General features: G+C 33.8%; 1 protein-coding gene across 6 annotated transcripts; it reads left to right on the top strand.

The window, feature by feature from the left end:
* The first annotated feature begins 49,231 nt into the window (after positions 1 to 49,231).
* Positions 49,232 to 137,472, top strand: LOC146996626 (uncharacterized). 6 transcript variants are annotated; one of them, XM_085821322.1, is made up of 6 exons: positions 49,279 to 49,423; positions 50,653 to 50,955; positions 59,832 to 59,931; positions 101,830 to 102,195; positions 124,173 to 124,487; positions 135,660 to 137,472. In XM_085821322.1, exons 4-6 carry the CDS (start codon positions 102,009 to 102,011, stop codon positions 135,764 to 135,766), a joined length of 609 nt encoding a protein of 202 aa, XP_085677448.1. In that variant the 5' UTR covers positions 49,279 to 49,423; positions 50,653 to 50,955; positions 59,832 to 59,931; positions 101,830 to 102,008; the 3' UTR covers positions 135,767 to 137,472. The 6 variants fall into 6 exon arrangements, with proteins under 6 accessions (XP_085677451.1, XP_085677448.1, XP_085677447.1 ...); XM_085821321.1 differs by having other exon boundaries at positions 49,280 to 49,438; XM_085821325.1 differs by lacking the exons at positions 101,830 to 102,195; positions 124,173 to 124,487; positions 135,660 to 137,472 and adding an exon at positions 68,253 to 79,557 and having other exon boundaries at positions 49,232 to 49,438.
* The last annotated feature ends 1,905 nt before the right edge of the window (positions 137,473 to 139,377 follow it).

Below are 139,377 nucleotides of genomic sequence, written 5' to 3'. Positions count from 1 at the left end.
ACACTGCTGTACATCATGATCAAGAACTATTACACATCCTATTCCAGTGATACCAAAATAGATCGCATAATCCCAGAAAGCTTCTGAAATTGCCGCTATTCTAAGACAATTCTTGCGAGGTAAGAAGGAAAAAGAGATTATCGACACTTGTATTCCCGTCTGGGGAGTTATAAAGGGGAAAAAAACACTTAGGGTCAAGTCTCGTTCTATAACCTTTAAGCGCCTTTTCAAAATAATACCTCACTTTCGTAGTAGTACCATTTCAGAGACCATTGGGGGCGGAGGAAGTAAATGAATCACATACTGAACTATTCTAAATGCAGTAGAATAAAACAGAACCTCTATTTCTTGGATTAACCGGCAAATTTTCAATAAAGTAATCCGAATATGGGTATCTGGAAGCCAGAATTATTGATGTTTTTATTATCTATATCATATTTTGTGAACCTAACAAATTTTTGACTAACAAACTCAGCGATTTGAAAGCGAGCAATGACAATACTGTACGAAGGGGGGGGGGAACATTTTTATCTCCAACGCGCGAGACTGTGTAACGGAAATTCTAAAGATAGGCTCATTTTAAAATTATTTTGAGTTTTATGATTTAAGTGCAAAGTACATGATATTTAATAAATAAAAGCAACACACGAAACCTTAAAAAAGGGCGTTTCTAAAACTTAAGCGAATTTTTTATTAACAAACTCAACGAAGTGAAACCGAGTACTGGAAACACTGTACGAGTAAAAAAAAAAGGGTAAAACACTTTTATCTCCAACGCGCGAGACTGTGCACCAAAAATTCTAAAGATATGCTCTTCTTAAATTAATTTGTGATATTTCTGTCGAATTGAATTTTATGATTTAAGTGTAAAGAACACGTTATTTAATAAATAAAAATAACACACAAAACATTTGGGCATAATATAAAATCCGAAAGGTTTCAGGTTTTTTGGGGGGTTTTTACATTGTATAATATTTTGCTTTAGTAATTATTTTTTATTTGCTAAAAAATAAAATAATATTCACAGAGATTTATAGTCGAAGAAACGCCGCTGATATTAAATAAAACTTGAACCACTCCCCCTTGAATGGTAGTTAGCGATTCTAGCTTTCATAGTGTAGGGGCCGAGTTCGATTCCGAAGAAGACATCAATGTTTCTAAATGTATAGTTTGTGTGCGGCAGGGGTCACTCTAAATATGTCGCGACCCGAAAGTCCTCTCAAGGAGTAATTGGTAGGGAAAAAGGCATGGGAGACCCGTGGACCCGTCTTGCCAAGATGCTGTCCTTCTAAATTCGGGGGCGGGGCATAAAGTCCTACTGTCACCTACATGGTGGCCAAGCCGACAGGCTCAATCTTACCTCCTTGCCAGGACGAATTTCGTAAGGTTCCTCTGATATCAGATAAGCGGCATTAGTCAAAACAACAATAAATTAAGCAAGAATCAACCTCAAATTAACATCCGTTTCATAAAAATGTCTACCGATTTCGAGACAGTCCATTTTCGTCAAGATGCAAAAATGGTCGACTTTATTTTAACAAGGAATACTCTTCCTCCTTCAAGAAAGAGATCTTTGCCTCTTTTTCCATCAAAAAATGGTTGGTGTTTTCTACAAGGTCTACTTCAATGTAAGGCATGTTTTTGTCCAGTTTCACAAATGACACTGAACCACTGAAAGTCACTGTAGTAACCACACTGAAACATGGAATCGGGGTCCATGTTTCAGTGTGGTCACTACAGACTTTCAAATTACCTTTCCTTTAAACCACCGTAGGAAAGAATTAGCAGGGTGTCTCTCGTCGAGTGAGGACGTGCGACAATGAGCTCCCCACAAGCCACCTGCAGCGATGCGAAGCCGGAAATCATGGCCGGCAACCCCTCCGAAGCAAGCGCCGAGATGGATACTTCGACGTCCACGGACACCGATGTCCCTGTCTCTGACACCAATCTTGACCATCATATGAATCCGGATGACCTCCTGATCCAGATCAAACAACTGTACTTACTCAAGGCTCGTTTTACTGACCTGGAACAGAATCTATCCAGAGCGAGGAAATCAACACCACTGGCAAGCTTCGACCTCAAGTGCGTGCAACAAGAATCTAAGGTAACGCTTTTTAATCTTACCACTCTTGCTAAACGCCTGAATCTGCCTCTCTTTGCCATTCCCCCAACTGAGGAAGAATGTATTAAAAAATTACTTAAATCTGCTAAGGAACTTAGTAACGATGAAATCTCACTAAAACCCGATTCCTTGGATAAAAATCAAAATTTGGCTAAAAACCAAAATTCTAAGCAAATTCTAAAACCGGCTAAATTACAAGCAGAAAAAATACTATCTAGCACCAAAAAAATCCAGAAACTAACTTTAAACTCCCGCGAAAATTCAGAATTTCCAAAAACTAAAAAGATTAGAAAAATAGATGAAGAAGGTTTTCAGCGGCCTCCTCGCCATCTTGTTTCACGAGGAGCGCCGATTTCCCCAGAAAAACAGGTCCTGAACAATAGCCTGCCTCCATTTTGGAGAGAACAGCCAGAGGAGGAATTGCCTCCCACCCAACCTGCGGTTAGGGTGGAAGAAAACAGCGATCTTGTGGAGCAACCCGGAGACGGTACTCCCCCCCCAACTGAAAGCTCTAACAAAGCTAAAAGGAAAATACCTTTCTTCTTTGTTGAACCCAAAGATTTTGAGTTTCTCACATCTCTAGTCCAAGCAACTGTGCCTACGGCTATTTGCAGAATGAAAGGCAAATTTTTACGCATTGAAATGCAGACTGAAGAGGACTATCGTTCGGTGGCCCAAATTTTAAATAATCAGGGCGCCGAATATAAGTCATTTAACTTGAAACAGGATCGGCCCGTAAAGGCTATGCTTCGCGGCCTACCTAATTCTGCTAAAGCTGAGAAAATTAAGGCTGAATTACAACTGTTAGGATACTCTGTTATCAGCGTGACTCAGCTCCGTAGGCACAGGTCCCGCTATCCTATGCCATTATTCTTAGTCCAGCTAAATCCGTCTCTGAATGTTTATGATATTTTTGAAGAGACCTCAATGTTTGGCATTGAAATCAAATTCGAGAAACACATCGGGAAGAAGGGGCCGAGCCAGTGTTGGCGCTGCCAAGGCTTCTTCCACAGTTCCGCAGTGTGCACACTGCCAATCCGGTGTCTGAGGTGCGCCGGCCCGCATTACGCGTACCAATGCACCAAAGACCCGGAGGAAGCCAACACCTGCGCGAACTGCCTTGGGCGGCACGCCGCAAACTGGTTTCACTGTCCCCGAAACCCAGCCAATAAAAATAAAACTCCCCCTATTAGATCGGATAGCGGGATTTCAAAATTTGTACCGGCTCCGGTTAAAGCTCCGATTAGCAGCACGGATCCCTCATTTAGTGATGTCGTTTCCGGACGGAAAAATCCCGGACTATCATCATCTACTAAGGACCAGAACAAAGCACCTGTGACGAAGCAAGCTCCCATGCAAGCGCCGAAGCAGCGTCCTCTCCAGCCAACTCCACCGGCCCAGGCTCCAGCCCCGACCGTAGATGATGGAAGTTGCACAGATACCCTCCGGAGCGTTTTCCAAATCGCCTCGGAATTCGGTATCGAACACAAGATCCTCCTCGAGGCTTTTAGAAATGCTCTCCCCAGGCTCCGAAATGTCTCCACGGGGCCTGAGAGAGCATTTTATATTTATGAGGCATACTGTGGCCTCTTAAACTAACGGCCTCAAGTTCAACTGTGCAACCAGTGAAGATTCTCTCCTGATCTCCTACTGGAATGCTAACGGAATCAAGAAGAAGATTCACGAAGTCCGGGATTTCATTAATGAGCACCACATGGACCTCTTCCTCGTTCAGGAGACACATCTGGTTGAGGGACTTAGCGCGAACATCGCGAATTATTTCTGCTACCGAAATGACAGAGAGGTATGCATCAGTGACACTGTTCGTGCTAGTGGCGGTACTAGCATTTATGTAAAACGCTCCCTAAAACATTCTAGGATTCCCACGCCACCACTGGAGGCCTTAGAAGCGACTATAGTACAAATTCATATTCCAAATTGTCCCCCAATAGCAGTAGCGTCCTGCTATATGCCTCCGAGACAGGGACCCGCATTTATCTCTGATCTCAGAAAATTAAGTGGTGTTGCAAATAACCTGATTATCGCAGGAGATTTAAATGCCCGTCATAGAAGTTGGGATTGTGTCACTGCCAACAACTATGGCGATAAACTCAAAATTTGGGCTCAGGACGCCCGTATCCAAATTATTGCGCCAAACACACCCACCCATTACCAGTTTCCTGGGGGGTTGGGTGCTCCTTCCATTATTGATCTGGCCTTATTTAAAAATATCCCAGTAGATTATTCGATCGAAGTGATTCCGGAATTGTCCTCTGACCATTATCCGGTTCACCTCACCCTTAAAACATCCAAAATTAACCAAAATTTACCGGCGCAAGTCTCCACAAATTGGGACAACTTTCGGTATGTCTTGGAAAATGGTATTCTCCCCCCTATCAAAATTCACGATAATCAGGAGGTTGATTTTGCCATTGACAGGCTCAACCAAACCCTAGGAAGCGCATTTACGGCTGCTTCCAAACCCAAATTCAGGCAAAATTATTATAAATTACCTGATCACATTAAAGATAAAATCAAAATTAAAAACCGCCTTCGCAGAGACTGGCAAAATACACGTTCGGAAAATTTTCGAGTGCAACTGCGAAGGATCCAGAATGAGATCAAGTCTGACATTAAGAAATACACAGACGAAAAATACGCAAACTATCTTAAGTCCTTAAAGACTTCCGATAATAGCCTCTGGGTTGCTAGCGCACGGCTTCGCAAACCAAAACACGACATTCCCCCCCTAATGGGCACGGTCAATGACCGGATGGCATTAACAGACACCGAAAAGGCTGAACGCATAGCAGACAGCCTTCAAACACAATTTTCACCTAACACTGGACTCATGTTCGATTCCTGTGCAGAGCACACGCATGAAGTCCAACAACAAGTTGAAGAATTTCTCTCCTCAGATACAAACTCTGAGGATCCCATCACCACAACAATGACTGAGATTTCTGCTTTGATCAAAAATCTCACCCCTGCAAAAGCACCCGGCCTGGATAGGATTTCTAATCGCATGATTAAAAATCTACCAGTTAAATTCATATTTTACCTAGCAGTTTTGATAAATTCAATGCTAAGGCTAAAATATTATCCCCATAGCTGGAAGAATGCATTAGTCATTCCTATTCTAAAACCTGGTATGGACCCAAAGGTCCCTCAAAATTATAGGCCGATCAGCCTTCTGTCTTCACTTAGTAAAATTTACGAAGCTATACTGCTTAGATACCTGAATGATTTCTGCCGAAACCGAAACATTATTATTCCTCAGCAATTCGGCTTTCGTGCTAAACACTCAACTCAGGCCCAGCTACTGAGGGTAGTTGAAATCATTCATACAGGATCTCGCAGTGGAAAGCCTACAGCTATTGTTTATTTAGACGTAGCAAAGGCTTTCGACAGATGTTGGCATATCGGAATCTTATTCAAGCTCATGCGACTTGAAATTTCGGCTAATTTTGTGCACATAATGCACTCTTACCTCACTAATCGTACCTTTTCTGTCAAAGTAAAATATTCTGTCTCTTCTCCTCGCCCTATCCTGGCGGGGGTGCCTCAGGGAGGAATTCTTAGCGCCACGCTCTTCAACTTGTATGTAAATGACATACCACAAGCACCAAGTGTCGATCTAGCACTCTATGCAGACGACACAGCCATCATTTCACAGCACTCAACATTACATGCCACTCTCAATCACCTACAGATGTATTTAACAGACTTGGAGTCCTGGCTCATTACCTGGAAAATCAAAATTAATGTCGCAAAAAGTGCCGCCACAGTTTTCTTTTCCAGAAAGAGGAATGTCCATAATCAACTCCCTCCACTCAGATTATTTGAAGAAAATATACCCTGGGTGGAATCCTATAAATATCTGGGAGTTTATCTAGATGCGAAGCTGCTCTGGAATACCCACATCAATTACGCCATCTCAAAAGCAAGGAATACAAGAACCCAGCTGATGTCTCTCCTCAAAAGAACCAGCAACCTCTCCCTCAACAATAAGATCCTTTTATACAAGAGTACCATCCTACCGATCCTGACGTACGCAGCTGTCGTCTGGTCTACTGCTGCCAATAGCCATCTAAAGAAAATACAAGTATTCCAGAGCGTCACGCTTCGTATCCTGACAAATGCTCATTATTTCGTCCGTAATGAAGTGCTTCATAACGATCTCAAAATTCTACCCCTTGATGCCTTTTTCCGGCAAAATTCGGCTAAATTCTTTAATAGATTAACGCAGATCGAAAACCCAGTCTTGCATTCGCTTCCTGCTTATGATCCAGCTGAGCCCAGCTCAGCTAAGCGACCTAGGAGCGTTCTTGAGAGAACTTATAACATCTTTCCTAGGAAGCCGAAGCGGAGGTGTCTGCTTGACTAGGAATTCTTTCTAAAAATTTTTTAAATTAACAAGCACTTCACGGGCCTAACCCGACGACCCTTAATTAATTCCATACTTCCACATGCCCGCCGGACCTAATCCGGCCTCGTTTCTCGGTTTTATATCCGTGCTGCTATAGGTAACATGCCCCTCCACTTGCCAAGACCTCATCTTTTCATAAAACACGGCCCAGACAATCTTAAATCAGACTTGCAATAGTTTTAACGTTTCTCTATTATTCTATCACCTAACTTAATTATTCAACTTAAACTGCCTAATTTTTCTTTTGAAGTTTAAATTAATATTCTAATCTTCTAAATCTAACTCCCTCACATGCTACTCAAAACACTTTATTAATGTATTTCTGTTCCAGCAATCTGCACAAGTACAAGCTTGCATATCTTCAAACATCAACAGCAATCAGGTATTTTTGGTCAATTCTGTCCCCTTTTTTTATTTCTTTCCACTTTTTAATCCACCTCTCCTCTCCAACTTTTAACGTTTTTCTTTAATTCCCTTCCCTTTAACTATCCTAAAACTTCTCCGTCTTTTCCACAGTTAACTTTCTCTCACGGTTCTTTCCGCTCCAAAAGTTGCTCCTATTGTACTCTCGCCACGGGCGGTAGGAGAACTTTTTCTACTCTTGAATCCTTTCCCCCCCTTCTTTTCGTTCCACCTTCCCTGCTCTGCTTCAGTCGTAAGACTCCCTCCCCCCCAGCCCATCCCCAAGGCATTAGCGATTACTGCGGTTTTCCGTATTACCTAATATACCTTTCCCGAGCCCTGGAAAATTATGATTCCCGGCTAATTGTCTTTCAATCTTTGCGATTCCATTAATGCAATGCATTCAGGAATCTGCCCTTATCCGTCACCTCTCTCTCTTTCAACCTAGTAAAACAGGTTGAAAGCAGAAAGAATTTATCGTCCATAGAATGGACTCCTTATTCACTTCCTTCCCCGTCAGCCCATAATGGTCTCCTTCATTACCCTTCAGCCAGTGCTTTGTCTTAATCACCTCAGTTTTCTCCTTAACGAAGTTGTGGAGGTAATTGCATTAAGTTGCAAAGGTACTCCGGAAAATATCGCCTTGGGCCTTGGGCCGTAGGAAAGAACTGGCAGTTTGCATGGGCATCACTTTGTTCTCGACTGTCAACGTGTGTGGAATCCACAGAGTATACTTTTCTTTAATGTGAATGTTTTCCGAAAACGTTACGTCTATAAGATTAATACTAACTGAAAGCATGGAGTGTGGCCTATTCTGATAAATAACAGCATACACATGATCAGTGTTTGCCTGAGTAATGGATGTTTCCCATGCTCTCTTGACCCTCAGTGAAGTACTTAACCACTCAAACCCACTAGTCCTACAGAGACACTGTTCCTCATGCGGTGCTTGGTATCACTCTGGAACCTACCTCCATGGTTTCTTCGTTAAGGTTAAAAATAGAGGGTTGTTTAAAGAGAGAAGCTTTCGCGATGGAAGCCAGGGGGGAAGGCAGGTTGTCCAGCGTCGGTCATTGTCAGGTCTTTAGTAATTACTCTCCTCGCACCGCATGTAGCTGCGCTTAAGCTGCGGTTTAGTGAAACATTTATTGACGCACAACAGAAAACTAATTCATCCTGAGCTTTGATATAAGAAACAGTTGTAGATGCAATTTCAAGTTACGGTTTGCAATAAGAATAGGACTAAATTTTTTACCTAATTAATTTTTGCATAATTTTTTTTTCTCATTTGATTTTAATTAAAAGTAACGCATCTGCACAGGAAACAATTGTTTAATTTTGCACTTAAGTTTGAAAACAAGAATACCACAGTTATTAAAATTAAGAGGTTTATTTCAAAATTATTAGTCCAAAATTATTAGTCCCTGAGGGACTAATGTTTTCATTTTGCGATTTTGCGTCGAATCACTCTGAATGTCCGTTTCACTTTTCAAACAGTTGCCACCAAATATTGTGATAAAACAACGGTACCTAGAGCCATCGAGTTTCGAATGACGTAATCCTGCTGCGAATATGGGCAACTGGAAGCCCAAATTTGAAATTTGGAATTTGTTTTATTATCGATTTTATATTTTGTAACAAATTTTTGATTAACAAACTCAGGAATTTCAAAGCAAGCCATGGCAATGTTGTACAGAAAAAAAAATTTATCTCCAGCGCGTGAGACTGTGAATCGGAAATTCTAAAAATGTGCTCAATTTAAAATTATTTTGCGATACTGCTCTTGAACTGAATTTTATGGTTTAAGTGCGAAAAATATGATATTTAATAAATAAAGGTAACACACAAAATGTTAAAAAAAGGCCCCTTTGGACGTAATTTAAAATCTGAAACCTTTCAGATTTTTTATTTTACTAAAATTTTAAAATCTAATTAAAATGGATCCTATAACTACGCGATCTGGATTTAAACATTTAATATGCAATGAACCCTCTTATGGCGACCTCTTCCAAAAAAATTTCTCAGAGTAGAAATTAACACTTGTACCGAGCATTATCTCTTTAAGACGACCACTTCCACCAAAGACCAAAATAATTAGAAACGTGGATGATCGTATTAGAGAGGATTTAATGCATTTTACAATGCACCAATGCGTAACCTACTCAGAGCCGGACCATCTAGTAGCCCATAAACGATTGGCGACCATCTCCTTAAGACGATCACTTCCAAAAGTGACAGGCATTTCTATGGGTATAAACAAACGCTTGCACTGAATATCATCTTTCTAGGGTGGTGATCTTCACAGAATACCAAAAATCAACTATGGCAATTTCAATTATGGCAAAGTGCACGAAGGCTATCTACCTAAAGGGAGGGATGCTTTCGTGGAGAACTTTCTAAGGGAAACTGGCTCATATACATATTACACATGGGGAAAACTACGAAAGTGCCCATGCAGCCAGCCCATTCGCGGTATTGAAATCTCGGACCAAACTACCAGTGTTCAGCGTCTTTACCACTCGGCCGCTGATAGGCTGAAATCTGATGGATGGCTGATGGATATCTTAGAAAGGATTTTTACTTATAGTAGTTATATTAATTACAACTACGTGTAAAGCTTATGGAAACTTAAAAGCGGCCAAGCGGTTAAGTTGTTGAATACCCTGGTTGTTAGATCTGGGTTCGATTCCTAGCAAAGCAGCTTTTCGTGGTTTTTCCTATATATAACGTGGTTACGAGCTAGTTTTCCTTAGGAAGCCCTCCACGAAGGCAACCATTCTCTTAGGCAGATACTTTTCGTGCGCTTTGTTATAGTCAAGTAAATGAAATACCCTCATATACGGTCAGGTCGTAAATTTAGAACCCCTTTTCTCACGGGGGGCTGAAAAGTAGGGGATAATCCTGCTCCTGCTCTTGAGAAAATGTGGGGGTCGTTTAAACATCTAACTTCTCTACATTCACTTTTATACAGAGGAAAATACAAATTGAATTCTTCGAATGAATGCAATTTTGTACAATGAAAATGTATTACTTAACGATAAACTGTAAGATAAATAACATCTTTTTTTAAAGCTATAGGTGTAGAAAGATAGATATTTGTTACACGAATGAATTTGTAGTAAATATAGAGTTTTTCATTTGGAATGCTATGTTCCATGTATGCGAAGTAGCTGAGTATGTGAGATAATAGTCATAACCGAATGGCTTTCAATCTTTTCATGGCTAAGGACTGTTTCTCAATTACATTGTGGTCGCTGCTTTTTGGTTAATTTTCTAATGACATATAACCAATAATTGTTTTTATTTGAGACTTATGAATAAAATAACGCAAACTAGACTGCAGAAAATTCCTAAGAATGAAGTTAAATAATACTGAAAAATACATTATTGATGCACTTTTGTGTTTTATATGTAGTAGTATTAACTACCACTATAATCCTTAAATGGAATCCTTAAATTATATATATCTATGTATAGGTATATATAAATGGAACCAAATATAGAACAAGGTATAAAATATCTTTATTATACAATGTTCATTACCGTACGTATATTTACGTAATATCAATATAAATAGTTAGTTAGGTTTCGTACATATATAATTTATTTTTATATTTTGTATTTTTTGTATTAGATTCAGTATTGTATACGTATCTGAAGTTTAATTTTACTTATTCTCTTTTTGGGTTACGACTTTGAGTGAGAACAATCAGTTAGGATCCGACTTTTCCTTTCTTTTAATCATTATATATATTCAAATACTACTTGATAAGTATACATAAAATATAGCAGTTTTTTTTAAGCTACTTATTTATATATCTATTGTTTGGTCTGATTTGTTTGATTATAACAAAGCATTCGACGGTTATTTGCCTAAGGGTAAGGGTGCCTCGTGGAGAAGTTTCGAAGCAAAACTGACTCTTATGCACGTTACACGTGGGGAAAACCTCGAAAACGCCAATACAGCCATCCCCGTCGATCCGGATTCGAACCCCGGATCGATCCAGGGGGTGCCCAAGAGCGATGCGCAGTGCAGGGAGAAAGTTATGCCACATACGCATGACGTCATATGGGTGACAGCGTTAGTTCTTGGCGTTTGTTTACTTTCGTTGCATCAACAGTTTGATTTCATTTGTGTTGTTAATTTGCTATTATACCTAAGCGGAAGTGGCAAATTGTGCTATAGCGTTGTGTCAGAATTATACACGTTAATACGTTTTTTGGCGGAAAACACTCTTTACAACCAGATAAAATAACTATTTTTTTAATGAATTTATGTAGTTTTCATACATAACTGTGATGTAATTTTACATTTATTTTTCATTTTACTGCTATTTTACATTTAAATTGAAAAATTTCTCATTTTAAATCATTTTTTATCATAATCTTCATTTTGTGTACGAGACTTACATCGTAGTGAGATATTTAAACTCACTCTCATGTTTACCAATACTGAGTACCTAAATGATTAGTTAATAAATTTGCGTATCCAACTTCATTAACATGTTTTGGTTACTTTTTTTACATCCCAAACGTAACTCTATGTATTAAAGCAGCGTCTGGGTTAAGCTTTGCGAACTAAGTAAACTGATACATGCCTCACCGTGAGGAAAGGACAATTTCTCGACCACACTATGGTGCAAACATCGAATGAGTGAGTGACATATTTCCTTCAGTGTTATTTAACTGATGCATACAGGTATGTGTGATGTAATTTAATTGATATAACTTACACATGCTTGAACCTGAAGGAAAACAAATCTGTGTATAATGCTAGAATACAAATAGCGAAACAGAAAGTAAGATATTCTGTTTAGTGTTATTTAACTGCTGCATATGTTTTAATTTTGATTCCATATAACTTGTTTTTAATTATAAGAGAAAGAAAAATAATTCAATATTGAACACATATTTCGAGTATAACAAAAGTATTTTAAGAAACAAGCTAATAAAAATACATTAGTGATTAAAAATATTTAATTTGTGTACAGACTGAATTGAAATTAAGATGTGGTGGTGTATTTAATTATGGCAAAGCACACTAGGGCTATCTGCGTAATAGGCGTGATGCGTTCGTGGAGGACTTTCTCAGGAAAACTGGCTCGTATACACGTTACGCATGAGGAAAACCACGAAAACACCCATGCAGCCAGCCCGTTTGCGGGATTCGAACCGAACTACCCAGTGTTCAGCGACTACCGCTCGGCCGCTGGTGGGCCGAAACTAAGATGTAAGGCAAGTTTATTATTATTATTATTGTGCGTATATGTGTAAGAAAATGTATTTCAATTGTTCCATTTTTAATGTATGGAAGGAAGAATAGGATGCCAATATCGAAGATTATTTACTATAGCAAATAATCACGTCAGGATAAATGTTATATAGAAATCTTGGGAGTGTAAGGGATTATAAGAGTACTTTTAGATTATACTGAAAATATACGCACTTCTGCTAAAATCTGAAGTGAATCAGTATGAAGTGACTTTTCACTTTAAAAAGAATGTGATAAGTATACTATTTAAAAGTATAATGACGGATATTAAGAAATTTGTAGAATTTTATGGTATTTAAATATGAATTTGTTAAGTCAAATCTTTTTATATATATTTTTGCTTGAGATATGTAATTTAAACTGAAAATCACGATCATATATTTCTCATGGAATGTCAAAGTTCATTTGTATTAAAAAAAGTGCATGAGCAATGAAAATAAATAGAATAATACTTTTTGATTATGTTTTTACCATGGTCTTAGCAGTTATGCCATGATGTGTTCTGTTCAACAAGATTTATTTAGTGCAAACAATACTACGAAAAAATATTGAAAAATACCTTGTTTTACAATATTTATTTCCCTTAATTAACTTAAATATCGTTTTTCATTTTCTAATGCTTTGCTTTACGAAAAGAATTTAATGTTTACAATTATTTTCAGCATTCGTACGAATTCTGTGCATAAAATAAACATTTTCTTTAACTAAATACTTAATCGGAAAGTATATATCCGGTATTTCCGGTGTATCTACCACATGTAAAATGATCATTTTGCTTTAGTTTACATTTTTTCCATTACCAAAATCATGTAGCAGACGCGTCGGCCGATGCGTCTTGTCTCCCGGGTGACGTCACTGCCAGCAACCAATGGCACGCTTTTTCCGTTCCTGGCCTAACCTTAGTATATTAAAGAACCTTGTTTCCGAGTGACATTTTTTCCGCACACCAGCAAAGAGAGATTTCCTGTTTCTTATTAGGGATCTTTGAATGAATTCAAGGTCAAAGAAAAAGGGGGCATGTTTTATGAGACAAGCTAACACAAAGAACACAAAGTTTCATTCTGGTTGCTTAAACATTAAGCGGCAAACATTCCAGTTAATTTTTTTCCCTTAAATTTATCGAAATTCATAACTTCTTCACTTATGGCGAGGGGAAGTGGAATGGATGAATATTTTTACTTGAAATAATGAGTAAATCAATATTTATCCTATTTTTTATATCAAAATTTACAAAATATTCTCACATTGCAGATAAACATTAAATCTGAAGGCATAGAACTCGTAAATTGATTTGCTTTAGGAAAGAGAATAGCTGTGGTGTTTCTTAGCCTATAAATTACTCATCTACCAAAAATTCACACGAATCTGTAAAAGATAATTATGAAGATATTAAATTTGTTTTGAAAGAAATATTTTAATTTCCGTTCGTTTGAAAAAATATAATAAATTACAATTCATTTTAACAACGTGAAACATTTAAGCCTAGAATTCCGTAATGCACAATAATTTTTACGTTATTTAAACGGAACTGAATTGAATTATTATATAATAATAAAACCCTCGAATATTTGCCCAAGGGGAAGAACGTCTTCGTGGAGTACTTTCTAATCGTTATTTGAAATGAAAAAGCGTGTGTGTGTGTGATTGTAGCAAAGCCTCGAGGGCTATCTGCCTAAGGGAAGGAATGCCTTCGTGGAGGACTTTCTAAGGAAAACTGGCTCGTATATACATTACACATGGGGAAAACCACGAAAACGCCCTTGTTCCACGAAAACACTGGTAGTTCGGTCCGAGGTTCGCGGGATTCGAACCTCGGACCGAACTACCAGTGTTCGGCGACTTTACCGCTCGGCCGCTAGTGGGCCGTTATTTGAAATGAAACTTTAAAATTTACACTTTTGCTTTTAATTTATTTTAATTTTTATTCTACTTTTACTTTGCACAGCATTCAGTACGTGAAATCATCAATAATAATATAATAATGATAATAAAAATGACATCATACAACTAAAAGTATATACTACTTCGTAAATTTCAATAAATTAATTACTGAAAATATTAAGCATATCAATGGCAGCGTTGAACCTAATAGTTTTAAGTTGCATTTCAACATCTGAAAGAACACGAATTACAATACAATTTTCACTACACGGACGAATGGAAAAGAATTCTCCCACTTTCATTGCAATATTTCAATTATTTTCGCAATTAAAAAAATTTAGTTAAAACGTTTTAGTAGAAAATGATGCGATTTTCACTCATAAAATCCTCTTTAGCATTATTCTCTTTCATTTTGGCACCACTGCGTAGCTTTTCTAAGACATAAATAGGTTTCGTTAATATATGTTCCCCTATATTATATGTATTTTTCATATTTTTGTCATTAATAAATTAATGTTTAAGATAAAAATGATACGGGTTAATTTATAAGCAATGTAAAAACTGGAAATCTGAGGTAATTAATTTCTGAGACAGAAATAGTTGTTTTAAGACGTAAATAAAAAAGATAACAATAATCAAAATTATTAATGCTCCTAAAATATATCGTGATTTTTGCTTTTTGATCCACCTGGGGTAAAAAAAAATCTATTTTCATTAAATGATGTTTTTCGCATTTCTCTAAGAAGTGCGCAAAACTTGTTTCATACAACTTTAGTTTTAGTAATTATGAAGAAACTTTATACTTGTTTCCCAAACATATTTATGATATTATTTATGATATATTTATATATATTTATGATTATATATATTTATGATTATATATATTTATATATATTTATGATATTATTTATAACATTATTTATGATAATTTTAGAATTTATGTGACAGAGTACTCATCTTCAAGTATACGTCAGTGTCAATAAGTTTAACTACAAATTATTAAACATTTCTGAAAACTTGAAACTTGGAAGGTTTAATTTTAAAATTTCCATTTCACATATTACACAGTCATCTTCAAAGCTCTTTGGATACAGGTCAATAATATTCGTTTATTATTTCATCCTAAACATGTGGAAGAATTTCCTAAAATTATTCGAATATTCATAATTTTTACTGTTAAATATTTAATAATTATACATTAACTGAAATACATTTATAGTACAGAGGAAATGCTAAAAGATATTGCAGGTCATGTATTATGTGTCATTGGAATATGGCAATAATAATAGTAGAATTTGACTGAAAAAAAAAAAAAAAAAAAAAAAAAAAACTGATGTTTCAGCCTTTTAGAATGGAAAGTGGACATCTTTACAGTAAAATCTTAGAGGAAAGTTTTACTGTGACTCAACTTAAGACACTGGAAATTTATGGTGGAGGCGGGGTCCCTTTCTTTGCTAAACAGCTGCGTTGAAGTGTGAAATGCTATCTTCAGTATACTTGTAATTGGCTGATGACTCAGAACAGTAAACTGAACTTGCTCGTATTCTAATGACATTTCTCTAGTCTACATCACTACATCGAGAGCACAAAGAAGTTTTTCTTTAAAATTAAATTTGAAAGGGATCTCAAATATAATTCTTCATTATAAAGGTAAGTTAAAGATTTGTAATATTACATAAACTAAATTCTTATAATTTCAAACTTACTAAAAATTCAATTTAACTAAACTTTTAATCCATTTATCCAAAAATCCAAACTTATCACCATTAACAATGCAAATGTCTTTTAATATTAATAACGTATTGTTATATTAACATGAAATATTTTTATGATAAATATAAAATATAAATATATGTTTCCATACATTAAGAAACATAATGACAGGCCAAAAATAAAAAACAAATTTTTTTTTAACTTGTCCTGCGCTATAGCTGCAGGATTGAAGTAAAATAAACTTAAAGCATCTAAAGTTAAAATTAAATTGGAATCAAAGGAAGGCAATTCCTTGACGCTATAAATAACTGCAACCGTGTATAAGAGGTTTAACACAATATCTAAACAAATTTAAAATAAGAATTCATAGTAGCACAAACTCGAAAAATAAAAATGCGAAAGGGAAAACATACAAAATTATAAAAATTATTCGTCTTTTACTGGAATTCTAATTTAAAACTCATCAGAAGAAAATGAATTAAAGCTACATAATAGTCGATTAATACGTTTCGAAAACATATTTTGTTGTCCTGGTTCATTTGAGATCTAAAACCGTAAAAAGAATCAATTAAATTTTCATTTAAGACATTAAAATTCATATAAACCGAAAAATGGAATCTGAAATGTACGAGAATTTTCTCTACACGCTTTCGAAACACTTGGAAAAAAGAATAAAACATAACATTGTGCCAAATTAACTACTCAAAAAAATCTTAAAACTTTTCATTATGCAAATTGACCTTTCAAAAAAACAAATTGGTTTAAAGCCAATATATGCAAATCCGAAATTCAAAAGCAATTACAAATAAAGAGCAAAGCAAATGTACCTTAAACCAAATTGTCATTTAAACAACACTCAAAAATTGGGTGATCCCCGATTATGCTAAACTAAACTTCTAATACCAAGAAAACGAAAAACTTTTCATAGAGATTTCTATTTTATTTTTCAGATTTTTGTCATTAATAAATTAATTATGAAGATAAAAAGAAAATTATAGGGCTTAGTTTATAATCAAGGTTAAAACAGGAAATCTGAGGTCTTTCATGATAATTCATAGAAACTAAATAGTGTTAAAGTAGGTCCATTATGTCGATTGATATGCATTAATATCATTTATTGTCCTGTGGCTTAATTTTAGAAAACATCTGTTAAACGAGTTACTCTTGGCTTGAATAAAGGTATTCTGATAAGGATATGTATGAATTCGAAACAGAAGTTGTTTTTCAGGAGAAAAGATTGCAGATGAAATAGTTCATATATTCTGTGTATATTGTCTAAAAGATAATGCAAACATGGATTTTTTTTTTTTTTTTTTTTTTTTTTTAAGTTCTTGGTATGTATTTCTAATGTCTTCGAACTGCAAATTCATCGGCAAATCTGAACTCCAATAATTCAAAACATAAACAATTAGTTTAACAAACGAAATAAGAGTGTATAAAATTATTGAAAACTTTATTTATATTAATGCTTTTCGTGTTTTATTGCATACATTTAAAATATTTTTGAAACATTCTTATTTGAGAATTTAATTATACGGCTTAGAAACAACGAAAACTATACTGCAGCTAAAATTGTAATTGACAGGAAAGTAATGCAATACATTAATATTAAGATTATTATATAAAAGTTTTAATTGTCAATTTTTGTGCTTATGTATGTTTAAATGTCTGTAATTCCATTATCTTCGGTTTTTATAGCTATAATTCTGCCTAAAATACAAATTTTTCTTATGTCCGAGCGGTAAAGACGCTGAACACTGGTAGTTCGGTCCGAGGTTCGAATCCCGCAAACGGGCTGGCTGCATGGGAGTTTTCGTGGTTTTTCCCATGTGTAACGTGTATACGAGCCAGTTTCCCTTAAAAAGTCCTCCACGAAGGCTTCCCTCCCTTAAGGCAGATAGCCCTCGTGTGCTTCGCCATAATTAAATAATCCAATCCAATCCATTCTTTAATCATTAAATTAAAGTGCTTATGTCTGTATGCGCTAAATTTGCATTAACCTTGATTTTTAAAATGATGCGAAAAACTAAACTTTAAATATTAAGCAATATTAAATTCGATAACAGGCGTAAAAGTCAACAAAATATTAATTCCAAATTGCCCGAGATATGTTTCTGCTTGTATATGTGTGTATATTATGTAAATGTGTGTGTTTGCATGTATATGTGTGTATTCAATATCTTCCTTTCTTTTGTCTTTCGTATCCTATCTTACTAATTTTCTTACTTTTCATTTGTTTCAATATTCATATAAGTTTTACGATTTGCTTATTATTTCTTTATGTATCATTAGTTTTAAAATTAAAACATACCTTTTAATTTTACATTTTATTTGATTTTAATCATTCGTTGTTTTATTTGTTTAATTTATAATCATTTTTCATTCACTGTTCTTGATGGCTTACAGTAGGAGTCTGACACCCTTAGTTCCTAAATTAAACCCAGGTTTAGTAAATATCAATGTGCATAATTTTAACCTCTAAAGAATTGTATGCTTTTTTGAATTATCCCGGCAAAGATTAATCACACAGAAACTACATACATTACAGAAGCTAGTTAATCAGAAACTTATTGTAATGAATTTTTACATTAATCCTTCCAGATTTCAGTTCAGGAAATTAATATAATAAAAACATTAAAAAAAAAATAATATAGCATTAATTCAGAAAAAAATCTGAAAGGTTTCAGATTTTAAATTACGTTTAAAGGGGCGTTTTTTTAACGTTTTGTGTGTTACCTTTATTTATTAAATATCACGTTTTTTACACTTAAACCATAAAATTCAGTTTAACAGCAATGTCGCAAAATAATTTTAAAATGAGCATATCTTTAGAATTTCCGATACACAGTTCCGCGCGATTTTTTTTCCTCATAGAGTGTTGTTACTGTTCACTTTTAAATCGGTGAGTTTGTTAATAAAAAATTCATTAAAGTTTTACACAGTATGAAATAGATAATAAAACAAATTCCAAATTTGGGCTTCCAGATGCCCATATTCGGGTGGAAACGTACGTTATTCAAAATTGAATGGCTTTAGGTACCGTTGTTTTATACCAATGCAAGAAATATAGATACGTTTAGGCAGATTCTTCCTTATTTAATATCATTAAATATAGCACAGGGCGATAATATTGGGTGGCAACAACTTGAAAAGTGAATCGGACATTTATAGTGAACCAACGCAAAATGCCGAAACGAAAATAATAGTCCGACGGAGCAAATTGCACCTTTTTGTGGACTAAAAAATTAATTTATTTTGCTTAATTTTTATTCGTTAAATATTTATACTGGTTGCAATAATCCTTTTCACAAGCATATTACTCTCTCCTGATAGTATAAACAATAAATTGTAAAAATTTAAATTTGATCAATCGTAGCTACATTTGCGCTAGATTTTTCACACTAAAAGTTCTAAATTTTTAGCCCAAAAAAGTTATTAATTTCGTTTTGGCATTTTGCGTTGGTTCACCATAAATATCGTTTCACTTTTCAAATTGTTGACGCTAAATATTACAGCCCTGTGTTATATTTAAAGAAATTAAATAATGAAAAATCTGCATAAACGTATATATATTTTTCGCATTGGGGTAAAACAATGGTATCTAGAGCCATCCAATTTTGAATCATGTAATCTTGCACCAAATATGGGCATCTGGAAGCCCGAATTTGTAATTTGAAATTTGTTTTATTAACGATTTCATATTTTATAACTCTGTAAGGTGTTTTTGATTAAAAATCTCAACGATTTCAAAGCGAGCAATGGAAATTTTGTACGGGAAAAAAAAAAAAAAAAAAAAAAAATTATCGCTAGTGCGCGAGACTGTGTATCGGAAATTCTAAAGATACGCTCATGCGATATTGCTGTTGAATTCAATTTAATGGTTTAAGCGGGAAGAACATGATATTTAATAAATAAAAGTAGCACACGAAACTTTAAAAAAATGCCCCATTGGGCGTAACGTAAAACCTGAAAGCTTTCAGATTTTTTTTTTTAAAATTTCGTATGAACTAATTTTGCCCCTCTAGCCGTTTACTTGCAGTAAGTTTTTCACTGGCTTTACCCTTGTCTCGTTTCTGGCTTGATTATTCATTTTCTTTTCAATATTTATTTTTTTCATGGATAACTTATATGTCGCTCCCTCCCCCGAATCAATGCACAGAAGCAGAATATTTTGTCTGTTTGGTTAATTAAGTGGAAATTTTTTAAGTTAATTGCTCTTATTTTTTTATTTTCATCTTATTCAGTGTTTTATTGCCAATAAAATAACGTTACAGAAAGAGCTATTTTTTTACAAATTCTGCAAAATTTTTTAAAGGTTTAAACAAAAAGTAAATAAAAATTAACACAAATCATTGTTTACATTTTAATTTTTTTTTTATTTGTGGAGGAAATTTATTCTGTACTATTACAGCTTGCTAAAAATATTTATTCTAGTTTCTTATGGCATTCGGCGTCATCCTTGGCAGACAAAATTTAAAATTTCTCGTCTCAGTTGCTATTTGGCATGATATACTCATTCATGTAAACCACGAGAGTAAATTCTACAAAGTATAAAGACGAATCTGCAGTCAGCTGTCGGAGCTCTGCAGAATGAGAAAACAGAAAAGTTAGCCAACAGATTAGAAAGCTGTAGAAGTGATAATAATAATTTAATAATTTAAATAATAATTTAATAGGTTTCATCTCCGAAGAAAATTAAATGGCAGAAACGTTAGAAATCTACCCTTCCTTTAGCCAGTCCATCATACCCTAAGGCGACGTAGATTGTTTGAGTACGAGGCTTCATGTGAAAACATACTAAGTGTTGGAAGAGGAATTTAAAGCAGAACTGTATTTCTACACGTTAGACATTGCTATTCGTTCTGTAGAAGAGAGATTTGAACTTACTCGGGAATACGGAGCATACTACGGTACAGTTTCCTGTACGACGTAGGAACCCTCAAACATCTTTCAGAGAACTTTTGAATAGACGCAAAGACTAGAAATTGAAACTCACAAATAAACATTCGAGTAATCTGAACGCTTCGGAACTTTGTGATGAACTGGAAGATCTGTCAAAATACATCGTTCCTGGAGCGGAGCCTTTTGTTATTTTAGAATATGTATAAAATCTTGAATGTTTTGCAAATATACTGGAGTGGAACTTCGAATTTTGCTGTCCTTTCCTATAACAGTTGCAAGTGGAGAGAGATATTTTTCAAAATTAAAATACATACAAACTTGTTTAAGATCTTCTATGACGGAGACTAGGCTGACAAATCTTGCTAATTTCTATAGAGCAAGATACACCTAAAGAAATTGATCTTTCTGACTATGTTCGAGAGTTTTCGGAAATGAAGGCAAGGAGCTTTTATAAAATTATAGCTAATATTATAAAATAAAAGTTGTTACCCTGGTGGAAAAAAAAAATCATTCAAAAATAAATATTTACACATATTTTGGCGCAATTGAAAAATAGGACTATTCTTCAGTCTTGTAGATTTCTTTATTTCTGACGAAGAGGGACCTAAACCTGCTTTCCCTAGAAATTGTTTGAGATCTTAACATAACACCAAACTTAAGGTTATTGTGTTACTAATTTTGTTTCACTCGGCGTGTTTCTCTTCTATTTTCACAGAATATATTGTTTTCAATGTTTTATAATATAACCAGTTATTTAAGTTTGCTAAATTAAGCGAAAAATCTTAGATTGGTGCAGAATTTATAAAAAAAATTCGAAACATATTTGTATGTATAACCTCTTGGATTTTATATAAAAATCTCCGTAAAACTAAGCTTTCTTACTTGTCTTAATGCTATACTTTACGTGACATGTTCCTTTAATTATATAGACTTATTCATTTATTATCAGTATGTATCTCAGTGAAAGGAGAGAAAAGTCCGTCTCTCGCACGCACACAAAAAGTCTTAAATAACTGATTAAAATTCTATGATATCAAATACCCAGACTAAAGCAAATTTCACAGTTGATCAAGGGAAAATATTTTCCTTTTTATTCTTTCTTCATGTTACGTACCTTTCAACTGGTTCTCTAAGGATGTGCTTTTATTTTTTAACGAATAATCCAGATGTAATAAAATTCATCATAAAAACACTGGCTTGTGAAATCCTTGATTTTTTTTTTAACTTTTTAAAAATTTTAATTTTAATTTTTATTTTTAAGCACATTAAATTTATTGAGGGGGGCCCAGGAAATATTTTTGCATAGGGGTCCAAGAGTTCTAGTTGCGCCACTGTTTGTAATAGGAGGTTAAAGAAGAAACAAACGGTTTTGTTTGCTTTATTTGAATTTTCTTGATTATTGTTTAACAACCCATTTTCAAAGCCATAAACTACTGTTTTGAACTACTGACTCAAAGTTTTCCTTAGAATTTGCAGTGCTTTTCAAGATTCGATGGATGGTAGGACGTCATCACTTTGCTATCAATTTCTGCCAGTTCTTAAACACCTTTCATAATTAGTTTTTATACAGGTTGTTTCAATATCGTTGCGAACTGACACAGATTCTGAAAATGAAAGCTCATAACTTCTTTGACTGATATTTGAAACATTAGCTAAAGCCTGCAATTTCTTCGAAGCTTCTTCTAGACAAATGCCACATTTTCGGGAACAGGTTTTATAGGATTTCGAGAGCTTTGCCCGTGCTTTGTCTGTTACATGTACTGCCTCTAACAGAGATATCGTCTTACTTATCTCTTTAATAGCAGGGCCGTAGCTATAGGGGGGCAAGGGGGGGCATCTGTCCCCGGGCGCAGAATCCAAGGGGCGCCAAACTGATGTTACGACATTTTAGAATTAAATGTTTTCCATCCTTGGCAAGCAGTAGGGGGCGCGAAATCTTCAGTTATCCCTGGGCGCTGAAAACCCTAGCTACGACTCTGTTTCCTAGCGTTTGCATTTTCCCAAAATTCAGTTATGTTCATCATCTGCTGAATATTTCCAGTAATGTCATTTGAAAGCTTTTAGAATACCTTAAAATTAAAGTCTGAATGTTGGAATTTGTGGCTTAAATCTTTTCGCTTGGCATTTCGACAGGGTACAAGTTAAGCACGGAAGCAAATTTAAAAAATGCTCCTACCAATGATTTATTCAAATTTCAAAATTTACGTTTCTAACCTGCAGAAAGATTGTTTTCTATCTGTTTATTAACCTTGAGGTTGTTAGCATGGAAATTCCTTTGCTTGCTTTTTCTTTAGTCTGGAAACATTTTCCAATTCCTTTCCATTCGAAGACTTTTAAGATACGATAATACTAGTATACAGAACTTCATAAACTCCTTTTATAACTCGCTGGGAACATTATCTATCTATCCCAAAATGGAAGGTTTTGAATGCAAAGACCTTAAAAGATGGGACATAACTTGTACTTCCAACTCTTATCACACACAACTAGTATTCGGGAAGATGAGCCAGAGTCCCTTAAAAAGTCCTTCATGAAAGCAATTAATTCCAAATCATTTTCACTTCAAAAGTGTTCCTCCGTTATTGACAAGCAAGCAAATATATCATTTTAATAATACAAATGAATCCACTGATTCTGTTTTCGAATATCAATTTTAAATCCATTCTTGGATGATGTCATCTTGCAATTAGTTACATAAGTTAGCCGTGGAAACGTTGTACAGAAAAAACAGTTTTATCTCCAGTGCGCGAGAATGTGTATCGAAAATTCTAAACACAGGATCATTTGATAATTATTTTGCGATATTGCCGTTGAACTGTATTTTATGATTTAAGTGCGAAGAACATGATATTTAATAAATAAAGGTAACCCGTGCATTGTCTGTTATATGTACTGCCTCTAACAGAGATATCGTCTTAATTATCTTTTTCCTAGCAGGGGCGTAGCTAGAGGGGGGGGGCAAGGGGGGCATCTGTTCCCGGGCGCAGAATCCAAGGGGCGTCAAACTGATGTTACGACATTTTAGAATTAAATTTTTTCCATCCTTGGCAAGCAGTAGGGGGCGCGAAATCTTCAGTTATCCCTGGGCGCTGAAAACCCTAGCTACGACTCTGTTTCCTAGCGTTTGCATTTTCCCAAAATTCAGTTATGTTCATCATCTGCTGAATATTTCCAGTAATGTCATTTGAAAGCTTTTAGAATACCTTAAAATTAAAGTCTGAATGTTGGAATTTGTGGCTTAAATCTTTTCGCTTGGCATTTCGACAGGGTACAAGTTAAGCACGGAAGCAAATTTAAAAAATGCTCCTACCAATGATTTATTCAAATTTCAAAATTTACGTTTCTAACCTGCAGAAAGATTGTTTTCTATCTGTTTATTAACCTTGAGGTTGTTAGCATGGAAATTCCTTTGCTTGCTTTTTCTTTAGTCTGGAAACATTTTCCAATTCCTTTCCATTCGAAGACTTTTAAGATACGATAATACTAGTATACAGAACTTCATAAACTCCTTTTATAACTCGCTGGGAACATTATCTATCTATCCCAAAATGGAAGGTTTTGAATGCAAAGACCTTAAAAGATGGGACATAACTTGTACTTCCAACTCTTATCACACATAACTAGTATTCGGGAAGATGAGCCAGAGTCCCTTAAAAAGTCCTTCATGAAAGCAATTAATTCCAAATCATTTTCACTTCAAAAGTGTTCCTCCGTTATTGACAAGCAAGCAAATATATCATTTTAATAATACAAATGAATCCACTGATTCTGTTTTCGAATATCAATTTTAAATCCATTCTTGGATGATGTCATCTTGCAATTAGTTACATAAGTTAGCCGTGGAAACGTTGTACAGAAAAAACAGTTTTATCTCCAGTGCGCGAGAATGTGTATCGAAAATTCTAAACACAGGATCATTTGATAATTATTTTGCGATATTGCCGTTGAACTGTATTTTATGATTTAAGTGCGAAGAACATGATATTTAATAAATAAAGGTAACCCGTGCATTGTCTGTTATATGTACTGCCTCTAACAGAGATATCGTCTTAATTATCTTTTTCCTAGCAGGGGCGTAGCTAGAGGGGGGGGGGCAAGGGGGGCATCTGTTCCCGGGCGCAGAATCCAAGGGGCGTCAAACTGATGTTACGACATTTTAGAATTAAATTTTTTCCATCCTTGGCAAGCAGTAGGGGGCGCGAAATCTTCAGTTATCCCTGGGCGCTGAAAACCCTAGCTACGACTCTGTTTCCTAGCGTTTGCATTTTCCCAAAATTCAGTAACACACAAAATGTCGAAAAAACGCCCCATTGGACTTAATTTGAAAATTTAAAATTTGAAACTTTTCAAATTTTCTTTTTTTCTTTTTTAAAATTATTGTAGTAAGTTAAAGAACTTTCAAAACTGCTGAAATTTTTGGCGACCCCCTGCTGCCTGTCCCGTGACCCACAGTTAGTAAATCATTAATGTCATAAATAAAATATATTCCATGTGTAAAAGTTGCAATAAAATTCAGAACACCTAAAAATGTAATAAAAATACTGCGTGGACATTTATTTTATGATTTCAGAAAAAATTTGCATTGATATTTGAAGCTGTTCCTGAGTGATGTTTAATTAATTGCCGTAATCAGATAAACCAAAGCAAATCTTTAATGTCATAAATAAAATATATTCCATGTATAAAAGTTGCAATAAAATGCAGAACACCTAAAAATGTAATAAAAATAGTGCGTGGAAAGCATTAATTAAGAAAATAAAAAGGAATAATAAAAATGCTGCATGGGAAGCATTATAATAAAGTGAGCGGATTCCTCTAATGGCCAAGAGGCTCACCAGTGGCAGAGCGGTAAAATCGCTGAACACTGGTAGTTCAATCCGAGGTTCGTATCTCGCGAACGGGCTGGCCGCATGAACGTTTTCCCATGTGTTACGCGTATATGAACCAGTTTCCCTTATAACGTCCTCCACGGAGGCATCCCTTCTCTTAGGCAGATAGCCCTCGAGGCCGTCAACAAATAAACGAAACCTCTGATAGACAAACGGCGAAGTCGCTAAACTTCGGTTAATCAACCCTTCTTTGAATCCCGGCGAATGCATTGTCTACATAGACGATTTCGTGATTTTTCTCATGTGTAACGTTGGTACGAGTTTGTTTCCCTCAAAACGTGCTAAGCGTAGGCATCTCTCACCATAGCTTTCGAGTTTCTCTGCCTGGATAAATTAACCTGACCTGAGGAGACGAATGTTTCATGGACTCGTCTTTAAATGTTGCAAATGCCTTTAAATGCTGCAAAGAAAGTATATTACACGTGTAAAACATGTAAATATAAAATGACGAACAGCGAGTTGTTTTCTCTGTTCCAGAAACAGGTAAACGGGTAAAAGTGCATAGGCCACCAGAATCTTCATTTTTCCAAAATTCTTGTTGTCGAGACATTCTTACGTGTTCTCAAAAAGAAAGTATTTGTATCCCTATCAGTATGAAAGCGCTGTGTTTGAAAGAAATAAACTAATATTCAACATACTACTTCAGAAATGCAACGTGGCTACCAATATATTTGGAATTTTCTGCTATGAATATTTCTTTCCCCAATCACCAAACCCTCAAAAAGGTTTCTAGCTTCTTGATGAAATACTTTCAGAAATGTTCAGCGAAATTTTCTCCAGTTTCATTTTAAAAGCTTTTTTGCAGTACCACTCTCGTTTTGTACAGGAATGTTTGATCTTCAAAGGAATTTCTTATTATGTTTACAAACATTACATTCACCATCATGTCTGCCTTTATGAGAAAGTTATGTACGCTTTGAAATAGTAAACAGACTTTCACTGAGCAAACTAAATACCTTATTAAAATGAAAGGCTCTTAGGTCAGTATACATGGCCTGAATCAATAAAATTCACTCTATACGTTACTACCCTCGCGAAACTAAAAGGATGTTTTACGTCCTTATGTATCGATTGGCTACAGCACATTCTTCAAATTTTTAATACGTTGTGTTTCTTAAAAAAAAAAAAAAAAAAAAAAAAAAAAAAAAAAAAAAAGCCCCACAATTTAAAAAAAAAAATCTGATATGTACACTACATGACTTCCTTGTACGGAATATTAAATTATATGCATTTTTTCTTGCATTTATTATTGGATTGAATTAAATCTACTTCGCCGACAGCGCTTAAACCACAATAGAATAAATGCATTCTTTAAAATTCATTCTAGTATTTGTTTACCATAGCGACACTCTGGCGCTAGATTCACTTAACAGTATTATATTTCGCTCATATTATAACTCAGAATGCACAAAATTTATATCATTTAAAGAATAGAATTATCTAATCGTTGCCACATGTTCTATTCAAATACTATAATAAATCTAGAATGATGTATAAAAGAAATTAAGCACACAAAACAGAAAAGAACAGTTTTTTACAGACGATTGAGTATTTCTCATTCAATTAATTCAGGTCTCACTTCGCGACAAGGCAAAAATACATAAAACTCAAAATATCTATATTAAAAATTACGAAGTAAATCTTAAACACTTATTTCCTCGAAAAAATTCCAGGCAGGATTGATCATAATTTAATTCGCAATAATAAATGAAGGCGTTATTTTTGTGTTGCGAAGCTTAGTCTCTCTAAATTGGCAACAAATCTACAATTCTGATGTTTCAAATGTAAACAAATATGTCCGCCATGTTATTTAAAACTTAACCGCACTTAAACAGCTTTTAAATTGTTGATAATTGTACAAATATTGCTTCCAGAATTACGAAAGGCATAAAATCCTGAACCGGAAGATAAAAACAACATAATTCAATCATTTTTAAAGCAAAAAATGTACAATTTACAAACATATAAGAGTAAAGACACTGAGATCACTGAGCCGGGTAACAGAGTGGATATATATATAAATATATTTATATACGTTTGGCGCGGCCGATTGCAACCAAAATACGAGGTGCACATCTCCATGTTATAGCAGTCCTATATGCAAAATTTCAACGTTCTGAGGCTACTCGTTTTTGAGTTATGCGAGATGCGTACGTATGTACGTACATAAGTTCGTACAGACGCCACGAAAAATTCTCTTCAGAATTAATTTTAAAGCAGTTTTATAATTTTTTTGAAGGAAATGAGTCTTTTATTCTGTCCTTACGTACAGATATCACTCAAAAACATCGTTAAATATCATTCGATAGCGGTCAAACTGGATATTTTCGTTGAAATATGCTGCCTGAAACTTTTCGCGATTACAATACTTCCTTTTTACTTCGTACAAGGAAGTAAAAATGTATTACATGTAACAAAATTACAATGAAATAAGCAATATCCCTTAACACAAATAATAATTATCCTAATAAATAAATTAACCAACTTCCCGTTGCCTTCTCTCAACAAACGTCCTGTATCCAAGATTAACATTCAATTTAAAACTGCGCAGAATGATCGCCCTCATTTTTCGAAGTGGGAACAGTGCTGATTTTCAACAGTCAGCAGTCCAGTATACAACTGAGTGAGAAACTGTTGCCAAAATCACATTTTTAAAAGAATGAAACTATTCAAAATGATGCGATAAAATCGAAAAGATAAAATTTAAAAAAAATCTGATCCGAATTTTGAAAAAAAAAAAAAAAAAATCGCTTCGAGGTGCACTTGCTCTTGTCTAGATGCACTTACATACCAAATTTCGTAGTCCTGGGTCTATTAGCTTACGCGCACCACGAACAAAAGACACACAGACTCTTTCTTTAGTTATATGTAGAGATTTCATATTTTGTAACACTTCAACGAATTTTTGACTAAACGATTTCAAAGCGAGCAATGGCAACACTGTACGAAAAAAAAAAAAAATTTATCTCCAGCGCGCGAGACTCTGTATCGGAAATTCTAAAGATAGGCTCATATTTAAATTATTTTTGATATTGCTGTTGAACTGGATTTTATGGTTTGAGTACGTAAAACATGATATTTAATAGATAAAGGTAACACACAAAACTTTAAAAAAACGCCCCTTTGGACGTAATTTAAAATTTGAAACCTTTTAGATTAAAAAAAAATTTTTTATTTGTTAAATAGACATTTCCGTATTGCGATCTTTCGCTTAGTTTAATTATTCACGACAAAGCACGAAAAAGCTCTCTGCCTAAAGGGACAAACGCCTTCGTGGAGGACTGTTTAGTGAAAGTGGCTCTTATACACACAAGTTTTCGACGGGATTTGTGATTTCGACGGGATTTGAACACGAGACTCTGATTCCGATTCGATTTGTAACCGGACGTTCTTCTAACTACAGCACGAAGATTAAAAACGAACAATTTTATTTGTTATATCAAACTGCTATTACGTATTTATTTTATGATTTCATAAAACAATTGAATTGGTATCAAGAAAAAGAAAACAATTTAAGTTGCCATGGAAATCGAAGACGGCATTTTATTTCTAGATTTTGGATTCTAACGGTTTGAGAGAATAGAGTTAAAGAGTGCCATGAGTGTTTTCGAAATGAAAGTAAATAAAATGAATTATGTTTGAAATACAGTCCACTGAAATACTTGTAACAAGTGTTTATAATCGGTAACAAATGTTTTATTAGCCCAAAGGGGCAATTTGTCCAGAAGGACTATAAATTTCGTTTTGGCAATTTGCGTCGGTTCACCATAAATGTCAGTTCATTTTTCAAATTGTTGCCACCCAATATTAGAGCAATGTGTTATATTTAAAGCAATTAAATAATGAAGAATCTGCATAAATATATGTATGTTTCTAGCATTGTGATAAAACAAAAGTACATGGAGCCATCCAGTTTTGAATAGCGTACGTCTCCACCCGAATAGGGGGCATCCGAAAGCCCAAATTTGGAATTTGTCTTATTATCTATTTCATATTTTGTAAAGCATTTATGAGTTTTAATTAAAGCCCATATATAGGTCAGAAAATAGAGGAATTAAGCTAAACTTAAGAGCCGGTTTGAAATTACGAAGGTTAAAACGTATGAAAGTAGTTAAAAATTAAATGCAAGTCATGTACATTGTGTGAAAATATAGCAAATTAGTTAAAATTCAGAGTATGTTGTTTCTGGTCTAATGCCTATATATAAACATGCAGATACTTATATATTTTAGTACAAAGATTATAAGGAAAAAAAAAAGCAATGTTTGTTATATTTAGCATGAAGTGACTAATGATTTGTTTAATTTTTTAATACATTAATGTTTGCTATGTATAGTCATGTTACTGAAGCTTAAATAAAATGGCTCACATAATGCCAGCATGTATCATTTAATTTGTATTAGGTGGCTATAAGATAATAAAGAAAATTTCGATTGCTTATCGCAGCAGAATCAAGAACAACTTTCTATTCATTTAAAAAGGATCATTTATACTTTCTTTTCTTTTAAAAAACCCAGAAACACAGTTTCTGAAATACTTTATATCAGATTTTTAATTTCAAAAGGGTACCTTGGTTTCCAAAAGCATATTGGATCGACATTAATGAAATTAATCACCTGCTATCAAACGACTCAAAATTTGAATTTTCACAAAAATCCTCAAATGAGTTTTGGATCAGAGCTAGAACTGATTTTCCCGAAGTATCTGAAAAGGCATTCTGCCCACACACTTATGTGAAACGTCTTTTTCAGCTTTAACGTTTACTAAACACAAATATCATTTTACGCTAAAACGTTAAATATTACACCGAGATTTAATTTATGTAGCAAACATTAGAGGCAACCACCTCATTAAAACGCGATTTTCTTTCACTAATTTTTTATACACTTTTGTGCAAAAATTAAGGACGAAGTCGAAAAATTAGCATATCAGTTGAACGAAGAGGCAGAGCGGACAGAAAGACCAATCAGGAGCTTAAGTAAGGTGATGTACGGTAGCACATGCGCAGATATGCAGGTAGACGTAATGGGGGAGTGTCTGAGTAGTATAAAGCATGTTGTCGGTGTAAGATCAGTATTTCTGGCAAAGAGATATCACGCCGTATAGCAGTTAAAATCACACCGAGTTGCTGCCTCAGCGAGAAATGGCGAATAATCAATCTGTTAGACGACATCTGGATGCTTTTACCCGAGGTCGAATCATTGGGAAGTTGGAGGAAGGCCGCAGTGTGACAAGTGTCGCTGCAGAGTTCGGAATTGCTCAAAGCATCGTTTCACGACTTTGGAGACAATTTCAAACTACAGGAACAGATATCCGGAGGTTTAGTAGTGGTCGTCCACGAGGAACCACACCCGCAGATGACCGGTATATTGCCTTACAGGCCAGAAGAAACAGGCGGCAGACAGCGGGAGAAATCGCTAGACACACGCCACAGACGACTGCACGACCGATATCGCGTTTTACCGTGGCCAGAAGACTGCACGGTGGTGGTTTGTTTACACGACGCCCTGTACGGTGTGTACCTCTAACGCCTGCCCATCGGAGAAGGCGTTCTCTGTGGTGCTGGGAACACCGGAATTGGAGAGACAATGAATGGATACGATCTTTACAGATGAGAGCAGATTCAGTCTGAGTAGCGATTCTCATCGCATACTCATCTGGAGAGAGCGGAGAAGCCGCAATCATCCCTCAAAGATTATTGAAAGGGACAGGTATGGAGGTGGCGGTGTTCTCGTTTGGGGAGGCATCATGCTTGGTAGTCGTACAGACCTTCACATTTTCGACGCAGGTTCAGTCAACGGGACCCGTTATTGTAACGAGATTCTTCTTCCATATGTGCGTCTTTTTAGAGGCGCTCTGGGTCCGCAGTTCCTTTTCATGGACGACAATGCACCATGTCATCGCACAGTAGCTGCCGAACAGCTCTTAGAGAGTGAGGATATTGAACGTATGGATTGGCCGGCACGATCTCCGGATCTCAATCCCATCGAGCTTGTATGGGATTTTCTTGGCAGACGCTTGGCAGCTCCTACCTTACCACCAGTAACGATTCCGGAGTTTCGATTGGCGCTGCAAGACGAATGGGCAGCAATGCCTCAACAACTCATTGACACCCTCATTCTCAGCATGGGCAGACGCTGTGAAACCTGCCTAGCAGTCAGGGGAGATCATATCAGGGGAGTATATTAAAGAACCTTGAGATCATATCCCCTATTAAAGACCGGATGTTTCTTGCTGGACACCCATCACAGGGATGTTTCGGCCTTCAGTCGCATTGCGCTCCATGCTACTTTTTCAATAAAGCTTCTTTTTATCCCTCTGATTTCTCTTTTAGTAAGTGTTGCTTACATTACTCATGCCCTTACGTATTGGGGATCTTACAATATTAAATGTGTTGATTTGGAAAGCTTTTGTACAAAGTTATATTGAGAAAACCGTCTCGTCCTTAATTTTTGCACACCAGTATACTTGGAACATATCCTTAAAGTACTACTTCTCATGCGATAATGTTTATCAACGAAATAAATTATTCGTTAGTCCAGAAGGATTATTAATTTTAAAACCACATTTTGCGTCGATTCACTTTTCAAATTGTTGCCACCCAATATTATCGCCATGTATTACAATTAAAGAAACTAAATAACGAAGAATCTACATACGTGCATGAATTTTTCTCGGACTGTAAAGAAACAACGGTAACTACAGCCATCAAATTTTCAAAAGTTCCAACCGAACATGGGCACCTGGAAGCCCGAATTTTTGAATTTGTTTTATTATCTATTTCAAATTTTTAAAAACTTTTTTGATTAATAAACTCAAAGATTTCAAAACGAGCAATGGCAACGCTGTACGGGAGAAAAACACTTTTATCTCCAGCGTGCGAGACTGTATCGGAAATTCTAAGGAAAGGCTGTTTTGCTGTCTAGTGAACTTCAGGTGGCCTGATTTCCTGTATCTTTGTTTTTGCAGCAATTGTCACGTACTCGCCTCAACCAATTCAGAACTTTTTCCCACAATAAACCCGAACAGTCTGGATCCGGTTAAAGCATATAGCTTTTTCTTATTTTTTCTGCTGTTTCAACAAAGAATCGAGCCATTCTGCTTTTGAGAATCGAGACCTAACCAACGCTATTATTATTTACGTGTTCCACCCTAAGACACTACACGGACGGGAGAGATGCATTTATGGAGGACTTTCCAAGGAAAAGTGGCTCATATAAACACGTTGCACATGCGAAAAACCTCCCATGCAGCCAGCCCGTTCGCAGGATTCGAACTTCGGACCCAACTATCGGTGTTTATCGCTCAGCAGTTGATGGGCCTAATTACCAGTGTTTCGGAGCTTTTACTTCTCAGCCAGTAGTAGACCTATGAAAGGTTGGTTTATTAATTATTGCAAAGCACTCGAGGACTCTCCTAAGGAGAGAGATGCCTTCGTGGAGAACTTTCTGAGGTAAACTGGCCTGTATAACGTTACACATGGGAAAAAACACCGAAACGCCCATCACCCAAGCCGTTCCCCGGGATTCGAATCTCGTACCGAACTACCAGTGTTCAACTTAAGCGCTCGGCCACTGATTGGCGCAGAGTTATGAAAGAAACAGAAATAGTTTTTAAAATTCCATACTGAAAATGAGAAGGATAATAAAAAATAAGAAACGCTGTGTAAATCTTTTGAAATATTTTGTTTTGCAAATGACAACACGTTGTTGCAGGAGTTTAAAAATTTACTTTCACGTTGTTTAAAAATATAATTATAGCTGTAAATATCTTGCCTTGTTTTAACTTATATTACCATTTAGTTTCGTTTCAAATACGAATGAATACATGAAGGCTGTTTACCGAAAGAAAGGGATGGCTTCGTGAAAGACTTTAAGGGAAATTAACCTACTTCAACGTCGTTTAATATGTTCTGAAAAACGATAGATGCACTTGGTACACTTAAAGGAAGAGACACTTATTTAAATTAAATTAGAAAATTTTCATAAAGGTCTGCATTATTGCGAATTTAAATAATTTAAATACATTCAGTTTTGAAATAAGAAGTTTCTCGAAGAAAATCCGTATTTTATCAGCCTCCGTTAATTTCGAAATATTTTGTATAGCTTGGAACATGTATAAAAATTACTATAGTGACGGTTAAACACCGTGACGTACTATAGTGACGGTTAAAAACAGTTGTGTAACACATCTAGCAGAATTTTAACATCTAGGGCAAAAAGCTAGAGTATTCTAAATATTTTGAAATATGATTAAATGCACCAATGTACTTTTTATGTCTGACAATTCTATACGACAGATTAAGTCCAGAAGCGAATATTACAAAATTTGCCAAATATTAAAAAAATGCATCAATAAGACAAGGGCAGCCATGGCATTAATTAAAATCAAATTTTTGTGCGATTAGAATTTGATTTTGTTCTTCAAATGTTATTTATATTTATAAAATTAAAAATTTGCTCATATTCTTAGTTTAATCGTTACCTTTATTATGGACAATTACCTCTATTAACGATTATTGTTCGATTATTTATTATGATTGCTGTATTTTATGGACGAAATGCAAGGAGGCCAACGAAGACAGCCATTCTTTTAAAAGAGTAGATGTAAGAAAAGGATTGGGAATCCATTATTTGGATTATGTTATTTATAGTTACGAATTTAAAATTTTGTTACTAGGAGGTAATTAAAATATGTTCAGAAAACATTCGTACTAAATGTTATATTTTAGCGAGTTTTCGGCGTATCACCATATAAATGCATAAAAGTGCATTTAAAAAAAATTTACTCAATTTTTTTAATTACAATTATTCCCACCAGAGTGCACTCTATCTGAAAGGAACATAAAACACATTTAATAGATGTTTAATAACGGGCCATCATTAGACCAGCTAAGACACTTCAAATAAAATGAAAACATTTCCGTGGGGGTATTTGACACTTGTCATCGCGCAGCGTGTTTTCAGGGTGAACGATGCCAGCATATTTATTCCTAGTTTCAGGTGGCAAGCTGCAGAGGGGCATTGTGTTGCAGTTAAAAGAGCGCGGGTGGATTTCCGTTTCTCACGAGTTGACTTCGTGTGGGAGGTCAGGGGTCGGACTGCCCAGCTGCAATTTCCTCTTTTCGCGGGGTTGACCCCATGTTTAAGGGTGTGGAGGCGAGAAAGAATTTCGGCCTTTCTGAAGTAGAGAATTGGATGACGTATTTATTACCTACGGATGTAGCAAGTTTAACTGAATTGCGTTTGAAAACATTCTTCTATTGCGCGGGAAAGAAAAGGTCAGTCATCTTGTAGACAGTTCTGAATTTCTTCGAATTTTCGTCGTTTAATTATCTTAAATTTCAACTTTTTGAATTTCAATTCTATGTATTGGTGACAGCAGTAGTGTTGAAACCGATACCATTGCGTAAAGAAAAAAATACTTAGCTGAAAATGGAAAGGATGGAATAATATTGTTGCATGCGCCCGCGTTCGTAATAGATTGAATCCACAAGTCCGTTAAAATGTTAATGAAATTTATTTTTATCAAAAGAAATATAACAAAACGCTGGAGTTTTCCTCATAGATAGCCTTACAAGTGTTTATAATATCACGGAATTTAATCAGTAGGGATACATTAAACTACCAAAAACTTTAAAATACCACCCGATATAAAGCGTGTACGTAAAGAGAAAGCTAACTTATTTCACACGGAACTACAACTCGCAACAACAGTAACTAAGCAACCAACTAAACAACTGAACTGAATTGCTAACCTGCACTGCAATTGTACGCAAGCAAACACTGTTGATTATGGCTTAAAACTCAAGTCTTTCATAATACAGTTTGGTTAACCATTTTTAAAATACAATTTTGCGCATAAAATTAGGAGTTTGAAAACGAAAATTTCGTATTAATGATAGACACATTTAAGATTTATTAATGAAATACTTTGAAAACTGCTGTGAAAAATACTGATAATATTTACACCGATTTTCAAATCTTTCATAGTTTATTCGCAAGAAAATAATGCGCAGATGCAAAAATTTATAAAACGTATGCACGATTTTTGCTTATTGAACTTCCCCTTGATGAAGGAGTCCACACCAATTATACCATTAAGTGATATATCTTTTTTTATAACACTCGTAAATATTAGTAGTACAAAATTCAGCATGTATCTGTCAGCTGTGAAACAGGCTATTGGCCTTAATTTCCATTATCTAAACCAATAAGTAAGTTAGTAAGCTATTGGCTTCACTATTACCCTCCAAGGGAGCAGCGTATATTATCGCCCTGTGTTATATGTAAAGAAATTAAATAATGAAGAATCTGCATGAATGTATGTATGTTTCTAGCATTGTGATAAAACAGCATTACCTAGAGCCATCCAATTTTGAATAACGAAATTATACGGGCATCTGGAAGCCCAAACGTGGAATTTGTTTTGTTATCGACTTCATATTTTGTAACAGTTTAACGAATTTTATTATTAAGAAACTCGACGATTTCAAAGCGAGCATAGGCAACAGTGTTAGGGGGGGATTTTTGTCTCCAGCGCGAGACTGTATCAGAAATTCTCAAAGTATGCTCATTTTAATTTTTTTTTTTTTTTCGATATTGCAGTTGAAGTAAATTTTGTGGTTTAAGTACAAAGAACATGATATTCAATAAATAAAGGTAGTAGAGAAGACGGTAAAAAACTAAAAGGTTTCAGATTTTATTTTTAATAATTTTATTATTTATCTAAAGGGGCAATTAAATTCGTTTTGGCATTTTGCGTGGATTCACTACGAGCGTTGTTTCACTTTTCAAATTGTTGCCACCCACACTGCTCCACCCCTAGGCACTACACTCACTTATTTAGGGTAGGGATGCTCCGTGGAGGTCTTTATAATCAGTCTAACAAAATCCAATCCATTACTGAGAAGCAAACGCGAACTGACATTCCAAGCACAATTTCCCCAAGTGAGCTGCACCTTAACCTTCTGTAATTACTCGTGATTGATTTGAGGCCTAAGGAGTAGCAGAGACAACAATAAAGCAGTCAAGATTCATTTACAGGGAAGTAAAAATGAAGACATAACAAAGATGCGTTTACGCTTTGCGTACATCTGTTTCTGTTGTACTTAAAAAAATATCTCTTTTAAGTTCCGTAGAAAATTAGGCATTTTCAGAAACTGCATGATAAATGCGATGGTAGTACAATATATTTATTTTATTTATTTACCATCAGATGAGCAGCTGCACCGCCTTTAAGACATTCAGCTTTTACGCTCAACTGATGGAATCATCTACCAACTGTGTTGTTATGTAAAATACAATAAAATTTTAGAATTTTGATAATTACATAATAAAAATTAAATATCAAGAAATGGTGCTATTTTGGTAGACGGTTGCACGGATTTTTGGCGATTTACGTTGGCGCAATTGTTGGCGCGATTTTTACAATCGTCAGCCATTTTAAAAAACGCTGTTTTTACGCATAGTAAAGTATTCGAAACTTAAAAAAAAAAAAAAAAAAAATATCGTGTAAAGCAATGGATTAATTTTTTGTTGAAAATGTCGTTAAATACATTTACTATGAGTATAAAGTACTAAAGTGAGGCTATTATTACTTTCATATAGCAAAAAAGAGAATAAAAACACCGCTATAAAAACATTGTGCCAACGTTTAATTAGATTAAAATATTACTGAAATTGAATATCGAATTAAAAACCATCCTACCAACATTTAAAAGAATTAGAATATTATTAAATTCAAATACTTTAAAATACGTTATATAAAATATAATTAACATTAAAACATATGTGACAATAATTATCTCAGCAATTTTTGAAAATAGTGTATTAATTTTTTTAACAAAAATTGAAGTATACATAATTATAATTATAAAATAAAAGAAAAATATGTACTTACATTTTTTTGAGTAATTTAACCTCTTGTTTATTGATAAGTACCACAAAAAAAAATCGAAATCATAATTGAATCGGATCTTTTAACCATCTTCATCTGTTATCCAAATATCTCGCACTTCATTGAAGAAGCAATTAGCGAGGTTTCCTCCAAAATTTCCTCTGAACGCTATTAACAATTTATAAATAAATCTTTGATTAGGAAAGACAGGTTGGCCAAAATAAAGTCTCAAAGGGTAATTTTTTTATTCCAATACCAATAATTCTTGGTAATTACCAATAACAACATTCGTCTTCGAAACGGAGATATCCATTCCATTTGAAATCCGAGGAATTCGAAGAGATGAATAATAAAATTTTAAAATGGCGCGGTAATGCACAAATATTCAGTAACCAATCAGGCAGCTGATTACATCACGCATAGAATTAAAATTATTTAAATAATCATTCATAATAAAATCATTTTTAAAACACATGCAAAATTAAATTTTATTTTAATATTTAACAGCTATAAATAATGTTTAAAACATTAGATTAAATTTATAGATATTAATAAAACCAATTACTTTTAAAGTAAGGTGACGTCATTGATTACATCATCCACAACATAAAATATTATAAACAACAAAATTTTTATTTCAAATAAAAATGTAAAATTAAATTGATTTTTAATATTTAGAAGCCATAAATAATATTTAAAACACGGAAGTTATGCATAATAAAACGCATTATTTTTTTAATAAAATGACAACAAAGTATCGGTTACCATAAATAACTTATCCAGCAATGGGTTTACTATAAGTTGTATTACTCGCCAAAAGGCAAATCGCCAAAAAGTTGCCAAAATCCGTGCAACCGTCTACCAAAGTAGCACCCAAGAAATAAATATATAAATAATACAATAAATAAACATAAATAGATACAATAAATAAAAGTTAAAAATTTAGAATAAGTTAAATACAATGTTGTTATATATGAAGTCAAATAAAGTATCAGAATTTTGAGAATTATATAATAAAAATTGAAGAAATTAAATATATAAAAACATAATACCTAAATAAATATGAAAGTAAATGAAACATAAACACATAAGTAAATACTTAAGAAGATCATTACAAATTTTGAAAATGAACAACATAATGTATGAGAATAGAAGAGGCTGAGAATGTAAGATATGTAAAGAGTAAAGTATTTCACTATGGAGAATGAAGAGCAGTAATTGAATAAAAGTTGATGAGAAATAGTATTTGAATAAATTAGGATGACCTGAATGAAAAGTTCGTGGAAATTCTTGATAGAGAGTCATTCTTGAGTAAAAGACTTGACTAAAAATCTTGAGTTGAGACTATATTAATATATTAAGGAGATGGAGTTAGAAAATATCCTTAAATTCTTGATTGAGCTTGAGAGATCTTGAAGGTGTACTTAAATAAAGATAGTCTTGAGTGAAAGCATTAAAATGAGGTAGTAGAAAGAATGGCGTATTAAGTAAGGTAAATGAACAAAGAATAATGATTTCAAGTTCCTTTAAGATTATCGATGTTTGCGGAGATATAATTTATTATATTATGAAGATGATTTCTTAGAATATTACTTTTTAATAACTGTTGAAACCATAACTGAGCAGAAGTTAAATTGTATGCTTTAAGGTGACTATCTTTAGTAAGGTTGCAGTGAAAGAGATAATCATCAATTGTGCCTTCATTCCCACAGGTACAGAGATTTGTATGGTGAAGTCCGAATCTATGAAGGTATTCTGGAAATGGAATATAATATATTCTGGAAATGGAATCTATGAAGGTATTCTGGAAATGGAATATAATATATTCTGGAAATGGAATCTATGAAGGTATTCTGGAAATGGAATATAATATATTCTGGAAATGGAATCTATGAAGGTATTCTGGAAATGGAATATAATATATTCTGGAAATGGAATCTATGAAGGTATTCTGGAAGTGGAATATAATATATTCTGGAAATGGAATCTATGGAGGTATTCTGGAAATGGAATATAATATATTCTGGAAATGGAATCTATGAAGGTATTCTGGAAATGGAATATAATATATTCTGGAAATGGAATATAATATATTCTGGAAATGGAATCTATGAAGGTATTATGGAAATGGAATATAATATATTCTGGAAATGGAATCTATGAAGGTATTCTGGAAATGGAATATAATATATTCTGGAAATGGAATATATGAAGGTATTCTGGAAATGGAATATAATATATTCTGGAAATGGAATCTATGAAGGTATTCTGGAAATGGAATCTATGAAGGTATTCTGGAAATGGAATATAATATATTCTGGAAATGAAATCTATGAAGGCATTCTGGAAATGGAATTCTGGTAGCACAATATAGCGGGAACTTACGTGACACGGAAAATGTTTAAGTTAGGTAATTTAAATTGGTTAGATTATTTGGTAAAGCAAATAAGGCTATCCGCGGAAGAGGATGGATGCCTTCGTGAAGAATTTTTCTAAGGACAACTGGCTCTTATTCGCGTTACCTATACTGTGACCCATGAATGCCAGCAAAGCAGCTAGCATATCTGCCTGCAATAGAATCCAGTCTAGATCGAACTACGAGTATTCAGCCGTTTTAAAAATTTAGACATGTAAAATCGAAAAATCTCAATTATAGACATTTGAGACCTAAAAAACATAAAAACGAAAATTACATTTATAATTTTTGAGCGATTAAGTTGTTTCAGTGAAAGAAACAGGATTATCAAATATGTTCTCGACGGAATTTGAAGACGAGACTTTCTGATTGCGACTTGTAACTGGACGTGCTTCCAACTAAACCACGAAGCCTAAAAACGAACAATATCATATGTTATATGAAAATGCTATTTAATACAAATTGAACATTTCAGTTTATAAATATACCGGTTGCGTATTTATTTTATGATTTGATAAAAAGTTCGCATCGATATTTAAAACTGTCTCCGAGTGATATTTACGATAATCGTAAATAAATATTAATACAAGACAAACATTTTCCGAAATTATGTCATTTTGTGACACGTTTTAGTTGTACTTTTCTATTGTGGAGGGCGATCAAGAAAAAGAAAACTATTTGAACTGCCATGGAAATCACAGCCGACTTTTTATTTTTAGTTTTCGGAATCTATTCGAAATTTCATATCATATATTTTCTAATTGTGTAAAACTTTAATAATGTGTTTTTGATTAACAAACTCAACGATTTTAAAACGAGCAGTGGCAACACTGTACGTAATAAAAAGTTTTATCTGCAGCGCAAGAGACTGTCTATCGGAAATCCGAGAAATTTCAATAATAAGCTTACTATGTTTGGATAATTCTCTAAGTGATATTATGTACTGGAAAGATGTTTAAGAAGAATGCATCTTTGTCTTCTTATTATTGTAAGAAGAATTTCGAGAAAATGTTTAAGGCTTTTGTGTTTTCGAATCCAATTTACACCATCTTCATTACTAAAACTAACAACAGTAACTCTCTGGAAAATCTAGAAATATTTACACTATGGTATAAATGCGACTGAAAAGCTGACGACACAAATTTGCTTAATATTTATTACTACTTGTCAAAGGATAATTATCTTCCGTTACGAAGTTTTGTAGTAAGAATAATGGCTTTCTTTGGGAGTATAGTCCTCCACGAAGGCATCCCTCCTCTTAGGCAGATAGCCTAGTGTGTTTTACCAAAACTGAATAATTCAAACATTTAACTTTTAATCTTGATCTTCGAAAAATGAAAACACACTTTCTAATTTTAGCATCTAGAATAATCGCTTTAAGGGGACTCATACACCTTAAAACCCATAAGATGTTCGAATAGGTGACTGTTGCAAGAATTGGGATAACTTATTTATTTTAAAAGCAATTACTACTAACTTTTTACAGCTGACTACAGAATATAGCTGCTTTCTGAAATAGTCATCAGACAGTTTGTGTTGCCACAAATATTTTTATCATTAAATCCGCTTTGTGAGAACATTTTTCGTCAAGTTTCCAACTTGCGCGCACAGTTTAAAACATTCTGTTCCATAATTTAATTCCATATTTAATATATAGCTTTTATAACATTTGGAAACTACTGTGAACCTAAAATTCTAAAAATTTCATGTTAAAGTTTTATTTTATTTTGCGTTGAGTTTATGAAATGTATTTTATTAAAAAAATTTGTAATGTTTTCGTCCATAAAATTTTTCAATATTAAAATATTCATCAGATTTTTGGTTCAGTTAGAAAATAGTGCCCATATAAAGAATTCCATCCAATTTCAAGCATGTACCGTTAGCCATTTTTAGAATATCATGCGCGCAAGGTGGAAACAAGGCGAAATATTTTGTCACAAAGAGGATTAAATTACAAAAATATTTGTGGCAACACAAACTTTCTGGTTACTAGTTTCCAAAGCAGCTATATTATGTAGTCAGCTGTAAAAAGTTGGAAGTAATTGCTTTTAAAATAAATAAGTTATTCCAATTCTTGCAACAGTCACCTATTCGAAGATCATAAGGGGTTTAAGGTGTATGAGTCCCCTTAACATGTCAGAAAATTATTTTATTTTCGACCCCTGCAATACATTGCTTTCATAGACCCAAGTTTAACACAGATCGAAAGATAAATATCTTGCATTTTTTTTTTTTTCGAATACCACTGCTCGTTATCAATGGTTGAGTGAGTTAATCAAAAAATCATTAAAGTTTTAAGAAATAAGAAATAAATTATCACTTGTTGCCAAACAAGGAAAAGCGACCGAGCGGTAAACAGTTTTTCCAAAGGAATCCGCGGATGTTCAACTTCTGGAGTTGTGCAGGGTATCTTTCACAACCCTGGAAATTTATAGCCATGTGGAGAGGAACTGTATAGTGAGAAACAAGGAATGAAGCCGAGGGGTGGGGCATTTCCACTGAAAAATTGCTCTCCTTCCTTCCAATATCCCTCTAGGAAAACTCTTCAGCTTTTTATACTAAAGGAAATCCGAAAGGAATCTGAAATAAAATATGTTTCATATTTGCTTAAGCAGAAAAAAGTGTCAAAAGCCCACAGAAATTTGACAGCAGACTCATCTTATATTATATACCAGGAAACAAAAACTTTCGACACTTCAGGTTAATACGTATTCGTATGAAGTCATGATTTAAATTTAATGTAGTATTTGTATAAGAACTTTTTCACTCTATCACTAAAAGAATTAATGTAACGTGTCAATTACCCTAGCCTGAAACAAAAGTTACCTACAACAGCTATTTATTACAAACGAAAACTTTTCGATAGACTAACCCAAACGGGTTTTCTCCCAGGTCTGAGGCGTTGCGGGCTGTCACCTTGATCACATCCGTAGGAGTAGGGACGACTTGCAGAAATTTAACATTGGTTGCCTATTGCAGCGTGTATAATTGTCAAGAAAAAGCTGGTTGTAGCGCTTCATTACACAAATTAGAGTTTTTACATACTTTTATTTTTGAAATTGAGATTGATTTTTAAAAATGTAGCATATTTATCAAGCATAATAACGTTGCAAATAATTATAAAGCTCTTGCATGCTTTCAGGCCTGGATATTTCTTTAGCTTTTCCTATGCTGTAAGGAAATTTGTAACTACTACTTTTAGAAAATAATATTTTAAATCTGAACTAATAGAAAATTTTAAACATGCAAGTTTCTCTTGCAATTTTTATGCTTTTTATTGGTGTAAATAAGTAAAAAGTACTAAAATATTTAAAAACAAATTTTTGAAAGTTTTGTTTAAAATTCTAAATTGTGCTGCTTTTTTAAAATTATAGATGAGTATAATAGCACAATTTCTATAAAGTAATTTTATTTCAATTACATTTCGTAATACATCATAGTGATAAACACTTTTGACTCCTTAAAAATTTTTATACATTTAATTCTAATATTAAAATTGTATTTAACCGTAGTAATTAATTTTGCTTGTATTTTATAGTGATTATTTTTAAAATTTATTTTTAGTTCTGGGTAAGATTTTTTTTTATTTACTGTTAATTTACTTTATTAGCTCGAAACGACATTTTGCGCTGTTTCACTATAAATAAATGTCCGTGTCTCCTTGCAAATTGTTGTTACCAAATATTACCGCCCTGTATTATATTTAAAGAAATTAAATAATTAAGAATCTGCATGAATACATATATGTTTCTCGCACTGTGACAAAAACGACCGAATCTAGAGCCATCAAATTTTGAATAATGTAATCCTCACCCGAACATGGGCATCTGGACGGTCGAATTTCGAATTTGTTGCTATTTCATATTTTGTAAAACTAACGAATTTTTTATTAACAAACTCAACGAGTTCAAAGCGAGCAATGGTAACACTGTACGGAAAATAACAGTTTTATCTCCAGTGCCGAAATTCTAAAGATATGCTGTTTTCAAATGTATGTGATTTACGGGCGAAGAACATGATATTCAAGAATTATAGGTACCACACAAAACGTTAAAAAAAAAAGTCCTTTTTGGGCGTAATATAAAATCTGAATGCGTCTAGATTTTATTTTATCTTTTCTTTTCCCCTGCATTACACTCGAAAATTTTATGCTCCGAAATTTATAAATTACTAAAATAAATAATCCACTTTAATGTTAATAATTTAATGATCATATAATCAACTAAATAATCGTTTTATAATGTTATTATAGTTTTGAAAATCACTGCCTGAAAATGTTCATTAAATTAAAATATATATATATATCAAATCTTGTTTAATTTTACCTGATTTATTCCAAAGCATCTCGTACTATCAATATAATATAATTTTACTTTATTTTTGCGCAAAATGAAGTTCATAAATTTTGTGCTTAGAGTTTTTACCGTTTTACCAAAGTAAAAATGTTTGTACAAGAATTACGCGTGAAAAAAATGCGCGAAATGCAGTAAAAAATGCTTTAATGAGATATATTAAATCCTATTTGGAAAAACTGTGGCTTTCATAATCTCATCACTATACAACACATCACATTTAATAATTAAAAAAAGTTATGTGATACAAACGCCATAAGTTTCAGTGTTAAAGTAAACCAGTTCGTCCCTACTCTTTCTTGCCGACATGTTGGTGACGCGCGCCCCGCCCACTGGATTAGTCTATTTCTTATAAGGTCCATGGTCCATACGTACAAACGTCACACAAAGACATCGTTCAAAATAGATTCGAAAGCGGTCAAAATGGATATTTGCTTTAAAAAATGATAGCTGAAATTTTTCGTGATTACAGCACTTCCTTTACTTTGGATAAGGAAGTTTAAAAAAAAAAAAAAAGAAAAAAAGGTAGTTAGCTAATAATCTAAAGACATTTTCTGTCATCTGAAATTACAAGCGTTATCCAACCAATGAATTATCCAGAATAAAGTGATCTATCCACATTTTAAATGACAAATTGCAAAATGATAAAGAAATTTCAAGGCCCTGGTTTAACAACAGACATCCAATCACCACTCTCTTGGTCCAACCAACAGTTTGACTATTATCAGGTTAGAAATAATACAATTATATGTTTTCATTTCTTATAAGCTAATTAAGGTTTTATTCGAAGAGTTTCATATCATTGTCTGAGAGTTATTTTGCGTTTCATCTTTTTTTCTACGATAAAAAGAACGCCTCTATAAATGTTTGTTGACCTTGAACCTCATACAAGCACGTGCAGATTCTTGATTATTTAATTTCTTTAAATATAACGCAGGGCTCTAATATTGGGTGGCAACAATTTGAAGAGTGAAACGACATTTATAGTGAATCAAAGTAAAATTCCAAAACAAAATTAATATTCCTTCTGGGCAAATTATCCCTTTTCAATAATAGAACATTTTGTTAGTGATTATAGACGCTTTTTACAAGAAATTTAGTGGACTGTATTTTAAAAAGGATTCATTTTATTTACTTTCATTTAGAAAACACTCACTGCACTTTTTTAACTTAACCGTTAGATTGCAAAATCTAAAAAGTCATCTGCGATTTCCATGGCAACTTAAATCCTTTTTATTTTTTTTTTTATGGCGCTGCCACAATAGGAAGGTACAACTAAAACATGTCACAAAAGGAAATATTTTCCTAAAAATGCGCTTGTCTTGTTTTTATATTTATATACGATATTCGTATATATCGCTAAGGAACAGTTTTAAATATTAATGCAAATTTTGTATCAAATCAAATAAATACGTAGTCGGTATATTTATATATCATCTGAAATGTTCAATCTTGTTTTAAATAGTATTTTCATATAACAAATAAAATTGCTCGATTTTAACCTTGGACCTAGAATCACATCCGGCTACAAATCGGAATCAGAAAGTCTCGTGTTCATACTCCGTCGAAAACACATTTAATAGCCAAATTTCCTTCTCTGAAACAACTCAATGACTCAAAAAATATAAATGTAATTGCCGTTTTGTTATGTTTTTTATATCTGAAATGACTATGTTACCGTGAAAGACCGAAATTGGAGAATGTCGACTTTCACCGGAGAATATCAACATTCACCAAATACGTCGGTGAAAGACCGAATATTTCACTACATTCTTGTATATTCGGACCCTCACCGGTGTATGTCGACAATCACTGACATGCTTTGGTGAAAGGTCGAAAAGAGAGGTCATAAAGTGCCATAATCAGAGCTTAAATTGCGCCGGAGTCCACCGGAGCCCTGAATAAGAAGGCTCCGGCACTTTGTTATGTAACGGAACAATAATTTTAGTAGAAATCTGATCTAGAAAATTTTATTTTTAGCAATAAAATTATATAAAAAATCGCTTATTAAATTTTAATTTATCTCTTTACATTTTATTCAATTTTAATTATTTAATTACTTTAATCTTTAATTATTGTAATAAATAATAATAAATTGTGAATTAATTAAATAATAATTACAAGTTAAATTATTATTAATAAATATTAATATCAATTAAATAATTATTAATTAATTTGATACTCCTTAACTATTTAATTTTTAAATTATTAATGACTTTAATAGTCATTTTGTTTATTTATTTACTCTTGTTCCTCTTTCGTGATGGTCTTTCATAAGGCTTCGGCACTTCTACTTTTAGAAATTAAACCCTGACCATAATAGTTTAAGTTGTTGCAATAAATAAGATTTGAATCACATAATTTAGTAAGTTTTTTATTACTGTTATTTTATTTTCTCATTTAGAACGTACTGTATAATTAAGTAAGTTTTTAACTTCTATTATTTTCCTTTCTCATTTTGAATGTATTGTGTGTTTTAGGTTCTCATGTTCTTAAGTTCTTATTTCAAGTTTCAAGTGCGCTTATTCGCGAATGAATTACGGAGAAGAAAATATAATATTGTTATATGTTCAACATTCCCCATTAGTACATGGTGAATGTCGACATTGACCGGTGTAAGTCAGAAATAAGAGTATTTGGAAAATATTTCGGACATACACCAAGAGACTATGTGAATGTTGACATTCACCGGTGAAAGTCGACATTTTCCCGATTTCGGTGTTTCACCGTAACAACTGTATTTGATGGCTATTTTTCTACGGAACTGCCAATTAATATATTTCCGAGTACAAACAGAAACAAATTAATGCAAGGTGTAAATTCATATTTTCATAACTATAAAAACATTGTTAATTCTTACAGATGTGTCTTCATCCTTAAAATTCCTTGGGACGGGAAGGGCGGACACTACAGCGATAAGGGAAATACTTCCAAGTGCAGGTTACGATCTGAAAAGTACCCCCTTTTTTTTGTGCTTCAACACAGGATAAGCAACATTTCTTACAGGAATTTCTATGACTTTACATGGATTTTTTATCTAGGTGAAGTTGAAAAAGAGCTGTCGCGAGCTTTGCTTTCATCTGGTCATCTCGTTTGGAATCATTTACTCGGGGACACCCGCGAAAATAAACAGACAAAAACATTTCAAACGTGTCGTATTGCTTCAGACGGGAAGGGGGGGGGCTGCAGCTGTAAGTTTTCAGGCCGGGGAATGAAATCTTGCACTTTTTCGATACCCCACTTCAACAGAGGATAAAAATCATGGAGGTAGGAAGTAAGATGGAGTCGCCCTAAACAAGTTTCTCCGTACCCTGCTTTGAAGCACCGGCGATCCCTACGTGATGACCAAAACATTGGGTCATTTACCATTGAGTTCTATGGGATTTGACGCGTTCGGGTGTAAATATTTTGTAATTACGTCGCAAATGTACATATAAATGTATATATTTTCTTTTTCTACAACACTTCAGAGTCCTAAGTATGTGAAAACAACATATTTTAAAACAACATTTCATTCTGAACGGAATTATATGCTATACTTTTCACAGGACAGTTTTCTCAGAATGGTTTAATTTGAATGAAATATTTTCACAAGTTTTCGTTAATTACATTAGAAAAAAAAATTAAGGTAATTCGATTTTATTCGGTTAAGGTACACAAATTAAGATCAAAATTTATTGCATTATTAGTATTAAAATTATGCATTATTTCTTTTCTATTTATAGAGCTTCTTCCTAAAATACTTTCTTAAATATGACATGATTTTTTGGCTTCTTTTAAATCGAAAAATGTAAGTCAATTTATAATTAATGCTCTATTCGGTTCATTTTAAATTAGAGAATTAATAGGAATTAGCGAAATACTTTAAATAAGTATTTCGCTAATTCCTAATAATTAAATAGGTATTAAATAGTATTTGACTTTCTCTGAACATTTCTGAAAGGGAATAAAATAAGTTCTCTCTCTCTCTCTCTTTTTTTTTTTTTTTAAGTATTATTTAAAACTTGTAACTGAGTTATTATAAAATGTAAAGGGAATAATTCTTTTAATTATACTTATCAGATGCAACGATACATGCAACGATATATCAGCGCGTTGCCTGAAATTGCCGTATTTCGTAGCATAATTTTCCTACTTTTTTATTAATTTTATAAATTCGGAAGTCGAGGGGGGACGATGCGAGCAATATAATTTCGGAAAGACGCTGTTAGAATACAACAATGTTCTGTTTTCCCTCAATTTTTTATCTCGTTTTTCCTTATACATCTTATAAAAAATATTTATTTAGTTAATTTGTGATTAATAAATTTTAAAAATGCCTTTTTCTGCAATCTCTTGCACACTTCTGGGTGAATTTGTAGGATGTTTTTATCTAACTGGGCAGGGCGGGATTTGGACTTGATGAGGCCCTAAGCTATTTGAAATATGGCACCATTTATAAGTCTCTATATTTTGATACTATATTTATACTTATTTTAAATTTTTTGGTGCCCCCCCCCAAGAAACTAGGGTTCTTAAGCTACCACTCGTCAAGAGCAGAAGGCACCCAGAAGACAAGACCGCTCTGTCCCCACCCTCAGTCCAGTTGAAGAAGACGGTATGGGATTGGTCAAATGGCAAAAGATATACTTTGCGGGGATGGAGGGAGAATTTTGCTAATGTGCAACACACACTATGACCCACGTTAACAATAATAATAAAAAAGGAACCAATATAATTTCCTTTTCTGGAGTATTTACTCATTAGGATCCCCTTTTTAGAACAGGAAACTGGTAAGGGCTGAAGACCAGTCACTAGGAAAAGGATAAGGAAAGAAGGAACGCTCATTCTCCTCATTCCTGGCGCTGAGCTCGTTGAAACCATAGAGCTGTAATGTACTAGAGAGAGAAACGGCAACTCTGAAGGGGAACAGGAATGCGAACCACGTGACATTTGGAACATTTCCCAAATCGTATTTCCCGCGGATCTTCCTTCCCATTACAGTTCTATGGAGAATTTGTGAGAAGCAAATGTTTTGCATGTACGCGCATTGTTTCGGACTTCAAAAATGGTACTTTCGTGCTCCGCATATAGATGAAATTCCAGATACGTGAAAGGTGGAGGAGTAACATTTCACAGCTGAGCTTTTTCTAATGTTTTAAAACGTAATTATATAAAATGTAAAGGTTTTTTTTATCCACTCTACTTGCCGTTTTCTAACAAAAAATAGATTTTCTAATTTTATATAATATATGCATACTTGAAATAACACTTAAATAAAAGTATCTTAATATATATGTATGTTTCTAATAACTGTGTTCCGAAAAAAATGTTAAAATTTTAGTAATACAATATAATTTTAATTAGTCTAGTATTCTGCTTTGGCGACATTTTTCATACGCCAACAGACTGCTTTGAATGCGTTTGTTTATATATTCTTTGTATGCGTTTGCTTATGCGGACATGTGCGAAGTAGTAATGTATGTATTTAATACTTGGTAATGTTGATGTAACACTGTGTAAGAACTGCATAAAATTATATTTTCTTTGGGGGGGGGACATGAATGACTTTATTTTATCCCCTTTTCTTGCATCCAAATATAACAAATATGTTTAATTTCAATCACGTATTTTCTTTCTTATATCATGTTTCTGGCATTTATTCCAATATTAAGAATTTGTTAAGTATTAAGAAAATAGAAATTATATAGCAGTTAAATTTCAAAACTTTAATAGTTTTAAGTTTCTTTTTAAAAATAATGAGCATTATTTAAATTTTACCTTCTAAAATTATTTAAAATAAGTGCGACTACATTGTGCAACATGCATAATATATATATATATATATTTGCTAGTAAAAGGAAGTCTTAATTTACCACCTTTTAAGTTTCTTAATTTAATTATTTACCACTCTCTCTCTTCCTTTTAACTTATATCTACTATATTGACATTCATTTTTAGTTCAATTAATTTAATATCTTTCTCACTTTGATTCACCTACTCTGTAGTTCTCTGTAATACACCGTATTAACATTAAATTTCCTTTTCGTATTTATATTAAATTTCCTTTTTGTCCTATTTTCTGTTTTCACTCATTTTTCTTATGTTATCCATTTTTTTTATTCTGTCCTAAGTACTAAAAAACCTTCTTTTTTATTTATTTATTTTTTAGTTTGTTATTAGTTTATTATTTATTATTTAGTTTATTATTTATTATTTAGTTATTAGTTTATTATTTAGTTTGTTCTCTCCAGTTTTTTTTATTTTATTTTAAATTTTGTAGACGCCGAGGAACATATTACAAAATATTATTCTACAGCATGAGAATTATTTAAATTTTAAAAATTAAAATTTAAAATAAAGTTAAATTTTAAAATAAAGTGTCCAATTTTAGGGAAATTAATAATTTTGGCTGGTGTTTATCGATCTAACCTCTTCTGCAAATTCAACGGCAGCTTCTGCGAAATGACATCTTTCCAAGTTCGCATTTCAAACTAAGAGAAAAGAGAGGAAGAAATTGCCAGCCATGGCGATAGTACGCCAAAGTCTGGGTTCAGTTCCATTTCATGCCCATACTCCTGCAGCTCATTCCTGTGCCGCTTTTTCACCCGGTTTTGAATGGCGATACTCCGTCTAGTATATAACAGGTCTATGGTTGAAACGCTTCCCCCCCTAAAGTTCCCAAACTTGACTTCTGGTGAATATATTGTTTATTATACTATATTATGTTTGCTTGGTATTAAAGCTTGAGCAATTGTTATCATGGAGAACACAGAGGATGGAACACCTATTCAAACAACTGAATCTGTTACATGCAAAATTAATTCCCTGAAAATGGCTAAATTCTTCAATAATTCTCAAATTCAGGACAAAGAATGCGGAGAAAAATCTTTTAATCCGTTCCAAAAAAGGTCAGGTAATTCCAAAAAAATTAATAATTAATAATTCCAAAAAAGTAAAATTCATTACAATCTGAAATCACTTCTCGCGAAACTACAAAAATCTCAAGATTCCACTTCTCAGCAAACCGTCGAAGAAAGCCTTTCTAAAGTTTAAATCAGCTAAATTCATCATGGACAAAAGTTGCAAGTTGGCATAGCTGCCGTAGACTATTTCTCAAGCTTTCTTGATTTCAATTTATCTTGCACTTAAATCATAAAATTCAGTTCAAGATCAATATCGCAAAATAATTTTAAATTGAACATATTTTTAGTATTTCCGATACACAGTCTCACGCGCTAGAGATAAAATGTTCCCGCTTCGAAATCGTAGAGTTTGTTAATCAAAAATTCGTTAAAAGTTTTACAAAATATGAAATCGATAATGAAACAAATTTCAAATTTGGGCTTTCAATGCCTGTATTCGCAGAAGAATTAAGTCATTCAAAATTGGATGGCTCTAGGTACCGTTGTTTTATCACAATGCGAGAAACATGCATACGCAGATTCTTCATTATTTAATTTCTTCAAATATAATACGAGGCGATAATATTTGGTGGCAACAGTTCGACGCAAAAGGAAAACTATAGTCCTCAGGGACAAAGCACCTTTGGACTAATAATCTAATGTATAGTATATTTAATAATTATATTTAAAATCACCAAAGAAATAAATTTTAATATATTTTTAAAATTATTTATCACTTTAACCATTAATTATTTTAATGATTAATGATTTTATTAATAATTTTATTTATTTCTTGTTCTTCTTTCCTGAGGCCTACGGTAGTGCTCCGGCTTTTCTAATTTTAGAAATGAACCCTACCCTGCATCATGTTGCCAATTGGCTACAGAAAAATGTAGCCATGAGGCAACACTGTGCATTAAAAGTATGTTTGGACTTCTTTTGATTCAGTTATCACCATTTATTCTCAATAGATGGCGGTAGGTGTCCGTGGATAACAGTAAATGGAATCATAGCAGTAGACTTTTGAAATCACATAAATGGCCATATTTTGAAATTTTTATTTACTATTAAATGTTTTCCTAGGTCCATTAAAAATCATATGCATAAAATGAACTATTAAAATTCGTTTATTAGGCTTTTTATCTTAAAGCGAATATTTAAAAAAAATTTACGCCATAATATGTATCTGTAGCCATTTGGCAACATCATGCAGGAAGGATGCGATGACCAATTCAACTCAACACAGTAGTTCAGAAAGCATGTGCTTTGTTTATGGATCTTACGTTAGCTTTTGTCTTTCTATTTTGTCTGTGGAGTTTTAATTATGAGTTATGTGATATAATTAGAAGCAATTTATTTTTTATTTGAAATTCTATGAGCTAGAATAATGGAAGGGCATAGGTCTGTTTACTTTGTTGACACAAATGGTAAAAAGAAATTATTGACAGATGAAATATGGAATGCTCTTTCAAGTGAAAGTGATGATGATTCGGATGATAGTGATGAAGATCCTACATTTAATCCTAATGTTCTCTTCAATAGAAATCCAGAGGATATTTCTGACAATGAAAATGATTCTGAATCATGTGAAAATGAAGTGAATATTCAAAACGAAAGTTCGACTTCAGGTAACAAGACGTTAGAGAAAAAAAGTAAGAAAGTTAAAAAAGCAAAAATTAAACTTGTATGGAAGGAAAAGTCTTTGCAAGTAAATCCTGAACTCATAACTTTCAGTGGAGATACACAGTTACCTCAAAATATTTTGAATTTAGAAACACTTTGTGAGTTTTTTTCATCCAGATCTCAACTTTTATTACTGAACAAACTACACTGGTGTACAAAAATTAAGGACGAAATTAAAAAAATTAGCTTATTTGCGAAACGAAGAGGAAAATCAGACTGAAAGATGAATCAGGAGATTAACTAGGGTCAGGTACGGTAGCACATGCGCATTTTTGCAGCTAGACATAATGGGGGAGTGTCGGAGGAATATAAAGATTGCTGGAGGTGTGAGCCCAGCATTTCTGGGAAGCTATTGCATGGCGTATATCAGTTTAAACGACGTCGAGTTGATGCCTCAGTGTGAAATGTTGAACAATCAATCTGTTAGATGACATCTGAATGATTTTACCCGAGGTTGAATTATTGGAAAGACTGATGCATGTCGAAAGGTAACAAGTGTGGCTACGAAGTTCGGGATTACACACAGCAATCTTTCACGACTTTGGAAAGCATTTCAGACTACTGGAACAGCTATCCGACAGATCAGCAGTGGTTGCTCACGAGCAACCACGGCAGGACATGACTGGTTTATTCCCCTACAGGCAAAGAGGACCAGGTGGCAGTCGAAGGGAGAAATTTCAAGACACATGGAACAGGCGATTGAACAACCGATATCGTGTTTTACTATGGCCAGGAGGCTGCACAATGGTGGTCTATTTGCATGACGACCTGTACGGCGTATGCCATTAACGCCTATATCGTAATAGGCATTTTCTGTGGTGCAGGTAACACCGTAATTGGACAGATAATCAGTGGGATCGAATACTCTTTACAGATGTGAGCAGATTTAGTCTGAGTAGCGATTCTAGATGCACACACATCTGGAGAGAGCAGGGAACCCACAATAACCCCTCTAACATCATCAAATGGGACTGGTTCGGAGGTCGCGGATTTCTCATTTGGGGAGGCATAATGCTTGCTAGCCGTACCGACCTTCACATCTTCCAAGAAGGTTCAATCACCGGGGGCCGTTGTTGTAACGAGGTTCTCCTTCCTTACGTGCCTCTTTTCAGAGGTGCTTTGGGTCCTTAGTCCCTCTTCATGGACAATAATGCTGCACCTCATCGTACAGTTGCTGCCAAAGAGCTGTTGGAGAGTGAGGCTATTGAACACATGGACTGGTCAGCAAGGTCTCCAGACCTAAAGCCCATCCAGCATGTATAGGGCTTTCTATGGAGACACGTGGCAGAACGTAACTTATCGCCAGTAACGATTCCGGATTTGCGATTGGCGCTACGAGTGGAATAGGCAACAGTGCCACAACAACTCATTGACAACCTGATACTCAGCATGGACAAACGATGTTAAACCTGCCCAGCAGTCAGGGGAGATCATATTCCGTAATAAAGGCTTGATGTTTCTTACTGGACACCTGTCACATGGATGTTTCGGCCTTCAGTCACATTGCGCTCCATGCAACTTTTTCAATAAAGTTCTTTTTTATTCTTTTGATTTCCTTTTTTGGGACGGTTTTGCTTACATTACCCATGTTCTTACGTCTTGTAGTATTATTGTGTTGATTTGGAAAGCTTTTGCACAATGTTATATTGAAAAACCGTCTTGTCCTTAATTTTGGCACACCAGTGTATTCTATATAGTGTACAACAGATACTTGAGAAACCTCTCAATGTAGGGGTGCCCCTTGTCTTTTGGGGATTCTTTTTTGACGCCAAGATCGGCTCCAGGAAGACACAATTTCAAGATGGCCGCTACACAAATCCAAAATAGGCACAGCTTTAGTATTAGTCCTTTTTGGTGAGAAATTATTTTGGCACGGTGAATGAAAAATTATGATAACCTTGTTATGTATGGTAACCCTAAATACTGAGGTGAAAAACATGCCGCCATTTCTGTCCACGTAACTTTAACGAATTTGGTAGGTATCAGCATTGATGGCAAGAGGTATAAACAGCATGTTTTTCTTAAAATTACTTTCGTGTTAGGAAAGAACAACATTTAAAATATTTTTTAAAAAGCCATAATTTGATATTTAAAACTGATGCTTTTAATATTACATCATATGAGTCTTGATATTTCTTGTGTCAACTCTGCATATTATAAACCATGGTCTAAAAATACCTTTTTGCCTCATTTCTTAAATTAGAACTATAGGGATGTGTAATTGCATGAATTCATAGACCAAAATCAGGTTTCATTAATGCTTTTATAACATTTTTAGAATTTGACTGTAAAAAATATAATGTTGCTTAGATTATGGAATAAATTGCGTATAATTTACAGTTCTCAAATTTTGTAAGTCTCACAATCTAATAGCTGTAAATGAATAACCTTCACTGAGTATTATTACTTTTATTAAAAGTATGTTGACATAACAGTCGACGTTTTATTTTAAATTTTATGCAAATTTTCTACGTTACTTTAACATTTAATCTAACAGAAATCTGATTTTTTTTTGTAATAAAAACTCTAATAAAAGTAAGAGTACAATTTATATATAAAAATTTGACTACATGGCAAGCACTTAGATACTGATTTCAATGTCTTTAAATGTAATTATTATAAAGTTTAGATATATTCTTATTAAGATATACTCTTATTCTGTTATAAAGTTTAGATGTACAGAACAGAAGGCACACTTTGTGCTTATGACTCAGTCAACCACTTGTGGCAAGATGATAACAATTAAGTTCAAATGTAAAATTTAAATTCAAATAAATTTGTAGCCAAAGGCTACACAAATCAATTAAATGCAAAGTTGGTTCAAAACTTAACCAGGATGGAATTCAACTATCAGCAATTATAATGCAAGACTACAAATCTTATCTTATCTAGCAACCTAGTAACATGGCCTCTAAAGGCAAAACATCATTTGTTTTAGAAACTAAAAATAAAATAACTCTGGTTACAAAATAAAGGAATGTTGCATTATACATTGTTCCCTGATTAATTATTCACTACATGAAATAGTGTAATGCATTTTTGTTTGCATCAAATTATTTATTTTATTTAAATGCTGTCCAAAACTGAATAGGATTTTGCAAATATATTGACCATATTTTTCGACCTATAGATGCAACACTTCTTCACTTCAGAAGTAAGATTTAGAGTTAAGAAATAAGAAGAGAGAGTATGTAAGAATAGAAAATAAATATATACGCTGGCTAGCAGAAGGATGCTTTCATAAAGGACTTTTTAAGAGAAACTGGCTCAAATTCACATTGCATGTAAGGGAAACCACAAAAACTCCAATATAGCCAGCCTGAACTACCACTGTTCAGTGGTTTATCACTCCACCGCTAGTGGATTCCAATGATTGTTCGAATCTTTCACAGAAATCATCAGTTATGATGATTGTTGTTGTTTATTATTACCATTGGTACAGAATTTACTAATTATGATAATTTAATTTTAGCTTTTAAATTATAATCATAAATTACTTGTAATAAATAGTGATTAAAAAATACACACTTCTTAATATTTTTACCATTTGCAAAATTTAATCATAAAAAGTATTTCTAATGCTGGTACAAAATTTACTCATTATAATTTAATTTGATTTCCTTCACTTTGAAATATTTTTTTACTTTCTTTTAATAACAGAATCTAAGAAACTAAAGTAACATATACTAGTTTGAAATGCATTTATTAACCTTTTGTAAATTAAAAATATTAGCTAAATATAACATAAATATTAACTAACTACTTAAAATATTAATGTTTAATACATTAATATTATATTTTGTAATTTAAAATACTAAACTTTTGTAAATTTCATTACTCATAACATAATCACTGCCTAAAATTTCCAAGAATTTATCATAGCAGTACTAGTTCAGTGTTGAAAATTAGAGAAAGGCTATTTGTTCTGATCAAGAGCTTATTTTTTAGAATTGTTTAGTCTAGATCGGGTTTTGTTGACAATCCGCCATTTTTTTACGATCTTCAAAGCCGGGTCTACCTTGGCGACCGAAGTTTGTCGCCTAATCAAAAAATCGCCAAAAGAACCAATACTAAAGCTGTTCCCCAAAATAATAAGCCAAAGAATTGCATAAACTTTGTGTTCATGTACACATCGATCTGTTTTCACTTAAAAAAACATCCCAGAATTGCACAAACTAGGCATTGCGCACTGCTTTAAATTTGTCCATGTACACAGCAATCTATTTTTATTTAAAAAAATTGTCACTAATCGAAGAGGCACCCAATTCTACACTAGAACCCTCAATGTAACATCATCTGATATAAGAAAATATTTGGGAATTTGTATATTTAGTTCTGTATCAAGGGTTAAAGACTTTAGATTGTACTGGAATCCTGTTGTTGGAATATCTCTCATTCAAAATTCTATGCTAGTTAACGAATTTGAAAAAATAAGAAGATATCTTCATTTCAATGACAATAATGCATTTTCAACTGATTTGCAAGGAGGCCAGGATAAGTTTTTCAAACTGAGACCTTTGACTGATGAACTTCAAAAATCTTTCCTTTCCATTCCTATGGAAGAATCTTTTTGTGTCGATGAACAAATGCGTGCTACTAAAGCTAGACACCATTTAAAACAGTATATGCCTGACAAGTCTCATACAAACTCTTCATTTTGAGTGGAATATCCGGATTTGCATACAATTTCTATATTTATGGTGGCAAAGAACTTGATGTTGCTCATATACCTCAAGAGCCTGATTTAGAAGCTAGTAGTAATGTAGTTATTAGATTAACTCGTCCTGTTCAAGAAAATGTTAATCACAAACTTTACTTTGATAATTATTACAATTCTATTCCTCTGCAAGTATATTTGAAGAAAAAAGGAATCTTATCTCTTGGAACTATTAGAAGAAATAGAATTACAGACTGCAAACTTCCAACTGAAAGGGAGCTGAAGTTACAAGTTCATGGATCCATCACTGAGTTTGTCGCTGAATATGATGGTTGTAAACTGTCAAATGTATCATGGAAAGATAATAAAAGTGTCACAATGCTCTCTTCATTTGCTGGTACAAACCCGGTAAGTGAAGTACAGCGCTTTGACAGGAAACAAAAATGTCATGTGAAAGTAAATTGTCCTTATGTTATAGCAACTTATAACAAGCACATGGGAGGTGTGGACTTACTTGACAGTTTGATTGGAAGGTATAAAATAATAATGCGAAGCAAAAAGTGGTATTATTGGTTGTTTTACCATTTATTAGACCTGACAATTATCAATGCTTGGTTGCTGTGCAAGAGAGTGCACAAACAAAAGTGTAATAGTGAAAAGCCTATGAAACTTGTTACTTTTAGATTGCAGTTAGCAAACCTTTGTGCTTACATGGACAAGTAAAATCACTAAAAAGAGGGAGATCATCAAGTGCAGAGGAAAGAAACAGTTGGAAAACAATCAAAAAAAGCTTCTCGAAAGAGCCTCCAAAAGATATCAGATTTGACAGAATTGATCACTGGCCAGAGCATTCTACAAATAAACAATGATGTAAAATGTTGAATTGCAAAGGATTTACAAGAGTACAGTGCATGAAATGCTCAATTCCTCTATGTTTTTATAAAGAGAAGAACTGTTTTAGAGACTATCATTTACAGTAATTTTTCTCTCTTGAATGTATGGTGTAGCCATTTGGCACAGTTTGTTTTTTTATTTTTTATGCTTAACTGTACGATGTTGCCACTTGGCAACAAACTAACATTTGGGTTTTCATCCGCAGAGAACCCGTTGGCGGCGTTGCAATTTTTACTCGCCAAGCTCGCAGCCGTAAATGTGATTTTTAGTGCATGTAAATTCAAGTTAGCAGACAAAATAGTATATTAAGCTTGCAGACAAAATAATATATTAAGCATATGGTAGTAAAAATTCACAGGTAATAAGCATGTAGATGTAAAACTAACCGGTTAAACTGGATATATGAAAATAAACCTATCTTTTTCATAATTTATTTGACAATACAAATAACCTTCAACAGTAATCAAATAATAATACTAGAACTAAACTAGTTATATATACTAGTTAATAAAACTAGAACTGGTAAAATCCTAGTATATGGTGCAACCTTGGCGTGACTTTGAAAATTATCGCCAATACCAAAAATGGTCCAAAGAACGTCTATATATATATGTACTATAACACACATAGTATATGTATATACACACATAGTATACATAGTATATACTATGTTTAACTGTATATGACCCGTTAACTACTCATCGTATATGTCCCGTTTTTACTGCTCATCATAAAGTCGCCAAAAGTAGCCAAATCCCGTGTGCACCAGATACTAGGATTAAACCCTAGAACTTTATACATTTTATTATTTTTCAAGAGTCATTTGAACTGTATTCCTTACACTAGCAGTGGTTTGCTAATTTTGATGACCATGGGGATGCATCAAACTACTATGTAATCTTAGATAATCAATAATATTTTTTATTTCAATTTAATCAGCTATTTATGTCACACCTGCCATCCTCTGAAAGGTTATTGTTAGAAAAGCATTAGCAATGTAGTATCTTGTTAAAATTTTACGCCATAAAGATTGGAGCCAAGAACCGAAATCTATCGATGAAAACTTCTTTAATTATACAAAAATATTTCTATCTATTCGTTGTTACAAAATTCAGAAAAAATAATATGGAAAAGCAGAAAAAATAATAATAAATAAGAGAAGAATAATATAAATCTCCAAATGCGAACAACGACAGGGATAATTCAACAAAATGAACACAAGAGGAATGGTTGTAACCTTCAAACAGAGGAATAGGATGAATCCGATAGGTTACCAGGATTGAACTATTATCGCCAAAGTTGGCGATGTTTACATTTACCGGGTTCTCTGCGGAAGCACTTCCTAACATTTAGTTAAAAATTAATGAAAATTTAGACTTAAATTTTTTAAAATATTTTTTCATGTTTTCTCATTACATATATATTTTTTTCAAGGAAAAATAAAAATGCAGTGTAGGGTTAAGCCCTGGATCAACCAGCTCATTCCGTCAAGCATACTTTTCAGTTTGTTGTTGGATCCTTTCGAGAAAATGAGGTAAGTTATTCTTTGATTTATAAGGTTTATAGTAACGACCGATTGCTTTTGATCTAATTTGTTTTGTATTTTTAATTTATTTTTAAAAATTCTCTTAATTAAATCTAAATATTTGTTTTCTTAGGGAGTTTTTAAAAATCACACCAATGTTATTTTAATATATGTCTTATTAAGCTTTCCATGTTTAGTTTTTGAAGTTATTTTAAAGTCATTTAATGTTCTTACAAATTCCGTATTTTAATATTAGAAATGTTTAAATATTTATTTTGTTTTCCAGTTACTCTAACCGTACTTTATTCTTTGTTTATTTTGACAAACATTTGATTTATAATATACATTTAATTAATAATGGGTGATGATCATGAGCAACTGCAGCATTTTCACAATTCATAAAAAATTTTCCAACTCCCTTATATTCATAGCTTGGCATTTCAGCATCTTTCTCATATCAAGCTTTCATGTATCTAGAGTTTGTATATTGTTTTATTGTATTTATGCCAACTTATATTTAAATAATTTTCATTAATTCCTGCATCATAATAATGAGCTAGATCGTCTGTATTCTCTACAGGAATTTATAATTCTACAGCTTGGAATTACGTACAAATTGAAATCTACAACTTAATATATGCATAGCATAAAACTGATACGCAATCAACCTATCAAATATCGGATTTGTTGCGCACTTTAAATTAGTTTACTTGTCTAGATAAATATTAATAAATCTTCTTAGACAGAATGGTTTTAAATTTCAAATATTTACCAATTATTGTTAAAAGTTCTAATGTTAAAAATTCTCTTTATTAAACCTAAATTTAGGTTTCTTACGAAATTTTAAATTCACACCAATATTATCGTAATATTATTAAGCTTTCCATGTTTAGACATTGAAGTTATTTTGAAGACATTTAGCTTTCTTACAAATTCCATATTCTAATATTATAAACTTTAAATATTTATTCTGTTTTCCAATTACTCTAACCGTACTTTATTCTTCGTTTCTATTGAGACACATTGAATTTCTAATACAAATTTAATTAATAATAACTAATAATTCTGAACATCTGCACTATTTCCATAAATAATGGAAAAAATTCGAGTTCTCTTATATTCATATCTTGGGAGTTTTAATTTCCTCTTAATTATTTGTTTTTCATAGATCGTTTTGTATTGTATTCAGATTTTTATCTATGTATAATTTGTATATTTTTGTACCGCATTTATGCCAATTTACATTTAAATGATAATTTTCATAAATTAGCATCATAAGTATAGAAGAGGTTTCTAACACTTTATTTTCCAGCCTAGTTTTAGGCTTAATTATTTGCAAAATTAATTATTTGTAAAGAAAGATGGTCACTAAATCTCGCTAATAATATTTCTAACTGTAGTAGTTATAGTACAACGAGTTCATGCAATTTATAATATACCTCATTTATAATTTTTTAAAAATGTTTCAACAGTATTGGAATTAACAGCAATACATATAATTTTATACAGTTGATTGCAATGACTTAGATTGCCATTGCCTTTTTTTGTTGAGGCTTTTGTGTTATATTCCTAATATTTCATAACGGCATACACATCAACTTAATCACAAACATGTAAATCTATAATTCAGCATACTTTTGTGTTTACTAATGCTGTGTCTTCGATTTTTTTAATACACTTTTCAACGCATAGCATTTCATCAGCCTAGTTTTAAAAGGTCTCACGTTCAAGCGGAAAAGTAAAGTCATTAAACATTGGTAGTTTGACCTGAGTTTCAAAACCTAGAGTTACCCCAACTTTTTCTTTCTCTGTACATATTTACTGTGGGAAAATGCACTGTAAAAATTTCAGTTTATGAAGTAAAAATATTTTTTAAATTTATTCTTTAAAAATATTCCAAAACTTTTCACCTTTACCTTAGCATATCTCTTTACAAATCCCTTTATTAAGAAAAAAAATAAGTAAAGAAATTAACTCGATTTCTGTGATCGATATCTTGGTACAAATTATATGTAACTTTTCCCCCAAACATAATATACGGATATCAATGAATTATGGATTACTTCTCCAAGTTTTGCTTACATGTTTATTCCAGAATTTTCCATTCATATTGAAAGTGTTTTAACTTTGTGAGCTTTATTTTATGACTTTTGGTTTAAAAAAAAAGTATGAATTTTTGGTAAAAGAAATTAAGCTATTATTTATTAAGAGGATTGATTGATTATTAATTTGCAGTACTCTTTATCTAATTCTTCCTTTCTAGATAAGTTTTAGAAAAATTTTCGGTACTTTTCCGTTTTGCCGGCGCAAGCGATAAAGTCGCCAATAATGGTACAATCGATGCCAAACGAAATATTCTCGCTGGTAACCTTTTAAGCCTCATTTTCAAAACAAGTCACAGCATTTTCTTATCAGATTGATTGTTTCTTTCAATACTGGCATATAATTACATAGAATTTTTATCAGGTAGTTCAGTTTTATGTCTAAGGCCATTTTCGGTAATTAAGTCAATCAGGATGCAATCACAGCACTTAACCCGAAGCCGAAAATATAGAAAAGGTAAAATCAAGGGTTAAATTCATCAATTCTAACGAGAATGCATTAGCGAAGTAAAGCACTGCAGTTTTACATAATTTCTGAGTAAGCTATTCGTACGAATTGAAATATTTCTTACATTTAAACTTGTGTTCCAAATTAAGATTTAACGTGAAATTAATGTAGATAATTACTGAGAGCATTAGATTTTTGTAGAGTAGTTTACGTGAGATGAGATCACTTGGGGTCACGTGATATAAACCGGCGAATCAGGATGTTGAACTATGAAAGCATAGTAAATTCTTAAATTAATGTCTTTTTATAAACTTATTGTCTTTATTTATTGGCTTTTTATAAAATTTTATGCGATATTAAAATGTTTATGCCTTCAAAAAAAAAGAATTCTTAGAACTAACGTTTTTTTAATATTTTTTATGTGTATACTGTATGTTGTCGCCAATAAAGTCTGCTTGGCGAGATTTGCGCCGGCGAAACTGAAAAGTACCAAATTTTCTTAGCATAATAATTTTAATTTATTTAAAATATATATATTATACGTCAATATTCCAAACGCGTAGTAATGTTTTTGTAATAAACGTCACACTAAGTTATTTTTTTTTAATCTAACTACTAATTTCTGTAAAAATTTACATGATTACTTTAATTAAAAAATATTTCTAGTACATTTTAACATACTTTTGTACCGAAAAATCGTTAATGAAAGACACACATTTCTAATGTTAACATTTGTCTTTACTAATAGCTTGTATTTTCTTTGCCAGTTCTTGCATTTATTAATGTTATTCAAGTAATTAACCTGTTTGTTCGATGACTCTTGGCTGCTATTGGCTTCTGAAAGTATAATTGTAACCTTCAGCTTTTTGAAAGGGAGAGGTCTTCTCAAATCCATCTTGATGGGAGAAGGCCAAAACTAACGTTTGGTGACGCCACAGCTAAGGGCAATCAGCCAAACTGATCTTGAGTCAGGGCGCTTTCTTTTTCCCAGTAGTATATAAGAAACAAATATATTCTTCTCTTCCTATAAGGAATATTTAAAAACAAATACCTGAAGAATGGATTACTAATCTTTTAAACTCAGATGACGGGACTGCATCTTAGGGGAGTTTCTCAAATAATATTAATATTTGCTTGCTAATCAATAGTTTACGATACTATAGCTTTTGTTACATACCATTATATGCAGTTTAATAGCATTAAACACTGTAAATTCAAATAGTTTTAAACTAATTAAAATGAATATTATATCAAATTTTTAACCACGGTGTGACTAGCATTTAAAACTAAATATTTTCTCTTATTTCCAAGCAGTACAAGAAATTATGTTTTTATTGTCTCATGTAAAAAATCGTACCCAGAAATTCGAGAGCTGCAAATATTAATATTTCATGTTAAGTTAAAAGGTTTGACATTCGAGAGAGAGTTATGCATTTTTTAGATATAAGATTTATCAATGTTTAGATTTAATTGTTAGTAGCATAATTTTAAGATAAAAATATATTATTTTTGAATTAATCTGGGAACATAGCGATATAAATGCATTCCATTTCATTATTTGGTTTACACATAGATTTTGACATATTGATTCTTTTTACATTTGGTATGCATAGACACATCTAGAAATATGTTCAATGTAAAAATTTGAAGCAATTAAAAATGCTCATCTTCATAACTAAACATCTGTTTCATAAATTTAAATACCCACCGAAATGTCTTCAACGAGATACTCCACATTACTAATATTAAATTAATGTATTAATAAGGATTGATTTTTAAATTTCTGGGATTTTGTTCGTTTTTTAAAACGATCATTATCATTAAAAATTGAATATTGGGTTTATTGAACTAAGGGAAACCTTACAGTGCTACAACAGTCTTTTTTTATCAAAATGTTAAACTGCAGTAGAAACATTTTGCATTTCTAAAGAGGTTGAATATAACACTTTTTTTCGAAAGTGCTTGAGCTATTAATATATAGAATGGTGCTGCTCTATGATATATAATTTTTTTTCAAATGGAATAGACTTGCATAATACAGCTTATTATCTGTATCATTTAAAGATTATGATTAAATGATTTTGAATGATTGGTTTCACTTTGGTTCAACCTATTATTCCTTATATATTTCAGTAAATAAACTAAATCAAACAGTAAAAAAATCTCTTTTCCCAAATAAAATTCGTTTTCAATAGCAGACACCACATGACCATTACATAGCATTTATAGTTAACATAGTTGTTGGAAATTATGGAAACAACCTCGAAGCCACAATCATGAAAACTTTTAACACCTGTAATGTCTGAATTTTTAAATCGTTTGGCTTAAGGTTATCTACAGGAAACACTGCAACAACTTCTTTATTTGAAGATATGATTGAAGAAATCACAATGGTTTGAATTGTAAGAGCTTTTTGAGGAACATTTGTACAAGACAAACCTTCAGTTTTACCGTTCTTATGTGCAATAGTAAGTTTAATACAAATCTTATCAAGTGAAAGATTCCCAACCTCTTCATGATTTTGTAGTCATGAAGATTTTTGAGATAAATACTTTGCATTTAACCTTGTTGTCGGGGGTTAAATGCAAAGTATTTATCTCGTAAGTACCCAGCATTTAACGTTAACATTTTTAAGAAAGAAGGATGCCATAAAATGAAGGACGAGCTTTCTTGTATCGGAGAATAACACGTAGGACTGCTTTAAAATAATGTGCAAGTTCATGTCATCATTTCAGCTGTGTAGGTTGGGAATTTAGCTTTCAATAATGAAATCTTTTCCCTAAAAACTTAATCGGTATATCATAATCTGTTCTCATGAACTTTCAGAACACGTCTGAAGAGTTTCAGTTACCAAATCCAGCATTTCTTCGACTATTTTTGAGGTTTTCTTATAACTGTTCAATTGATTTGAAAGGTTTTCAAATTTTGACCATTTATTACATAGTATATCTTTTCCCAAAAGACATTAAAACATATTTGTTATATTTAAACTTTCACGAAAAACTGAAACAGTTCAATCATGCTCGACTTTAAATACACAATCACTGCTGGGCAACACTTCAACTCAATACGCAAAAAAGTATAGAATCAGATGCTTTCATTATTGCCCATGCATATGATAATATATTGCTATTAAGTTTCAAAAATTCTGAAAAGGAGGCAGTGTTGTCTGCAGCACACAGTTTTTTTAAGGGGACGGTGTACTTTAAAATAGCTGAAAATCAACCAAAATATTGAATCTGTGTTTTGATTCTCTCGTAATATTCCACATACATAACTACATTATATGCAAAAAAACGAGTTGAAATAGTCTAACTTTTAAAGAATTACAAGCATTTAAAATGTGTAAACAGCGAAAACTTTGCTCTTTAAATTTTGGAAAAAATGTAAAAAAATGTATTTCAACAGTTATTTACTGATGTTATAATTTATATATTTGGCAAAAGAAGTGTTTATTTTTTAGAAAAAGGCTATAAATGTCAGTATTGACAACTATTAATGAATTTAACTTTAGTTATGTAAATGCTATAGGCTTAGAACAGGAGGAAGCGTGATCAACGTCGCTTGAACCAAAGCAAAAAGAGAAGTTTAAAACTGGAAAAATAAAAAATAGTAAAAAATATTGTATTCGGAAAGTATTAAAAGATAATGTAAATGAAGGTAAAACATAGGATGCGGGTGAATTTTAAAAGTTTCATTCGATATAATGGATAAATTGCTTCTACCTCTAACTTTGAATCACATACGAATTTGCCATATGTTTATTTTTCTCAAATTTAGTATTATGAGATTAAAAATAGTTAAATCACACAAAACTATTATCCAGTGTCTATATATTCATATTTAAAGTTAATTTGCTGATTCTCATGACCATGTATTAAAGGTAAGTTTGAAGAAAGCTTTAAATTCGGTTTTCTCAAAACAAATCTTTTCGCAGTTCGCATGTCTTGAAAATGCTTCTCATTTTTAATTCAAATTGAATGATATTTGGAAAAAACTATCTTGTTATATGTTACAGTAGATCTGTGTACGCATTTTTGGATATGAGGTTATTAAGAAGTTTAAGCGTGTGATAAGTTTTAACAAAAGGTGACTTTTTCAGAAAACTGGGTTTAAGTTCACAAAAAGCCTTTTTAGAAATTTCTGATACATCATATTCAATAACGGATTACACAAAAACTTTATAACTAACTTAATCCCATCAAGATGGCCTTAATCTTCTTCAGAAAGTATGAAGACTCCCTGTAGTGTTCTAAGGGGATAGAAAAACTTTTGCTTTATGTGGTCGTTAAATTCTCCAGCTAGAAAAGGGGGACGAAATTTTGATTCGCTGTGTTGGGGTACACCCACATATTTAAATTATTTTGGAACCTCCGTATAGTTTCCTTAACCTTCATTTCAGTCTGCCAATTTGGGATAGCAATAATTTATTCGAAGAAGATTACATCTGATTAAAAGGGGACTTAGTACCCCCAAATCGATGAAATTTCCCTCTTTTTTTTTTTTTCTTTTCCTTTCTTTTCTTTTTCTTTTTCTTTTTTTTTTTTTTTGCTATAAAAATACCCTTTGTGATACGATAAGAACAGAAGTGGGGGTGTAATGAAAGTGATCAAGTTCCTGACTGTAGCATTATTGAATGCTGCTGGAACAAACAATTAAACTTTTTATTAATTAAAATACACCTGAATTAATTTAAAATGCGATTTGTATAGGAGAACAAATCGCTAAAAGAAGAAAAGAAATCACATATGTCACTGAGGGGTTTTAAATGTTTTATGTCTATTCAAATTTCAAATTTTACTTTTTTGAAAAAAAAATGAATAAAACGACAAATTAATATTATTACTATTGATTATAAATGTTTTAGAAAATATATTAAAATTAATTCTGATATTAAATGTGTTTTAAACATGTTTTAGAAACAAAAACAGGTAAAGAAAAATTCTACTTGCATTTTATGATTTTTTTGGCAATATTTCTGGCCACTTAAGGTTTGTAATTAAAGCTTGTAATGTATTTTAATATCAACCGTTATATCAATTGTATGCTTATATCAACTGAACAGTACTAGGTTTTATTATATATATAATATGTGTGTGTGTACTGAAATTCAGTAATAAAAATTTAAAGAAATTTGAAATGATTTAATAACCATTCAGACAGTTTACATTCTTTAAATTGCACTTTTTCAATACATCCTTTTACTTAAAGTCCTAAACTTGTACCGATATGGACTAAATTATTTAATATTTTTACTGCTTATTTAAAATTATTTGATTAATAGAACCAAGGATAAGTTTTGCAAAATAGTGAAAAGAAAAAATATAAGAAGTGAAAATGTATTTAAGATCATATGTTGTTTTTAAGTTTTTACATAAAACCCTGCTTTTTTTTTCTCAGAAATAAATTCATTAATTTAAAAATAAACCCTTAATGTTATGAAGAACACTAATAAATACAATAAAAAAATTTGGGACAAGTACATTGAAAATTGTGGGAAAAGAAAGAATTTTTATTGTTAAAGTTTTCTTCAGAAAATTAAAATTTAAGAACAATTACTAGCAAAAAAAAAAATTTTTTTCAGCTTAAAATCATTTTGTCTTATAAAACCACTTAATAATATTCATAAAAAGTAGATGAAAGTTCTTAATCAAAAGAAATAACTTAAAATGTATTTTAAGTCCCCTTAAGGGAAGAATACTTTTTAAGTGAAGTCATTTAAAGTATTCTGTTCACTTTTGTTAATTCGAATTTTACTAAAGAATATTATCCTCCCTCAGTTCTCAAGAGTCTCGGACAATAACAGAGGACGGTCCATCCCGACTGATGATGTTTATGGAGGCTCGCCTAACGCTGTGTCGCCTGCTGTGTTGTAACGTCGATGTGCTGATGTTTCAGGAAATTAGAGCTTTAGTAAATCGCAGGAACTGTCAATGGAACCCTTATGAGAATGCTGACCACTTAGACGAAGCTTTTGCTAATTATAGGGATTTAAACGAGGCCTGGAAAGTATTCCAAACCAGTTACGAAGGTTTCGGAAATGTGTGTGAAGCTTCAGATGAAGGGATTGCTAGCACCTCTCAGCAAATAACATACAGCGTTTCACCATTTGATGACTCATTTTTCATCTGCTATCGAAAACAAATTTTAAATTTTAGAAAAATTGTCTCTATTATTACATCTGCATGGAATGAAGACTCCAAGTGATCACCTGAAAAAAACAGGTACTGTTTCTAAAGTTAAACTGTTGGCAAAAAGAGAAAAATCCATCGCTACAGACATTAAAAGTCTTCAAATACAGACAGACAGAAAGAAGTACAGGAGGCACCAAAACATCGCCATGGGCAAAACTTGTACCGCCCCACTGCACTAACCATCTATAGAAGTGTACCCTGACCGGGCACGCTAACACCATGCTCGGGAATTAGTTTACATTGCAGCAAGCAGCATTCATAATACACTGTTATATATTAATGGTGCATAATTTGCATTGCAGACAATATTGTCTCAGATATACTTTACACGGGTACTTTGCAGTTGAATGGATAGATACAATAATTACAATGCATAATTACAATAAGTTATTTACATATGTATATACATATTTCTTTTGTGTTTCGGTTTGGAGGTTTGTTGGTGGGGGGGAGTGTTTATGGTATGTGGTTCGTTGTTTATTTGGTTTTTTTGTTACACAATTAACAGTTTATAAGTTATTATTCATAGTGCAATTCATAATACAGCATACAGTTTATGAATTCGAGTATTTAAAATACGGTAAAATCCTAGCAAACGGTACGGCCTTGGCCCGATTTTGAAAATTGTAGCCAACACCAAAATAACGCGTTTACTTTTGTCGCCAAATCTTTGGAATCGGCAGAATGAAACATAGGCATAAGTTTGCGTATGTGAAACCCCAAACAAAATAATAATGTCACGATGAGTCTTTAAGAAGAGCAGAGCAGTTTCTTTGTGAATAAGTTAGTCTTCGTTAGATTGAAGACGTGTATTAGTTTAGGCTCCTTTCGAAATCTTTAGTGTCATTCTGCTACAACATTAGTTGTTATTTTCCCATCTTATGTTAACCAATATGGATGTTTTAGACATTATTGGAACTAAAAGGGGAAAAAATCTTTAGCCCTTTATAAAGGTTATCAGAATCGAATTCAGAATGAAAATAAGGAAAATGTAGTTTGTTGGATTTGCGTAAATGAAAGAATTAAAAGCTGCAAAAAGCGAAATTAAGGCCAACGAAGTCGTCGTGTTAGAAGTGAGCACGTAGTTTTAAAACGAATATTTATTCTGAAAGATTTTATAATAACCCACTTTTATGCAGAATTTTGGAGGAATATTGTTTCTTACTTTAGGAAACAATCTTTTAGTTCATTGCTAAAAATCATCGCAGAGTTTGAACATTTCTCTTCCTCCTTTTGAATACAGTATTAACTTCATTTATGCAAAGATCTGAGATTGTAAATATTTTTCGATTATTTCTTTTAAAAATTCTTTTTAAATCTAAAAATTTTTTGCCTTTCTACATTTCGGGAGAAGCCATGGTCCACTATGGGAACGGGGTAATGAAGATTCATGATTTCTCGGAAACAGGAACGCTTCTGACAACCGCGGAAACAGGAATCGAAGAGAAAGGAAGACACCACAGTGAGATAGATATGTTACGGCCAAAGCCCGAATTAGACGGCCAAATCGCGAAACAGCCAACATCACCTCACAATGATCGGCCAATGTCCGATTTTTTCTTCATTTCGGGGTTTGGCCAGCCAGTTCGCGAAATAGCATGGTGCGATAGGCCAAAGTCAGAAGAAAAAGGGTCATGAACAGATTTTGGGTGTTCGCATACCGTAATGCCAATGATAATCGCATTATAGCTGCGACAGAGGAGTTTTCCGACGAATCCGTCCCTCTTAGGTGCCAAGGATCGTCCTTCGGAACAAAGGCCAAGGAGGTACACTGGCCCTAGGTGGGCTGTAGTCTGAAGGGAGAAGTTTTAGTGAGTAAGGATCTCACAGCACCAGAAACCTCCTGGTCTCTTATGAAAATTTTCTCTCCCTTGGAGAAAACAAACAAAAAGATAATCACATTATCTACTGAGTTTATTACAGAAAATTATCAGTATCATCACTTGTTACAACAAGATGAACTTTTATGACATTTCGAATTGCACAGCAGTTTGCTATTTTTACATCTGAAGCGATTTGTTGAGCACTTGGTGGTGCAACTACATCGAGTGTAGGCCGCCAGTCAGCGATTGTGAAGAGGTAATGGTTCGTAATGATTTTTCCTCTGTGCCCACGGATGCCAATGTAAGTAGTTTCTCTTGCAAAATGGAAATCTCACTTCTCGAGTACAGTGGCCAGGAAGTTCCGGGCACTTCGCGAAGTGGCCGGCCAAAGTCGCATATACGCTATTCATTTCCAGTACATCGGACATTGGCCACACACCCCGGCCAATGTGGAAACTGGCCGAACTTCGGGCTTTGGCCGTAACATATATTAGAACAAAAGCAATCATTTAGAAATTGAAAATAAATTAGCATTTAGAAATTGAAAATAAGTTTTATGGGCTAATCTTTGGAATATGGTAACAGGTAGTTTGGCGACATTTTGGAAAGGCGATAAAGGTTACTAGCTAGGACTTTAGCTATGTACATGGATAAAGTCAAGAGTGTGCGCAATGCCATTTTTGTGCAATTCTGGGATTTTTTTTAAGTGAAAATAGCTCGACGTGTACATGGATCATACCGTGTATGTGCAATTCTTAAAAACGCGGCAAACAGTGGACGATTCTGCACTTTCTTCGAATTTCGCACCTAACCTTCGTCATGATTAAGCACTTTTGTTTCATAAAAGTTCTAGCATAAGCGTAATTCGGCTAGCAGATTCCTGAAAAAAAAAAAAAATGTTGAGTTAAAAAAAAACATGCCTTTACTTCGTGAAAACAAAATGGCGTCCCCCCCCCAAAAAAACTAGCAGGTTGCTGTCGCCGGGTTGGTCGCCAAATTTTTGCCAAAAATCGCCAAGTTACTATAATCTAAAGATTAACCGTTTTATGATTCTTCACAACAAATATAAAACGAAACTTACTTCGATAGTAAGCTTGCTTCTATTGTCCATTGATGTAAAGCACGTTTTCGTTTTAGCTCCAACTTCAAAAAATATTTCGAATTTAAATATTGATCTTCCATTACACTGCTCATCGTAAACAAAAAATACGCTATTGAGCTAAAAAAAATCCTTATAAATCAATAGAACTAAAACCATTCATGTTCACTGTTTGGCTAAATCTCGTGTGAACCGTACAAAAATCCCTATAAATCCATAAAACTAAAATCATTCACGCTTACGAATGCAATATAACTGTACAAATGATAACTCAACAAAAAAACAGAAATTACGCATTAGTTTTAGCCTTATGGAAGGGAAAAAAACTAGAAACCCATCCCCAAAACACTGAGAATGTAAACTTTATCGCCTCCCGAATTTCGTCAAATCTTCGTGTGTACCATACACAAGAATTAAACCGAAAAAATACAATATACATTATTGAATTTTTGCAATAGAGTCATTTTTAAAAATAAGGAATAATTATATACATAATGCATGCATGAATTATATACATAATGCATATTTTACACAATATGTATGAACAACTGTTTGATTTTAATGTAATATTTCTGGTTTTATTTTAATAAGTTTTAATTTTTGGTAATTGAATTTCATGCACATTTTTTAACGTTTGGGATCGTTTTTCTAAATATTGCATGAAATTTCCAAAATTGGATTATTCAATCATCTCAAACACATTTCATACTGATTTCTAGTTTCTTTGCTTAACTTTTGAATAACAATAATTATTAAGAATTGATGCTTTATTTCATTAGCTTCTAATTTTACAAAGTTTAAATCTCTTACGTTTTTATTCAAAACATCAACTAAATTTCGGTAAAATCCTAGTACACGGTGCAGCCTTGGCGCGATTTTGAAAATTATCGCCAACACCAAAAATGATCCAAAGAACGTCTATATATATACTATATACTATGTGTGTATATAAACATAGTATATACTATGTATAACTATACATATTCTTTGAATGACCCGTTTACTACTCATAGTATATGTCGCGTTTTTAGTGCTCATCATAAAGTAGCCAAATCCCGTATGCACCGGATACTAGGATTAAACCTAAATTTCTACATTAGCTAAAACATTTATTTTCGTACCTATCAGATGAAACCTCAAGTAAAGACTGAAAGCTGTCTTCTGGTTTTTACACAGCTTTCCGCTTCTCCTTTCAGTGCAGAACACAATTAAAACAATTCTTAATGTTGCTTAGACATGTTTGCAACCAAATTATCAAATTGTTTTTTAAAATTACTTTCTCAATACAGGCGTCCATCTCTAGGAAGCTTAAATCAGGTAATTTAATACAAACAGACTTAGTATTCTCAGTCTTATTCGTCAAGGTATTATCAATTAAATTAAGTTTTAAAATAGCGTTTTAAGCTTACCTTTATTTCTTATACTCGGTCTTCCAACTCTTCAAATTCTAAATCCACATTTTGATAAATTTTCATCGTCAACATCACAATGTTCAAATTACAGCGATTCGGTATGAGCTATTTCCACGCCGTCGTATTTTCCGTGATGCAGGTATAATTTCCACGACGTCGATTAAGGAATTTTAGTTTTTCAACAGACAACAGTATTGTAGAACTTTCCTTAATTTTTTTGATAGTGATCAGAATTTGACATTTTACTTAAAAGCCGTCAAGACACAATCGAAACCAATGTTTTTAAAGCTCAAAACGACAATTTATTTTGGATGATGCTCCTTTGGCGGATATATGACTAAGGCGTTCGCGGAAAAGAATACTGAATTCAAACGACACAACCAACATTTTATAATTAAAAAGAAATACTTCCTCTTAACCTTTAAAACAGCATATTCACCTTTGTATATGTTTAATACATATTACGATTTTTTAAAAATAAAAATGTGCGTTATTTTAAGAAATAAGGCTTACGGAATAAATAGTAATGGAACACCAACTGGCAAGAATAAATCTTTTCTGGATGTTGCCACTCAGCAAATCTTAATAGTTGCAAAAAGGCATTAAAATATATTTCCCCTCAGCAAATCTTAACAGTTGTAAAAGAAAATTAAATTATTTTGCCACTACAGAACCACATGTTCACCTGTTATCATATATACTATTAAATCCAAAAACATGTTAAAGTTTTTATTTTATTTTTTATAGAAATTCTACTTCCAAAGAAGTGCAGACGCCCGAAAGATTAAAGTTTAAAAACTATAATTTTTTAATGGCAGAAAAGGGTTGCCATACAAAGTATTACAAATACAGCCAACCGGATGCGATTACATTTTGTTTGTTTGTTTTACAGAGTGGCGCTAACAATATATTAAAATATTGATCCCGTGCAGTGTTCTAAAAAATTTTTCAACTAAAGTAGTAAGCAAAAGTAGCAAGTGACGTCAGAGATCACGTGACTTCTGTGACGTCATAGTTTCGCGTGCTCACATGACCTCTGACGTCATTACAAATTTACCGTCTATTGGTTCTGTGAGTTACAGACTATATTCGATTCTTAGTCTTCTTAATAACGTATCTTAGCTTTAACGAAAATTTTAAAACTATATTCAATTGTTTATATATCCATTTCTTTTTTAATTGATCCTATTTAATTTAAGTTTCTATTTTTAAATTAATTTGTGCATATCCATTCATAAGAGATTCCTCACATGTAAACTGTTATCGCTTTTGTACTAAATTTCTTTAGTTGGCAGTTAATTTTTTCTAGTTTATACGCCGTTGCTTGATTTTGAAGTCATTCCCATTTCTTAATTCGTAACAATATTATAATCAGGAGAATGAATTTCATCTCTTTGTCTGGGTACCCAATATATGGCGCGCAAACTGCGAGTTCTTTTGTCCGTTCCGTTATTACCATAGAACTGGAGAGAAGGAATTGATTTAAAATTAAAACACACAGGGACAAGAAGGAAAGGTAAGAGATCCCGATGCAGTTTTTTTCCTTTCATTCTCGCTTTTTCCCCTTCCCTAACCCCCTTCTCTTTATACCGGCGTCAGTCTATGCATAATACCAAATACTGAAATTTTAGTAGCACAAGTGTGTTAAAAGTCGCAAATTTGGGGAAGATCGCACGATCTGGCATCACAGATCCCGTGCGTTGGTTTTTAGAAATCTTAGGTAGACGGCTACTTTCACCTTGATTTGAAAGTAAAGTTTACAAAATTTTGTGAAAATCGGAATAACTTTGAAGATTTGTACAAGTGAGAAGTGACGGAGGACGCGGGCACTGTCCCTTTACCATTAGGTTAATCGGTATAGCACCGCGTCCACCCCTGTCTAGAGACAACAATTTGTACAGGTGACAGGTGATGGAGGACGGGAACGCCTGGCGTCTAACAGAGGTAAACAGGCATATGTCCCACACCCTCCCCTATCCAGACGCAACAACTCCCTGTGGCCCCATAAGGGCGCACCGGGAGTTTATCGATACTTCAACATAAAGTACTACTTACTCATAAACTACTGCCTACTGATAACATATAAATTCTGCTTATTCGTAAATTATCGCATACACATAAGTTACTGCTTGTGCTTGTACCTGAATTACTGCTTACACATAAATTACTGCTTACACATGAAATACTGCTTACATTAATATGATTACATTAATATGGTGCATTAATATGATGCTCAGTTACATATACATGCTACATTACACGTTAATTTGATACATAATTACACATTATTATGATACAATTACTGACAAATACTGCTTGCACATTAATATGATACACAATTGCATAATACATTGTACATATGGCAACATTCAGATCGCAGTTCACTCATATTGGGTTATTCAGTGCGGAGTATGAAACAAAATGCTGTTTCAGTTAAAGAATATACTACATAGTTGCCATGCACCGTTGCGTTACACACATATACTGTTGCACTATACATAACTGCTACTTTACACATAAGTTACTGCCTGCTGATGACACATAAATTATTACTTATATAAGTTACTGCTTGCACTTAAAATTCTGGTTTTACATTAATATGATACATTATTATAACATATAGCATTGTACATATGGCAACATTCGGATCACAGTTTACACGTATTTGGTTATTCAGTGCGGAGTATGAAACAGCATGCTGTTTCAGTCAGGGGTTATATTACATAGCTGCATTGTGCATAGTTGCGTTATATCATTGCATTACATACATATTCTGTTGCGTACATAAATTACTACGTACTCATGAATTGCTGCCTACTGATGATACATAAGTTCCTGCTTACACATAAGTTACTGCTTACAGACTAGTATGATGCATAAATACTCATAAATTACTCCTTACACATAAGTTACTGCTTGCATATGAAATACTGCTTGCACATTATGTTAGATACTCATTAATTACTGCTTATACATAAGCTACTTGCACATGATTTGCTGCTTGCCAGAAGATACTACTTACATATTAATATGATACATGATTACATATACACATTACCTTACATATTAATATACTTACATATGCACATAAATATATGCATTATATTACACATTATTACTCCTAAATTACTGTTTACACATAAATTACTACTTACACTTGAATTACTGCTTGCACATAGAATGCTACTTACACTTTAAATGATACATAATTACATATACTCATTACATTACACATTAATATGATACATGATAACACATTAATATAATACAAGTACTGCTTACACATTAATATGATACATTACTGCCTACGCATAAGTTACTGCTTGCACCTTGTTACTGCTTATGCATAAATTACATGTTTATGATTACATACATATTCAGTTGCACTGTACGTAAATTACTACGTACACAGGAATTGCTGCCTACTGATGATGCATAAGTTCCTGCTTACGCATAAGTAACTGTTTACATATGAAATACGGCTTAAACATTAGTATGACACATAAATACTCATAAATTACTCCTTACACATAAGTTACTGCTTACACATTAGTGTGATACGTAAATACTCATTAATTACTGCTTACACATTAGTATGATACAAAAATACTCATTAATTACTGCTTGCACGTAAGTTACTGCTTGCACCTAAGTTACTGCTCACACATATTCCTGCTTACACATGATTTGCTGCTTGTACAGACAATACTGCTTACGTATTAATATGATACATAATTACATATACCCATTACCTTACACATTAATATACGTAAATATATGCATTACATTACATATTATTACTCATAAATTACTGCTTACACTTGGGTTACTGCTTGCACATAAAATACTACTTATACATCAATATGATACATAATTACATACACATTATATACATACATTATTACATATACACATTACACATTAATATACGGACGTTGTTCTATATATGTACGTAAAAATAACACTAAGTAATATGTTTGCTGATGAAAGTAAAATCAAAACACATTGGCTTGTCATTTTATAATTAATGCGTAATTAATGTTGCATTTAATGCATTTGAATTTCAGTTTCTTACATTTGACTTGAAGAGAAAAAGCAAAAAATGAAATTTCGATAGCTAAAGTGATAAAATACAAAGGATAAATTTGAAAGCCTATTACAAATATAAATATAAATTCTGGCATAGAAGATCATTAGTTCCAAGTCCTATTTGCTAATCTTCCATAGACTAAAAAATATCTGATAACCTAAAATACCAAATACAGAAACACAAAATAAAAAAAATAAATCTGAAAACAACGAATAGAGTTAACAATCAATTTTTAGAATTAAAATTAGCGTTTCTGCGCAAAAGCAAGAAATTCGGCCAGCTGGTAGAAGACAAAATTTTCGGTATACAAAATTGAAAGTTAACGTTTCGTTCCATTGGGCAAAAAGACACTGAAATTGATGCCCAACTGACTTAATTCACTATTCTACTAAGAAATTCAAACATCAACAAATGGCGACTACGTGGAACATAATAAATAATAACAGTACAACTCAATCACTTTTAAAGCGAAAACGCACAATTTACTGACATATAAATAATATAAAAATCAGCTCATTGATCTAGGTAACAGAGTGAGTATATATATATATATATGTGTGTGTGTGTAATAATAAAATTCCATAATCAAGAATACACTTAAAATTCTAACTGTATGTTCTTTTCATTTTTAATGGCGACGTTCTCTTATTTGAAAGTACGTGGAATTAAATGCACAGCCCCGTAGTCAAGTTGTTTTTCCCGCCTTTTCTACACTTACAGTTTTAGAATGTTCTCGAAATATTTAAAGCGAACTGGATTGGCTGACGTCATTTCTTGGAAGCTCCGCCTTTCCAGAGGCTATAAAAGGACTCGCAAAAGATATATCGAGGCTTTTTCTTAAATGTCACGATGCAGTAAACTTCATACAAAAAGTTATTAGTAATTCTTTTTATTTACTCCTGATATCTGATTTTTGTAATTGCTATTTCTCCTGAATAATAATAAATGGATCCTGTTTTTTAAACTTATCGTCTGACTATTTAAGCTACGACTACATTTATATTTCTTCGGCAATCTTTATTTTGGACTAAAGCTGATACTTCATATATATATATATATATTTGCATTTGATGCGGCTGATTACAACAAAAAAACAGAGATCGCGAAAAAATTCTCTTCTGAGTAAATTTTAAATTTATTTTATAATCGATTTTGGAAAAAGTGTCCTTTATTATGTTTCTACATACAGATGTCACGCAAAAACAAACTTCAAGTGGGTTGGAGAGCGGTCAAAATGGATATTTTCCTTAAATTATGATACCCTAAATTTTTCGTGATTACACTACTTAGTGTAATAATCCAATTCTTACTTTCTTCGTACAAGAAAGTAATCTGAACTAAGACAGATGTCTATTCCTTTTAAGTCCTAAAAATCCTGCAATTGTAAAATTATTTTTAATATAAAATAGAATGCAGCAGATGTGACTGAGTGTTCCTTTTTTTTTTACTTTAAAACAGTTACCATGCATGCACCGAAACTTGAAGGCAGCTTACATATAATTGTACATAGAAACAAAGAATATAATATTAGAGAAAGATATATGTAGGGCGATCAAATATGAGCCTTTATTGGCTGAACGACTTGTATGTGCTTGGGCAATTAAAGTCGTTAGGCGGGGTTGGCTCATGAAAACGTGAAACCAAACGAAATATATCGCAGTATGATGCCCAGTTCGGAGAAGCTACACTTCCATGGTCAAGCGTGAAGGTTTGGTGCAATGAATTCAAGCAAAGATGTGAACCGGTTGCGAATCGAAGTCATCCCCGTCGTCCTTGCACCAATGTGACAAATGAAAACATTGCACGTGTTCGTGAACTTATCAAACGGTGTCGACGCTGCACAGTGCTTCAAATTTCAGAAGAACTTGGTGTCAGCTGTGGAAGTATCCAGTCAGTCATCAGAAATCAGTTGGGCCTGAGAAAATTCTCAGCTCGTTGTGCTCTAAAGTTACAGAATAATAATAAAAAAGCTGGCCAAGTACACATTTTTCAATTGTTTCAAACTCGTTTTGAAGAAGAACAGAAAGCTCTTTTGCATAAAATTGTTACCTGTGACGAGACGTGGCTTCATCATTGCACCCTCCCAATCAAAGCCTGCAAGCATGAATGAAGACGAAAAAGCAAAGGAAACCCATGGAGGTAGGAAGTAAGATGGAGTCGCCCTAAACAAGTTTCTCCCGTACCCTGCTCTGAAGCACCGGCGATCCCTACGTGGTGACCAAAACATTGGTTCATTTACCGTTGAGTTCTATGGGATTTGACGCGTTCGGATGTAAATATTTTGTAATTACGTCGTAAATATACATATAAATGTATATATTTTCTTTTTCTACAACACTTCAGAGTCCTAAGTATGTGAAAACAACATATTTTTAAACAACATTTCATTCTGAACGGAATTAAATGCTATACTTTTCACAGGACAGTTTTCTCAGAATGGTTTAATTTGAAAGAAATATTTTCACAAGTTTTCGTTAATTACATTAGAAAAAAAAATTAAGGTAATTCGATTTTATTCGGTTAAGGTACAAAAATTAAGATCAAAGTTTATTGTATTATTTATATTAAAATTATGCATTATTTCTTTTCTATTTATAGAGCTTCTTCCTAAAATACTTTCTTAAATATGACATGATTTTTTGGCTTCTGAGGCTCTTTTAAATCGAAAAATGTAAGTCAATTTATAATTAATGCTCGATTTGGTTCATTTTAAATTAGAGAATTATTAGCAATTAGCGAAATACTTTAAATAGTACTTGACTTTCTCTGAACATTTCTGAAAGGGAATAAAATAAGTTTTTTTTTTAAGTATTATTTAAAACTTGTAACTGAGTTATTATAAAATGTAAGGGGAATAATTCTTTTAATTATACTTATCAGATTTTTTTTTTTTTTACTCTTCATTTCAACAATACATATTCCAAAACTCTTTATTACGTTCTTAAGTGCGCATCTCATAGCATTTGCTTTACAATACCCTTTAACAGATTGCTTTCCAATACGAACAATTCTTGCTTAAATAGTTTTATAACGTATTTGTCAACAGGATTTCAGTTTATGTTTACAATTCAATATTAAGTTTATTATGTATTTAGATAACATTTATAATCATTATAAATTAGATACATTTAATCATTAGATTTCTTCACAGTACTTTCACAGTTGTTTATAAGTGAATAAATTCTTCATTTCAAATACATTTATAAATAATTTAATGAATATTTAAATATTTTGTCAGATACATGCTTTTTGCAAGCACATGCATAAATACCCATACATATTTCCTATTTATCATTTCCGGCATGTGCAAATCTTTAATTTCTGTGCATTCACTATATTTTTCGTTTAAATGTACCGTAAGGTATTTTTCATTCTTTAAGCATAACATTTTTCTTAAAATCTATATTTTTGTAGTGCAACAGCTTAGAATTTTATAAAACAAATTCATAATCAAAATCGCTCTTGTTAGTTATCGAAAAATAACCAAGATGTGATTTTTGCGTTAATGTCAGTAAACTATACAAATTGCTATTATCCATCACACTATGAATGTTTCTTTCATGCGAAAGTGTCCCTTTTTCGATTTCTGTGGAACTGTCGTGTGTCGAAATACTATCAGAATCTTGTCAAGCGAGCTTTTGAATGTAAACAAAGAACACCCCGTCTGGTGACCCAAGCTTCAAAGCAGTGCTTCACTTTTAGCGCGGGTTGGCCCCTCCTCCCTTTCCTACCTCCATGAGGAAACCAACGACCAGTATATTATCTCGTTGGAGGAAACCCGATGAAAGCCCAAACTCTATTGTCTGCGGGGAAAGTGTTGGCCAAGGTCTTTTGAGACTGGAGGGGGGGGGGAGGGTCCTACTGGCGGAGTTCTTACCAGGACTTAAAAGAGAAGGGCTAGCTCATAGAGCTTTTCCCCCTGAAACAGGCAGCGGGGAATGATGACGTAGCCATAATGACACTGAACGCGGAGATGCAATTGACAACATAGAAATTAGTGTTTTAAATTTGAAGAATCAGCGTTTAAAATGAGCTGTGTGTGAAAGACAGTTATCATTTAGAAGAGACAATGTTACTGTAGTATGCGTTTTACACTGAACATTAAAAAATTTAATTTAACAAATTTTAAATAACAAATAAAATACGCTACTCTTAACATAAAGTTCCTTTTTTTTAATTTGCAGGGATTGTTTTTAAATGCCTGTTTATTTCTAATCATTTCTTTATCTGAGATTTAATTAAAAGAACTCTACTACTGCTTCTAAGATAACTATAACAACAGCTTTTTAAAATTAATCAAAAAGCAACCTTAAATTGGCATAGTTCTCAAAATTTCTGCTAATCTGAGTTTCAGCCTAATTGTAAATTTTACATTGGTATATTTCCCGATTCAATATAATAACATATATATTTTTTAATAATTTTGTAACTTAGGCTTACATCAATATTACATTTAAATAAATGCATGTAAGATTGTTATTTTAATTTAGACAAAACAACTTTACTCACAGTACCTAAAAAAAAAAAAATTATTTAATTTTTCAAAAGTGGGGGTTAAGGAGGCAGGTCTTCTTATGTCAATTACTTTAATTTTATATTATTATATTTTATCTAGAATGCTAAGCTAGCACAACATCGAATCAATAATAACACAGGATACAATAAAAATAACTTTAACAATAACTTAACAAAATTAGTTCTCATTTGAAATATGCTTTACGCTATTAACTTCTAAAATGTCATCTATAAATACTTCAAATCAAAACATATTATATATGCTTTCTTGTACAGTCACAATGCAACTACCTCTGCAAAATAAGCGAATTGCTTCTCTGTTAACTTCAGGATAATGTTTCTCCAGTTTATTAATTAAAAAGCCAATTACATGCTTCCCTTTATAGTAACCTGTACCATGAACTGCACAAAATATATTTTCGAACTCGTAAACTGTATTCATCTATGAATGGGAAGGTGTAGTCAAACCTCCAATCTATTAATAAGTCCAATATTTTAATTAAGAATGAATAATTTAATCCATTCTGAATTAAAATATTGGTTCATCAGCACTATTTTTAGATATTGTTCCCAATGATGGGTCTTTGTTTCGCACACGGTAGGCAATATAACCTGCAACATATGTTAATGCTTCTTTTTCGGCGGTCGAAAATTGTCTGGCGGAATTCAATTCTAATTCCCAAGATATAGGAGAAGGTTCCATAGGAAAAAGTGGAAGCCATAAGAAAAAGCGGTTTCTCAGTAATTTGAAGCAGTGCGCTAAATCTGCAAAAACGCATATTTTTTTTTCGTTTGCAATACTGTATTTGGAAACTGAGAACTATTAATCGAAATCTGTAACTCTTTCCACAAAGTACTAGATCATCCTAAATCAGACACTATTGCTTTCCCTTCTACTCCAGATGATTGTGTTTGCGTGTGTGATTATGGCAAAGCCTCGAGGGCTATTTGCCTAAGGGATGCCCTCGTGGAGGACTTTCTAAGGGAAACTGGCTCGTATACACGTTACACATGGGGAAAACCACGAAAACGCCCATGCAGCCAGCCCGTTCGCGGGATTTGAACCTCGGACGGAACTACCAGTGTTCAGCGACTTTTCCGCCCAGCCGCTGGTGGGCCCAGATGATTGAATATGTCTTTTTCATTCGAGTGTTAAAATCAAAAAATATTGGTTGTTTCCACTGCGAAATGAGACCTCTGATTAAACCAAACTGCACTTTTTGAAAAAGGACCGAGAATTTGGTCCAGTTTAGAGTCATAGCTAAGTTTAGAATCTATATACATTTCGTCGAAACCGAGAACGCATATTTTTTCTACAGAGTTTAAATATTCGCATCGTTCCTTCATTACAGAAAGAACATCACTCTGAATTCTTGAACTACATGAAAATTTAGCGCACCATCTCCTTAATATGTTAGTGCTAGGTAAAGGAATTCCCAATTTTTTCTTACCAAAAACGTTCCTTATAGATGACAGAGCTCTTATGACAATGCAACGTGAAATATCTTCACTAGTCCACCTGATTTTTTCCTTCTCTTCTAGCAATGCGTTAATCTGCGTCTTTGTAAAAATATGCTTTAGACCGTTTTTCCTAATTCTCCGATCCGTGCTATTTTTTCCTAAATTTCGCTGTTTGGGATTTTAATTTCTAAATTTCCGATACAAATTTCTTTATAGATGTCGTCCACCTTCTTTGTCGCTGAGCAAACATTCTAAAATTTTTCTTTTCTCTATTTTTCAATATTTTATTACAATTTTCTAAGGATATTATTTTGTTCTTCAAATTATCAATACATTCTTGTTTATCTTTACACTTAGGGCATTCAGGGATATTTTCACTTAGGACATTGTCACTTGTGAATTTTATTTCAAAATCATTGACATTCGATTTATTATTGTCAGCTTCAATTTCGTTCTCAGCTTCAAAATAAATTTTCTTTGGTATTAATTCATGTAGTTTTTCAAAACCACTCTGCATTACTTTTCTTTTCAAATGTCTCCGATTTCTTGGTGTTGTTTCGTTTATTGCATACGATAAATTTACTTTCGGCACAGTATTGCATTTCAACAGTTTCTTTTGCGGCAATCCAAGCAAGCGATTTCTTATGTCATCTTCATAATCACTGCACAGAAAATGTTCGCCATAAATTCTTGCGTTTTTCACATTAATAGAATCCTGTCTTCGACATTCATGTATCCATTCTTTCGTCAAAAGCAAATTGTCCTTTGGGAAAGCATGAAATACAATATCTCTTCCTTTCGTATTTCTATAAGCGTTACGGCACGTTGCTACAGCACAAGAAGCCATATTACATAAAGGATACTTTAAATATAGAATTTAAAAGGAAAGCTGACTAAAACTATATCTATATATATACAAATTATTAAATATTTGCATTATTAGAAAACAAATATGTATGATTAAAATTAATTTGGGATATGCGACCTCCAGAAAATAGTTTCGCAAGTGAATGAAAGTACAGTTTTAAACGCGCGAAATCAGAGCAGGTGCAACACAGACACGTCAGATTACTTCCAATTCATCCCCTCCATGAGGCTCGCGTCGGCGAGGAGTCGAACAAAGAAATGACCTAGCCCTTCTATTTATCCCTGGTTCTTACAAGAACGTCAGACCATTAATGCAACTTACTACTTCGATCTCTTGGATCAAGTTAGGCCTCAGTGCAGACGCAAAAGATAGGGCGCCCCATCTGTCAAGTGTTGATCTTCCACAACTTCAAGCCCCACTCAGCAATTGTAATGCAGCAGAAACTCGCGGAAATGCATTGAAAACGCTTGATGATCCACTTTACAGCCCAGACTTACGCCAAGCGATTTTCGCAATTTGGACCCCTCAAGAGAGCACTTAGAGGCAAGCGAGTTGAAACCACCGATCAAGTGAAAACATTCGTGCGCAACTGGTTAGATACCCGCCCAAAATCATTCTACGAGAACGGAACGGAAATATTACGAAAACATTGAGAAAAATGTATCATAAAAGGAGGAGATTATTTAGAAAAATAAATTGTAGAAATGCAGATGTTTTCTGTTAAATACATTTTGTTTAAAAGGCTTGTTTATATTTAATACGCCTTCGTAGAATATGCTTTATTTGCCGATACTTTAGCATACCTAAAACTTCGTCTTCATAGTCTTCATGAATTTCCCACATGTCTAAACTGATACCTCAGGGGTCCACATTCAATGCATTTCTAGTTGAAAATATTCTAACAAACGAACTTCTAAAAACATTCTAAATTCGGAAGTTTAAAGCAGATAAATGCGTAGGTAATCTTACTAGATGTATAACCTAATGCCCATCATTTGTAGGAATCATATGCCAAAGAAGTCTATAATAAGAATATCTTATTAGCATTCACAGTCTAAGTCTTGTCCATGTAAAGAAAAAGATAAGGTTAAGTTACTTAATTACGGCAAAGCCTCGAGGGCTATCTTCCTAAGAGAAGGGATGCCTTCGTGGAGGAATTTCTAAGGGAAACTGGCTCGTATACACGTTACACATGAGGAAAACCACAAAAACACCCATGCAGCCAGCCCGTTCGCGGGATTCGAACCTCGGACCGAACTACCATTGTTCAGCGACTTTACCGCTCGGCCGCTGGTGGTCCCTGTAAAGAAAAAGAAATCTTCATGAAAACAAGAAAGTTTCATTCTCACAGGAATGACCAATACTCTCCATTTCCTTAATCTGAAATCGATGCCAAAATGGACTTGTATCTCTAAGGTACAGGCCATGCTGATTGCTGCCGAGTATTCTTTCATAAAAAGTACGGACGGTCAATATCAAAATAGGAATTTTATTACTCGGAAGGTCTGTGGAAAATAAGAATAGATCTACTGAAACGGCTATCGTCTAGGCTACTGGTAAAATTGCCTTACATACGAAGAGAAAATAATTATGTACTGAAGTAAAAACAAAATATAAAAGTTATTTTTAGAAAGTTAAAAACTGCACATGAATAATCATATCGTAGGAAATTTTAAATGCAGCTTTTGTTATTATACGAGAAATGTAGAAATATTATTTCATGTGAAACAAAACTTTTGTAAGTAAAATTATAATTTTATCTTTTCCAAAAATAATAAAACGTGAAAGCATATAATTTATATATATGTTACCGGCAAAGTATGAAACGACAGCATTCTATAGAATGCCTAGGCATAGTATACAATGCCGCACGTTTTTAGGCAAAGTATGAAACGACAACATTCTATAGAATGTCTAGGCATAGTATACAATGCCGCACGTTTTTAGGCAAAGTATGAAATATGAGAATTATTACATACTTTTCCTAGGCATTATATATAATAACTAGGCATTCTGTAGAATTACAGATGCTATTTGGGCTTATGAAAAAAGGTTATCGTACTAGGCTTATGAAAAAAGGTTATCGTACTAGGCTTATGAAAAAAGGCTATTATTTATAAATGATGCGCGTTCCTCAAAAGGACTGATGTTTTACTGAGAAATTAATGAGTGCTATTAAAAATTTTTTATTCGAAATAGATAAAGGAAAATGAGAAAGTTATACAGAAAAAAATTGATGCCTTTCTTATTAAGGGGCACAAAATTTTGATATAAAAAATAAGAAATTAAAATTAACCTATTGTTTGCAACATTATAGGCTTGAATGACATTTTGAATTATATTTTTCCCGTAAAGACATTTCATATTTTGGCACTTTGTTTTATACATACATTTGACGAATCATTGGCCGCTTCCACTGGACTGAGCAACTGCAACTGACCGGAGAAGAATTTCGTGGTCGGGAATACCTTCAATTCTAAGCAAGTTCTTAGGACGTAACTTGAATTGTGATTTCTCATATACTTGTTTTAAAATTTCACCGCCCGGTCGGTATAGTGGTCAGGGAAGCTGACTGCGATGTCGAAGGGCCTGGGTTCGAATCCCGGGGAAGGCATGGTTGCAACTGTCCGTCTCTTCATAGGAAAGGCGATAGTGGCCCACCTATTAGGTGCCTGAATCCGGCCTTGTATAGATTAACGGACTGGGTTACATTTGTAATTGTTCACAATCTGCCATAGGAAAAAAAAAAAAAATTGTTTTAAAATTCCTTCAGAATTCCAAGTCGGTAGCAACCATCCTCTGAAACACTCATTCAACTGCCAATATATAGCAAGAAATCACCTTGGCCCAGTAAGGAATAAGTCAGGAATAAGAACTCGCACAATTAGTTCCCAAAGCAGTGAGGATTTTTGCTTTTTCGAATTAATTTTCATTTTTTTTCCTTTGTATTTTCAGATTGATTTTTGAATTTATTTTACTTTCAATAGCATTTTTCAGGTTTGAAACAAAGAGTGCACAAAACATCCATTCCATTATCTTTACTAGCATGGCCACAAAGAAGGTATGAATTTTTTTATGACACTTTTTGCATGTAAGTGCATCACTCGTTTCCTTTAACCCTGTCCTGCACGCTACCTTTTAAAATTGGAATTTTTATTTAAAAATAAATAAATAAATAAATAAATAAATAAAAAAAAAAAAAAAAAAAAAAAAAAAAAGGAGGCAGTCTAATTAGACCTAGAGGAGTACACAAGAAAAATTTTGTAAAGATAGCACTTATCGTTTTAATTCCGTGGGTGTGCCCAAAGTGGCACACTCATTGAATAGAGCTTCGAAAAGAGTGCTGAAACAAGCATTGTTGTCAATGAACTGACCGATGAGATGCGGAGAAACAAAGAATACAGACTCTCAGTTGTCCTAGAATATCGGTGAGCCCTGTCTGGGTACACCTAGGGTTCCGCGTTTGATTTTAAGCAAGATTTTAGGGTAAAAATTTAAAACTAATATAGGATAAGGAGATTAGCATACAGCCAAAAAAATAACATAGAAATTTCATTTTAAACAATTCCTTTTATACTCTAAAAAAATCTGGAAGATTTCTTTGAAAAATGAGGGTCTTAAAAAACTAAACATGGCTGAAATATATGGACTGGTTTGTGTTGAGCTACCATCTACTATAAATAAAGAAGGTTCAGAGTAACTTAGAGTAACCTATAAATCCTTTTTCATTCAATTTTTTGTGCGTACAGAAGGAAATGTTTAGGTGTGTCCAGAGCGGACACACTGTGCCGCAAGCGGTTAAACCACTATTAAATTGTTGATAATTCCGCAGCTTGTATGCAGATTATCTAAAGGCATAAAAACCTTAATCGGAAGAACAACATAATACAACCATTTTTAAAGCAAAAAAGGCGCAATTTGCCAAATATAAGAATAAAAAACCTGAGCTCACGGAGCCGATACAAAATTTCAAAGTTCTGAGTGCGAGATACATACATACGTACTTACAGACGTCAAGTAAAAAGTCTCTTTTAAATCCATTTTAAATCAATTTCGTTATTCGTATGGGGAGTCTTTTATTCTGTCATTACGTACAGATGTGACGCAAAAACATCGTTAAAGTGCATTCGATAGCGGTCAAAATGGGTATTTTCGTTGAACTATGACACCCGGAATTTTTTGCAATTACAATACTTCTTTACTTCGTACAAGGAAGTAAAACTTGATGTGGGCACAACATAGCTTCCTTGCGAGGTCTGTTATACAAAACACATTTTATTCGGCACTTAGTTACAACTTATTTCCTCGAATTTCACTACAGCTGTATTTCTCATTTAATCAATTCAGTTCTCACTTCGTGGCAAGCCAAAAATACATAAAACCTCAAAACATCTTCATTAAAAATTGTAACAGATAAAGAAAGAGATAAAAACAGATCAAGAAACAATTTTAAGAATTAAAAATTACAGTTTGTGTGCAAAAACAAGCTATTCGGCCAACAGATACGAAGACAAAATTTACGGTACACAATATCGCAAGTTAGCGTACGGTCCTACTCGGCAAAAAGACTGAAGTTGATGAACCAACTGACTTAATTCACTATTCTACTAAGATTTTCAAATGTAAACAACCTAGATGCCGATTTCAAATTTTTTTTCATCAATTCTTAATGTTTAGGATATCAGACTAAGCTGCATTCGTCGGATATCGTATGCTTTCGCATTGCCCACCAGCCGGCCGAGCGGTAAAGACGCTGAACACTGACAGTTCGGTCCGAGGTTCGAATCCCGCGAACGGGCTGGCTGCATGGGCGTTTTCGTGGTTTTCCCCCTATGTAACGTGCATACGAGCCAGTTTCCTTAAAAAGTCCTCCACGAAGGCACCCCTCTCTTTAGGCAGATAGCCCTCGTGTGCTTTGCCATAATAAAATAATCCAATCCAATCGTATGCTTTCGCGTATTTGTTATCTCCATATTTTTTAAAAAACTATCAAAGTGCTGGCGGGGAGAGGGCAAAAAGTATATTCAATCAATTAAATTTTTATATTCCAAACTGCTATGGCTTTTTTCTCTCAATTAAATTTAAGATATGTCTTTTAATGAATGTATTAAATAAATGCAATGAACCAATTAAAAAATTCTAATTATACAAATATCTTAATATTTGGAACTTAAATATCTTAATATTTGGAACTGAACTTGTAATTTTAATCCTTCATATATTTATATTATATATTTTAAGATAAGAAAGTTTCTGAAGGTGTTGGTGTATTTAATTATAGCAAAGCACACTAGGGCTATCTGCCTAAGGGGAGCGATGCCTTCGTGGAGGACTTTCTAAGGGAAAATGGCTCGTATACACGTTACACATGGGGAAAACCACGAAAACACCCATGCAGCCAGCCCGTTCGCGGAATTCGAACCTTGGACCGAACTACCAGTGTTCAGCGGCTTTACCGCTCGGCCGCTAGTGGGCCGAAAGTTTCTGAAATATACAGAGATAATTTTAAGTAGTATCAATGTCTTAAGCAAGGGCCGGAGACATCCAGAACTCTTTACTTTGAGTTTTCCAGCATTGCTATTGAGCGAGACAAAGAAAATGTGCTGAATAGTACGCCTTTAACTTTTCCGAAATAACCAAACTTTCCCACACGAAAAAAATCATTAAGATATGATCATCCCTATCAGGGTAGTACGTCTAAATGGCATGAGGCGGCTCTGTACTCGATCCTATTATACAAGGGATGCCGGAAGTGACGTCAGGTAAAAAAGCAATGGACCGGCTATGGCTGCAATTGGTCTACGGATGTAGTCATCAGCCGTTGAACTTTCTCACGTATTCGAACGTGAAATTTGAACTTATTGCTTGCGCTGTAGTTTGTGGTCGTTTGTCATAACTTTTCGATAATTTTTATTCATATAGGAAAACTTGCGTTCATACTTATCGCTGAAATCCGGTACATATCTTCTCTACTGTACGTTGATACTGCTCGGAAATGTTAATGGTAAGTGCAATCAAATATTTTACACTGATACAGCAGAAAAAATTCACGAATGAACTTCATTCTTTCATTCAATGCACACAGTCCTTTAAAATTACGCGAGGAAACTGCATTGCCATTGCTAGTCAAAATTTTACGCGAAGTTTTGCATGAAATATTAGCTGCTTTATTACAGCCGGCAAGGGAAAATATTCAGTTTCATGCTAACATGGAATTAAAACTTGGATTTTGTGTACTTTAGCTACACATGTTTGACAACATTTTAAAGATAAAAGTCGTTTAAGGAAATCATCAAAAATTTAATTATTAATTTAATAAAAATTAATAATTAAATATTAATTTATTTCTTTAATAAAAATTAGACCACCGGCTGGGTTTGACTGCAGACAAATTTTCTGTAATTGGAAATTTTGTCAGAAATACATATGAGAAAAATAATCGATTTTTATCCCGTAATATTATGTCTATATTTTCTTTGATATTTTGTTTAAGTATAAATATCGGTACTGTTTTCTTGCTTATTAGAGCGCGAAACATATATTTTAATTCTGAATAGTAATATTTACCTTTCATGAAATCTGTAAGAACTTCAATTAGTTAAATAAATTATAAGAGTTACATAAATTATTTACATTTTGAATTCTTTAATATTTTAATAAATCCTTCTCATTTCTCAATTTCATATTCGAATATATATGTTACCGTGAAAGACCGAAATCGGGAAAATGTCGACTTTCACCGGTGAATGTCAACATTCACATAGTCTCTTGGTGTATGTCCGAAATATTTTCCAAATACTCTTATTTCTGACTTACACCGGTCAGTGTCGACATTCATCATGTACTAATGGTGAATGTTGAACATATAACAATATTATATTTTCTTCTCCGTAATTCACTCGCGAATAAACGCACTTGAAACTTGAAATAAGAACTTAAGAACATGAGAACCTAAAACGCACAATACATTCAAAAGGAGAAAGGAAAATAATAGAAGTTAAAAACTTACTTAATTATACAGTACGCTCTAAATGAGAAGATAAAATAACAGTCATAAAAAACTTACTAAATTATGTGATTCAAATCTTATTTATTGCAACAACTTAAATTATTATGGCACTTTATGACCTCTCTTTTCGACTTACACCAGAGCATATCTGTGATTGTCGACATACACCGGTGAGGGTCCGAATATACAAGAATGTAGTGCAATATTCGATCTTTCACCAACGTATTTTTATTAAATTCCGTTTTTTTTTTTTTTTTACAGAAGATTTTAGTTCTCGTTCTGACAAACTAAAAAAAAATTAGATCTTAATGCAAAATAGGGATATTTCCAGATATTATATAGAATATGCAATGTACAACAGGCACTATTAAAACAAATACTAAAATAGAAAGACATTTTTAGTTCTGACAAAAATTACGCTGCAGTGAGTCCTATTACATCTATAACGGGGGGGGGATTCTATGTATAAATCATTACAGAAAACTACGCAATTCTTTAGAGCAAATGTAAAACCCTAAAATTTCAGTTTTATTAAAGTGCCGAACAGAAAATGTGATCTAACACCTTTATTCACATTGCATAGCTCTATCTCAATGCATTTAAAGGCAATACCACGACATTTTAATCGTATTGTCTTGTTTTAGATTTCCTCCTTCCCTGGACTGCTCGTCTTATAAATCAGTATATATGTTACCGTGAAAGACGGAAATTGGAGAATGTCGACTTTCACCGGAGAATGTTAACATTCACATGTATTGTTTGCACCGGTTTTCAATGATATTAATCGTTTGGGCGCTGGTAAATAGATTTATTTTTCATATTACGTTTGAGCCCACTAGCGGCGGAGCGGTAAAGTCGCTGAACACTGGTAGTTCGGTCCGAGGTTCGAGTCCCGCGAACGGGCTGGCTGCATGGGTGTTTTCGTGGTTTTCCCCATGTGTAACGTGTATACGAGCCAGTTTCCCTTAGAAAGTCCTCCACGAAGGCATGCATCCCCTTAGGCAGATAGCCCTAGTGTGCTTTGCCATAATCTCAATAAACCAAAACCAAACCAAACCATATTACGTTTGACAACTTTTGCAAAAAGTGAGGCTTACTAAATTTCATATCGATTTACACTTCTGCACCTCATTACTAGAAGTAAAATCAAAGGTACGTCTTGAAATAATTATTTTATAACCACGGCAACTGCTTTGAATTTTAAATACGAAAGCCCATATGGCTGTCAGTCTGTTGCTGGTTTTGCGTGGATAATAGGTTTTTGATAAAGGTATTCAAAATAATTTTAAGTAACATCTCTTTTCCTTTTTTTCCAGCTGTAGTTTTGATTTAACAATAGAAGCATATTAAAATGATAATTGAATTTATATGCTTTGTGATACTGCTTTTCTTATATTAAACCCAGCAGTTATTATTAGCCTAAATTAAAAAAATCTTATGTGTACTCTACATGACTTCCTTGTACAGAATATTAAATTATACGCATATTTTCTTGCATTTCATTTAAGCTCATCGGATTGAATTAAATCTACTTCGTCGACAGCGCATAAGATGCAATAGAATAAATGCAATCTTTAAATTCGCTATATTTGTTTAGCATAGCGACACTCTTGCGCTAGGTTTACTTATCAGCGTTACATTTCGTTCATAATATAACTCAGAGTGCACAAAATTTACATTATTTGAAGAATTATTTAATCGTTTCCACATGTTCTATTCAGATACCCTAATAAATCTAGAGCGATGTATAAAAGAAATCAAGCAAACAAAACAAAAAAGAAACAGTTTTTCACAGATGATTCAGTATTTCTCATTCAATGAATTCAGTTCTCACTTCGCGACAGGGCCAAAATACATAAAACCTCAAAATATCTGTATTAAAAAATACGAAGTAAATTTTCTACACTTATTTCCTCGAAAAATTCCAGAAAGGATTAAGCATGATTTAATTCGCAATAATAAATGAAGATGTTATCTTTGTTGTTGCGAAGCTTAGTCTCTCTAGGCAGGCAAGAAATCTACTATTCTGCTATTTCAAATGTAAACAAATTTGTCCGCCATGTTATTTTAAAATTGGGGTTAACCGCTTTTAAATAGCTTTTCAATTGTTGATAATTCTACAAATATTGCTCGCAGATTTCCTAAAGGCATAAAAACCTTTAGCAATAATTCAATCATTTTTAAAGCAAAAAATGCACAATTTACAAACATAATAAGAGTAAAGAAACTGAGATCACTGAGCCGGGTAACAGAGTGGATATTATATATATATGAATATGTTTATGTACGTTTGATACGGCCGATTGTAACCAAAATACGAGGCGCGCATCTACATGTTATAGCAGTTCTATATACAAAATTTCAACGTTCTGAGGCTACTCGTTTTTGAGTTATGCGAGATAGATACGTACGTACTGGTACGTAGAGACACCACGAAAAATTCTCTTCAGAATTCATTTTAAAGCAGTTTTATAATTTTTTTTGGAGGAAAAGAGTCTTTTATTCTGTCCTTACGTACAGATGTCACGCAAAAACATCGTTAAATTGCATTCGATAGCGGTCAAAATGGATATTTTCGTTGAAATATGCTGCCTGAAACTTTTCGGGATTACAATATTTCCTTTTTACTTCGTACAAGAAAGTAAAAAGTAGTAATTAACAATATTATGTATTGTCAGCAATATTTTTTGAAAAATCAGCACGTGAGACAAACCGTATATTTATAAAATAGTTACATATGTATCTCTCGATAAACTGACGTTGCTTTATAAAAGAGAATTTTAAGTACCCTGAAAAATATGGGAAGTTTCAACATATTTTTCTAATGTGTAAGCCAACTGATCGTTATTTTACTTTTATTATTGTGCGGAGAAGAGACTACTGTGAATAAATGCTGTGATAAATGTGTATGGTTATTATTTTTTAAATTGACCAGTTCCAATATGGCACGTTAAATTACAATTAAACCTATAAAAATTTATATCTAAAACTACCAAAAATGACTTACTATTATATTTCTAAACATTTTTGTATTTCTAAAAATTTCTGGAACAATCGACAATAAAGTACCCCTTTAAATAGAATTTTTAGACTTTATTTATGTACTTAGACACCAAATTTTACTGGAAATAGAATAAAACGAGCGTTAGTTTCAGAACAAACTATCACTTCCAAACGATTCTATAAAATATATGTATACAGGTATATATGTATGTATAATGTAATATAGAGCAAAAGAGACAAGGTTACAGCTAATTCATACAAAAAGGTATTTCACGAAGTCACCGAGTCTATTCTTTTTAATATAACATCTTCAGAATGCAAATTTATCAGATAGAATTTAAACTGCAGTTTCCGGATTAAATTAAGATTTAATTTGGGTAGTCTTTGAAAATGAGTGTAATTTAAAAAAAAAAAAAAAAAAAAATATTTGACTGTTGTTTAGTTGTATCACCAAAAGCTGCGGTTAATTTTGTTAGCACAAGAGCGCACAATTACTTTAGATTAAATAAAAATCTTTTATTTAAACCCTTATTAGACTCTGTAATTACTTTCAGACATAACGATAATATGCTTCAGGTCTGTTAGGGATTTTAGGGTTACTTAACTTTTACCAGGTAAAAGGACATACCATGTATGGATTAATATTTAGAGGAAAATAACACTTACTTTATAATTAATCTGAACGTTTGATTACTTTTTATTACTTTCAGAGACATTTTAGTTGTGCCATTGACAAGGCATGTCGTGATTTTAACGTATTAATGTATGAACGGATAATGTGTTGGGATTTAGCTACTTGTAAAGAAATGTAACATACAGGCACATCGATTCAGTGGAACTGAATGAAAGGATAACGTAAAGCTTTTTACTTCCTTGTACGAAGTAAAAAGGAAGTATTGTAATTGCGGAAAGTTTCAGGCAGCATATTTCAACGAAAATATCCATTTTGGCCGCTATCGAATGCAATTAAACGATATATTTGAGTGACATCTGTACGTAAGGACAGAATAAAAGACTCTTTTCCCTCCAAAAAATTATAAAAACGCTTTAAAATGAATTCTGAAGAGAATTTTTCATGGCGTCTGTACGAACGTATGTACGTACGTACGTATCTCGCATAACACAAAAACGAGTAGCCTCAGAACGTTGAAATTTTGTATATAGGACTGCTATAACATGTAGATGTGCACCTCGTATTTTGGTTGCAATCGGCCGCACTAAACGAATATAAATATATTTATATATATATATTTCCACTCTGCTACCCGGCGCAGTGATCTAGGTTTCTTTACTCTTATATGTTTGTAAATTTTTTGCTTTAAAAATGATTGAATTATGTTGTTCTTATCTTTCGGTTAACATTTTTATGCCTTTAGTAAATCTGTATGCAATATTTTTAGAATTATGAACAATTTTAAAGTTGTTTAAGTGCCGCTAAGCCTAAGAATTTTTTTTATGGCGGCCATTGCTTGTTTACATTTGAAACAGCAGAATAGTGGATTTTTTGCCAATCTAGAGAAATTTAGCTTCGCAACAACGAAGATAACGCCTTCATTTATTGTTGCGAATTAAATCATGCTTAATCCTTTCCGGAATTTTTTCGAGGAAATAAGTTTTTAAGATTTACTTCGTAATTTTTAATACAGATATTTTGGCGTTTTTACGTATTTTTGCCTTGTCGCGAAGTGAGAACTGTGTTCATTGAATGAGAAATACTCAATCGTCTGTGAAAAACTGTTTCTTTTTTGTTTTATTTGCTTAATTTCTTTTATACATCATTCTAGCTTTATTATAGCATTTGAATAGAACATGTGGCAACGATTAGATAATTTTTCAAATAATGTCAATTTTGTGCATTCTGAGTTTAATATCAACGAAATATAATACTATTAAGTGAAGCTAGCGCCAGAGTGTCGCTATGGTAAACAAATACTAGAGTGCAATTATTCTATTGTGGTTTATGCGCTGTCAGCGAAGTAGATTTAATTCAATCCAATAAGTTTAAATGAAATGCAAGAAAAAATGCGTATAATTTAATATTCCGTACAAGGAAGTCATGTGGTGTACACATTAGATTTTTTATTAACTTTACACTAACACAAAACTTTAGTGTACTGCTGCACGTTTTTACCATTTTTAATAAAAAAATTGTATCTTGGAGTTTAAAAAGGAAGGTTTTAAAAGCAATGAATGGTTAAAAAAATTTTGGATTTCATTCTGTTTATTTTCGTGCGTTACTCTGTTTCAAATCATTGCGTGGCAAATTAAACGCATTTGGCAAATATATAAAAATACTCAAAATAAAGGTTATCTTGAAAAAATGAAGGCATGTTACATCCGAAAGTCATATCCTTTTTCTATTTTCATATTAAAAATGTTTACTTTTTCTTTCAATTTGCAAATTTGTTTTCGGGGATTGTACCGGCCAATTGTGTAAATATAAATTTTTAAATAGCGCTGCTTTTGTTTCATTATTGACAACTTTACACCCCTGAAATGTATAAATGTATGAAGGTGAAAGGACAGTCTGTGCCATCCAAAAAAGCGGCGACCTATGGAGAGGGATGCCTTCATGGAAAACATTCGAAGGGAAACCGGCTCGTTCGAACCCGGGCCAAACTACCAGTATTCAGCTTTACCGCTCGCCCGTTGGTCGGCAATGCTTAATATGAGGTAAGTTGTGTTCTAATTATCAGCTAGAATTTCCGATTTTTGAACAAGATTTTAAGATAAATAATTGCACCTAATTTATTTTCTGTTCATCGATAATTTACCACACTTTTTAGTTCATTGTTCATACGGCTATTCTGTTGCTAATGATAAGAATACAACATCTTGCCATGAATGCTTATTCTTATCAAGCAACATACTTTGCAGACAGTCACAACTTGTGGAGATTTTTGTAGCCGAGTTACATAAATATTCAACTTAACGCGGAGATTTCACAACAACGAACAGTGAAACATTTTGCGCTCTTAGGGAATAAAACACAATTCTGGTAGCAAAAGAAAAATTTTCATGTGTAGCAAACATACAAGCAACTCGCTTGATGTTTTAATTCATCTGTTCCTCAGAAGTGAGTAACGTAGGTATTATTTTCACGCTAAAAGAGTCACGAAACCCTTTGAGAACACAGGAATTTTTGTTCTGACATTTAGAAGATGTTGGCAAACACCTAACATTCTTTAGCAATTGAATGTATCAAGAATATGCGAATGAGTAGAAGTTGCCAACAGATAATTGCTTCAAAACCGAAAATATATGCATTTGTTTCATTAGACAACCAAATTAGAATATTATGAGCATAAGCTGGAATGAGTATTATACGTAATTGAAATTTAATCAGTTCCATTTTAAGTAAAATGTTGTCGCCAAATAGCCTGACCACATCTAAAGTTTCTCACTGGTTTGGTTTTGGTTTACTTCATTATGGCAAAGATCGAGGGCTATTTGGGAGGGGAGGGATGTCTTCGTGAAGGACGTTCTAAGAAAAACTGGCTCTTATATAAGGTACATAGGAGAAAAACCGCGAACACATGTAGGCAGACCGTTCAAGGGATTGGAACCTCGGTCCGAACTGTCAGTGTTCAGTAACTTTACTGGTCGCCCGCTAGTGTGGGCCAGTTTCTGATTGAATCAAATAAGTATGGAGCCATCGGCATGACTTCAAATCTGTATTTGTCGACAGGATTAACTCTAAAATACTTTTGCTTACATGATTTAGCTTTTGCTTACATGATTAAATACTCTGAAATACATTTATGGAAAGATCTGTGGAAAAGTTCAACAAGAAAAAATAATTTGCTGATTAATATTGAAATTACAGATAAAGTTTTAATCTATGATGACATTGATATGAATCAGATTATCACCGGACATGGTAGGTTTCCTCATTATTTAAAAAGATTTCATGTACAAGATAATGATCTATGTCCAAATTGTAATGTTTTGGGTGATGCCAAACACTTCGTGGTGGACTGCCGATTGACTGATTTTATTAGACGAAGTTTTTGTGATTTACATTTTGATTTATTGAATTTTGATTTTAAACATTTGAAATTATAAGCAAGAGAATTGATGGCCTTTATTAATGGCAATAGACATGCGATTGGGGTTTTTAACTAAGTTCATTTTATTTTCAATGTGTTTATTTTAGAATGTCTTTTCCGTAGTGTTTTGATGATATGTGTGACTGTATGTCATATTTTCGTTGTGTGTTTTATGTGTGTTTTCCTTCCTTATTTTATGCTATCATTTTTACTAATACAGTTTTCTTGATTTAGTTATTTTTGGTTTTCTTCTTTCCTGTTGTGTCGTTCATCCAGCCATTTAAAAAAAAATTAATAAATAAAAATAAAATTAAATTATATAGTCGTATGGCAACCTTGCTGGATGTATAATTATTATTTTCTTTAGTTGATTATACTAACATTTTTAGTTACTCGGAATGTGCTGTGAATGGGACGCCCCCTTTTTGGACCATAAGATCACTTTGTGATCAGGCGGGTTGGGGCGTTCTAGCAAAAACAAAAACAAAAAAGAAACTCTGAAATACATGAACTCTAATATACTTTTGCTTACATGATTTAGCAAGAGTTAGAGATTTCAGAAGTAAATTAGGAATGAAAAATAAATTACCGTTTAAATTAACCCATTTTGAGTGATTTTTTACAGTAAAAAAATTTTAATAACCGTAAGGCTGCGTTCAGACGGGGACGTAAAGGGCATAGAGGCATAGTCATAAGGGCATAAAATACAGGAGTTCCGTTCACAGCTGCGAGAACGGAGTGTAAGGCTTGGCCAACGAGAGAAGCTAAATTTGCGCATGCGTGGTTGTGTCTACAACTTTCCGGCGCTGTTCTCCTGCTCGACTGATTTCCCTCCTTCGCTCTGCTTGTTTTGTAACACCGAAATCTTCTGTAGAACACCGCTTCGTTTTAGCTTCGCTCTGATTGGTCGACGCTTATCCCAAACTCGGCGTAAAGTTGAAATCTTTGAACCCTATGCCACGAGCCCTAAACCAGATTTTGTGACGTAGCACAGACTGGTTGCCTTGGCAACGGAGCTCGGCTTTAACCACTTATGCCCTTTACGCCCCCGTCTGAACGAAGCTTAATGTGCAAGAACTATGTGCGTATCTACATAACCCAGGTTATGCAAAGCACTCTTTGTGCATTTTTATATTAGGTTAGGTTATTTAAATACGGCAAAGCCTCGAGGGCTATCTGCCTAAGGGGAGAGATGCCTTCGTGGAGGACTTTCTAAGGGAATCTAGCTCTTATACACGTTACACATGGGTAAAACCACGCGTAACGTGTATAAGAGCTGCAGCCAAGCAGCAACCATGCAGCCAGCCCGTTCGCGGAATTCGAACCTCGGACCGAACTACCAGTGTTCAGCGACTTTACCGCTCGGCCGCTGGTGGGCTCGTGTATTTTTAAGCATTCGGATTTCGAGAAAGCGCAAGAATATGCAGTTAGTTCTCAAGAAGTCTGACTGCATATGGAGCACTGACATTTCTCATTCTTTTGAGAACACAGGAGTTATATCATTTGTTATTACTCATTCTTTGAATTTTGTATTAATTTTTTAAATACAGATATAAGGAACTGTAATTATTAACGTTCTGCCCACAAGCGCTATAGTCGCTGAGCACTGGTAATTCGACCTGGGTTCGATTCTAGGCGAACGTGCTGGCTGCATGGGTGCATTCGTAGTTTTTTTCCATGTGTAACGTGTATACAAGTCAGTTTTCTTAGAAAGTTCTCCATGGAGGCATTCCTTAGCCTAGCGTGCTGTGCCAAATCAACCAAACCTATTAGCGGTTATCTTCTGTTCAGATGATGAAATAGCTCATTCAGCTTATACTTTCTGTCACATAAGCAAACAGTAGAGGTGTTAAAAATACTTTAAGAAACTCTTCAGAAGAATGAGTATTAATAGAATATGGCTACTGACGGCTTTAATTACTTTCTCAAAATACGGCTTACATTTCTAAGTGTTCTTTCCAGAATTCTAAAATGATCCTTCTCTCCCGAGTCATAACTCTTCTTAAAAAGACCTGGTTCTTATGCTGAGGGTGTGAATTAGGTGATGCTGTTCTTGTTATATAAGAGCTTCAGAAAGCTATTAATACTTCGAACTTCGGTTTCAGAAGGTCAATTATTATTTTTATTCTTTTGATTATTAAAAACCATTTTTGAAGTATTTCACCTTCAATCGCCTGCTGAAGGGGTATCAGAGACACCTATACCGACAATGTTAAATTGGCCATTTTCGATGTACCTTTTCTCAAAATCTGCTGTAGATACAAGCTTGAAATTTTTTCTGTAATTAAAGTATACCTATCTGATTATACTGAAATGGGCTTTGGAAGCATTTTGAATTTTAGAGTAAATTACAGAATATTTTGTTAGGCATAGTAGAATTTAGCACTTTTCTCACACAAAAAAATTAAAAAAATTTTTTTTCTAAGTTTATTACGAAAGCTCATTTAAGTAAATATTAGGAAACCTAATAAATAAGCCATAAAAAGTTTAGATACCTGTGAGCAGTAGTTCCTGAGAAAAGGTACATCGAGTATAATAAAATCACGTTTGGAGAAAAACGCGTTTTTATGTCAAAATCCTCATTGATCAAAGCAGTAGATGACAAATTAAAACTATATCTTTTACAGTTCTAATTTTCATAGAGATTAAAGAATGGTATTTTTAGAAAGATAAAAGTGTAGAGAATTTGAAAATGCAAAAACCCGAAATTACAATTTTTTTGAAGATTTTGGGGTTCCAACACCCCTGAAGCAAAAGGCAGAGCTTCTCAATGGAAACTAATCAAACCCCCCAAAACTTTACTTAACCTCTTCGTCGTCCATAACGCGTCTAGCGCGTTCATATGAAACTTCCGCAGGGCGGCCGTAACGCGCTACAAGCGTTCTTCTACATTTCAAAACTTTTAAACGTTTAAAACGATTTCTAAATGTTCACTTGTTTTAGTTTTTATTTTTGTTTGTTCTAATACCTCTTAGAGGGTAGTACTAATCAGGTATTCTATTTCTAATCGAATTGGCCCTGGGTTTTATGAATATTCGCGCCATTTTACATAAGATACAAGACAGTGAGAGATGGTTTCAACGTCTACTGAGCAGAAAAAGTGAAAAAAATGAAGTTGTGAATTGGAAAGACATGAAGGATATACGTTTGATGAGTACAGTCCATAATAACTCGATGATTGATGTTGGAACACGGAAAAGAACTGTAAAAAAAACCAATAATTGTAAAAGATTACAATAACAAAACAGGAGGAGTGGACCGCCTGGATCGGATGTTATCAAATTATCCTGCTGTTAGAAATAAGCAGAGATATTATATTCCATTAAGCTTTATTTCCTTATAATTTTACTTAATATTCATTGACATTCATCCACTACGAAAGCCGTGTATGGAAAAGTTATGATGTACAGAGAAAACAACATTACATGCTACGAAAAACAGACGGCCGCTGAGGGGGGGGGGCATTTTCGCGTACAGGAGAGGACGACGAAAGTGTTAAATCGCTGCACGGAAGTGCACTAATGATATTGCTATAAAATACCTAGGTAATCAAAATAAGCTTTGTAATCATTTAATTCAATTTTAATATTTTAATGAAGGAATTTACTGTTTTAAATATACTTAAAATCTATGGAAACTAAATAATATATTACTGCTATTTATTTTTAAACTAAATAATATTTAGGACCATTTTACTAAACTAAATAATATTTAGGACCATTTTCATAATTTTCGCATGTGACTAATACTAAATATGATGCGTATTTTTGTGAAAACTTAGTTTTATTTTAATTTTTCATTATTAATTAATTAATTATTCTTTTTGTTTTCTAGTACTACACTCCATTGAAATACGACGTTTATCCGTTCCCCGTTGGGTGCAGAATGGTACGGAGGACTATGTGGTCCTTGATTGCGATTACACTTACGACGAGAATGATTTAAGAATCGTTGTCAAGTGGTTCTTTGAAAACGATGTCAAGCCATTTTATACGTGGATTCCAGACCTGGAGATGAGACTCGTAGGGAGTGTTGTCGTCAATCGACCTGACCTCAGTTTTGAAGTTAATACCACCGATGCTTATTCAAGGTTCAGAGCGGTCAAACTAAAGCCATCCATTGAGTTCAGTGGCAAATATACTTGCCAGGTGTCTTCAATAGCTAACATGGATTCTAAAGAACAATTTATGACAGTATTCGGTAAGTTTTAGTTTGATAACATCACATTTCTACCACTTACATACAGGGGTTGGACAAAAATATGGAAACACCTTTAAAAAAACATGTTTCTTTGCTTAATATGGTGTAGGAAACCCGTTGGCATCCAAAACAGCTTGCAGTCTTCTCCGAATGGATAAATACAGTTCCTGTATGTTTGCCAAGGGAATATTATACCATTCTTCCTGCAAAACGGTGGCAAGTTCAGATAACGATGTTGGCGATGGATAACGAGAACGCACTTTCCGTTCCTATGTAGACCCCAAAGGTTCGATAATATTCAGGTCTGGTGACTGTGGTGGCCAGGGGAGATGGGACAACTCATCCTCGTGCTCAGAAATCCAGTCCTGGACAATGTGAGCTGTGTGAACAGGGGCTTTGTCGTCTTGGAAGACACCGTCACCATCGGGGAACAAAGTTTGTACCATGGGGTGAACTTAATCGGCCAAAATGTTCACATAAGTCTTGGCAGTCATGTGCCCTGACACAGTTATCATGGGGCTAGCAGAGAACCACGATATGCCTGTCCAAACCATAACAGAACCCCTGCCATGTTTCACTCTTGGCAACAAGCAGTCTGTATTATAGGCTGTATTGAGATGGCGTTCTCCAGACGTAAACTCGGCCAGAAGTGGGAAAGAATGTGAAAGAAGACTCGTCAGACCATATTACTCGCTTCCACTGCTCTATAGTCCAGGCTTTATGACTTAAACACCACCTTTTCCTGTTACGGGCATTAGCATCACTGATGAGCGGCTTTTCAATTGCAGCACGGCCAGCAATTCCCTGTTTATGAAGCTCCCTTCTAATTGTTTTGGTACTCACAGGGTTCGGTAACACAACATTCATTTCAGCAGTAACTTTTGCAGCTGTGGTCTTCTTATTTTTCGTCACAATTGCCCTTAATGATCGTCTGTCACGATCACTCAGGACACACTTTCGTCAGCGCTGTGATTTAGCAGATGATGTTTTTCCGCTTTTCAAATGTGCGGAATAAATCTTGGATACAGTACCTCTTGAAACACTAAACAACTCGGCTACCTTGCTTACGGAAGCACCTACCATACGTGCTCCAACAATATGCCCACGTTCGAAGTTTATTAACTCTGACATAATGCAATGACAACCTCACATAACAGTACTCCAACAACAACTGAACATTTACGAAGTTGTATAGGTGGCGTCAGTAGTCAAAAACGCCAGCGCCACCTACATATTTCATTAAAATCAATCTTTCGTTTCAAACATGCATTTCACAAGGTGTTTCCATATTTTTGTCCATCCAGAATGTCCAGAATTCATTAGTGGGCTATGTGGTTAAACAACTGTAAAAGAAAGAATTATCAAAGATCGTTGTAAAAGTCCAATGACAACACAACATAGGAGAGGGAGGAAAACACCTTTTATTGGAATTATAAGTTTCCATCATGCTCACCTTCGCAGACACGATAACGTCTTGTATACGATAGACTGTTGATAACAATGGCGAACGTAACATGCAGGAGCAATCGGTATAACTTCAGGCATATTCTAATATAAAGTATTCTTGAAAATACAAACGTAATTTTATAAAAATAAAGAAAGGAAGAAAAGATGAACGTTTGTATCTCCTCATAGCAAGAATATTTAGCGCCTTTTCTATTCTAAGTGAAATTATGTTTATACATTGGCAAAGATAAATTTGAGGAAGATCGCGCCCATTATGGTATGGCTAAATATCTCAGTTTTGTTCTTGACATAGAATAAACTCAACAAACGAATTAAAAATTTTAATAAAAAATTCAGCAGTATTTTAACCGATGATCTACGAAATTCTGCGGAGACATTTCAAATTTTCAACCGAAACGTATTTTTTGAAACCTAAAAAATAATTTGAAAGATTTAATAGCAACTCATGCAGAATTAACAGGAGCAATTTTCCAACTTCCCGCAGAATTTTCGATAAACCAATATTATAATGTATTGTTTTTTAGTGTTGTTGTCTTGTCCATATTACATGGAATAATGTTTGCCAGAGCCTACTCCGAAGAGAGGTTGGACTTCTTCTTAAGGGAGGGATTCCTTCGCGGAGGACTTTCTAAGGGAAACTGGCTCGTATACATACTTTCAATCATTGATAACTTAAACTATAATAGCTCAAGACGGTTCAAAAAGATCACTTTACTTTCTTTGGAGAAAGAATTACAGCTACCAGTTAAATAGTATGCATGTCATCCTTTTTGTTAGGGTTATTAAATTATGGCAAAGCATTTGAGGGTTATTTACTTAAGGGAAGGAATGCCTCCATGAAGGACTTTCTAAGGGAAATTGACTCATATGCACGTTACACATGGGGAAAACCACGAAAACACCCATGCAGCCAGCCCGTTCGCGGGATTCGAACCTCGGACCGAACTACCAGTGTTCAGCGACGTTACCGCTCGGCCGCTGGTGGGCATATTGTTTTTTAGTGCTTTACGTTTATTGCACTTGATAAACAGGAGCATTGTAACTTTTTTTAATTAAAAAATATCATAACCAGCCGTTAAAATCTACAAAGAAAAGTAACACGGGACACAAATGAAACAATAAAGTAAAATAGAGATTAAATTCATTAATCATTCATAATGACTGAAATGAGATATGCCCTTTTTTTAACTCAGAAGTTACCGCAGCTATTGATGCCTCTCAGCGTTACGGCCGGAAAATTCAGCGTAGAAGGCTGCCTTCTATATTCATTATACATGAAAATTTCTGCTAGTTTTTAATGTATCTGATTTCGGTTTGGATGTATATTGGAAGAAAAGAAATCAAGTTACAAAATGAGAGAGTCATTTTTTAATTAAAATCAAGAAAATTCCACTTATTCATAACATTTTTAGGAACTTTGAAATTTCAGGACTAAACCCGTAACGCTCGGAGGAAAAAGCTATATATACAGAATTTTACGTCCCAGTTATATATATTCAGATTCAGCCAGAAATTCACCATATAATTTATACAAAATAAAATGAGGAAATAACTCGGGGAACAAGAGAGATTTATGCTGGTTATTGCTGATTCTTCTTTTCCTTGTTTCGCCAGGCAACCATTTTTGACGTATTCACTAAAGGTGAACGTTACTTATGAAAAATCTCATTTTTAATGGACTTTATTTAGTTCCTTCTCTGAGTAAGGATTGTTCTATTAAAAAAGATGCTGATGAATGTAAATTCAATCTAATTTTTTGAAAGTTTTGGGAAAAGAAATAAGAGAAGAGGCCTATTACTTTGACCACTTAACAGCTATATTTTCTAGCAATAATTTCATACGTACTGTATCATTAGAACAAAATGTAATGTATTTCAAACAGTGATGTTCTCTCTATAGTTATTTAACCCGTTACCGCCCAGTGATCTATTTATAGATCACCTATTTTTAGAACAACCATTGAGAATATTTTTTTAATCACTTCTTTTTGTCACTGGCTGATTTCCTTACACATGTGGTCATACCCCAAAGGTGTTTCGAAGCATTCTGTTCCAGAACAGTCCAGCAGATAACGTCTGAATTTAGCCAAGTGATGCTTCATACCACAGCTTTCGGTTTTGTGTACAAGGAGGGGGGGGGGAATTTACAGTCAGTTATACTTTTCTCACGTGTTCTACATTTTCAATACCTTTTTAATTGTCCTGTGCTATTTAATAAATAACTGTTCTTATAAAAATGAAACTGTTCTTATAATTAAATGTTTAGTTTAAACATGCTGATCTATAAATAGATCGCTGGGCGTTAGTGGTAACTAATACTATATTGCTCCCTTTTCATTTTTTCCAAAATGTCCAGGCGTAAAGTGTTTAACACCGCTGACAGTTCATTAGAATATACGTTTTCTAAGGATAAATCAGATATAATTGCGTTACCGCCTGAGGTGGTTCAGGCGGTAACGCAATAACTGACGAAGAGTGCTTTGATGATGGTAAAATCGGTAAAAACATCGGTACCATCGGTAAAAACATATATGATTTTGGACCTAACATTACGGAGTAACTGCCATCTACATCTAGCACCAGTAATGAAAATGAAAATAAAAAAAGCGTTAGTTTAAAATTATCAAAACATGCAGCCAAAAGCTAATTGGACAAAAAAAAAAAAAAATAAATAAATAAAATAAAATAAAAATAAAAAAATAACCCTACTTATGCTTTTAACGAAAAAGGTAATTTGTCTGTCCAAAAGCTTGAGAGTATTTCAAATATTTTAGAAAATATGAATTCACTTGAAATATTTGAAGAATTTTTAACTCCCGAATTTTATGAATGGGTAATAAATGAAACAGAAAGACACGCGAAAGTGTGGAGAAATAATTCAGAGTTTTCAGTTACAATTGATGAATTGAAGAGTTTTATTGGTTTTTTTTTTATGTTCTACGGCTACAATACTTCACGCTATAAACGTGATTACTGGTCAGAGGAAGATCTCATGGTACCGATAATAAAAAGTTAACTGTAAATAAATATTTAGAAATCAAATCTGTAATTCATTTTGGCAACAATAATTATGCAGCAATGCAAAAATCAGACCGGGCATTCGAAGTAAGAAAATTAATGACGCATATAAATCACAGTTTTCAAAAACTTGGAATTTTGGTAAATTTCTGTCTGTTGATGATATGATGATTAGATACTACGGTCATCATTTTTTTCAAACAATTTCTTAAAGGCAAACCTATACGGTTTTTCTATAAATCATTGGCCATGTGTGGAGTAGAGGATTACTGTTAAAATTGTGACTTGTACTGTAGTGCGGAGAATTTTGACAATACTCTTGAAACTTCGAATGAACAGCTTGAAACATGAGTGTTGAAAAGAAGTATAAAAGACATCCGAAAACATATCGCATTTGCGTACCTCAAACTGGAAACAAACTCGAAGAAAAGCATTAGAAGACATTTGGTAATGTCATCGAGACGAAAGTCATAGGCTGTATACACTGGTGTGCAAAAATTAAGGACGAAGTCGAAAAATTAGCATATCAGCTGAACGAAGAGGCAGAGCGAACAGAAAGACCAATCAGGAGATAAGTAAGGTGATGTACGGTAGCACATGCGCAGATATGCAGATATGCAGGTAGACGTAATGGGGGAGTGTCTGAGTAGTATAAAGCATGTTGTCGGTGTAAGATCAGTATTTCTGGCAAAGAGATTGCACGCCGTATAGCAGTTAAAATCACACCGAGTTGCTGCCTCAGCGAGAAATGGCGAATAATCTGTTAGACGACATCTGGATGCTTTTACCCGAGGTCGAATCATTGGGAAGTTGGAGGAAGGCCGCAGCGTGACAAGTGTGGCTGCAGAGTTCGGAATTGCTCACAGCATCGTTTCACGACTTTGGAGACAATTTCAAACTACAGGAACAGCTATCCGGGTTTTAGTAGTGGTCGTCCACGAGGAACCTCACCCGCAGATGACCGGTATATTGCCTTACAGGCCAGAAGAAACAGTCGGCAGACAGCGGGAGAAATCGCTAGACACACGCCACAGTCGACTGGACGACCGATATCGCGTTTTACCGTGGCCAGAAGACTGCACGGTGGTGGTCTGTTTGCACGACGCCCTGTACGGTGTGTACCTCTAACGCCTGCCCATCGGAGAAGGTGTTCTCTGTGCTGTGGTGCCGGGAACACCGGAATTGGAGAGACAATGAATGGGGACGAGTACTCTTTACAGATGAGAGGAGATTCAGTCTGAGTAGCGATTCTCATCGCATACTCATCTGGAGAGAGCGGGGAAGCCGCAATCATCCCTCGAACATCATTGAAAGAGACAAGTATGGAGGTGGCGGTGTTCTCGTTTGGGGAGGCATCATGCTTGGTAGTCGTACACACCTTCACATCTTCGACACAGGTTCAGTCAACGGGACCCGTTATTGTAACGAGATTCTTCTTCCATATGTGCGTCTTTTTAGAGGCGCTATGGGTCCGCAGTTCCTTTTCATGGACGACAATGCACCATGTCATCGCACAGTAGCTGCTGAACAGCTCTTAGAGAGTGAGGATATTGAACGTATGGATTGGCCGGCACGATCTCCGGATCTCAATCCCATCGAGCATGTATGGGATTTTCTAGGCAGACGCTTGGCAGCTCGTACCTTACCACCAGTAACGATTCCGGAGCTTCGATTGGCGCTGCAAGACGAATGGGCAGCAATGCCTCAACAACTCATTGACACCCTCATTCTCAGCATGGGCACACGCTGTGAAACCTGCCTAGCAGTCAGGTAAGATCATATCCCCTATTAAAGACCGGATGTTTCTTGCTGGACACCCATCACGGGGATGTTTCGGCCTTGAGTAGCATTGCGCTCCATGCTACTTTTTCAATAAAGCTTCTTTTTATCCCTCTGATTTCTCTTTTAGTAAGTGTTGCTTACATTACTCATGTCCTTACGTATTGGGGTCTTACGGTTTTAAATGTGTTGATTTGAAAAGCTTTTGTACAAAGTTATATTGAAAAAAACCGTCTCGTCCTTAATTTTTGCACACCAGTGTATGTTTAGATAGAAAAGACCATGTCATAGGCAAAAGACGAAATCAAAGAAAACACTAATTTAAAAAATGTAAGGGAAGTCCAATTTCATTTTGTACAAAATGAGATATAACACTTTGTGTGAAATGTTTTCCGCTATTTCACACTTAAATATTGCAAACTTGCTCAATAAAAATATAATTAAGTTTATTAATATCAAGTTTAGATCAGTAAAATAAGATTTTTTTTCCTTTAAATCTGTTTAGTTGGTTTTAATTTTGAAAACATTCATATTTTTTGACTAAACACGTAATTTTTTAAACATAAGATCAGAGGGCAGTTACTTCTTTTTATTACGAGAACCTCCCAGTGATCTTATCAGGTTCAATGTTCCGCCTTACTTTCTTTGGGAACATGCAAAGACCCTGACTCGGAACAGGGAGCTTACTAAAGCTATGTTCAATAAATGTGGGAAGTAGGCAGGATACACAGGAAGGGTATACAAAACCCTTTTTTTTTTCACTCTTTACAATAATTTCCGTACTTCGGAATACAGAGACCAACTACTTGTTGTCTGAACGTAAGAATATAAAAATATTTAACTAAACTCTAACTTAACTCTGGAATAATAAACAAGGAAGATTGGCCGTATATTAACAGGAAGCCGTATGTAGTACAGAGAACTGTTAACACTACAATATGTTTAAAATTATCACGAGGATTAAACCTCTGGCCTGGAAGGCAACTAGCAACTGAGTAAAACTTCTAAGGTAAGCGGCCTGCTTCGACTAACTCCTTCCTCTCTCTCGCTTGGCAAAAAGCCACAACTTAAGTACTTGGCGTTCGCCAGACAAATTTTGCATAAATAAGTTAACGCTTTTAATTCTGGCCGGAAGTAGAAAATAAGAAGTGATAGTAAAGATTTAAAATAAAATATACAGTTAGTAAAACTTAAGATCCTTACAATCTATTTATAGATCACCTATTATCTGAACTGCTAATTACGGTAATTGAATAAAACTTCATAATTACTTTGTTTATGATGTATAAAATGTAATTTAAAAATATTTTTCAAAAATTCTCATTTTAAAATAAATTGGACGTTAACGGATTAACCCTTTAACTGTCAAGTTATTTTGATGATTTGGGTACACAAATTGTCAAATTTTTTTATTGCAAAAACCAAATGTTTAGTACAAAATAAAATATACTTAAGTAGTTAAAAATTTGATATTTTGACATACATGGGTAAAATTTTTAAAGTTTTGTAGCCACTGCATATTTTCTTTGAGGAAGCTGTCACTCAACATGGCAGTTGCAAAGTTCGCTTCTAGTGGAGCATTATTTTCTAAAAATAAAAAAAAAAAAAATTAACTATTTTCTAAAACATAAATAAATATAAGTGAATACCTATTAGTAGTCCAGTAACTCAGTCTTGTGTGGTACAACTGGAAACACTTTTCCAAGCACAAACTAACTCTACAATCACTACACCAGAATCGTGATTCCTTCCTTATCTTTTCCCCATTTTTATCCTTTTTCGAACAACACACTTTGCACTGTCTTGTAGGCTCACGTTTCGCAGGAATAGGAGGAAAATGGGATATAAAATGTCGTTCAGTAAGACGGGCAGGGTTATCTATTGTAGGTGGTCTGCCAACATTCTTTTGTCCAGAAGCTGCATCATCATATTTATGTAAAAGCTCTTCTACAACTTGGATTCGAAATTCTAAAAATGTAATACGTTTTTCAACTACATTTTTATAGAGCAAATATGAGTTCCAGAGTACCTTGTCTAGTAAATGTAAAAATATCTTTTTATAATATTTTTTCTGACGTTTTCGGATTGTTGGATGAAAGGATATTTCCTGATCACAGCGATCTACACCACCCATAGTTAGACCGTAATTAGAAACAATCTTCGGCTTGAGTATATCGCCATTTTTTATTTTTGAGGCTGACCATGGAAGTATCATGAATACTGCTCATCAAACACACATCCTTCATCTTCGGTTGAAGAATCTAAATCATCTATATAACGTTTCAAAGAACTGGACGCTATTTTACAACAAAAAGATCCCATGCACCTTGAACCAAATAACCTCTAACCTTTGAAATCTTCAGTAAAGTGCTGTCATCTATTGAACTGAGCGCACATTAACTTTTCCCGAAATACAGTCGGGTTTGACAAAGAGATGAAGCCGAAATAAACGTTTCCCGATATATATTCGGGTATAACAATACGATGCACTCAAAAAAAAAAATTACCCCGAGTAATACTCGGGCGTGACATTTTCGAACACCAGTGCTGTGCCTGAGATTATCTCGGGCATGACAGTTAAAAGGTTAAAAAAGTTTCATAGGCTTTTGATAATTATAATTAAAACGAAAATAGGATATATTTAAATTAAAATGCATTTCAATTATTGATTTGCCGGGTGGATTAAAATAAATAGAAACAGAGCTTTCTAAAACTTAAGAAAAAATAATAATTAGCCATTAGAATTTACAAATACACACACAATGCTTAAACTTTTTTGTTTGGGTGAGATATATAGGTATATAAAATTTAGCATTTGCAAGTTTCTGCCTAGTTTGGCATGGTGGTTTAAGCAGCCGGTTGCCAAATCGTCGGTCTATGTTCGTATAAGTCTTGCCAGAAATTTTTCAACTAAAGTAGCAGAAAAAGACTGAAAAATTTTGAAAAAGTCGCAAAGGACGTCAGAGATCACGTGATTTATGTGACGTCATAGCTACTCCGATCTTCAGTCGTTTTAACTATGTATCTTAGCTTTAACGAAAATTTTAAAACTATATTTCTCATTTTCGATTTCTGAATATGCGCCCACCAGCGGCCGAGCGGTAAAATCGCTGAACACTGGTAGTTCGGTCCGAGGTTCGAATCCCGCGAACGGGCTGGCTGCATGGGCGTTTTCGTGGTTTTCCCCATGTGTAACGTGTATACGAACCAGTTTCCCTTAGAAAGTCCTCCACGAAAGCCATCCCTCCCCTTAGGCAGATAGCCCTAGTGTGCTTTGCCGTATTCTCAATACACACACCCTTAGAAAGTCCTCCACGAAGGCATCCCTCCTCTTAGATAGCCCTCGAGGCTTTACCATAATCACACACACACACGATTTCTGAATATGCATTTCTTTTGTAATTAATTCTAATTTAATTTAGATTTCTGTTTTTAAATTAATTTGTAAGATATTCCTCACGTTTAATTTGTTAACGCTTTTGTACTAAATGTTTCGATTTGGCAGTTATTATTTTTTTAATCCAGTGGGGTTTTTTTTTTTTTTTTGTTTTTTTGTTAGCATTTTAATTGAGGAATGCTTTTCAGTCAGTGAGTTTTCCGTTCTAGGTGGTGGACTTATTTCAGATTCTGATTACTTAAGAAAGCCTTGCTTGTTATTTCACTGCTAAATTTATTTGTGTTGTTATTTAGAAAGATGCAGTTGCTTTGATTTTAAAGTTATTTCTATTCCTTAATTCTGAGCAATATTATAATCAGGAGGAGGAATTTTATTTCTTTCTGTATTTGGGTACCCAATATATGGGGCGCAAACTTCAAGTTCTTTTGTTCGATTCGTTGTTAGAATAGAACTGGGGGGGGGATGTCTTAGAAACAAAATTTGTAGAGCACTAAGGTCATGAATATTAAGTATATTGTTCTGGGTTTTACAAAGCATTTTACGATATTAAAAAGCTGCTCGTCGGGAAACTTCCAGTTTCGTCCTTTCACGTTTCATTCTATGGTAAAAACGTTTGCTGTTTGATCCTCTACTAACCTCCATCCACCTCCCATCAGTAGTTCTTACTGACTGAAGGATGAAATTTTACCGATTCTATCTCCTTTTAAAAAAGTTGTTGATCAAAAAGTCGTTTGTTGACACAGGGAACAAAAGCTGTAAATTTTCAAACATGATGATCCTCGCGGTTAACATACAGTGGATGGACAAAAATATGGAAACACCTTGTGAAATGCATGTTTGAAAAGAAAGATTGATTTTAATGAAATATGTAGGTGGCGCTGGCGTTTTTGACTACTGACGCCACCTATACAACTTCGTAAATGTGCTAAACAGTTCAGTTATTGTCGGAGTACTGTTATGTGAGGTTGTCATTGCATTATGTCAGAGTTAACAGACTTCGAACGTGGGCATATTGTTGGAGCACGTATGGTAGGTGCTTCCGTAAGCAAGGTAGCCGAGGTGTTTAGTGTTTCAAGAGGTACTGTATCGAAGATTTATTCCGCATATTTGAAAAGCGGAAAAACATCATCTGCTAAATCACAGCGCGGACGAAAGTGTGTCCTGAGTGATCGTGACAGACGATCATTAAGGGCAATTGTGACGAAAAATAAGAAGACCACAGCTGCAAAAGTTACTGCTGAAATGAATATTGTGTTACCGAACCCTGTGAGTACCAAAACAATTAGAAGGGAGCTTTATAAACAGGGAATTGCTGGCCGTGCTGCAATTGAGAAGCAACTCATCAGTGATGCTAATGCCCGTAACAGGAAAAGGTGGTGTTTAAGTCATAAAGCCTGGACTATAGAGCAGTGGAAGCGAGTAATATGGTCTGACGAGTCTTCTTTCACATTCTTTCCCACTTCTGGCCGAGTTTACGTCTGGAGAACGCCATCTCAAGCCTATAATACAGACTGCTTGTTGCCAAGAGTGAAACATGGCGGGGGTTCTGTTATGGTTTGGGCAGCCATATCGTGGTTCTCTGCTAGCCCCATGATAATTGTGTCAGGGCACATGACTGCCAAGACTTATGTGAACATTTTGGCCGATCAAGTTCATCCCATGGTACAAACTTTGTTCCCCGATGGTGATGGTGTCTTCCAAGACGACAAAGCCCCTTTTCACACAGCTCGCATTGTCCAGGACTGGTTTTCTGAGCACGAGGATGAGTTGTCCCATCTCCCCTGGCCACCACAGTCACCAGACCTGAATGTTATCGAACCTTTGTGGTCTACATTGGAACGGAAAGTGCGTTCTCGTTATCCACCGCCAACATCGTTATCTGAACTTGCCACGTTTTGGAGGAAGAATGGTATAATATTCCCTTGGCAAACATACAGGAACTGTATTTATTCATTCCGAGAAGACTGCAAGCTGTTTTGGATGCCAACGGGTTTTCTACACCATATTAAGCAAAGAAACATGTTTTTTTAAAGGTGTTTCCATATTTTTGTCCAACCCCTGTAAGTGGTACCATTTCGCGTTTAGTTTATGAAGTTGTGTGCAGTAGTTAGTACTTGATCGTGAATCGGTAGAATCTTTAGATACTTGTGTGTGTGTGTGTGTGTGTGTGATTATGGCAAAGCCTCGAAGGCTATCTGCCTAAGGGGAGGAATGCCTTCGTGGAGGACTTTCTAAGGGAAACTGGCTCGTATACACGTTACACATGGGGAAAACCACGAAAACGCCCATGCAGCCAGCCCGTTCGCGGGATTCGAACCTCGGACCGACCGAACTACCAGTGTTCAGCGACTTTACCGCTCGGCCGCTGGTGGGCCCCCTAAATCCTTATGAATTTGCGCGTTACGCACAAATTAAGGTGCTTTGGTAATGCTTCGAAGAATCTTATTCTGTAAGACGTTTATTTTCAGCCCCTTTCTTTCCTTTTAAGTTAAACGTCTTTGGGAACGCTTCAAAGGAGGTTCTTTTCGATATCCTCTTGTTGAGCATTTAGGCTAGGGATGGGCAAACTACGGCCCACGGGCCATCCCCGGCCCGTGCATAAAATTTATTTTGCCGCTTCGAGGTAAATTAAAAGATATGTATTTATGTATTTTATACAATCTCCTTTTCTAATTTCTTTAAATATTGTTTTTTGTTCCTTTTTTTAAAGGGTTGTTGATCTTTTTACTTTCTATTTTTGTTCTAAAAACACAAATTGGCATAAATAGCAAGCGCAGACAGCTTTCAATTGATAAAGAATTACAAATGGAAGTTCTTTGTTAGTTATAGGTGTAGACTGGCGCCAAAAAGAGTTTTCCCTTTCTCGGGACGCAGACATATGGCAATCCAATATAGGTGAATCAGACCTCTTAGGAAAAACTTAATCTTAACATAATTATCTTAAAACTTAATACGAAAACTTAATCTGTGTGCTGGGCAGCTAACTAATAACGACTTGTCTCATTTCCCGAAATTAACAAATAAAGAGAAGCTTAAGAATTATGAAGATGTCTTGAAAAAAGTGCATTTTGAGTTCGAACGAAGATTCAAGATTTCAGTGCCATTCAACCAGAATTGGATAATTTTACCATGCCTTTGAACGTAAATTGTGAAGCAGTGAGGTCAGATTTGCAGCTTGAATTAATTGAGTTGCAATCTAACAATCTCAAGCGTCTCAAGCAGTTTTTTCTAAATATGCCAAGAGTTTGGTAAACCATTATCGAAAGTAAGCTTCCCAAATTTAATATCTCACGCCCAGAAAATCAGTGCTATGTTTGCTTCCTCTTCTATATGTGAACAATTGTGTTCAACTATGAACCTTAGAAAGAATTATTTCAGAAAAAGACTGACAGATGAGCATTTATCCTCGTTCCTTATAACCAGCAGATCTCACTTCGAAACTCAATATAAGGAACATTTAAAAGTGAAATCGCAGTTTCATTCATCTCATTAGCATTGCTTAAATTGTAATACTTGTATATTGTTTTTAAAATTTTAGAAAATTTTTATCTTGGCCCGCCAAACTTTTTGTTTTCGATTTTTGGCCGCCCGAGACCGAAAAAGTTCGCCCATCCCTGACTTAGGCCATTAGCTGACATAGAAAATGACAGTTTCGACCGGAAACTGGCCAGAGGATTTCCTTAACTCATTTCCGTAGAGGTTATTAACTGACAATTAGTCTCTGCACAAACAGGAAGTTCTCTAATTAACCGAATGTTTATCAGAGGTGTGAATATCCTTGCAACGGTCTTCAATTATAACGAATCACAGAACGGGAAAACAACTGAAAAATTAAGATTGCGTGACAAATTCGGTGTGCAAAATTTTTCAAACAGAACAAATACAGTGGCACCTCGGTGTACGTCCGCTTTAAAGTACGTCCAATTTGGTATGCGTCTTGATGGAAGCAAAAATTTTTGTTTAATATACAATAATTGCTTGGAATTCGAATCCAGTTCGATAACTAATGACTGCGCACACTGCACTTATTACCTCTTTTGAGACAGTGCTATGATTGCCCATGACAGTACGCTTATTACTCAGTAAATAACCGTAGCTGTAACTAAATTTTCGGGACAGTTTGTGTTTTTTCATGTATAAGTTTTGACCACACATTAAAATTGAGTTTTAGGAAAGCTAACGAAGAAAATTGTTAGAGTCACCGTGGAGGTAAAAAAAAAAAAAAAGAGACGAAAATCAAAACAAAGACGCCATTAAATCGCCCAAAGTTGCGAAGGATGTGAAATCGATTACCAACAAAGATTAAAGACATTAGAGCATGTTGAGAAAATTTGTTTAGATCTCGATAGAAGAAAAAACATTTGTATGCAGTATCGTGTGGAGTACGACATTTATGTACAGTTATGTATTTTAACCATTGCATTTGTATTTTAGTTTTAAACAATGTTATAATAACAGAATTTTTTTAAGAATAGATAATTTTTTTAATTTATTATTTGAAACATTTGTTTGGTATATATCGAAGGATCTCGAACGGATTATTCACGTATACTGAAGTACCAATATAGAGTGAAATCTTGGTTTCCCTACCTGAACGCTATTCGCCAGCCCATATGTTCCTAAACCAAAATAGTTTTCCCCCAAATTGAATTAATTTAAAATGAATGAGTTCATTCCTCAATCACAGATGACTACTTAAAATTGTATAGAAGTTCATTCAATGGCAAACCTTGCATATAAAACGAAAAAGATAATCACAGTATTAAATAGATAAAACAAACGGAAACTTAATGTTATTTCACTGTATCTATACCAAAGAGTGCGTTCCACGTAAGTGGAAAATGAATAACGAAATTGTGATGAGGCGTTCTCCTTCCATAGAACCATCAGGTACCTCAATTAAAGACGAATCTTTATTCTTATCTATTCTTTGTCTTTAAGCACCATTCGATTCTGTCTGATGCTCACTGAACCTCCGTTTCGCTCAGATTTGTCGAATGTGATCTTTTCGTAACCTACGTCTTAAAATGCTTCTAAAGTGAAACGTGGCATTCTAAAGTGAACAATGGCATTCTCATTGAAAATAATTATGCTGTAGCTTGCTACGGCTTTGTCGAAATGGTATCATTATTCTAAAACTGTGCGTCTTACTCGTTTTCACAAATTTCGAGGATTAGAGAAATAAGATTAATTTTCTGTCTTTCTCTTCTTCTCAAGACATTTTTTCATTGTTGTTCGCCTTTCACTGCTGCTTCTGAACTCGTAGTTCTGTGCAGTTGAGCTCACATTTGTAATTACATCATTGTTAACTACTTTATTGTTAACCTTCCAACACGCGCACTTGGCAGTTTTACATGAGCACGCGCGCGTCGTATTTTTTACGACGGCACGAAAAACGACAGAAATCAGTGAATATTGATAATAAATTTGTTAAGAAATAAAATATTAATCTTATTATTGCAAAATACAAATGACATCATATTCAAATATAAGTTATAAGTAAATTATTTTTAAGTTCTTATGTTAGTGGGATGGTTTTGCAATAATGTATTTCATTATAGAAAATTTTTAATTTATTATTTAATAATTATATTTTAAAATCGAAGATAATTTTAATATTCATCAACAACAAATATAGACAAACAAAAACGAAAACACCTTGCTGGGAAAAAGTAAGTTTAGCATTAGTTTTTTCTGCAAGGAAATTTACTTCTTACTGGTTACAAAAATTCACTTTAAACTAACTTTAATATTTTTATTTGTTTCTAAAAAATAGAAATAAAAGAAAATAAGGAATGGAAATCGCTACTGTTCTCCCATCCAAAGGTTTCCTTGTCTTACTTTTCTTCATCAGATAATTCTTGAAAAATGCGAGCAAAATCAGCGGGTTGCACTTTTTTTTTTTTTTTTTTTTTTTTTTTTACCATGAAAACCGATATAAAATTCACAGAGCCAAATGCATGCAAATTAAAATAATACCCGGCAATTACACAAAATTACAAAATATTTGAGAAAAAAAATTTCCGAATTTTAAAACACGACCACGCGCGTGTCGTATACCTTACGAAAAAGCTGTCACGTAGCACAAAAGCCCAGTGAAAAAAAAAAAGTCAAATGACTTCCTGTTGGCACATTCCATGATGTGGGGAAGGGTAGAAAGGAGGAATAGAAATGACCTTCAGACGTATCAGCTTCTATATGCGAAAAATGTGCATGAAAAACTGAATTTGTCGGAAATTTTGCGCATACGCGCGTGCTGGAAGGTTAACCTCCTAACACAAGGTTTTACCAAGAAACCCAGTATCCTAGATAACGAAAAACCGTCTTAAGTTTCAAAGCGTTTGCAGTTCCTGCATACATCTCATTCTCATTATAATTTTCTCCAGGTCAGATTCATTTAATTGTATGTCACTTGCTGCCAGACTTATGTAAATGAGAGTTAAACAACAGAGAACGTTAAAATGATGTATCTAAAACTCTGAGTACAATTACGTGGCCCTGCGGACTTGATGAATCATAATTGCAGACATCGTTCGTGATTCGAGGCATTTTTTGTTCAGATAATTGGTTCGTGAACGGAATTGTTAGTGAAGTGAGGCATTCAATATCCTAAATTCCACTGTAAATAGAACGCTTTGAAACGCTCGATTAGAGAGACTCTTTCCACTAGTCAATTCCTGATGTGATGGTGGTGTGGTGTGTTGAGTTATGGCAAAGCACAGGAGGGCTATCTGCTTAAGGGAAGGGATGCCTTTGTGGAGGACTTTCTAAGGGAAACTGGCTCGTATACACGTTACACATGGGGAAAACCACGTAAACGTCTATGCGGCCAGCCCGTTCGCAGGATTCGAACCTCCGACCGAACTACCAGTGTTCAGCGACTTTATCGCTTGGCCGCCTGATGTAATGAGGATAACGACTGTATTTGCTTTCCAAATAATCGATTCCATACATTCAAATATTGTTTTTTAGTTTGTTCTTATGATATTGTTAGCAGTATTTCTAATAGTTTAATAATAAAAATATTTTAATTTAATATGCAGTGTAATACGTAATCTACTTAAAAATTCAACCAAAATAACCAGTAGTCCAGTACCAGTCACTGAGTGACTGGTCGCCTTCTTAGCCCACCCACATGGAAGCATACATACATAAGTAACGCATTTAAAATTGAAAATCCTTAAGGCGTATCAAAAAGTCATCTTACTCCAATAGATGGATATCTCTAATTCAAAAAGCGTTTTCTCTGATTTAAAAAAAATATGCTGTAATACTGTTCATTTTTATGCGAAAATTTCTGCTTAAGTTTCTGTACATAAATAAATAAAACTGCGTAATAAAAGAATTGTGCAAGTCTTTATTATTTATACAAAACTTGTAAACACGCTTTTCAGAAAACGATAGAAGAAGATTTGCTTGTAAAATGTTTCATTAATTATTTATATAAGTATTTTTTGAATACTTTGCAGTTTCTCTGAAGCAAAAAGTCAAAATAAATATTCTCAAAAGGCCCTTGTCGGATGATTGGCTTGAGAGCGTTTGGAATTCTAAAACTATAAGTAATATTCTAAAACTATAAACCTTAACGATGGAGACGGAATATGTATTTAAGAGATAATTTATATCACTCTTTGTGACAGACACTGGATAAGAATAAATTTCAACACTTACTTGTTATTTATATCTAAAACAAAGATTTTATGTTCTCTTCAATTATGTATGCAGAACACATTTTCATTCTACATCATGCATAATAACGTACAAACTTTACGTTCAAAATTTCAAGTGATTCTCTATGGACATTTTAGACTTATCTTGGTTGCTGTGAACAAAAATCATTAAAAAAATCAAAAATCCCATATAAAGTTTTCAAATTAACTTTACATGACATATATGCACATATATTCACTTGTCGAACGAAGATAAGAAAACACGCAACAAAAATATTTTGTCAGATTCTCCAGACATACTGAAATGCTTAAAATTATTTAATTAAAAAATAACATAAAAAAGGGTGAAAACTGCATCTTTAATCTGTCCTCTAAACTTTGAATTCCGATGTGGAAGAAAGTAACTTCCGGTTTGTCTTTTGTCAGACAAACTGCTACATCTTCACTTCTAATCAACATATAAAGAAAAGATAAGGCGTTTTTGATAGCTAACAAAGTGGCCTTTAAAAAAGTTAAATTTAAAAACAAATGAGAGTTTTAGCCGAAATCGGCCTTATGAAAGAAGTCGGGGGTAGGCATGTGCTGCCCCATCAAATTGTTGAAATTTTATGTGATGAAATGGGATCAGAGTATCAATCGTTGTTTTTCCGTTATGAAGTTCTTTGGCTTTCGAGAGAGAGAGTTCTGATGATTATTCGTGAGTTGAAATAAGAATTAAAAACAAGTTTAGAGGTAACCTTCAATAAAAAAATGCAAAATAAATATAAAATGTTTATTTTAAACCTTCTTTTGAGTTTGTTATTTCACTAGAAAACTAAGGCGAGGTGATAAGTAACTTGACTATCAACACGAAGCCAGAAGAAACATTAGTACATTTTACTTCTATACAGAGTAAGCTTAGATTTTTTAAAGAGCAAAATTACTGAGCAAAATTACTTTTTAAAACTTATTCTTACTTATTTTCTTCATGACAATAAGTGTAGAACATAAAAAGAAAGAAATATTTGAGCTCACACAGGAATTGTAGATAAAACTAAATAACTTTTAAGTCTAAAATACCGTATTTAGTTAAGTATGTGACTGTCGTATCTGATACCGATTTGAGGCAGATTTTACTGATTTTAATCGTATAAAATCAAGAGGGGAAAACTACGCGTATAATTTAGTTTCCAAAGGACACGATTGTAAGCAAGAACCTTGTAAAGATCTAGTTGTTCAGAAGTGTAAATTAATGTCCTTCAGACTATACTAGACTAGAAAGCAAATTACGGCTGTATCTGACTTCATGTAACATAAAATAATCTTTTTACAAAATAGTTTTCTTAGATTGGTTTAAATATTTTAACGGCGCATTATTAACGACGGCTAACGAAATGGCTGAAGTCAGAATAGTCTCTAGTAGAGCTGGCAGTAGGACATAACCTACTGACTAAGCTGCCCAAAAGCTCTAATGCGTTCAGAACCTTCGACTTAATAACTGCATTTAGTGAGAACTGGGGAAAGAAGAAGCTATAGTAACGTTTTATATCATAATAATTGATAAATTAACATAAAATACCTTATAACATGATAAATGAAAGTATTTACACATAAATTACCGTTAAATATGACAATATTATTTATTTAAAAGAAACCTATAAGTTGTTGCGTAGTAATATTAACATCGCAATACCTAATAAGATATTTACATTTCTACGGTTCCGTATCTTGAATCGCGTCAACTATTACTGTTGCTCACTCTACGCCTCAAATCATTCAGTGCTGCTGGAACTGTGCCGTCTGCTACAGCTTGCAAGCCCTCGCCATCATCACTGTCGTTGTCGTCTTCCTCACAGTCCAATCAGTCTGCTCTAGTGCAAAGATTTTCAGAATCATTAAGAGCGTTATATGCCTTTTGTTTTCTTGAAGCTATTTACAGTAATTGCTTCATCCTTCAAAGCTTACGCTTCGAAAATCCACTAGCAAATAATTAAACGAAAGCAAGCAGTGTGTGGATAAATTAATTTTTAAATTTTGAGAAACTAGCGTTTTAAGTATCTTGAGGAAGACGTAAATTAAGTGAATTAAAAAAAAGTCAATACCTTGCGCTAAAAACTAGTGCAAAAAATACGCGAGGGGGGGGAGGTATGTGAGGTAAACTCTGCAAATATCATGTTTCATAATGTGTTAGTACTCCAATTCAGGCGAACTTGAAATTCTGTGATTTCTGGTTCTCCTTATTTTATTGTATCCATTTATATAATTAATTTTCGTTTAGAGTTTAGTAATTCGAAAATTGCTGATAAACAAAACATCACTCTGTCAACACATTAGTGCTAACTTTGAAAGAAATACAAAAGGTTCCAGCAGCACTGAATGATTTCAGGTCCGGAGAGCGCAACAATGTGCATCAGAACATAAACAGTTTAGTCTAAAGGCTCTAAAATGCCACACCCTTCTTCTAAAACTGAACTTAAGTCATAATTATGTTCGCAGACAATGCAACTGCTTCATGTTTATTATATACACAGAGCAGTCATTATTTTATTCTTCGGTACAGCAGAAGTGAAGAATTGCGTTTGATATTCTTTTCCAACTGTTTTATAACTACGAATTGGATCGTCTGACGATTTTAATGAATGAACCAATTTAATGAAGCAAATTAATGAGCCAAATTTAATGAACCTTCGGTATCGAAATAAGACATTTTTATATTATTTTGCAAAAATATATTATGAAACTACATACGCTTTTTTTCTCGGCAAATGTACTTTTAGCCCTCTTTAACTAAAATTCATATCCACATATGCAAAATAAACCCTTGACATCCGCGAATCCTACTTACGTGCATTGCTCCGGTCCCCTATCGCGTAACTCGGGAGTATCACCATATATTACTATGTATTTTTTAAAGTTGTAAGCACGCAACAATTTTCGGTGTCAGGAGTGGGGTTTGAATGCCAATAACAAGAGCGACGGAAGAACACTTGAGGCAGCTCATCAGTGCTTTTGCTGCGTTCCAAAAAAAGATGGAAGCTGGCCAAGCATCATTTAAAGAAGAAATGAAAGAAAAGATGGATGCTGGACAGGAAAAGATGAGATGAAATCCGTTAAAGAGGAGATGAAAGCCAGTCAACATCACGAATATTCGCATTCACATGCTGCAGGCTGAGTCGGCATTATTCATAAATAAATGCTTGATCGTTTTCTCTGCATAACGGGAAGGATATAATGCTTTCATGTTGGTGTGAATAATTTGGTGTATAACGAGTCGAATTCTTCCAAGTCGTCTGTTCGATGAATACGAAGGGTTGTTCATGAAGCATGTGAGATTTCCTTCATTAATCATCAGTGTGCTCATCCTTTCTGTTACTGACACAAACGATATTTCTTTTCGAATTTTGTTACTCAGAATCCAGACCATTATCAGATGGTAGGTTATGTCTTTATATCACTTTCTGTGTACTGAATTACTATAATAAGAGTATTCTATGTTCACTGGAGCTAATAAGAAGATTCTTTGTTCACTGATGCTGCAGAGCCTTCAGAAATCATTGTGTGAGGATTTACCGCAGTTATTTTATATTTATTCTTCACACATCACTTACTCTGATTACAGAGATCTTCTAAGTAGTTCTATATTCTGAAACTCTCTAATGCTTTTCTCTGCAATTTTTAATCAAATTGTTTAGAAACAAGGCCTCATAATTTTATTTTCGTTGCGTTTTCTATGGAATGTCTAGAATGTGGCTTAGTTTTAATTGTGGCATTAGACAATGTATGCACATACTGAAACCGAGCGCTCGATCCATAGAGCTCAATCGCTATTTTAAAAGGTGTAGTAAATGTCTTTGATGCAGTTATATTAGTGCGTTCTTAGAACTGAGAGATCTGAGGTTCGATTAGAAAAAAAAATGAAAATTATGTTCAATTATTGTGCTTTTGCTACATGTCTTTAGGTACACTTTGATATGACAATTTATTTATTTTATATAATTTTTAAATATTTACAAACTTAGAAGGCACCTCATACGTGTTGTTTATAAAATTGTACATACACTAGACATTATACTGGGGGTGGCCTCGAACCTGATATGGCTCTCGCAGGCAATTTGTACGGCTCCTGCATATAAAATATATGTATGAAATATGGTAAACTAAAACTATTTCAGTGTCGAAAAAGAAGTAATTAATTAGTTTAGACTCTTTCTACTAAGTTATAAGAAATTCCTTTCTGTTTAAAACCTCCTCCACTACTTCTAGAGTGATGTAAATATGAACTTGTGGCTTTTGGAAAATCTAGATGCGGCTCTCGAACTGAAATCAAACGTGTGGCTGTTATTGACATGAAGTTTGGCCAACCCTGCATTATACACTAGACTACAAGACACTCGCTCACTGACTATTAACTGACTCGGCTAGGCACTCACTCTCCGCATACCAACAGGGCTTATATAGCTTTTGGCTTGCGTTCGAGAACATTCTGCGCCAAACCGGTACGAAATCGTTCCAGAAGGGCCTCCATCCGTCTATGGCATATCGACAATTTTTGTCGCTAAATGGGCGATTTCTCTCCAAATATGCCAACTTTGCATTCCTTTGCTATTCTCTAATTTTTATTTCATTATTTCATTTTATATTTAATATAATGTTATTCCTCTTTTCTAGTTCCTGCTAACGAATTCGAGCTGTCGTACAGGGAACTGAGCGATTCGTCTGTGAATGTAACCTGTGAAGCATTAGGACTGTTTCCAAAACCTGTATTAAAGTTATACCTCGAATCGACAAACGGAAGCGCTCGGCAAGAAGTTTCCGACGTCATAACTGTTTCCATATCCAAACCTTCACGTGTCTACGACGCGTATTTGTACAGGACGTTCAATGCCAGTGAACTTTCTAAAAACGGAGCCTCAGTCTTTGAGTGCTTGGTTGAACTTCCCGGCACCAATTACTCGAAAGCAAAGAGAATCGAATATTACCCTGGTAAGTAAATCAAGAATATTTTTAATTAGTGCTCTGCATGCACAGTTTTATGCTATAAAATATTTTGGTACTATGTGGTCTTTATAGTGTTTTTATGTTACAGTTTCATAGGAAACTTAATTCACTGCATATTTACTTATCTAAACATGTGCAAGTTACATGTGAATAAAACTATGATACATAAATCATGCGTTATATTGCTACGAAATGTCTGACCGCTGTAAGATAGCTTCCTTGCAAAGCAGGTATAGAGTTTCTAGAAAATGGCAAGGGAAGGCAAAATTGCCATATTTGGCGAGAAATCGCCCATTTGGCGACAAAAGTGTCGATATGCCAAAGACGAATGGAGAACCTTCTAGAACGATTTCTTATCGGTTTGGCGCAGAATGTTCTCGAACGCAAGCCAAAAGCTATATAAACCCTGTTGGTATGCGGAGAGTGAGTGCCTAGCCGAGTCAGCGTGCAATAGTTGTAGAATTATCAGCAATTTAAAAGTTTAACCTTCCAGGACGCGCGTATGCGCAAAATTTACGATAAATTCAGTTTTTAATGCACATTTTTCGCATGGTGAGACGTCTGAAGGTCATTTCTATTCCTAATTTGTACCATTCCCCAAAACATGGAATGTGCCAATAGGAAGTCATTTGACTTTTTTTTAACTGGGCTTTTTTGCTACGTGACAGCTGTTCCATAAATGTTACGACACGCGCGTGGTCGTGTTTTAAAATTCGGAAAATATTTTTCCTCAAATATTTTGTAATTTTGTGTTATTAATTATCGTGTATTAATTTAATTTGAATACATTTGTCTCTGTAAATTTTATATCGGTTTTTATGGCAAAAAAATATGTTCAACCAGCTGATTTTGTTTGGATTCTTCAAGAATTATCTGATGAAGAAAAGGACGACAAGGAAACCTTTGGATGGGACAACAATAGCGATTTCCATTCTTTATTTTCTTTTATTTCTGTTTTTTAGAAATAAATAAAATAATTAAAGTTAGTTTAAAGTGCGTTTTTGTAACCAGTAAGAAGTAAATTTCCTTGCAGAAGTAAGTAATGCTAAACTTACTTTTTTTCCTACCAAGGTGTTTTCCTTTTTGTTTGTCTATGTTTGTTGTTGATGAATATTAAAATTAGCTTCGATTTTAAAATATAATTATTAAATAATAAATTAAAAATTTTCTATAATGAAATACATCATTTCATTTCCATCTCACTAACATAAGAACTTAAAAATAATTTACTTATATTTGAATGTGATATCAGTTGTATTTTACAATAATAAGATAGATATTTTATTTCTTAACAAATTTATTATCAATATTCACTCATTTCTGTCGTTTTTCGCGCCAAAAACCGATATCGTAAAATAACCGATATCGTAAAAAATACGACGCGAGCGTGCTGATGTAAAATTGCCAAGCGCGCGTGCTGGAAGGATAATAGTCAGTAAGGGAGTGTCTCGTAGTCTAGTGACGAGTTGGTCGTCGAGTGCATCGAGAGAGTCTCTTAGTGTATCGCGAGGTTAGCGCATCGTTGAGCTTAAAGTGTGTTGAGCTCCGAGACGACCGAACGGAGTCGGGAGCTGTAATGTAGTGTATCGTCGAGTGCATAGCGAGTTGTAGCGTGGAGAGTCTCCAGAGTACGTAGAGTTCTGAGAACGAGCGTGCAGAGTCGGGAGCTGTGATCTGGTGCTTTGCCCTGAAGCTGGGGAGGCTCTCAAGTACACAGAGTTCCGAGAACAACCGAGCAGGGTCGGGAGCTGTACTCTGGTGCTTTGCCATGAAGCTGTCTTCACCGTTATAGACTGAAGGTCTGAGGGCCGTGTAGCTGATTGTTTCAGCGTGCTTATAGTGGTTCACAACGACTGTAAGCGCAATTTTGGAGCTGTCCTGAGTAATATACTGGCTAATAAATTGTGTTCCGTTACTTCAGCCTTGTCGTTAATCACTCTCAAACCCTCAACGTATAGAAAAACGTAACATGTTCTCCACCCGTCTGTAGCATATCATCGATTTTGTCTCCAAATGGACAATATCTCGCCAAATATGGCAACCCTGCGCTTCCACGCCGTTTTCTGGCAACCCTAAACCTGCTTTGCGGGGAAGCTATTTTACCGCGACTGGACATTCAATATTAATCTATGTCATATGACTCTTAAAAAATTCTGAAACTCAAACAGCCAATATTAATTTTACAGCAGTATTAACTATTCAGTTAAAATACGTACATTGAAAACCAAAACTAGCTCAGTCTGGATTAAGATTTCATCCTAAACATAACGCATTTGCTTTCTACGCTTTGGCCTAGCTGGATTGCAGCTTGTCAGCTTCTTCTTTCTTACTGAAAAATTTATCTAAAATGTAAACGTTTAGGAAACAGGTACAATTAATGTGCCAACTTGATTGCGGTCGCAACATGTTTGCTGAAATAAAAGTCGAATTAAACCTACCTCGACTGCCAAATTTCTTACTCATTGTGGATTGGAGTTTCAACATATCTGAGCCATCAAAGTTCTCGCTGTTCATTACGCATTCAACCGCCTGCATTCTACTACAAAATCTATTAAATAAGTATATATATATATATATATATATATATAATATAAAAAAAATACGATGGCTGCTTTAAGAAATGACTGGCGACTTCAAGATTAACTATTCTAAGTACTATGTTCTCCCCCTTAATCCATCTGTTTCCCCCAATTCGTGATCTTTCCATGTTACACATCGCTGCTTGAAAAATTTAACTAAAACCTAAAATTAACCAATCACAGTTATACTTATGCATCTACTTAGTATAAATACCGCTTCGCAAGCAAATATGCCATTCTTTTCCTTGACTTCTACTCTGCTAACATCTGTGCACTGCTTATGCTTACGTCGTACTTTTAAAACCCGTGTGCATAAAAATTATTGTTTTCAACTATGATTGAAAAGTGATTTGTCTGACAAAGAGATGATTTTGAAATGTGCAAAAGTAAAGATGGTGACTCACCGAAATTAGTTTTATTAACATCTTCTTCCTGCCTTTTCAACTTAGCCATTATGGCTACGCAGAAAAATATGACGTCTTTAAAATAAATGTAGTATTTTAACTACGTAGAAGACACCGGTACTTTTAACTTTCGACAGTCGTCATGGCTTAGTGGAAAGGCATGCAGAAGAAGCTAAAAAAACTGGATTTTGACGAATTGCCAATCTTTATTTTCAGATTGTTTATTAATCAAACGACGATTCACCAATCTTTATTATCAAGTTATTTTGGTACACATTTACCCAATCATAGTTAAATACGGTAATTTTTATGTGCACACATTTTTATGTACACTTTTTAAAAGTACCACGTAAGCATCTTAGACCGGAAAGCATAAACCATAAGTTTGTTTATATCTTCATTATTTTCTAAGTTATTAAACATCAAAATGGGTCCGGGACTTTATAAACACCCTGTATTTAAGCATTTAATCATTAATTTTATATGTAACTCAAATAGATGAATTAGTCTCATTCATAATTAGAATGACTGAAATATTTTCACCGCCATATTTGGATATTAAAAATAATTAAAAGCAAAGCGTAAAACTAGAGAAAAATTTTAGATAATGAGAGAAATGTGCAAAGGCTGGAAAGCATTCGTATTAAAACAGTTCTTATTCTTTAATCGTTTTTTTTTTCCTTTAATATCTTCCTTCTTTGAAGGAAACGTGTTCTTTTGCTTTGTTGGAAACGTGTTCTTTTGCTTTGTTGGACTTTTCTCTATTTGCTGAATATTTCATGAGATAGAAACCCATTAAATCCAGATCGTAAAATTCGGTGATAAAAATGGAGCACTTGAAATTGAGAGTTAAAGTTTCCTTGTTCTTTTTTTATACTTTTGAAATTGACAAAATCAGACCCTAATAGGTTTTCTTTAAACTGCAGTCTTTTCTAAGACAATTATGAAGATCTGAATAGTGGTATTTCTTTTATGATTTTGTAGTTATAGATCTAGTTTTGACGTTGCATTAATGAATCCATCAGTATTTTATAATGCGCAATGTTTATTATCAGAATAATTTCACCTAACTAAACGTATTTATTACCGAAGCATCGTCATTAGAATTTTATTCGTGAAAGAGATTAAAGCATTTATTTTTAAAGCATTTTGTTACTGTATAAAGTTTTAAAAAACGGACAATAGTATAATGGACATTTTTTACAACTGGACTAAATAGTATAATTTGGTTTGCGTCTGCTTATTTGAATAGAAAAGTTCTCTCCAAAATGAGGCAACAGAAAATTAAAGGAAACATCTTCAGTGTGAAAGCTTTAGACTTCGTAAACGAAAAACATATGCAAATATTTGAAGTATTGTGAATACACTGATCTTTCTATCTTCAGGCGAAAGACAAAAAGATTTGCATGACATGGACCGAGCTTTAAGTAAAATTTCTTCCACCCACATTAAACTTTCTGTCGGAATATACTTGAATTAAAATCTATTTCCTAGGCGAAAATTTTAATTCTTTAAATCTCCTGTTTAATGGAAGTTTTCATTCTTGTAATTAGTTCAGATTTAAAACCTAAAAATAAAATAAGTGGATAGGTTTAAATTATACATATATAAGTTATTAGGATGTAATTATACATAAATAGTCATTGGATTGACAAGTCATTAGTATTTTTGAAGTAGGAAACACGAAAAATGAGCAGTACCCTCGGATCGAACATGTGCCTCTCGAATAAACACTGAGTGTGCTACCGTTACACCACGAAGGCTTGCAAAAAGGAAGAAGAAAATACCTTATATACACTATTTTTTAGGCAGGATTAGGGACCCAATCGCCAAGTCCAGGTGTCGAAGAATCATCATTCATCACCTTTTAGTTAGGGCGCGACTGTAGAATCATTAGGTTTTTTTAAACAAGAGACATGAAATATGAGGAATGCCTTTGCCGGGACTCGAATTTGCACCTCTCGAATACGTGCCGAGTGTGCTACCGTTACTCCACGAAGGCATGCGGAAAGGAGGAAGAAAATACCTCATAAACGTAATAATTGTACTGGTGTTTTCCCATAGATAATTTCAGCTTTTATTAATAAGAGGTAGCGGTTAAATATTTTCTCCTTTTGCATTGCTATCAATGTGCCTCAGAGTCAGCTATCTTATCTTATTTTTTTTGCAAGCTTCAGCGGGAAGAAAAACGGTATGGCGTAAAACTTAAAGACTTACTTCAGCATTTACGATTTAGCCTTTTCGGTGGTGTTTTGCTTTGAAACAAACGCGGGTTGACATTCAACAAATTATCAATTATGAGAAACGCTATTCCCTGCAAGTATATGAAAATAATTATAATCCGTAGACCCCAGTAGCTATAACGATACGTGCAACAAGTTCCTCAGCACTTCTGACAGGGATTTTGCACACTAATGTCTTAAGGTAGGCCCAGAGAAAGTAGTCAATGCCGGTGAGGCCTGGTGATCTTGCTAGCCAATGTACCGTACCACCCTTGCCTATCCTAAGCTGAGGATACGTTTAGAACGTAATTTCGAACACCTCCTTTGATGACGATCGTCTGCTTTTCTTCTTACTTCTTGGTTTCTTCAGAAAGGGCATTTTTCGAATTAAACATAATAAAATGCTTCCAAAAATTTCCGTAACTCACAAAGGTGTTCCTGCGCTAAGTTTAAAAAGCTTTTGTATATGATAATGAACTTTTTTAATATACTTGATCTGAGACTGATAGATAACAATGCAAGCTCTCAATTTAATAAGAAGTTATTATATTTGGAACATATTACATTTTATTATGTAGTGAAATACGGTGCTACTAATGCATGGATATACTTCTCAAAGAAAAAAGGAATAAATAGCAGTAATACAGATACAAAGTAGGAACATGTAGCATATATTTCACAGAATAAGAAGAAACACTACATACTTAACCGAAGCAAAATAAAGAAAAAAAAATTGTATTCTATGGCAGACAAACCAATTTTCAAAGCAAACAGTAAGCCAATGACCGTTTTCAAAACACACCAGTTTTCAAAGAAAGCCAATAATCGTCTGAGACGCTTTTGCTTATTTAAACTCCTTTTAGCGAAGATTTAAGTCGCAGAGAAAAGTCTCATTTTCAGGTAGCGTTTAGTAAATAATAAACAAAAAAATAAACAAAGCTTCCCCACCTACGAGAGGATCTTCTTTAAGTTAATTTGTTCAAAAGAATAAATTCTTATACCATGAATTCGACTCTGATAATAAATGGCAAATGTTTTAAATGCTATCTATGATGCATTTCATAAATATGACTGAATTCCTGGTATTAAATCACAGATTTGGATAAGGACACTTTTTACAAAAAAAATTAAAATCAATAAAATTATTTTGCGTATTGTTTTGAAAAAAAAAATTGCTAACGTTTGAAGAAGCCCGTAGCAAAAATTGATATAGATGTTAAGTGATGCATATATTAATATATATTGCATAAATATAGTTAAATATAAACTGGCACGCCTAAAACTTTCTTTTTCAACAAAATTACACTGGTGTCCAAAATTAAGGTTACGAAGACAAAATGCTTGACATCTCGAAAAATATTTGGTTTATATTAACAAAAATTCTTACAAAGAAGCCAAATGCTGTTGGACATACACACCGGGTGAAGGACCTCCCACCGAGGTCGTCATTATACGAGACCCATTAAGAGTTTGAAATATCCAACACCCGTGGGACCTCGTTCTCGCAGGCGCAACCCCCGCAGTCCCCGTCCGGCTTTTACTAAGCATTGCCCAGAACGCTTCGTTGCTAATTTTAAAACGCTGTCACCTTGCCTCCGGGCACCACTCCATCGGCAAAACCATATTGTATTAAGGGGACTCATACACCTTAAACCCCTCAAGATCTTCGAATATGTGACTGTTGCAAGAATTTGGATATTTTATTTATTTTAAAAGCAATTACTTCCAACTTTTTACAGCTGACTACATAATATAGCTGCTTTAGAAACTAGTAACCAGAAAGTTTGTGTTGCCACAAATATTTTTGTAATTTAATCCTCTTTGTGACAAAATATTTCGCCGTGTTTCCACCTAGCGCCCATGATATTTTAAAAATGGCTAATGGTGCATTATTGAAATTGGATGGAATTCTTTATATGGGCACTATTTTCGAACTGAACCAACAATCTGATAAATATTTTAATATTGAAAATTTTTATGGACGAAAACATTACAAATTTTGTTAATAAAATACATTTTATAAACTCAACTCAAAATAAAATAAAAATTGAACATGAAATTTTTAGAATTTTAGGTTCACAGTAGTTTCCAAATGTTATAAAAGCTATATATTAAATATGGAATTAAATTATGAAACAGAATGTTTTAAACTGTGCGCTCAAGTTGGAAACATGACGAAAAATGTTGTCACAAAGCGGATTAAATTATAAAAATATTTGTGGCAACACAAACTTTCTGGTTACTAGTTTCTAAAGCAGGTACATTATGTAGTCAGCTGTAAAAAGTTGGTAGTAATTGCTTTTAAAATAAATAAGTTATCCCAATTCTTGCAACAGTCACCTATTCGAACATCTTATGGGTTTTAAGGTGTATGAGTCCCCTTAAGGTGCTCTGTCCGCTTTGTCAGTCCCCGCCACGAAAACTGAATGGGGTCAAGTCCCCGGGAACTCAGTCGACAAATGCACCATGTAGCTCCACCACAGCCGAAGGAACAGACACGACAATACCAGTACGGTCCCTGCCAAGCCTGAACCAACCTGAGTACAATACTCGGGTTCTAGTCCTGTGAAAATAATTTGTATACCCCCGTGGTTGAGACTGCCTAGGTACAGATCCTAGCCAGTACTTCCCAGGCGTTCGCCTGAGTCAACCCCTGGGGGGAAATGCTGTTGGACAGGTAATAGTCCTAGTCAATAGTAACAAGGTTTTAAAATACAACGGTGGGTGAATATTTTGAGATATGCGAACGAAATCAATCTTGGCCAAAACATGACACCTCGTATTTCCAGAATGGCGAAGTTAATAAGCTACACAGCTTTACATTTATAACACGCCTCACAAGAATTCTCATAATGACAATGATGTTGTGGATTATAGCCACAAACAATTTTATGCAGCTCACAAAAACATTTCAAACATGTCTTGTTGGAAATATGATGCTGCAAAGACTTCAAGTGTTTAGTTATTTGAAATTCCACTTACAACAAGTACCTTTCGTTTGAAACCAAGCCAAGGTCTTATGTCGGCGACTTCACTAGCCACACCATACGGCAACATATACTTGAAAATGATTCTACAGTGAAGCTTTGTGCAGCCTCGCTTTAAAAATAAAATCCTGGGAACTCAAGCTCACTGGAAAAGCCTCGCAGAGGTTAAAAAAGAAAAATGATCCCATAACAGAGTGCCGTCATGGTGCTTGTGTCGAAGTCATGCATTTGAGCATGACCGTTCAATATTATGATTCCTCAGACAGAAATTCCATTTCACCAAAGTGGGCGATTTCTGTTATGTCGGAGAGATAACAGCTTGTCCCTGGCTTTCTCCAGATGACTATTTGTCAAGCATCATTCTATGTTCTAAATCTCAGCTCATAACTGAGGAGGGTTTTACTCTAATCATAATGTGCCTAACAATGATGCGCCTGGTTAAAATGAAACCGGGTTTTTATCTGAGATCTGTTGCGGATATATATCGTGGACTGCCAGACGTAAAGGGTCTTCTCTGCCGGGAGTCCTTATTCAGTTTGCCTGCAGATTTTGTTGCAAACGCAATTGTGGCATTCTAAAAGAACTTTTTAGTCTTTATTTTCTGTGATATGGTACTTTTAATGTCATTTACTTATCATCTGAAAGTATCGTGTCTTTTGGATACCCTTGACACAACTTCTTGGTGATGATAAGTGTAGTTTAGAATCTATAGGAAAGGCAAAATCATTTGGTATTGCACAGTAGCTTAGATTATATAAAAAAAAAAATTCACTATAATGATAGGATGTTATGCTCTTTGGTCATAGGCTGACCATTTCGAAACATTGATTTTTTTAACGTGATATTCTTTCGTCTGATGCACTCATGTGAGCAACAAACTCAGACAGCATGAAAAACGCTGCAAAATATAAGGCAATGTGAGAAGAAAATGGCTCATGGATTAAATTCTTGCGATCTTACAGTGGCATATTTCCATCTTTTCCGAAATTATTTTGCATTACTTAATGAGTTAGCACAAAAGCTGCATTGCCTATGGAAAGAACCAATATACAGGGCCGATTAACCGGGTGCGGATTATCCGGTTTCCGGATTATCCTTGTATCACTAAGCACACGCCCGCACACTTAACGCTACGGAAGAGAGCGTGAAAACACAAACACGTGCAAGTCATAGCATGCACTAGAAACGTCTGAAGTGCGTCTTTAGGTTTAGTCTCAACGATTACTTTGTCTTCTCATAACTCTTGCTGAGGAAGATGATGAGTTAATGAAGTTTTGTAAAATGTTAACTGCACTGGATGCCATTATACGGAGTAGCAAAAGTTTGGCCGTAAGTACAACCAGTAACACTTATTCGATCATAGAGAAAGGTTCCTGCGAATATAAAAAATCTGAGATTTACCTATTGTGAAAGCATCGAGGCAATAACTGAAGTTGTATGCCGAAAAATTAAAAATCGATCTGGAAAATACCGAGGTTTGATTCAATGACGATTCGACTGAGCTGGACATTCAGTGCTTGAGTGACATTTATCTCGTTTCAAACGTCAAAACAACATAAGAGGCAGAGAGTGGCAGTGAAAATGACAAGCGAAGACGGCGCTTACAATTGCATTAGTCCTGAAACAGCAATGAGTTTTGTTGAAACTCTCTTGAACTTCGTTGACCAAAGGGGATTCGAATACAACTATAAAATAACACTTCGAAACTTACATAGCAAATTCGACAAATATTTAAACGCCTTCAAAAATAAAGTAACATTACTGATAGTTTTGAAGAACAAAATACACACAATACGTATGAAAATGAATAGTTTAGCTTATCCATTTTTCTAGTATTGCATTTGTCTTAGCGATGCCAGCAAACCTAATCTAGAATAATTATTTTGTATACCTTTTTGCACTTTTCTGAATTGAATAGTTGGCCTGTTTTTGTGAACTTTATTGGTTTTACTTGAGTTCTATATTGTAATATGTGCATTTAAGGCAGTATTTTATAATAATTTTCTTTGACTTATTTTTAAATGTTTGATTTATTTTTGAATGTTTGATTTATTTTTGAATGAATGTGGTTTTTGAATTGGAAATTTTTCATATCTTTATGTTGGCTTTATTCTTGTACTGTATTTCTATCGCGTTGCCAGCGAACCTTATGTAGAGTTTTTATATTACTTGGAGTGGTTTTGTTTTTAAACCAAGTTTATGTTTTGTATTGTAATAATATCTCAGGTTCAGTGTATTTTATGATAATATTGTTCAGTTATCAAAGTTATTGGTTCTTAATTATGAATTCATATGAAGAAATTTTATTTGTCAGTTTATTATTGTCTTAGTTTATCTTTATGCATTTTTTTCTAAACTGAATGGTTCTTCTTGATATTGTGAATCTAATTGAAATTAATTGTGTATAATACAGTAATGGATGTATTATATTTTGTTTGTTTGTTTGTACCATAGTTTTTATTTAAATTAGTTGGACTCAGTTTTGAAAGTATTTCGTATTTTCAGTACAAATTATGAAACTATTCTCGGTTTATTGTTTGAATGCTATAGGTACTACTTGTAACATGCTTTCTTTAGGGTCTATTAATGACTATGTTACTTAAGTCCTTGTGTTCTTGAAGGCCTTGTATGCCACTGTAAACTTATTCTGCCTAGTTATAATAAATAGCTTCTGGAGGCAGAGGCTTTAATCCGTGTAAGGCAGACATCATGTCAGCTAGGTAATGGAGCCCCTGTTCTCTGGTTAACGGTTAACAGTTTAGCTTATCCGTATTTTGCAGTTATCCGTGAACTGCTTTCCCGGCATTAAAGCGGATAATTGAGTGTACACAGCAATATTATAACTATGACTACAGAATTACAGGAAAAGTGAAATTTCTATGAATAAGTCACTATTTATTGTGCTTTATATGAGTTATTTAAATGCTTTCATTTTAACAATATTTCATATTTCTCTTTTATACAGACGCCCTTCACGAATTATCTTCAGCGTCCCATACAACGTGGTTGTCATGGTTACCTCTAGCTTGGAATGTCAAGTTAGCTTACATTTGGAATTGGTTATGGCATTGAAGGTACTTTATCGGTACTGGAATTCTCGGTTTTCATGGGTGCTCGACAAGATGTTTGTCATTGCGGTGAACGCCAGATATTTCAGAAGAAAAGTGCCTGAATCTATTCTTTTCCCTGTACATATCATCAGTTAAAAATCCCTATATTTTGCATAAAATTATTAATCATATCACTATTTATATTATTATATATTATCTATATGGTATCACTATTTATATATTATCTATATGGTAATCCAATGCATAAAATGTAAGAATTAAAAACCGAATAGATTTACGAAAGTGGTTCATAAAAATGGGTAGAAAAAATATCTATTAATATATTTACATTATGAAACTAGTTTTTAAAGCATTTTCCGAATTTCTTTTCTTTCCGAATTTTATTACAAAGTTTGCAATTAAAACTCTCATTAACAAACATAATATTGAGTATATGCATCTATATTAGTTTTTAAATTCCTTTATATGTTTAAATATTTTCCCTAAATTTGCAAAACAGTTTTCTAAACTTAGCTACAAGATCAGTTGCAACGCAAATGTTACGACCTAAGCCTTTCAGAACATATTTTACTCATAATTTTTAATTAAGCCTTATTAACATGGCTCTTTTCATAAACATAACTATTGTTAAATATTAAATATGATCCTTTTTTATGATGATTTGTTATAAAAAAGTTCTTTATAAGAGAATAAGCTGACAGAAGTGTTGACATATTACATCCAAAACAGGTCAAGATTTTGCAAGAAACTAATCCTTTTCAATAATAATGTAAATTATAAAATAGATCAAAAATGAAAATAATTGCATTTTTGATAAAAAGCATCAACTTTCAAACTTTATTAATCAGGAGCTCTTATTTATCTGTAATTCGTTCTCATTGCGCTCCATGTTTTCCCCTTTTATACAATGAATCAAGAATCTATCGAAAAGAACTCTTTAAAATCCGTTAATATAGGATCACCACGCAGTTTTAATAGCTTCAGTATTTAATTAGCAATAACAAATTCATGAATGTTTTTGAATTTTAAACAATTAATTTGGAGTGTAACTTTTGCTACAAATCTAAGCATACTGTACTATATGTAATTTTGTTTTCAGTCAGGGGAAAAAAAAAAAAAAAAAAACCTTGTACACCTCAGATCAACCACTTTTATTTTCTTGAGTCTTTCGTTATAGATTTTAATATCAAAAAAACCTTAACTAAAAATACATACTAAACTCGGTGAAGTATTGTTTCTATGTAAACGTCTCAGATGCTTGTTATCACTTTCATATGTAAGATGTCTGAAAAACGGAGTGTTGTTTTTTAGGCGTTTAAATATGAATATTGCTGAATATGAAATGTTTGTTTATAAGCAGCATATGCTTGAAATGTTAATTGATGTTGTTATACGCTCACATTTATATTTTATCTTGTATTTTGCGTTTATAATAACGCATCCTTTATAAAAAAACATTTTGGAATTATTTTATAAATAATATAATTTTTTGCTTGCTGATGCTAACGTATCATGATACAATGTGAAGCTTGTTATTTAATACATGTATTACATGTACACACATGTCTAATACAATGTGTATAATACATTATACATTTATTCCAAGGTATGTCCTATAATGACTGTGAAAACTGTATGTAAAATATGCCGTTTTATAAAGAAACATCCAAGAACAAATGTAAAATAAAAATGTGAATTGATTTTGAATGTTTTGTTGTTATTTCCTTATACTAGCTGTAAATTTACAAAGTTTAAATAGACTTTTTTCCAGTGAATACTTGCAATTATTATTTTTAATTCTTTTGATTATCAAGGTTTAATTCAGATCAAAAGGAATTCGGCAAATACATTTCGGCAGTAATAAGTTTCAGAGTAATCATCCATGAATTCATAGCAACAACACAGCAAATAACATTTTTATTTGGAAGTTATTTGGATTATGAAATTTTGAAATCGGTCGGATTTCAAAATTTTATATTCGCTTTTTTAATTAGGCTGAAAATGTATATTAACATCAAATGTATTTTTATGCCATTTTTAGAAGTAGAAAACTATTTTAAATTTTAGATGCATCTTACATAAAGAAGAAAATAATAATTACATTCGCAATGCTCCTTCGCCATTTCGTTTTAAGAACAAATTACCATTACTTATTCTCTCACGTGCAAATTTTTTTACGCATGTATGAACAAAAATAAAGGAAGCAACATTTATAGCACTTCATCAAAATTATTTGAAAGAATTTTCTGGTTTGGTTTGGTTTTTATTAGATTACGGCAGAGCAATATCTGCCTTAAGGGAGGAATGCCTTCGTGGAGGACTTTCTAAGGGAAACTGGCTCGTATGCACATTACACTTCAGGAAAGCCACGAAAACTCCCATGCAGCCGGCTCGTTCGCTGGATTCGAACCTCGGACCGAACTACCAGTTTTCAGCGACGTTACCGCTCGGCCGCTGGTGGGCCCAAAAGAATTTTCTGAATTTGTTGTCAGAATGTGAGAAAACACAGCAGTACACAACCGACAACTAAAGGGAAACACTTCCAGCAGCGTAAAGATTATGAAACAACATTCTTTAACATCACTTCCGCGTAGCTTTATAGCAACATAATTTCTACACAAATTTGTCATAGCGTAGCAACATTCAAAACTATATTACATCAGTCATATTGCTTTAATGAATAATTTTATTTTATTTAGAATAAGAAATCAAGCTTTATTCATTTTACTGCAAGCATTTTGTCTACGCTTTTGTCATAATATAAGAAGATGGGGCCCACCCATTCTCCGGTTCAGTCTCAGAGAGCCAACATTTGAAGATTTTCGATAATTGTAAAATAAAGTATCATAATTGAAAGTTTTCTATCATTTTATATTTTGATTTTTTGTACTAAAACGCATTCTTTATACTTAAGGTCCCGCACTTTAAACAACTGCTCTTAACAGGAGTTAAATAGCTCAGATCTATTGTGAAGTAGGGGAAAAAAAAGAAAAAAAAAATAATCAAATTAAGGATTTTTTCAAATTACATGAAATTTTAATTAATGTCATGCTAAAAAATACAGCTAATTTTCTAGCATTTTAAGCAGTAAAAAAGATTGGGATAACCTGAAAATAAATTTTATAAGTTCTAAAAATCCTCATCTTTTGAACTATTTTATGATTCAGTTAAATCAGTTTTACTTTTGCGCTTCGTTTTCAGTATTTTGTATTTCTTAATATTTACATGGATCAAGCATTAAGTAATAAATGTCTAAATGAATGCCTGGCAAATATATATCTCAACAGAACGTTTTAAGTTGAGATATATATTTTTATGTAGATATAAATTATATAGAGATATAAATTTAACTTTGTGGGAAGTAGAATGTTTATCTGAAATAGTTATCTCTTCCAATGAAAAACGAGAGATACATAGTTACAATAACCGTTTAGGTATTTTAACGAGCATTTTAGGTTTAACAGCTGAGAAATTTATAAACTGTATTAAATTAATTTTAATAGCAGATAAATTTCTATGTGAAGTTAAATAAAGTGTTCTCTTAATCGTTTCTGAAATGTTAATGAATTTTTCATATTTATCCTTTTCAAATTTTGTATTTTTAAAAATAAC

This window comes from Stegodyphus dumicola, chromosome 7 (genome assembly GCF_044657685.1).
Source record: "Stegodyphus dumicola isolate Sdum_Otavi_A_Nest chromosome 7, ASM4465768v1".
Taxonomy (NCBI): Eukaryota; Metazoa; Arthropoda; class Arachnida; order Araneae; family Eresidae; genus Stegodyphus; species Stegodyphus dumicola.
The sequence above is the reverse complement of the archived record's forward strand: the minus strand, read 5'-3'. Positions and strand labels throughout refer to the sequence as shown.

Excerpts from the sequence above, each read along its gene's own strand:
- LOC146996626 (XM_085821322.1), top strand. The coding sequence starts at position 102,009 with ATGAGACTCGTAGGGAGTGTTGTCGTCAATCGACCTGACCTCAGTTTT. Across the intron at positions 102,196-124,172 it reads ACAATTTATGACAGTATTCG|TTCCTGCTAACGAATTCGAG; the intron begins GTAAGTTTTAGT and ends CCTCTTTTCTAG. Across the intron at positions 124,488-135,659 it reads GAGAATCGAATATTACCCTG|ACGCCCTTCACGAATTATCT; the intron begins GTAAGTAAATCA and ends TCTTTTATACAG.